General features: G+C 40.0%; 5 protein-coding genes and 1 long non-coding RNA gene across 7 annotated transcripts in view; 5 read left to right on the top strand and 1 right to left on the bottom strand.

The window, feature by feature from the left end:
• The first annotated feature begins 31,603 nt into the window (after window positions 1–31,603).
• Window positions 31,604–91,865, top strand: pard6g (par-6 family cell polarity regulator gamma). Its single transcript, NM_001017338.2, is given in 3 exon segments — window positions 31,604–31,775; window positions 52,492–52,714; window positions 89,284–91,865. Coding segments are annotated over 3 exon segments (1,155 nt in total). The 5' UTR covers window positions 31,604–31,703; the 3' UTR covers window positions 90,144–91,865.
• Window positions 91,866–102,273: 10,408 nt separating this feature from the next.
• bloc1s4 (biogenesis of lysosomal organelles complex-1, subunit 4, cappuccino) lies at window positions 102,274–109,319 on the top strand. The gene is given in 5 exon segments (NM_001044488.2): window positions 102,274–102,531; window positions 103,104–103,175; window positions 104,514–104,615; window positions 105,827–105,970; window positions 108,952–109,319. Coding segments are annotated over 5 exon segments (648 nt in total). The 5' UTR covers window positions 102,274–102,288; the 3' UTR covers window positions 109,039–109,319.
• A 1,987-nt stretch (window positions 109,320–111,306) lies between these two features.
• Window positions 111,307–115,189, bottom strand: acot13 (acyl-CoA thioesterase 13). Its single transcript, NM_001005098.2, has 3 exons — window positions 114,962–115,189; window positions 113,886–114,070; window positions 111,307–111,593 (listed from the first exon to the last, which is right to left on the bottom strand). The coding sequence occupies exons 1-3, from the start codon at window positions 115,043–115,045 to the stop codon at window positions 111,437–111,439; spliced, it is 426 nt and encodes a 141-aa protein (NP_001005098.1). The 5' UTR covers window positions 115,046–115,189; the 3' UTR covers window positions 111,307–111,436.
• A 348-nt stretch (window positions 115,190–115,537) lies between these two features.
• tdp2 (tyrosyl-DNA phosphodiesterase 2) lies at window positions 115,538–125,878 on the top strand. 2 transcript variants are annotated; one of them, XM_031903397.1, is made up of 7 exons: window positions 115,538–115,712; window positions 117,489–117,607; window positions 119,448–119,624; window positions 120,162–120,253; window positions 122,376–122,494; window positions 124,777–124,947; window positions 125,530–125,878. In XM_031903397.1, the coding sequence occupies exons 1-7, from the start codon at window positions 115,563–115,565 to the stop codon at window positions 125,809–125,811; spliced, it is 1,110 nt and encodes a 369-aa protein (XP_031759257.1). In that variant the 5' UTR covers window positions 115,538–115,562; the 3' UTR covers window positions 125,812–125,878.
• On the top strand, window positions 117,628–118,936 carry LOC108647854. The gene is made up of 2 exons (XR_001924732.2): window positions 117,628–117,876; window positions 118,556–118,936. It is a non-coding gene; the product is annotated as an uncharacterized LOC108647854 (long non-coding RNA).
• A 10,547-nt stretch (window positions 125,879–136,425) lies between the features above and the next one.
• Window positions 136,426–144,179, top strand: part of kiaa0319 (dyslexia-associated protein KIAA0319 homolog) — a 125,866-nt gene continuing 118,112 nt past the window's right edge. Inside the window, exons 1-8 of the mRNA XM_018094851.2 lie at window positions 136,426–136,598; window positions 136,846–136,927; window positions 138,153–138,886; window positions 139,693–139,867; window positions 141,140–141,238; window positions 141,776–141,873; window positions 142,648–142,735; window positions 143,706–143,795. Coding sequence (XP_017950340.2) covers window positions 136,885–136,927; window positions 138,153–138,886; window positions 139,693–139,867; window positions 141,140–141,238; window positions 141,776–141,873; window positions 142,648–142,735; window positions 143,706–143,795 — 1,327 coding nt within the window. The 5' untranslated portion in view covers window positions 136,426–136,598; window positions 136,846–136,884. The remainder of the gene's footprint in view (window positions 136,599–136,845; window positions 136,928–138,152; window positions 138,887–139,692; window positions 139,868–141,139; window positions 141,239–141,775; window positions 141,874–142,647; window positions 142,736–143,705; window positions 143,796–144,179) is intronic.

Raw genomic sequence — 144,179 nt, 5'->3', positions numbered from 1 at the left:
CCCTAATGCGCACAACTTACAAAAGATTTGTGTTTTTAGGGTGAAGACACATGGACCTACTTAGTAGCAGCTAGTTGTCACAGATACTAAATGCCAGAAAATACCATGCTATAGACCAGTGCTGTCCAACTTCTGTGGTACCGAGGGCCAGAATTTTTCCAACCTACGTGGTGGAGGGCCGATAATGGAAGCCAGTTTTGACTACTCCCCTTTTTGAAACCGCACCCACTTGAAACCACACCCATGTTATCACATGACCATACCCATATTAATGGTTGTAGTACAACCTGCCATACTCTGCCTGCCCTACCCTGCCTGTGTGTTATACTCTGCCTTCCCTACCCTGCCTGTGTGCCATACTTGGCTGGTTTGTGCCATACTTGGCCTGTGTGTGCCATACTCTGCCTGCCCTACCCTGCCTGTGTGTGCCATACTCTGCCTTCCCTACCCTGCCTGCGTGTGCCATACTTTCACTGTGTTTGCCATTCTTGGCTGGTTTGTGCCATATTTGGCCTGTGTGTGCCATACTCTGCCTTCCCTACCCTGCCTGTGTGTGCCATACTCTGCTTGCCCTATGATGCCTGTGTGTATGGCACACACAGGCAGCATACAGTGACACAATGCTGGCACTGCTCCTACAGTCTGCACAATAACTATATATTAAAAAACTTTTTAATTGCAGTACCACCTCAGTATATGTTCTTTTTGTAGTGTGCAGGGATTATTTGTGGGTTTCTACTGCTCCTGAGGTGTGAACAGGGGAACAATATGGGTGATTACAGCCTGAGCCTGAGGTGTGAACACTGCAGGGGGTGAACAATGCAGAGATTAAAAGGTGTGAAAAACACAGGGGATTACATATTTAAACAATGCAGCCTGATTACAGCCTGAATCTGAGGTGAGAACCATGCAGGGGGGCAGTTAATCACAGTACTGATAGCATTTAAAGCTTACACAAGAGTAAGCCATCAAAGCAGCCAGACAGGTGGGGGGCCACACAGAGGGGGGTCGCGGGCCGCATGCGGCCCGCGGGCCGCCAGTTGGACAGCACTGCTATAGACAATACTGAGAATTGACTCTGCTTAAACACACATAGAGACAATTATAATTAAACGATCAGCATTGTCTATTTCTATAGCCGTGACAAGTAGCTGCTCCTACTAGCTCCGTGTATCTTCACAATACTGAGAATTGCCTCTGCTAAAACACACATAGAGACAATTATAATTAAACGATCAGCATTGTCTATTTCTATAGCCGTGACAAGTAGCTGCTCCTACTAGCTCACGTGTATCTTTTGATGGCTGCATCTGGCTCGCTGCCAAATCTTTAATAAAAAAAAGGGGCGTGGCCTGGGCTTGGCAGATAGCAAATTGGCATTATTAAATATAGTATAATTTGCAGATTATTTTTACTGATATGCAATTCCTGCATAATTTGATCATTTACTGTATCACATATTAGTACTTGAGTAGTTTGGAATACAACTTGGTTTGAGGAATGAGGATTGAGATATAAAAATTGTGCTGTTGTAAGCACCAGATTTCTTATGCTGGCGCCCCAAGACCGCCCCCACCACCCCACCATAGCATTAATATTTTAGATGTTTTATGCACCCACTTTCTAGAAATGTAGTTTTATGGGGTAGACTTGTTGGTGCTATTGTTCATCTTGCAATCTAAAGTATGCAGTACAGGTATGGGATCCGGTAACCCAATTTCCAGCAAGCTAAGAACTATGGGAAGGCATCTCCCATGATTTCCTTTTTCTCTGTAATCATAAGACAGGACCTTTGTACTTGATGGTAACTAAACTGCATGAATCCATATTAGTGGCAAAATGATCCTGTTGGGTTTATTTAAAGGAGCGGTTCACTTTTCAATTGTTTATTTGTCACAGTTCAAATATCTTCCTTATTTTTCTGCCTCTTTCCAGCAGTCAAATGGGGGTCAGTGACCCCAGCAACCAAAAAACTATTGCTCTTTCAAGCTACAGTTTAATTGTTATTGTTACTTTTGATTACTTATCTTATCCCAATGACTCCCTGGATGCTAAGGAAATCTGGACCCTAGCAACCAGATAGCCGATGAAATTCCGAGCTGAGGAGTTGCTGAGCAAAAAGTAACAGATAATATTATTACTCTCTACATCCTACTAATAGTTAATTCAAAGCTGAACAACCCCTTTAATGTTTAAATTACCCGTGATGTAACAACCAAGAAAGCAGAGCACACAGCCATGTGGGTGCCAGGGGATATCCCCACAGACCTTCGCAGAGGGGGCCCGGAACTTCCTACACAGGGGGGCCTGGACCTCAGAAGTTATGTCCCTGTCTGTTACACAAACGTATCCACCCAGCAGTCTTTGGTTGGATATCCCTGGTCTAGAGTGGAAGTGAACAAAAAGAAGGCCGCATGTTTGGCAGTCTCACTCACCTGTGCATGATGGTGTGGGAACAGCAAAACCATGAAAAGCATGTACATTTCTCCTCTTCTCCCTGTACAATAATTCTACTCCACCTGCAGACAGTGAGAGGAACATGTAATATTACTTACTGAGTGTATTACAATAAAACTTAAACTGGGCTTATATAGCCTGTTCTTTGGTTCAGCCTCCCGTTTTAGAGTTCCAAACAAATGACAATTTGGTAGATTCCTGATCCCTACAGAAAACATTTTCTTGCCATTTCACCTTCAGGGAAAATAGAGTATTTAATAGAGTAGTTACACATGTTTTCTGCTCTAACACAAAATATCTGTTACCTTCTACCTTCCAGTGGGACACACTCCATCGGTGTGGGGGAGTAAGAGCATGCACACAAATCATACTTTCAAAAGCGTGCTTTTTTTGTGTGTTAAGAGACATCATTCAAAATACCCTGCTCAGCCCCAAAACTTAATACCACCATATTCTGTAGCGCTATACAATAGAAGGGTGTATATATCAAACATATATATACAAATAATAAGCAATACAGAGGAAAGCTACAGGTAGTCATGAGCAAATCTGTCCCATTTTGCTTTGATGAAAAATTTGCAAAACGTGACTACCTCATGAATTTTGCGGCAGTTTTGTGAAAAAATTCACCAATGCCGAAATGTGGAATTTTTCTGTGAATCCATGCCTGCCGAAAGAATTTCCACATCACTAGCAAAAGGTTCTTTAGCTTTAATTGCTTAGAGCAAAGTCATATAAAATGGCTGCGCATTATATTCCACATTGGGCACAATACAAGACGAGAATTAGAAAAGTCCTCTTACCTACATGGATACAATCACATACAAACAGATTCACAAGCAATATTAGCAGTGCCACATCATACAACACTCACACACAGCATCATGTGAAAAGGCTCTGAAGCAGCCCTGATTTATGGAGGGTTCAGTAACATGTATGGCATATTGTATTACCGACATCAGTCTGGATGCACTGCCATTTCCTGTTTCCCAAGATGCAATAGCTTTTACTTAGAGAATAGCTTATGGGCCAACAGCCAAGCGGCCTGGTCACTGCTAGAGTAATGACTGATTTCTGCTCCTGCCCCACCCATCTGCCCCTGTACTAGAAGAAACTTGTCCCCCCCATACATACCTTGTATAACATAACTATTCAACTAAGGGCAATTGTTGGGGCTCAGTGTAACCCCCATCTCTACCTACTATTTAGGCTATGGAACAGACACCCTACAAACTAAGGACCCCCTTGTTTACAATGGACAGCAGCAGCAAAGACTGAAACCATGGCTGAATGAGCGGATCATTCCAACAGATATGGCAGCACAGTAACTGCATAAAAAGCCACACATACAAAGAATTGCTCTTTGTGCAGAATAAGGTATGTATGTACTGAGGGCAAGTTAATGGTATATACACTTAAACATTAACAGGATACACTGTGTATCCAGCGAGTGTCGGCGTGCATGCAGGAGGGTGGGTGCGTGTCTCAGCGTGTGGGCGGGAGGGTGGTTTGCATGTGTTGGCGTGCGTGCGGGAGGGTGGGCTGCGTGTGTCGGCGTGCGGGCAGGAGGGTGGGCTGTGTGTGTCGGTGTGCGGGTGGGTGCGTGTGTCGGTGTGCGAGCAGGAGGGTGGATGCGTGGTACAGCCCTATCCCCCCAACAAAATAATATGGTCCGACCCCCCTCCAACAAAATGGTATGGTCCGATCCCCCCCCAACAAAATGCTACGGTCCAACCCCCCACCAACAAAATGGTATGGTCCGACACATCCCCCTCTGACAAAATGGTACGGTCCGACCCTCCTTCCAACAAAATGGTACGGTCCGACCCTCCTTCCAACAAAATGGTACGGCCTGACCCCCCCCTCCAACAAAATGGTAGTCTGCCCCCCCTCCAAAAAACAGTACAGCCTGACCCTCCCTCTGACAAAATGGTACGGTCCACCCCCCCTCCAAAAAATGCTATGGTCCGACCCTCCCCACCAAAAAATTGTTTGGTCCAACCCCCCCTCTTTAGTTACAGGGGCTGCCGTAAAACTGTATCATTATGTAGGGTTGAAAAACCCAACCTACTGTTCTTCGACTTCAGCTTATTCTTCCACTTCTTCCTATTCTTAGCGCCCCCCATTTTCTAAACGCTACTCCTCCTACAGTTTTAGGGGTACAACACCAACACTCTCCACACTTCTTCACCCTATAGCGGAGCAGGTTGCTTGTGCTTTTCTAAGCGATCCCGCCCCCCATCTTTTTGTGGTGCCGCTCCGAACACCCCAATTGTTCCATTGACTTTGACAGGGAACAGTTTTAAACTGCTGCCACACTTACAGCTTTGAAGCTACACCCCCCAAACCTGAATAACATAGTCATGGGGTCAGCTTGAATGAAAATATGATGATTGTTGGATGCCCAAAAGTGGGCGGAGCTGTGAACAGCCAATCAGATTTTACCCATTGACTTGGCGGAAATTCAACCTGCTGCCATTCTCACAGTAATAACACCAGGGTCCCCAAACTTTGCAGAGTTAGGCACCAGGTAACTGTAGTTTAAGGTTAGAAAAAGTGGGTGGAGCCAGCAACAGCCAATCAGATTTTACCTATTGACTTTCAATGGGGAAATTCAACCTGCTGACATTCTCATACTATTAATCTCAGGGTCCCCAAACTTTTCACAGTTGGTCAATAGGGGACTGCAGTTTTAATTTTGAAAAGTGTGCAGAGTCACCAACAGCCAATCATATTTCACCTATAGAATTTTTTTGGTTTGATGCCCAGGTGAGTCTGGAGGGGAAAGTAAAGTGAATGGTAAGGTCCAACTGCATCATTATCACCCCCCGTCCCCCTAAAATGGTACGGTCCAACCCCCCCCAACAAAATGGTATGGTCCAATCCCCCCTCCAACAAAAATTTAATTCAGTGACTTCATGTTTTTCAACCCAACATGAAGTTTGTTCTCAGACTTCCCTTTCTAGTTGTTATTATTAACAGTTATTTATAAAGCGCCAACATATTCCGCAGCGCAGTACAATAAGTGGGTTACATACATTGGACATACAGAGTAACATATTAAGCAATCAATAACCGATACAAGAGGTAAAGTGAGCCCTGCCCAAAAGAGCTTACAATCTACAAGTTGTTTTAGACTTAATTCTACTAAATACTGTATATCATGACCTGGATAAATGAGAATCTTCATAGACAAGTACAAAGTTCTGTTTTATTAATACAGAGAAAAAGGAAATCAATTTTAAGTGTTTGAATTATTTGATTAAAATTGAGATGAGAGAAGGCACTACCGTAATTCAGAGCTTTCTCGATAACTGATTTCCGGATAATGGGTCCTATACCAGAGCACATAATAATACTACATTGCAGGACCTAAAACCCCCAAGGGGTGCACTAGCATAAACACCCCCAGGGCGCAAGGCAGAATAAATACACTGCCCAACTCATACATAATACCCCCAGAGCACATGGTAGAATAACTACAGTGTCTGAACCATACATATCTGGCCGGCCTTCAAATGCCTTGGGACATGAATTTATACTTCTAATTTCCTGGGCTCCATCTACCCCTGAACCCCTAATTCCCAGTACAGACACTCCCTGGCCAAGGTGGCTGTTATAGAATCATTTTAGAGGCCAATTACTTTTGGGAGATCTACGTGTTCAATGCAGGTTTACAGCCCCTATGGGTGCCTCCTCAACCCTGCTGCGCCCCCCCCCCCCCCCCCCGGGCGCTCATACTCTGCAATTTATTAAAGCAGTGGATATGAGGAAACTCCTCGGCCATGCATGTGCTCTGTACCACAGCCTTGGCCTGTCCTTCTGCATCACTTGTTCCACACACCTTCCATGCGTTCACTGGCAGGTAATACAAAATATAGCCGCTAGATGTGACTATAGCACTAGTAGCAGCCGGGCTCTGTATTGGAGTCTGTGCTGAGTTGTAACAGTGCATACCCTGTGTAGGCTCTCTATTTATGCAGAAACTATTACTTCCAGTGTGTAAATTCAGTGATCAACTTAGTTTTATGTAGCCCTTTAACTTTACTCACAAGGCGCTGACGGCACCTTACTGGCAGTCCAGTTAGTGTTCTCATATTTATATGGGCCCTGTGCTGGTCTCTGCTTTGTCAATGGATTCTGGATCTACTCTTGTCAGGATCAAGTGCTGTTCACAGTTGCTATTCCTGGAAGAGCGCTGTTATTTTCTGATTCTGTAATTTAGTCCCAACATTTTGAAAACGGAAAGAGGGGCAAATATAAAGTGCGGTGAATGTTTTGACCATGCCTATTTTTGCAACCACACCCCCCTAAATACCACTCCCATTTGACTAAATTTGGCAGGTTATTAAAAGTTTGAACACATTTCTGGGGGTTTGGGGGTCCTGTTTTAATACAGTTTATCTTAAAAAGCTGCAAGTCTCAGTTCCCCCAAGAGACCTGTTTAGCTTATTAGTTACAATTGTATCTTGGTGCAGGTGGGGCTTTTTACCTTTCTGGGCTCTCTGCCAAAAGCTACTTATTTAATTAAAAGTGAGAAACAATGTTTCTAAGTGCAGGTGACGCTCCCTAAGATTTCTGGGCTCTCTGCCAAAAGCTACTTTTGATTAAATTAGTATCTTTTTTAGCTTCAGTGCAGGAGATCAAAGGGAAATGAGGGACTTTTCAGTAAGTTTCAAATTCAATCCAAATAACCTGGAGAGTACACATGTTCTTCAGTTCAACAGTGTAGTTTATTGAGATAGTTTATTGTGCAGTGATATCTCAATAAACTACACTGTTGCACTGAAGAACATGTGTACTCTCCAGGTTATTTGGATTAAATTTGAAAGTTGTACAGCCGGCACAGGGCCTGTTACCTGTTGATGAGTACTTTCTTTGAATATTGGAACCTACGGTAGGACTCTGAATTTTCAATTGCGGACATTTCAGTAAGAATCTGGGACTGCGGCTTGAGCTGTCAAAAGTGGGACTGTCCCGCGAAAATCGGGACAGTTGGGAGGTATGTCTGTGTATATACCTTAGGGCAAGTACTTTTCTTACACAGTTTTCTTTAGTCCTCACAGGATAGTAATATTCAGAAGTACATTCTGTCACTCACTATGGGCTGGATGATTTACTGGATGATTTAATTTATGTGGCTGAGGACTAGTAATTCTCTCTGAAGCCAGACTCACCAAGGGCCACTGCTATCCAATGAGAATGTCTTTTACACATACGTAGGCTGTGTACTTTTTGGTAAAACTTTATTGGTAATCATTGAAAACTGTTATCGTTCTACCTCTTAGCCCAACTCATTAGTACCGGTTCTAAAAAGAACCTAGTTATAGCCAGAGGATCTGGCCTAAATTACAGCTATGGGTACCTAACTCAGTGGGGAATGACTTTAACAGGAGAATGGAATCAAGCAGTGACATATATATAGAAGTCAATTGGGCCCAGAAAAAAATTAGGGCCCACAAACTTAGGAAACATTAACTGTTTCCCAGCATTAACTAGGGTTTAGTTAGGACCTTACTGTGGCCCTTCACTTACACTTCTGGAACCTAGTCTTACTTTATGGAAGCTAGTTACACTCTGTGAAAGGCTTAAAGGAACAGTAACTCCAAAAAATGAAAGAGCTTTAAAGTAAAGTTATAAAAATATAATGCACTGTTGCCCTGCATTGGTAAAACTGGTGTGTTTGCTACAGTAACACTACCATAATTTATATGATAAGCTGCTGTGTAGCCACGGGGGCAGCCATTCAAGCTGGAAAAAAGGAGAAAAGGCACAGGTTACATAGCAGATAACAGATAAGCTCTGTAGAGTACAATAGTGTTTTATCTGTTATCTGCTATGTACCTGTGCCTTTTCTCCTTTGAATGGCTGCCTACATGGCTACATAGCAGCTTATTTATATAAATTATAGTAGACTTTCTGAAGTAAACACACAACTTTTACCAGTGCAGGGCAGCAGCACATTGTATTTTAGTTACTTTTATACACTTTCATGTTTTGGTGTTACTGTTCCTTTAATCCACACAATGGAAGCCAGTCTTAATGAAAGCTAGTTTTAGTCAGTGGAAGCTAGTTTGATTTAATGGAAGCTAGTATCACTCAGTGGAAACTAACTACACTCAGGGGAAGCTAGCCACGCTCTATGGTATAGTGCCGGAACTAGTGGTAGGCAGAAGAGGCACCTGCCTAGATTGAGGGGCACCAGGCAGGAGCTTCTCCTGCCTACCCCTAGTCTGCACTCCTTTGTCATTGCCCCGCCGCTTGTCATTACTAAGTGGGGGCAATGACCCATCACATCACACCTCCCCCCCCCCGGGAACTGAGCATGTGCGCCAAAGCACACGCAAGGGGGGACAGGTGCAGGGGCGAGGTGGAAGACCGGGTTGCCTGCATCCAGTCAGCTTGGCCTGCCCCTGTAACACAGGGCCGATGTGTGCTCCTCTGCCCAGACCCCCCTTCCCCAATCACAGCCGCAAAGTAAAGGAGAATGTAATGAAGATATGCAGCAAGCAGAGCAGAGGGTGGTCAAGCAGATGCCAGGAGGAGGGCCTTTGTGTATTCAAGGAGGGCTATTAAAGTCCAACCCAGGTAATAGGCAAGAAATTGTACCATGTTTTGAAGAAAATCGTCCAAAAATAAATCAATAGGATGAATAAAACTTCAAGAGGCAATAGGTCTAGCTGCTGGTTGCAGACATCCCTATAAATGTTTGGACATTTTGGACAGGGCATATTAGAAAATCTTGCAAAAGATACTGTTTCTCAATGATTGTTATCCAAAATTGTGTGCATATGTATTATTTAAGTTTTAACCTTTAAAACTTGGTCACTGGACAACTTAATCTACTTTTTCTCATTATTTAAGTGTCTCAGTACTTTGCATTGATATTTCTTATATTCTTCAAAATCAACGTAACGTTGGCTGTATGTTCCTACTTAAAGGAAAAAGAAAGGTAAAGTCACTTGGGGGTGCCAAAATGTTAGGCACCCCCAAGTGACTTTAACCGCTTACCTTGTACCCCGGGCTGGTGCCGCTGTCAGGAGAAAACAGCACCAGCCCGGGGTAGCTGCCGGCGCTTCCTCCTTCCGGCTTCACTGCGCGCGCATGCGCAGTAGAGTGAAAAGCCGAACTTAAACATTTAAGTCGGCTTTTTCGCTCTACTGTGCATGCCTGGCCACCGGCAGTTTAGGAAGCTGAAGGCGGAAGGAGGAAGTGCTGCGCTCCGGGTACCCCGGGCTGGTGCTATTTTCTCCGAACAGGGGCACCAGCCCGGGGTACAAGGTAAGCGGTTAAAGTCACTTGGGGGTGCCTAACATTTTGGCACCCCCAAGTGACTTTGCCTTTCCTTCTCCTTTAATACACATTTGGTTTTTCACTAAAAAGTCTATCTATTAATTATCTATCTGTTATTTATATATATACTGTATATAGATAGGAGCACTACACTTTACTATATAAGTCAGCTGTCCCAGGTGCTGTTAAAAAATAAATATAATCAAAAAAGGTACCAAACTCATTCGGGGACCTGTGCAAATAATGAGTGTGGTAACTTTTTTATTTAATATATATATGTGTGTATGAAACAAAATGATTTTTTTGGTGTGAATGAAATGTATAGCACACTCCAGATACCTTGCGCTTCGGTTAAACAATAATACTTAACTCTGGAGCGCCCTCCTCTGTCCAGACTTCCCAGATAAGGTCTTATGGGATAGAATAAAAAAAAAAAAAATAAATAGCATAATACAGTAATATAATATTGATAATCACCCCTCCAAACATGTTTGTATCTGAAACAAATCTTGTGAACACCACTACCAAATTTACTTCACATTTCTGTGAAAACACAGCCTTTCAGGGAGTTCTCTTCCCACATCCCCATGAATAAGTTGGCGTAGCTGGGGGTGACCCGTGTCCCCATGGCAGTGCCACACGTCTGCAGGTAAAATTCATTACTAAACCAGAAATAATTACGACCCAATATGAACTCTAATCCATCTGCAATAAATTCCTTTAGTGTTGGCTCTATATTTTCATCTACTATCCGTGCTCCTTGTAATCCTGTAAATATGGTGTTAAGGCCAAAACATTTAAATCGAGAGTGATGAAGGAAAACTTTGAAATAGAAACATTAATAAAATGCACAACAAATAATGTGATCTATATACTGGAAATCCCATGTGGCTTGCAGTATGTAGGCAAATCTAATCATACTATAAGGGAAAGATTGGGAAAACATGTGAACAACATTAAAAAAAGTTTGGAGTCACATAGTGTCTCCAAACATTTCAAGTTAGTTCACAATAGCAATCCTAGTGGATTAAAATGTTTTGGCATAGAAAAGGTTAATTTGGACTGGAGAGGAGGAGATATAGTAAGAACCACGTTACGCAGAGAGAGTTGGTAGATTTATAAATTGAAAACCCTAACCCCTTTTGGTCTTAATATAGACTACAATCTTAGAGCTTTTTTATAATTGAATTATTTATATTTTTCTTTTTCTTCTCTTATAAAACTATACGTTATCCAATCATAGTTTTTAGCATTACTTTCTAATACTAAATGGGACTCAGCTGGAGGGTGCGATTAAGAGACATTGGGGCTAATAAAGTTAGAAACACTTTGAGCGGTGGGACTCCTTAAATACACGGACCATAGGAAATTACATCATCGCTCAGAGGAAGCCAGTCGGCCAAACGCGTCAGCGGTGGAGAGAGACGCCAAAGGGGGAACGCGAACGGAGAGACTTGCAAGCCAGGACTAAAGCGAGTACTGCAGATTGCATAAGGAGACTGATAAGCCAGCAAGGATCCGACGCTGAAAAGGACTCCCAGTGGGCGCAATTTTTATGGCGTTTGTGAGTTTAACTTTTTATATGTTTTAGAATAAAGTTTTAGGATTTTACACATGTCCATTGTATATTTGTCCAGCAGCAGGAGAAAGTGGACAAAGAGAAGCTGGGAGTTATAGTTCTACCAAGAGGGAATTTGTTACAAGCTCCAAGACCATAGTGTTGGTCTGTAAGTATATGCACAATTGGTTAAGGATAAAATGAAGTCACTGAAGAGTGTGAAATATGGAAATTCACTTATTTAAATAGACACAAACTTTAAACACTGCAGTGGATTGTACTGTTGTACTGATTGTACTGTTTTCACAGAAAAGTAAAGTAAATTTGGTAGTGGTGTTCACAAGATTTGTTTCAGATAAAAACACATTTGGAGGGGTGATTATCAATATTTTATTACTGTATTACGCTATTTTGTTTTTTTTATTCTATCCCATAAGACCTCATCTGGGAAGTCTGGACAGAGGAGGGCGCTCCAGAGTTAAGTATTATTTTATATATATATATATATGCCTGGTTTTTAACCAGAAAATTAGTGTATCTGTTATATACAATATTCAAGGAAGGGGTTTTAAATTGTAAAGTAGGAACTGAAAGGAAATTGGAAGTTGTTAATGATTAAAAGGGCCCCTTCACCTCTAACTGCAGCTATATCACCACCATAAAAAACGAGTAGCAGATGCAATCTTTCTCACTGCATTAAGTCTGTACTGTGAAATATGGTATGTTGGATTGATTCCCTTATACAAGCGGCAAGAGAAACAAATAGAGCACCAATTACAGAAAGAATTGGAGCAGTTTCAAGATAAGCCTGTACTGGGATCTATACCCCACTAGAGGGAGGAAGACATACTTTTTCTTTGTCAAAAATACCAAGGCACAGAGCTCTGACTTTATTCTGATTCATTATGAAGATGGATCAACACAACAATCTACTTCTTTTTTACCAAAAGGAATTTTTGCATGGGAATGGAATGTAATAAATTATAATTAAAAGAATTAGGTATAATATTTCCATGTGCTTAATTAAGGGATAAACAGGAGAAGAAAGGTCTGAGTGGTAGAGTCTGGCTCTGTCCTGGGACCAGTTTTTGGTGACTAATCTTGTCTTAGTAACTTGTGGCTTTGGGCAAATTACAATAATCCCCAAAGCAGAAGCCAATGTCACAATTGCATGGGGAACTTTAAAATCATGTAGGTTGTTATGTTAGCTATCACTGTTGAGAGAGAGAGAGAATCTTGTGAAATAGGATTACTAAATATGGAAGCCACCCAGGAGATGTAATAACTTGATGAACAGAAAACTGGCTAAAGGAATGTGTACAGAAGGTGGTTTCCAATAGTACAATCTGTGCTTGAAGTAGGGGTTTTAGTGGGGTGCCACAGGGTTCTGTATTTGTATTACAGGAAACGTAACACCAAAAAAATGAAAGCTTTTTAAATTAATTCAAATATAATGTACTGTTGCCCTGCACTGGTAAAACTGGTGTGTTTGCTACAGAACCCTACTATAGTGTATATAAATACCCTGCTGTGTAGCCATGGGGACCGCCATTCAAGCATTAGTGTTTGGAGGCATCTATCCAGGATGTGGCATCCTTGCAGCAGGATCTTGACAGACTTGCATTCTGGGAGACTAAGTGGCAGATTTTATGTTGATAAATCTAGGGTTATGCTCATAGGAATGAAAGATATGCTAGCCACTTATACTATTAAAAGGATTATTTTATGTAGATGTGAGATGGAGTAGGACCTGGGGGTACTAGTGGATAATAAACTTAGCTGTAGCAAGCAATGCCAGTCAGCAGCTGCAAAGGCCAGCAAGGCAATGAGCTGTATTAGAAAGGGTAAAGGTTAATGGAAAGTGAGGGTAATTCTTTCACTTTAACAAATCTATGTTTAGGTCTCACCATTTGGCACAAAAAATATTCCCAATGATGCAAAACAAAAAGAAAAACATGGCAAAAAATGGCCATTGACATGACAACATTTTGGCGAAATTTTGCCATTTTGCAAATTTTTCAGTGGTTCTGCAAGTTTTTTGGCAAGGCAAAACTGGGCTGTTATACTCTTAACTAGGAAACAACCCTTATCCAGGTAAATACCAGGTACCAAGCATTGTATATTAGATTCTATACTGTAACGGTAAAGGAAGAAAGAATAAAATAATACGAAAAATAAAAAAAAGGGCTAAAACACTTTACCTACAATTCATTTTTTGAGGATGAAAACTAAGAATGCCTTAGACTTCTAGCTGCATGCATTGTTCAAAGACACTGACAGTTTATGTTTGTCTCATGCCTCCGGTATTTGTATCCATTTGTTTATTTCTCAATATAAACAGTTGTAAACACAAGATGTTTGCAAACCATAAGCCATGCAACACGGCAGAAATCTCATACAACAACAAGAGGCAATGCAAATAGCAACATCTCTAAATTTTATCATGAAACACAGAAAAAAATTGCTAGCGCTTGGTCGAAGCCGGGCTGTATTGTTGACCAGCTGCTAGAAACACCCTTGTGCCAGCGCTCGGTCTAACCACCCCCATTCTGGAGTTGACGAGCTGCTACAAACGATAAAAAGCTATTATTTGTACACAAAAAGAAAGAGAAAGATTGCCAGCACTCAGTTTGCCTTTAAAAATAATATTTACAAAAAATGAGGCATTAGTACCACACTTTGGCCAAAATATGTAAGCTCACGTGCCACGTCAAGGCCTCTCATTGTACGTGAGCTTTTAAATTTTAGCATGTTTTATTAAATCTTAACCCTAAATCTGCCCTTATATAGGCAAAAAAGAACATGCAACTATTTTTTCTCAAAGTAAAAGCTGGCTGCATACAGGTGATTAGATTACACTAATTAGCTGATCAGTCAGGCAGATCTCTTGGTAGAAGAGTAGATGTGCCATTTTATTCCATTGGTCATTTACTGAAATATCTGAGCCTAACGGCATTACAACATCAATTGTCAGGAATTATCTAAATCAGTGCTGTCCAACTGGCAGCCCATGGACCCCCCACCTGTGTGGCTGCTATGATTGCTCACCTTTGTGTAAGATTTAAATTGTATCAGTACTGAGATTAACTGCCCCTCTGCATTGTTCGCACCTCAGATTCAGGCTGTAATCCCCCTGTGTTGTTCATACCTCTAAATCCATGTATTAAGACCCTGTATTGTTCCCAACTCAGGATAGACTGTAAAGCTGGCCATACACGTGGCGATCCGACGATGTTTCGTACGACCATCGGTCGCACGAAACATCGTCAGATCCGCCACACACCATTCAGGGCTGAATCGGCAGGTAAGGAGGTAGAAACAATAGGATTTCTACCTCCTTCTGCCGATTCAGCTCTGAAGGGAGAATTTTGGTCAGGCGCCTTCTATGGCGCCCGATCAAAATTTTCTAACCTGGCCGATCGACGAGCCGACCGATTTCAGCAGCTTCCTGCGACATCGGTCGGCTCGCTGACATACCATACACGCACCGATTATCATACGAAACGAGGTTTCGTACGATAATATTGGTGCGTGTATGGCCACCTTTAGTGCCCACATTGGTCACACCTCAGAGACTGTTGGAGCAGTGTCAGCATTGTGTCATTATATGTACTGCCTGCCCTATGCTGCCTGTGTGTGCCATACTCTGCCTGCCCTTTGCTGCCGGTGTGTGCCATACTCTGCCTGCCCTATGCTGCCTGTGTGTGCCATACTCTGCCTGCCCTATGCTGCCTGTGTGTGCCATACTCTGCCTGCCCTGCGCTGCCTGTGGGTGCCATACTCTGCCTGCCCTATGCTGCCTGTGTGTGCCATACTCTGCCTGCCCTGCGCTGCCTGTGGGTGCCATACTCTGCCTGCCCTATGCTGCCGGTGTGTGCCATACTCTGCCTGCCCTATGCTGCCTGTGTGTGCCATACTCTGCCTGCCCTATGCTGCCTGTATGTGCCATATTCTGTCTGCCCTGTGCTGCGTGTGGGAGGTGAACCTGGCAGGGGTTTGTTCTGGGAGTTTGTTAACATTTGAAAATAGTCATTATGTGGTCCCTAAGGTGTGTAATTATATGCTGGGGGTCGCTGTGCTATCCACAGGGGAGCCATATGGATTTAAGGGTATGTCTTAATATGACATAATAAACTTCTTTCACATATGAATGAAGGGTGATATCCCTCCAGTGAGCACCAACCATTTGGGTTTTTGCTGCACTACCACCATCAATGTGGGTATGGTCTTAAAAGCTCTTGGGAAAACGTGGGTGTGGTTTGAAGTGGGTGCAGTTTTAAAAAGGGGAGTGGTCAAAACTGGCTTCCATTATTGGCCCCAGAAAAATTCCGGCCCACAGTACCATAGAAGTTGGACACTGGACAAACACTGGAGTTCAGGGATGTCCTGCCTGCATACTGCAAAAACAGTTATTTGCTGGGGTAATTTGCTCTCTGGTTCCTGACATCATCTTTACAGCAATTCAAAGGGGAAATGACCAGTTTCACTGTCTGTGAACTCTGTGGACTTTATTTACATAGGTGCTGTGTGGTTGCTATTAACCACAAATAAGGTTTCTGCTTTCATTTTCTAAGTTGTAATAGACTGTTAAAAATTAGTTACCACTGGTAAGTGGATTTGCATTTTAGCACCTGTGTTAAAATTCATGCCCCCGAACAATCTTTTTCTGCAAGCAATGCATACCAATCTGACCAATGGGAGAGCAGAACTCTGCTAATCTCTTCTCCTGAGTCAATCTGGGAGTTTTGACCACCAAAGCCATCAGACTGAAAAAAATTGTTAAATGACCCTTAAATCTCTGCTCTAGAATGGTCAAGTGAGGTCCGCCTTTTAATGCTTCATGTGCAAATATCTGACATGGACCTGATACCCTCACCCAAGTGTTTTTCACTGGATTAACTTCACTCAGAGTTTACACAGGCTATTGTGGCAATTTAATGCCACTGAGGGGAGATAACTAAGACGCAGTCATATTTTGTATTTTTTGCTTTCTCTGGCCCTGACTTTATTTTCCTTCTGAAACGATTAGTCACAAAGGAATGCAAAGAAGGGGTGCTTTGTGGGCATGTGTTTGAATAATCTTTATTTCATTACTTTGAGCCTTGCTTGTTGAACTTTTGAGCTGTTTTTGTGTCAAATACTTTCCTTTCTTCCAGTTTTGTTTATAATAAATATTCACAATGTGGAAACAAGCCTGTCTTTGTTCTTCTTAGGCCAGGCACAGTCAGAGGCTGGAATAAACTGTGGCTGCAGAACAAGGAAGATAAATTGCAATATCACTGAGAAATGAAACCTCTGACTGATTTATGAATTTAGATAACATTTGTTTTTACAACTTCTGAGAGAAATATTTTGGTAAACAAAGTCTCATCAAACAATTATTTTTTTACAATTTTATTTTTATTTGCATAATAACCTCAATTCAACCTTGGGTTTGATACTGCTTTGTGAAACTGGTGCTGGCGGCTATACAAAGAAGTAGACTCAAAAAATCTCAAAGGATCTTTGATACTACTCCTGATGGTTACATTGCTACTAGATAGTAACATTAATTAGAAAATAACAGAAATACTTCCTCATTCAGTGATCCAGCCCCCTGTGCAAACTGTATTACTTACTAATAGTGTTAATTCAGTATCCAGACATATCCGGTGATAAACACAAAAGGTTGTTAGACAATGGAAACATTTTTACGTTCTAATTAAACAAAAGTGTGTAAAATCTTAAAGGGGTGGTTTACCCTTAAGTTAACTTTTAGTTTGTTACAGAATGTCTTATTCCTAACAACTTTGCAATTAGTCATCATTATTTATATTTTATCATTTTTTGAATAATATGATTTCCTCTTCTATATCTTTTAAGCTTTCAAATGGGGGGGGGGGGGGGTCACTGACCCGGCAGACAAAAACTATTGCATTGGGAGGCTACAATTGTATTATTTTTGTTACTTTCTATTCCTTATCAACCCTTTGCTAAGGTAAAAAAATACCATAGCAACCAGAGAGCTGCTGAAATTCCAATCTAGAGGGCTGCTGAACAAAAAGCTAAATATCTGAAAAGCCATGAAAAATTAAAACCAGTTGTAAATTGTCTCAGAATATCAATGTCTATGCCATACTGAAAGTTAATGTAAAGGTGAACAAATTCACAAATTCACCAAAATTTTCATTTTGAAGCCTGTAAATTCTGTTAAAGGGTAACTTGCTTATAGGGGCATGGGCTGCATAAAGTGCAATTTTAACATCATTACAACCACTTGCCATCGTTTGCAAAATAGAAGATATAAGAATGAATTTTGCAATCATAGTGCAAAAACTCAGGGAGAAAACAAGGGAGACAGAAAGAAGAATAGGTTAACTGGAAGATACCAAAAACTCACTGCCAGGCCAAGTCACTAATACAGAAAAGCAAATATCTAACCTGGCAGATGATTTCAAAAACCTGCTCAGACGCAACCACAATATTCGTATCCTGGGACTACCTGAAACAGCCAAAATAAATGTGGTGGGATAAAAACATGGAAAAATGTCTGGTGGATCATTTTGGCCTAACAGCCTTCTAACCAGCAATTACAGTGAAACATTCTCATAGCGTTCCTGGCAGGCTGTCACCACCAGGAGTTGACACTGGGCCTATATTATAGAGGGATTATAGAGGCAAGAAAAGGCTGGTGAATTTACATTTAAAAATAATAGGATCTCTATGTACCCTGTCTTTTCAAAAGAAGTGAGGAAACATAAAGCAAGGTAGACTAAGACCATACATCAATAGGACTATTACAGCAATGAAAGATCCCATATGCTATGTTTCCAGCAAGATCAAGGCTTGCTGACAAAGGGAAAACTAATTTCTGTGGTTCACCAGAAATGTTGATAATGTGCTGGAGAGATGACTTAAGCGTTATCAGGAATTGAAGAACCAAGGTCAAACCTCTGACCTTAGGCTGATCACTCTATCTGGTAAAAGACACATGGAGTCCCATTAATCAAAATTCAAATTTGTGTAATGTTAGAGGTTTTTTCTACCACAACTAAACTCACCTTCCAAAAGAGCACAAATGTCTACTCATTTATTAAAAAACCATGTAAAATAACATGGACATGGAAATGTGTAAAAAAAAAAAAGAAAATAGCACAAATAGCACCCTCCAAAAATACAAAAAACTTGGATACGTTGAATTTAAAGGGTAGTAAAAATATTGCCTTGGACAGCTCCCAGCACAGGTAAACAGGTAACCAATATGGTTCGGAATAAAAACTTAAGCACGGGTAAACAGGTAGAGCTAATATGGTTCTAAATAAATACTTAAGCACAGGTAAACAGGTAGAGCTAATATGGTTAGGAATGAATACTTAAGCACAGGTAAACAGGTAGAGCTAATATGGTTAGGAATGAATACTTAAGCACGGGTAAACAGGTAGAGCTAATATGATTAGGAATGAATACTTAAGCACGGGTAAACAGGTAGAGCTAATATGGTTAGGAATGAATACTTAAGCACAGGTAAACAGGTAGAGCTAATATGGTTAGGAATTAATACTTAAGCACGGGTAAACAGGTAGAGCTAATATGGTTAGAAATTAATACTTAAGCACGGGTAAACAGGTAGAGCTAATATGGTTCAGAATGAATACTTAAGCACAGGTAAACAGGTAGAGCTAATATGGTTAGGAATTAATACTTAAGCACAGGTAAACAGGTAGAGCTAATATGGTTAGAAATGAACACTTAAGCACGGGTAAACAGGTAGAGCTAATATGGTCCAGAATGAATACTTAAGCACAGGTAAACAGGTAGAGCTAATATGGTTAGGAATTAATACTTAAGCACAGGTAAACAGGTAGAGCTAATATGGTTAGAAATTAATACTTAAGCACGGGTAAACAGGTAGAGCTAATATGGTTAGAAATTAATACTTAAGCACGGGTAAACAGGTAGAGCTAATATGGTTAGGAATGAATACTTAAGCACAGGTAAACAGGTAGAGCTAATATGGTTAGGAATTAATACTTAAACATGGGTAAACAGGTAGAGCTAATATGGTTAGAAATTAATACTTAAGCACGGGTAAACAGGTAGAGCTAATATGGTTCAGAATGAATACTTAAGCACAGGTAAACAGGTAGAGCTAATATGGTTAGGAATTAATACTTAAGCACAGGTAAACAGGTAGAGCTAATATGGTTAGAAATGAATACTTAAGCACAGGTAAACAGGTAGAGCTAATATGGTTCAGAATGAATACTTAAGCACAGGTAAACAGGTAGAGCTAATATGTTTAGGAATTAATACTTAAGCATGGGTAAACAGGTAGAGCTAATATGGTTCAGAATGAATACTTAAGCACAGGTAAACAGGTAGAGCTAATATGGTTCAGAATGAATACTTAAGCACAGGTAAACAGGTAGAGCTCATATGGTTAGAAATGAATACTTAAAGTGATACTGACACGAAAAAACTACTTTTCAAAATATGAATATACATAAAAAGCTACCTATAGGTTGTGTTGATGGTTTTTCGCTGACAGGTTTGGTTTTGTAAGTAATTGTTACTTGAAGTTCCTAAACCTGACTGTTTTGCCAACCTGACTGTCCCTTCCCAACTTATCAGTTATAGCTTCTAATGCTAACAGACAAATATGGCCACCCCCTCATAGAGGAACACAGGGGATCAGACAGGTAATGTGAACACATCAGGCAGATATTTTTATGGCAAAATTATAAAGTTCTTGCAAAGACAATGTTATGATAGATGTAAAAAAAAGATTTACTTTCTGGTGTCAGTATCTCTTTAAGCACGGGTAAACAGGTAGAGCTAATATGGTTAGGAATGACTACTTAAGCACAGGTAAACAGGTAGAGCTCAAATGGTTGGGAATAAATACTTAATCACAGGTAAACAGGTAGAGCTCATATGGTTGGGAATAAATACTTGGGCACAGGTAAACTGGTAGAGCAGAATAAATACTTAAGCACGTGCAAACAATGGCATAGAACAACCTTCTGTAAATTCCACATCCTCTTTCAATTTTAAACAAACATATTTTATTAAGAGAGCAAGACCACACAAAGTTCTGTTAGGGCTGGATTGTGTCGAGTGGCAATTCAATGAGAAATTTTATAGTTCATTGTTATTGTTATGCAAGCAGTTACCTAAACCAGTTACTATGTTGCAGTGCTGACCTCATGGAACCAGAAACCTTTTGAGAAGACTAATCATAGAATTATAAAATTCCCTGGACTATACACACTAAGCTGCAAGATAAAGTAGAAGGATAAAGGTTTTGCCAACCATTAATTCTTTAGTTCACTAAGGAGGGTTCCTGGGAGGGAGAGAGGTTTCCATATTCTTCCTTAAAGGAACAGTAACACCAAAAAATGAAAGTGTATAAAAGTAACTAAAATATAATGTGCTGCTGCCCTGCACTGGTAAAAGTTGTATGTTTACTTCAGAAAGTCTACTATAATTTATATCAATAAGCTGCTCTGTAGCCATGGGGGCAGCCATTCAAAGGAGAAAAGGCACAGGCACATAGCAGATAACAGATAAAACACTATTGTATTCTACAGAACTTATCTGTTATCTGCTATGTAACCTGTGCCTTTTCTCCTTTTTTCCAGCTTGAATGGCTGCCCCCATGGCTACACAGCAGCCTATTATATAAATTATATAGTAGTGTTACTGTAGCAAACACACCAATTTTACCAGTGCAGGGCAACAGTGCATTATATTTTTATTACTTTAAAGCTCTTTTATTTTTTGGTGTTACTGTTCCTTTAAGTGTTTCCAGGTACTGCAATAACTGGCTGGAGGTTGTCAAGATTCCCATTAGTCTATAAAAAGGGAAGGCAACTGTCATGGATCGGCGACGCTCCCTACCTGCTCCTGTGCGGCGGCGTCCTTCCTCCCGGCGCGGCGAATCCAAGATGGCCGCGCCCAGGGCTCCACGTGGGCGCAAGGACGCCGGCGCGATGACGTCACGCGCTATGGCGCCAAATTCAAACTTAAAAGGATGCCAGAGACCCAGGTTCAATGCCCGAGTATAGCTCAATTTACTTATTGTGTTCCTGGGTCTCTATTTGTCTCATCTGCCTTCCTGTTGCTGTTTATTTGCCTGTTCCTGACCTTGAACCTTGCTGCCTGCCTTAAGTGACCTTTGCCTGGACCTGACCTTGCTTTTGGATTACCCTGCATCTGTACTTCGCTCGGACTCGCTGGAAGCGGCCTTCCTCCTTGATCCTGACTTCACCCTCCCCGTGGGTGCCGAAGGCCCCCGCTGACATTATACTCGGGCCATGGATCCCGAGGAAGCGGTACCGGACGTCGGAAGAGCCCTTCGCGGGCTGGCGTCCCGTATGGAGGCATATGAATCCCAGCAAGTCAGAATTGGGCAAGTACTTGATTCCATTTTGTCCCGTTTGCCCGCTACTCCCGCTGTCGCGGAAATTCCTCCTGCTGTGGTGGTTCCTCTGCCAGCAATGTCGCCAGCTCGTGAGCCACGAATACCTCCTCCTCCGCGCTACAGTGGCAATCCGCAGGCCTGCAGGGGATTCGTGACTCAATGCCAGATTCAGTTTGAGTTTCAACCTTCCCAATTCTCCTGTGAGCGAGCAAAGGTGGGCTACGTTATGTCTCGTCTGGAGGGCAAACCACTGGAATGGGCAACTTCTCTCTGGGAGAGCCAGTCACCCCTGACATTTGATGTGAAGGAATTTCTACAGATGTTCAGAACCATCTTTGATGCCCCTGGTCGGGTCACTACTGCCTCTTCACGCCTGCTGCAAATCCGACAGGGCAGTCTCGGTGCCAGTGAGTATGCCATAGACTTTAGAACCCTCATGGCGGAAACTTCCTGGAATGAGGAGGCATATAAGGCAGTCTTCTACCAAGGCCTATCGTCCCGTCTGAAGGATGACCTGGTATCCAGAGATCTACCTGACTCCCTTGAAGATTTGATTGCTCTCGCTATTAAGGTGGACACTCGCCTTAAAGAACATCAGGCTGATAAAGAGCGGAGTAAAAAGTCTCATCCACTCCTGGCTCCGCGCTTCCAGAACCCTATGATACCCCCGTCTTCTCCGCAGTTTACCACTTCCCCTTCGGAGGAACCCATGCAACTTGGGAAGGCTCGACTATCCGCACAAGAGAAGCTTCGGAGACGCCTTTCCGGCCTATGTCTGTACTGCGGCGGACAATCCCACTTAGCGGTTTCCTGCCCTGTCAAGCTGGGGAATACTCCTGCTTCAAGTAAGACTGTTGTTTCTTTTGCTGGTAGTATTGTTCCTAAGTCAGTGGAACAATCTCACCAATTTCATGTTCCTGTGCAGATCCGGTTGTCCTCCCAGGCAATTCCAGTCTCAGCCTTCCTTGATTCCGGAGCTGCAGGAAACTTTATGGACTTGGCATTCGCAAAAAAGGTTGGCATTTCCCTCTTTCCAGTGGCTCCTCCTATTCGGGTCTTCGCCATCGATGACAGACCTCTCTCCACGGACACCATCACTTTAACCACCGGTGAACTATCTGTCCAGATTGGAGCACTACATCTGGAAAAGATGTCATTCCTGATCATCCCATGTCCTTCGTCTCCTGTTGTGCTGGGGTTGCCATGGCTACGACTCCATAACCCCTCCATTGACTGGTCATCGGGTCAAATCTCCCGTTGGAGTCAGTGCTGCCAAAGACATTGTTTAATTCCTCAGCCACTCCAGCGGGTTACAGTCTCCTCTACGAGTTTTTCAGCTCTGCCCTCCGTCTACAGGGACTTCTCTGATGTTTTTTGTAAAAAGTCAGCAGAGTTTCTTCCCCCGCATCGGCGGTATGACTGCCCTATTGATCTCCTTCCTGGAACCATGCCACCCCGTGGGCGGACCTATCCTTTATCCCCTGCAGAGACAGCTGCCATGAAGGAGTATATCTCTGAGAATCTCCAGTGTGGATTTATCCGTCCTTTTACCTCCCCAGCAGGAGCTGGCTTCTTTTTTGTCGAAAAGAAGGACGGTGGACTCCGCCCCTGTATTGACTACCGGGGTCTCAATAAAATAACTGTTAAGAACAGATATCCATTACCCCTTATTTCTGAACTTTTTGACCAACTTAAAGGGGCCAAGATTTTCTCTAAGTTGGATCTCCGCGGGGCCTATAATCTCATCAGGATCCGAGAGGGCGATGAGTGGAAGACGGCTTTCAATACCCGTGATGGGCATTACGAGTACCTTGTGATGCCCTTCGGCCACTGCAACGCTCCAGCCGTCTTCCAAGAGTTCGTTAACGATATTTTTCGGGACCTCCTGGGGAAGTCTGTTGTCGTGTACCTGGATGACATCCTCATCTTCTCTCAAGATTTGGAGACCCATCGCTCCCAAGTCAAAGAAGCCCTTTCTCGCCTTAGAGAAAATTTCCTTTTCGCCAAGTTGGAGAAATGCACTTTCGAAGTACCAAAGATCTCCTTCCTGGGCTACATTATCTCGTCTAGGGGCTTCGAAATGGATCCTGCCAAAGTATCTGCTATCCAGAAGTGGCCACTTCCCCAGAGTACTAAAGCAATCCAGAGGTTTATAGGATTTGCGAACTATTATCGCCAATTCATTAAAGGCTTTTCTTCCCGCATTGCTCCTATCCTTTCCCTCATCCGCAAAGGAGGGAGACCCAATTGTTGGCCTCCTGTGGCCCTTGAAGCCTTCCAGTCCCTGAAGGATGCCTTCATTTCGGCCTCTGTTCTTCGACACCCTGAGCCTCATTTACCCTTCTTTATTGAAGTCGACGCCTCTGATGTAGGAGCAGGTGCTATCCTTTCCCAGAGACATTCTGCTGATGGTAAGCTCCATCCATGTGCATACTTCTCCAAGAAGTTTTCCTCCGCCGAGCAGAATTACGACATTGGGAATCGTGAACTCCTGGCTGTCAAACTCGCCCTCGAGGAATGGCGACACCTCTTAGAGGGAGCATCTCATCCGGTCACGATCTATACTGATCATAAGAACCTAGAATTTCTTCAGTCTCTCAAGAGACAGAATCCCCGTCAGGCGAGGTGGTCGCTGTTCTTCTCCCGTTTCAATTTTGTCCTGACGTATCGTCCTGGGACCAAGAATCGGAAGGCAGACGCTCTGTCTCGAAGTTTCTCCCCCGAAGATCGTCTACCTATAGAGCAAGAGCCTATCATTCCTCCTTTCAGGATCATTGCCTCTGTATTGCCCCAATTTGCTGAACAAATTTTGCTAAGCCAGTCTGCCGCTCCCATAGGAATGGCATTTGTACCTCCCGAGTTACGCCTTCCTATTCTCCAGCAGACTCATAGCTCCAAACAAGCTGGCCACCCGGGTTCTGAAAAAACTCTTGAGCTTCTTCGACGCCTAGTTTGGTGGCCGACCATCCGCAAGGATGTCTGAGACTTTGTCGCAGCTTGTACAGTATGTGCCACCACTAAGCCAGCCACTCTCGACCCTGCGGTCTTCTGCATCCATTGCCAATACCCTCTCGCCCATGGACGCATTTGGGTATGGACTTTATTGTGGAGCTGCCGCCCTCCTGTGGTAACACTGTCATTTGGGTAGTGATAGACCGCTTCAGCAAGATGGCACACTTCATACCCTTGAGGAAACTCCCCTCGGCTGTAGAACTGGCTCATCTCTTCATACAGCATATCTTTCGTTTACATGGTTTCCCTGTGGAAATTGTCTCCGATAGAGGGTCCCAGTTTGTTTCCAGATTTTGGCGCTCCTTGTGCAAGTCTCTGGGAGTATCTCTTCAGTTCTCCTCGGCCTATCATCCTCAGACCAATGGAGCAGCAGAGCGTGTAAACCAAGCTCTTGAACAGTTTCTGCGAAACCATGTTTCCCTTTGCCAAGACGACTGGTCGGATTTACTCCCGTGGGCAGAGTTCGCTCACAACAATGCCAGTCACTCCTCCACTGGAAGATCTCCTTTCTTGTCGGTGTATGGTCAACATCCTTTGGCCTTCCCTCAAGATTTGCTTCTCTCCGAAGTTCCCGCTGCAGATGACCTGGCGGCTCACATGTCTGTTATCTGGGCTGCCACCAAGTCTAATTTGGAAAAAGTTCCTTGGTACACAAGACCTTCGCTGATCGTCGGAGAAAGCCTTCCCCTCCATACAAGGTTGGTGAAAAAGTCTGGCTTTCTTCCAGGAACATCCGCTTGAAGGTACCATCTCCGAAACTGGGTCCCAAGTTCCTAGGTCCCTTCTCCATCTCTGAGGTGATCAATCCCGTAGCAGTCCGGCTACAACTTCCCCCAGAGATGCGGATTCCTAACGTGTTCCACGTCTCCCTGTTGAAACCAGTGGTGCTCAATCACTTCTCCTCTGCTCAGTCCCCTCCTTCTGCCGTCCTCGTGGATGGTCAGCAAGAGTACGAAGTTGAGAAGATTCTAGATTCTAGGCTCTCCAGGGGATCACTCCAATACCTCGTCCAATGGAAGGGATTCGGCCCTGAGGAATGCTCCTGGGAGAAAGACTCTGATGTACATGCTCCTCGTCTTGTGAAGGCATTCCATGATCAATTTCCTCAGAAGCCTCGGCCTAGTGGTCCAGTGGCCCCCGTGGGGGGGGGGTACTGTCATTGATCGGCGACGCTCCCTACCTGCTCCTGTGCGGCGGCGTCCTTCCTCCCGGCGCGGCGAATCCAAGATGGCCGCGCCCAGGGCTCCACGTGGGCGCAAGGACGCCGGCGCGATGACGTCACGCGCTATGGCGCCAAATTCAAACTTAAAAGGACGCCAGAGACCCAGGTTCAATGCCCGAGTATAGCTCAATTTACTTATTGTGTTCCTGGGTCTCTATTTGTCTCATCTGCCTTCCTGTTGCTGTTTATTTGCCTGTTCCTGACCTTGAACCTTGCTGCCTGCCTTAAGTGACCTTTGCCTGGACCTGACCTTGCTTTTGGATTACCCTGCATCTGTACTTCGCTCGGACTCGCTGGAAGCGGCCTTCCTCCTTGATCCTGACTTCACCCTCCCCGTGGGTGCCGAAGGCCCCCGCTGACAGCAACATGTGCTCTGTCTCTTTTGGTTCCCACTTGCTGAAGGAAGTGGTGCTGAAGGGCCAGGGTGAACGTAGATCCAGTAGGCTGAAGTAGATACAGGACAGATTTGTAATAGGTCACTCTAGGAGTGAGACGCAGGATTAGGATAGTTAGTAGAGCATCCAGAGGCTCCAATAAGGAGGCCAGTAAGGGTTAGTACCCTGCAGTGACAAGACAGCCAGTATAGGAACTCAAGTGGCATACAGCATACAGATCAAACATACAGATTCTTGGAGCATGGGACCATTGTGAGCTTTGCCTACCAATGGGAATTGTTACATCAAGGCAGTGGGTGTTGTGAACTCTACAGCAGTGATCATGAGAATAATAGCTGATGTGAAAAATTGAAGTATTTACGGATTCGATCTTGTAGAATCAAAGTCAGCACCACTAAGAGAGATGGTGAACTGTTCTATCAATAAAAGGATATCATTTGTTTTTAAAACTACTGGCGCACAGTTTGAGAGATCAAGTTGTGCGTGGAATCAGTGTGGTTAACCCTTCCTGCAACAGTACAGTGAGGTCCCACCTGAGAAGAAAAAGTTTATGTAACATGAGCTCTACTGGGATTTGCCAGAATTTGCACCCAATCTAACCAGGATATTGGTATACCAAATGGTGAAACTGTAATCACAGAAGCCCCGTAATCCAAGAGTAGTTAAGAATGCACCTATTCCTGTAGTAAAACGGCTGGTTCTAACTGGATACCTGAGTGGAACACCTGTCCAAATCAACAAGACACTAATTTATTTGATCCAAGATACCAGGGATGGGAAAATGGTCTTATTATTCTTGCCTTTAATGAACACATGATCACTTGATAACTGATAATAAATTATAATTATTGTGATATTTATTACAAATTCTACAACCCGACTTGTTTCAGTATTCTACACAGCATCCTTCTACGAATATTTCTCTGGCTTATGGACTGCTCTAAGAATGACCTCATAGTACAGTCTTGTGTGTGATAATCTGATACCACTGCAGGAACACTAAACTGTTCTGTGCAAGCCCTGCACAATATACAGCTGCTGTTTCCATGTATTGATGTTTCCCCTACCATCAAATCCAGGCAGAATATAATTTCTATTATGTGCAAATCATAAAAAAGAGAAATGCACAGTGAAAAATAAGATACATGACTACATGCTATAGTTAATGGGGGCATTATTCAAAATCCACCAATACAAGAGGGCCCTGCCCAGAAGAGTTGAAAATCTAGAAGGAGAAGAGATAAAGCCACAAGGTTTATGTATGGACAATATCAGGTGAGAGATGTGGAATTGTCAGGAACTCCCTGGTTTTGAACCTGGGACCTGTTAAGTGCTAGTTGCTCATTTTATTCTCAATCCAGCTGTAGGAAATAGCCAGAACAGGAGGGGTGCCAGGATCAGGAGCCAGAACAGGGGGGATGCCAGGATCCCAATGATTAACATAATGATCCAGCACAGAGTCTAGTAGGGAATAGGCTTAAATAGACCCTTAATTGGGCTATTGCCAACAACTGGATTGGGGTGTGGACAATGGTAACACTGACATGGGAAAGGAGTTATGATCTGTGGCTCAAGCAGGAGAAAGAGCAACTAGCATTTAACAGGTCCTAGGTTCAAGACCAGGTATTTCCTTACAGGAATTGAGCATTTCATTTAGCAGCATAAAGTGCACACTGAAGCTATGCTAAGCTAGATTAGGATAAAATGTGTTTTAAGAGATCTTTTTGATGGAAAAGAAATTAGGAGAAATTCAGACAGAACATGGGAGAGAATTCCAGAGAAAGGTAACCTTACAGCTATTTCAAATACATGAATGCAAGTATGCGAGGAGGTAATGAGAGGTGTTGAGAAGCAGAATCACTATAAAGGAAGTATCAGTACTACTACATCACCTGTGTGACGTTTGACATGCCCCCAAACAAACACCTTCTTGGCCCAGATCTGGCCAACTCAAGGGCCTTGGATCAACCCCCTCATCCCTAATCTAGTTGCATACCTGTCCTGTCCTTGCAACCAAGCAGAGTAATATAGAAGTAAAAATAGAAGAAAAATACATCTTCGAAAAGAGGTTTTTTTCTTTGCTGGAATCAGGCGATCAATTTTCTGAGTTAAATAGCAAGCTGGATCAGGACCAAATGATAAGTTGCTAAGAACAGGCCCATGAATATGTAACACTGGAAAATTTATAGGACTAATAACATTAAAAAAGTGAAAATATTTTATTTAAACTTTAAGTTTGTATCTGATTTTTCAACACCTACAAATAAACTATTTATTGGCAAGAAATGTCCTATTTTATATAAGAAAAATTTTCAGTCTGTAGTTCTGTAGGGAGCCATGAATGGCATTTGATCTTTCTTGATCTTCCTGTGTGAGAAATTAACTAGTTTTGCTGATATGTAATATGTGCCTTTTTGCTCGACTCAGCTTGAATGGCTATCCCATGGCTAGGCAACAGCTTATTTATATAAACTATAGTAGTGTTTCTGAAACAAAGGCAACCTCTAGCAGTACAGTATAGCAGTATATTATATCTAAATGCACAGAAAACACTTAAAGGAGACATATCATATAAAAATTAAGAATGTACCAGTGAATTATACTCTTTTAGATATAGAATGATCATGCTTAAAAAAGTTGTGTTTCGGACTGATTTATTGAGAAATTCCCCCAAAACTCCACTAGTCCTGCCCATCTGTTCCACTTCCTGCTGGCTGAATTCTCTGGATGTGCAGGGGAGCCGGTGGCACTCAGTACACTGCACTGCATGATAAGAACCAATCAGCAGCTAGGCTACCTGATGGGGAACGTAAGCCTATCTTTGCTTGTGCTGCAGGGCTGTGATTGGCTGCCCCCTACTGTGCTTCTGGCAGGGACCTTTAGGGCACGCCCACCCTTTATTTGAAACAAGGACAGAGAAGTGATAAGATCTATAGGGAGCTCCAATAAAGGGGCCATTTTTACAGATAGTATTCATTTTTAGCCCAAAGTGAAACCAGCACCGTATATTATTCATAACTGCCTACAAAATTAGGGGTTTGTTCCATGTATCCAATATGTCTCCTATAATTGGTGCTACTGTAATGTACCATTTTACAAACTGAGCCACTAAAGAAAATCCCAAGAACTCCGGAGAAGTCTTTTCCCCAGGAATTAAGATAATATGTTAACTTTGTGTGACTTACAGGTGCTGTGGGCTCAGAGGGAATAAAACAGGAGGTTCCAACTTTTTTCCATAAAGGGGACTGAGCCCTTGAAGGTACAGTCTGTGTTTCAGTGCTATTAAAGGGACAGTACACATTTATTTTAAAGGAACAGTAACACCAAAAACTGAAAGTGTTTTAAAGGAGAAGGAACGGCTAATAAAGAGTTAATCTCAAGCTGCAGGCATACCTTCAGTTGTCTCAATAGTGCCCTTAAATCTCCCCATATTTTTCCTGTTCAGATCAGAAGCCTCATAGGAAAAAAAAACGCTGAGCTCTGTAAAGCAAGTTCCCATAATGCCTTGCTCCTGCACGAAGACTAGTGTACATGCTCGGTTAGTAAGTCTATGAGTCAGCTTCCTGCTGATTGGCTCAGATCCCACATTCCTAAGGGGGGGAGTGAGTTCTTAGCATTCTTGAGAGAGGGGGAGAGGAGAGGGGAGGAGAGCTGTGTGTCTCTGTCAGAGGAAAACAAACAGACAAGGAATCCTGTATCTTTTGAAAGAGGACTCAGTGCAGTGTTTCTGCGAGTGCTTATGGCTGTATTTACATACACCTCTCTGATAAAGCTTAGTTTTTACCTTTCCTTTTCCTTTAACATAATTACAATAATATATACAAATAACTTAAAAACCATTACAAACTTGTGATAAATGTATATTGCAAAGTTGCTTAAAATTATGTTTTCTTTTATTAGGCAAAACATTACTTGTTGGACTGACTCTGCACCGTAGACATAGCTATAAAACAAACAGACCCTATCCAGGCCAGCGGGACGCGCTGGCTGCAGCCGAGCGTTCCGGCTCCGTCTAGTCCTCTGGCTCCTGCTTCTTAATCTGCTCCTCGTACGGCGGCGACAGGCCCTTTTATAAGGTTGCGCCCGTGCGTACGTGTGACGTCACAGGTACGCACGGGGCGCACTTATAAAAGGTCCTGTCGCCACCGTAGAAGGAGCCGCATAAGGAGCAGGAGCCACAAGAAGCAGCAGCAGCGTCTATGGGGGACACTGTGTATGGGGGGCATTTACTATTGGAGGTACTCTCTATGGGGCAATTGGGGGATACTGTGTATGGGGGGGCTACTGTGTATGGGGCAATTGGGGGCACTTTTTATGGGGGCATTGTGTATGGAGGGTACTTTCTATGGGGGCATTTAAAAATGAATACGCGCGCCAAGTCTTTTTGTCCCTCTTTTCATTTTTCAAATGTTGGGAGGTATGTAGATGGAAGAATAGAGTATAGTGTGTAGAGAAAACAGACTTGGATGGTAGAGTTTGAAGGAGTAGAGGAGGAATTAAAGTTTAGAGAGTGGGCCCATTGTCCAGGGTTTTCTGGGGGAGCCCTGGCATCTCAGTCCTACACTGCTTCTATCTGCACAGATTCACCGACAGATTGACAGGACACACTGAGAAGCCAATGACTTTTATTGGCAGCTACTCACACTAACGAGTTAACTGTAAATACTATTATCTACTCATCGTTTTGTCCAATAGGGCTACCAATGCATTCGGCCATCCTGCCCAGTGACCTATTGCTATTGGGCCAAACAGGACACAATGTGCCCAATATGACCAGCTTTAATTGACCTCTGTAAATCCAGGCTCAGAGCTCAGGTACCCAGGGCAGTTAGCACACTACTCAAGCTAACATACTATATAGCCAAGCACTGAATAGCAAATAACGTGCATTTGTTTAACAACAAAACGTGAAGAAAACTCGTACTGTAATCCCGTTAAGTGACTTTGGGAGCAGCTGATTGGAGAACACAACCGGATAACTTGGCAGGCATTGTTCCTACGTTAAATAAAAGGAGCCGGTGCTCAAGACCCTTATGTGCCACCCGAGGAAGCCCAGGTGTACGGTACCGGCCGCCCAACACGTGGGAAAGGGTCGGAGCCTGCATGTGTATGTGAGTGTGTATGTGAGTGTGTCTGTACGTGTGTGAGTGTGTGTGTGACGGGGGCTGGGCGCTGCATTGTGACGTCACGGCGGGCTGCGCTCCGGGCCGATCATTCCAAACAGGAGCGGCAGCTGCGGTGCTGCGTGCGCATAGGGAGCCCGGAGAGAGAAGGGAAGCTGCTGCCTGCTCTCCGACACCTCGGCATCCAGCCTGGTGGCATCTCGGCTGGGTGGCTATTGGGGAGGGGGGGTGAGCCTTGAAGATGAACCGCAGCTTCAGTAAGTCCCAGACGTTGCGGTATGTGGCTAGCAGCTCGGTGGAGGTAAAGAGCAAGGTGAGTTTTCTTCTAGGCAGCTCCTCTACATCTCATCTCCTCCTCTCTAACCATATATGTATGTGAATTCCCTACGCTCGCTTGAGCACCACATCTTCTTTGTAATGAATGGATTAAGGATGTGCAACATGTAAACTGGAACTACAACACCCAGCAGCCTTAGATATCCGTGAGATGCTGCTGCTTGTGCAGATCCGGGGGATGGAGGGGACAGGCAGGCTGCACTATGGGGGCATGCTAGATCTCATGTGTTGCTGTGGGTAACGTACAAGCCAGCCATCTCTTTTGTTTCTTCAGTCGGGGAATGTGAAGAATTCGTGGAGAAGCTTTGTGACCCATGCAGTGCTGGAGCCCATATACTCATTCACTCCCACCAATTCCCACTCTTTTTGTTTGGATGCACAAAGTTGTTTTTAATACAATGTGTCCAGCAGCCATGTGTCTCAGTGTCTCTATTTATGTAGGGCGTTCTGTGTTTAGCAGTAATTGTATATTGATAAACATATTGTACTGCAGTTTGAAACTTTTCCCATTCTAATGCCTGCTGTTGACTCTGAAGGAGGGAAGTGCAACCCATGGTTTTATAAACTCTGCCATGATTATTGGGCATATATATATATATATATATAATCTTAAGTGCTTTACAGAGATTATGCATTATTCACATTAGTGGAGCTTACAATCTAAGACATGGCTGGAATACAATCTAAGACTCCAGTGCTACAAGTCAGCAATGCTACCCAAAGTACCACCATCCAGCCCAACTCAGCGGTTGCAGAGGGAGCTGCAGGTCAGATTCACATCCCTGTCCATTTTCTCCTTGATATGGATTGGCTGCTCTTGATAAGTAATTATGTGACCCATTAGACATGTTTTTGATATATGAACAGTGATGTTATTATAATTAGTCCATCATTGTAATTCGTACTAAGTATCCTTAGGATCAAATGCAAGTTTTCATTATTATCTTAATACACAAAAAGGTCCTTCAGCCATAAAACAGTTTTTGCATGATGAAAAAAATGCAATTTCAAGTCATTTTAAAGTATTGACCTCTGTTTACAAAGAACCTACATACTTTGCAGTGCTGTACAATAAATGGGTGTATACACTGAACATACAGATTGACATACAAACCAACAAATAAATGATACAAGAGGTGAAGAAATATATTTGTTAATGTAAGTGCTATTAAAAAGCAGTATCCGACTGTCTGTTTTTGGGTGGAGGTCTTCTTTAATGTTTAATTACACAACGTGGTGTAAAATAAATGGCCTGTCTATAGAATTGTATTGGCTCCTTACACTTGAAATAACGCGATTGCAGAAATAATCCATTGCAGAAGTGAACCTGTCAGGGTTTTTTTTTTTTTTTTTTTTTTTAAAGATTTAGGCCTAAAGTTACTCTTTTTTTTATTTTACACTGCTTTAGACCCATAAACCCATTCAAGTAAATGGAGATAAGTCAAGTAAGTGGTGTAAACATCAGCACCGCTGGTGTTAAAGTGACAATGTTGCTTCCATTCCAACCCTGTTTTTTTCTACAGGATAATAAATAGGGGTTTGTTGTCACATGCATAGAAATATTTACCAGTGTTTGTAGAACAGAGCAGATTGAAAGATATATAACCTAATAATTTGTCCTGTTCTTCATTTAGCTGCAGGGATAAAATCCTCCCCTGGATTGGCACTGGCAATTAAAATAGACTATATTTTCAGCATTATTGCTGCTGCATGTTTTATAAATGATTGTATCTTTTACAAGCATCTAACATAGCATTTCATTAAAACCCAATGCCATTTCCATTCAAAGAGCATCTTGGAATATCTGTAAAGACTTTCCATCTAGGTTATAGGTTCCCAGGCTCTACAAAGGGCCATTTACAGTGTGAATTATCTTTAACAACCACATTATCGTCATCGTCACTGTCCATCTAAATTGAAGCAACTCAGATCCCTTGTTTTCCATCTATGATGCCATCCTCTGAAGGATTTGAATATTGTGCCTACTGTGGCCCCCCTCTGAGCATCTTATTCCAAGTGCAGTTTTCACTAAACCAAAATGAACATTTTCTATTCTGCTTTGTTTGTTAGTGGACAAAAAAAAGTCAGAAAGAAAAAAAATCATTTGTATTTCTTTGCAATGAAAATGCCTTGCTTAACTGTGTGCATATGTTGTGGTCAAGAGGGTTGCCCTGCAGGCTGGTAGCTGGAAATAATTTTATAGCCTACTGGTAACATTTTATTTTAATCTTTCCCTTGCAAAGAGGCCTAAAATATCCAGTGTTCTTTCTGTTCCCAGTCCACACAACAGTTGAAGGTTTCACTCTCTTTACTAAAAAATAAACTTGCAAAATAGCATTTCTGTGTGAGTACTATTGGGTGATGCAGGTAAGATTTGGGAGGGCTGTAACAAAATACCTAATAAACACCTTGTTTCTGGCTTTCTCTGTTTTTTCTGTCCAAGTTTTACAGGATTTTAGTAGGAGCCTTCCACACCTCTTTGTGAGTCAGCACACCCTCCTGCCTGTAGTCATCTGCAAAGCTTTCATCTGCTGTCCTGTTATAACTTGCATGTGTTGCTCAGAGCAGTGTCCTGGGCTCCTGCTATCTTTATTAGTAAGGCAGAGCAATGTTTCTCATCATTACTAACTCTCTTGCGTGCGTGGTGGGGCACATATGACACAGTTCATGAAAACACACACAGACAACACTATTTCTAGATCTTATTAGACACCAAATCATCTTACATTTCTAGATAGCAACATGGTGTGCTGATAACAATCTACCAACTTGATTTTTGTTCTTAAGTCTAATTTTAGCTTGTCAGGAAACCTTTTATTGCTGGAGATAGGTATCTTATTCCTTCTGTTACAGTTTGATGATCTGAAGGATGAATTTGAATTGAATACATTTATTATTATATTCTGCCATATGAATTTGTTTGCCCCAGGCAAGAAAATGAGTGATTACCAGAATTTATCTTTTCTTTGGCCAGGTTAATTATACCTTTGCTTAAACAGGACCTTACTAGTGCCAGTCGGGGTAGACCAAACCAGGGCTTTGCAGTATATCAGATTAAAAGGCTAAATTCCGTGCTACATGAAAGTTATTCAGGTATTTGTGAAATTCAAATATGTAATATACAGGGACAAGTGTTGAGGTTCGGTTATATAATTAACAGGGTAACCTTTTCAGTTGGGATCCAGGATAAGATTGGAGTTCACATTTGTTGTACATAATTTTGGATTTTAATCAATGTTGTATCTCTGCTTTAACAGTAATAATCTGCAAGTGTTATATGAGGTGATGCACAATCAACAGCATAGCAGCCCATTCTCGGCCCTAATCCAGTGATCAAGGAGATTTTTTTTCCAATGGGAAACTGTACTCTATAATCATCTTGCAGAAATATGTTTAGTAGTTGGGAGGGGTATATGCTGCAAGAAGAGTCAAAGCCCTTTTAAAAAGTCACTACATTTTACATTTTCTTTAAGCTCAAAGGAAAGATACATTGTTGGCTTTGGAAAGGAGAATACACTGTACAGTTTATCTTCTGTTTATCTACCATTAAATAGTGTAATGTCATATTTTTTTCAAGAAGTAGTTATATTGTTATTTTTCACAATCACAATTCTGACAAGCACTTACTTTAAAGCAGGAGGTAACCTTACTTCCCCAGCCCTAGTTTCAATACAGTTGGGTAGTCCATACAGGGATGACTGCCACTTCTTATCAGGTATAACATAATGATGGTTGTTTTAGACGTGTCATCTTGTGTTTGGAAGGAATATCTGTGTGCAAGTTCTGCACATTCTGGAAAAAAAAGGATTTTTATTATGCATTATTGTGTTCCTCTGCAGTGGGGAACAATACAATAATGGCAGATTATGTAATAGAGAAGGCAAATGAGTATTGATTTGCAAGGTGTAAGTGCCACAATGTATAGCCATGAAATTAGAAGTGTTTCACAATGCTGTATGAGCAGCCATGCATGTGAACGTGAGTAAGTAATTATAATTCACAAGCAGGAAAGTCTGGTTTGTTTTTCTGACCTGAGGCAAGTCATCTCTTGCACCAATAAATTGCAATATATGTATTATGTTGGGCAGAGACTGCTTGGTAATATAGTGACTATGTGCAGATTAAACAATACATCCTCTTGGTTACCTTTGGTTTAGAAGGCTTCACCACATTCGGAATGACTGTACGTGCAGTAGAAACGGTGCATAAGTATTAATGGTGATACATTTAATTTAGCATTTTTTTAGAGCTTGCAAAAAAATGCTAAAAAAAAAAAAATCTTCCTATGAGTACTATTCTTTGTAAAGAATTATTTTAACAAACTGCGCCAGTGAAGTAATGCTCAGATAGCAACCCTATAATGGTCATAAACTGATATTTTTAGGAAGAAATCTAAAGCTTAGTATAGTAGACAAGATGGGATGTTTTCTTATAGCTGGTTACATGTCATATATGAATTTAGATTTTTCCACCTATTACATTTGCTTTGTTTGTGAACTCTTTATGATGCTTATGATAAGTGGGACACAAAAAAAGTATGGGTTTTGCTTATCTAAAGCAATCTCCATAATTTAACTGCTTGTATTTTATGTAAGAGTGCACAAATTATAGAAATATTATAAATAGAGTAGGCATGTGTAGCCTCAGATGGCTAATTATTAGTCCTTAAAACCCTGGCTGGTCAGTCTCGCAGGGCTCATGGAGTGTAAAGCTGGCCATACACGCACCGATAATATCATACGAAACCCCGGTGCGTGTATGGCGAGTCGACTGATATCACAGGAGGCTGCTGATATCGGTCGACTCGCCGATCGGCCAGGTTAAAAAATTTTGATCGGGCGTCATAGAAGGCGTCTGATCAAAATCTGCCTTCAGGGCTGAATCGGCAGAAGGAGGTAGAAATCCTATTGTTTCTACCTCCTTATTTGCCGTTTCAGCCCTAAACGGTTAGTGGCCGATTGTACGATCTTTCGTGTGACCGATGGTCGCACGAAAGATCGGAAATCGCCACGTGTGTGGCCACCTTTAATAGACATTGAGAGAGATCTGGGAACTTGACACATAGAAGTCTATGTGTCTAACCACACACACCTGCCTGGTCTGAGGTCTGTAACACTGCTGATACTGTGTTATGTGTGATTTCTTATTGCTGCTGGAAGCTGTTTTTGTTGTTCTTGTGAAAAAAACTTCCTTTTTTTATATTGCCGGCTGAATTATAACCATTTTTCTTTGAGGTTATATACTCCCTTGCTCTACATGAGCTCATTGAAAAGGGCTTATGCTGAACATACACTTTTTTTAAGTTGCTTAAAATTCTCCATTTGCCCTGTTTAGCTGTAATTAAACCAATTGTAAGAACAATGTTCAGCACAAGCTTTTTTTTACTGAACTGATATTGTACAAGTGGTATACAGCCTCTTTAAGTTTTGTTGCTAGTGTCATCCCTACAGTATTGCCCCCTTCTTCTTGTGCGGCAGTCAGTGCTGTGTGTTGGAATGCCTCATTGTGGTCCCTTGTGAATTGCTAATTGGGATCCTTGCAGTGATCTTAGACGACAATCCACTCAAAATAGACAATTCCTGCATGTGATTTAACAAAGTTTGCTGCTGTCAACCATGTGATGGACTCAATTATTTCTGCATTTATGCCATGCTCAAATAAAACCAGATAAAACTCCTTATCTCTGCCACTAGAGTACAACAAAATACATTTTAAACATTTTTTGTTGTACAGACTGCAAAATTGATAAGAAATGTGTTTTATAGATATATTGCTGCTTTCCATGAAGAGTCAGATTGTTTCCTGGCATCTTAGTGATAAAGTCATGTAGGCTTCAGAAGTGGGTTAACAAAACAATCCAGACAAGGGTTCTTAGGGGTTTAAAGAAAGCAGGGATAGCAATGAAAGGGGTTAAATAAACAACATGCTGTGTGTGCAATAAAAAAAGCTTTTAACTCTATCTGTGCCTTTCCATCTCCCATCTGAAACAGCCTGAAATAGGTGATTCATGAGATTTTGTTTAATCCAACAATAGATTTTAGATTTTGAAACTATTAAGGCCCCTGCCACATAGGACAGATTCTCAGCCTGCGGATAAACGCAGACAGAGAATTTGCCCCTACGCTGCAAAAAGCTTTTTTTGTATCACTGCATCGGTCCGGGTGCAGGCACATAAAGAGGATTTTAGTCCGTAACTGCTATCTTTTATTTGGAATAGGCTAAAATTGTTGATTCATGAGGTTTTATTTAATCCAATAATTTTAAATTCCAAAAGATTTTTGATTTTTAAACTCTAAGGGCCGTGACACACGGGGAAATTACTCGCCCCGCGACAAAGCTTTATTGTCATGGCGACTAATCTCCCCACAATGCCATCCCACCGGCTAGAATGTAAATCGCTGGTGGGATGGCATACGCGGCGCCGTGATTTGCCAATGTTGCCTTGAGAGGAAACTTCTGCAAATCACGGCGCCGCGTATGCCATCCCACCAGCGATTTACATTCTAGCCGGTGGGATGGTATTGTGGGGAGATTAGTCGACTAATCTCCCTGTGTGTCACGGCCCTAAGGCTGCTGCCACATAGGGTGGATTCTTGGCCTGATTTGCATTTATCCACAGGCTTATAATCTGCCTAGTGAGACAGGGGCCTAATTATCAAGGGCCTGTGTTTGCCTCTTGTATCAGTAAGTACAGTAGAACCCCCATTTAATGTTTTTCAGGGGACCAGAAAAAATCAGGGAAATAAGGGAAAACTTAAAATCAAGGAATGTAAAATTGAGGTTTCACTGTAATTGTAATGTATAGACCATAGCAATCCTACAGAATGTGTGTCATATGTTATGGCTTAATAATTTTTCCTAATTTTGCACTGGATATTGTGTAATTTAAGAGAGTTATCCACACAAAACTTGTTTTTTGCCCATTGAATGATAATGTAATTCTAACCAACTTTTCAATATCTGTGAATCAAAAAAATTATTTGTAAAAACAATTAGAATTGAAAAGAGTCTTTTTCCCTTTGTAATATCTGCACTGCTGGTTTCCGAAACAATGTAACAGAACAGAAACCAGCAGACTTGGAGGAGAAAGGACTTCTACTACATTGTTTGAAGAGCTGGATAAAAGAAAGGGATGCATAAATACTGCTTTTTAATTATAAAAAAATTACAAATCAATAAAAAATATTTTAAAAAAAATGTATGTATTGTAACGTTGCTTAGAATTACATTTTCTTACATTGTGAAAAATCATTGTTTGGGTTGGCTTCCCCTTTTAATAGAGATCAGGCAGATTTTTACCCATAAGGCTTAAAAGTCTTAACTAAGGATGGTTAGTGAATTTGGTTGTGTTAAAAAAAAGAAAATGTAGAAACTGATTAATTAAAGTTGCTTGTTTACAGCACAAGTGGAAAAGGACTGGTACATAGAAGAAGCCTTTAATCCACCTTTCACAGTGGTCCTAGTGGTTATGGTTGGTACATTAATCAGGATATATACTTTACTTAGTACAGCTTAATATGCATATTATAAACTGGTGTGTTGGTTGAAAAGGTTGCACAAAAGCACTGCTGTAGATCTGGCTGCCATATTACATTATACAGGCAGTCACTGCCCTGATGGCAGTTTGATTGGGGAAGTAAGATAGTGACTTAGAAAGGTCATTCTGGCCTGACTGCTTGACATGAAACAGAACTTATATATTGGCATTACCTTTAACCAGTCCCACATCAGAACGTGCATTGTTTAGTTTACAGTCATGCCTTGATAAGCTTGGTGGCTCCCATAAATCTGGCATTCTCTACCACCATATTGTAGGTTAGAGCAAGCCTGTGGTATGAATCCAGACCTCCAAAGAATTTATTAAAAACCCCTAGCTCGCTCAAGAGCATGGCCCATGAACATGTGGAATATCCACTAATAGCCTACTCGACAGCACTGTTAAGTTAAATGTGAAAATGTCCTTCAGTGTAAAAATGTTTTGCACAAGACATTGATCTTAAAACAGAAGAGAAGCTTACAAAACTGTTGCGTTTAATCCTGTTTTATCAAATACAGTAAATCTCTTGTGGTTTTTGTAAACATGTTTTGCACATGTTTGCTCATTACAGATAATTTAGAGGATTTAATTTTGACAGCTACATAAAATCATTAAAATATTTAACTAGCTTCATGTCATTACTGTTGGAGTCTAGTTTTGTTTTATTTTTTTAATTTATATCTCTTCATTATTGGAGATCATTTCACGTGAATAATAGCAAGGCTTGCGCTTTATGCATAGGTTAAACAACTGTTCCTTGGGCTTTGGTACCATAAACCTAGGTGGTGATTATAAGAAGCTGTGTAGGCTATGGCAATTATACAATAACACACTGTTTCTTTACTCTCTGCTATTTACAATGTAGGAGGAGAAGAGCATTGCTGTGGAAATAGCTGCTGCACTGTCTGAGCATTTGTTTTGCTTCTGTTTAATATAGTAATATTAATTATACTTTATAAAGAATTGTACTGTTCCTGCCCTGGTTTTATACAATGTGCTGGTATCCTTGATGGTAGCAAATTATATAACAGATTGTTTTGCTATTTTTGGACCAAGCATTTTTAACTCACGCTGATATTTTATTTGCCTGATGGGCAGCATGTATTCTTCCCAATTTAGCCATCATTACAGGCTTGGAAGAGAGGTTGCATATTAATTTTATATATTGATTATATTTACATTTATAACTTTAATTTACAGTACTACAGAATGCTGTAATTTCTGCAGTGGCTTCTGTAAAAGTTGATAGCATGAACAACCAATTGAGAATAATGATTTTATGTTGTAAAAGTCTCTAGTGTAAGCAAGAGAAGATATAAGAATACAGATGGGTCAATTTCATGCAAGGAAGACCCCATGCTTTAGGGACCACCACCTCAAAATTGCTATGCTGACACTGAAATAATAATTTCATTTAATTAAATTCACCTTAAAATTATTTTGTATTTAAATAAATATGGCAGAAATATTGGACTACATAAACCCAGATATTATTTTAAATAGACAACCAGAAAATGCTGCTGATTGGTTGCTGTAGATCAGGGATCACTAACCTTTTTTTTACCCATGAGACACATTTAAATGTAAAAAGAGTTGGAGAGGAACACAAGCATGAAAACAGTTCCTGGGGTGCCAGATAAGGGCAGTCATTGCCTATTTGGAAGTCCCTATGGGCACTGGCAGCCTAAAGAAGGCTCTGTTTGGCAGTACATCTGGTTCTTATTCAACCAAAACTTGCCTCCAAGCCAGGAATCTAAAATTAAGCACTGCCAAGGGAGCAACATCCAACGGGTTGGTGAGCAACAAGTTAGTCAACCACTGGTTGGGGATCACTGCAATAGATGATACCAACTAAGCTTTCATGTAGGTGTGTACAGAATTAATTACATTTTGGTCCCTGTTTATCCACTAAGATCATTGTATTTTAAACAGAATAAATGTTCTGCAGATGTATGCCCTATAGCCTTTTTAGAACATCAATAGCTGCCCTCATGACTACCCAGCAACTTATTAATATCAAATGTATTACAGCTTATGAAGCAAAGCAAAGTTAATTAAAAAAAAATACCAAAACGCACACAAAAATTACTATTCAAAATGTCACTTTTGCAAAGACAATAATTGATTTCAGGAGAGCACAACCATGCCTGTTTTTATAACCTTATAACCACCTGAAAAATGACAGGCATCAACAGCACAGCCTTCATAAGTTTTTATTTAGTTTATATTATAAAGCAGTGCTGTCCAACTTCTGTGGTGCCGAGGGCCGGAATTTCTCTAGCATATATAGTGGAGGGCCGCTACCGGAAGCCAGTTTTGACTACTTCTCTTTTTAAACTGCACCCACCCAAGACCATGCCCACATTAATGGTGGTAGCGCAGCAAAAACCCAAATGGTTGGTGCCCACTGCAGGGATATCAACCATCATTCATATGTGAGAATTATATTAAGACACACCCTTAAATCCATATGCCTCCTCCTCCCCTGTGGATAGAACAGCAACCCCCCAGCACATAATTACACACCTTAGGGACCATTTAATGGCTATTTCCAACTACTTACAAACTCCCAGAACAAACATCTGCCAGGTTCACCTCCTACAGGCAGCAGAGAGAGCATGGCACACAGGCAGCATAGGACAGGCAGAGTATGGCACACACAGGCAGCATAGGGCAGGCAGAGTATGGCACACACAGGAGTACTGCCTTATGCTGCCTGTGTGTGCCATACTCTGTCTGCCCTATGCAGACTGTGTGTGTCATATGCTGCCTGTATATGTCATACTCGGCCTGCCCTATGATGACTGTGTGTGCCATACTCTGCCCTATGCTGCCTGTGTATGCCATACACAGTACATACAGTGACACAATGCTGGCACTGTTCCTACAGTCTGTCTGTAGGTGTGAAGAAGTGAACAATGTGGGTGATTACAGCCTGAGCCTGAGGTGTGAACAATGCAGGGATTAAAAAGTGTGAACAGTACAGGGAATACATGTTTAAACAATACTGGGGAATTACAGCCTGAATCTGAGGTGTGAAAAATGCAGAGGTCCCTTTAATATCAAAACTGATACCATACCATCCCATGCATTCTGTATAAGAGATCCTATACCTGTAGTAAAAAAAAAATGTATTGTATTGAAGTTATCAGAACTACAGAATTAGAAACAGTTATGCATGTTATCAGGAACCATTTAACCAGGACCTCTTAGCTTTGGTATTCAGTATTTGCTGTTGGAGGGACTCGGGGAGGGGGTTCTTCTTTTTTTTTTTTTAAAAAAAAAAACAAAACAAAAAAACAAAACAAACCAGGCTGCAGGCTCTATTAGCTCACTCCTCTGTTGGGGGAAACAATACTGGGATGATATGCACCCTTTAACATTAATGCCTGTATACTGTATGAATATAATATAAACACACACAAAAGAGCGGATTGATCAATGCATGGTTTTCCAAGAAATTTCATCCAGGAAGGGAGGTGCCAGCCTATGACAAATATGACTAGATGTACATAGTTTGGACCACTTTACCTTGAAGTGCTATGGTGGCTTGGCAAGTTTATGAAACCCCTGTTTTTAAAAATGCATGCACTTTCACAGATTACTAATAAAACAAGGACCTGGGAATATGCATTGATCAAAAAGCCTCTTTTGTATGGTTGTTGTAATATTGGCCTGGTCAGTTGTACTTCCATTGTACTTTTACTTATATTTTGTTTAGCCTCCCTTAACCCATTTTGTATATATACAGAATATAAACAATTACAGATTAGATTACATTTATTTTTTATATTAATATGAAATTGGGTAAAATATATCACAATTTGGTACTAATTAACGTGACTGTATAACAGAAGAAGAAGATGAAAGAAGTGCAAGAATAGAAAAAAAGAGTAAGGGTGAGGTCAAATGAAGAGTCTATCCGCTTCTCTTAGCCATGCGCTTTTCTGCCAGGCTGAGAGAAGTGGATCTGCTTCTGTACGCAGAGCAGAGGTCGGCCTGGAAAACATTCGCTTTTAGGGCTCTGGCACATGGGGATATTAGTCGCCCGCGACAAATCTCCCTTGTCACGGGCGACTAATCTCCCCGAGTTGCCATGACCCGCCTCTTTTTCGGCGATTTCGGGAAATCGCGCCGCCGCGTATGCCATCCCGCCGGCGACTTACATGTTCGCAGGTGGGATGGCGGGTCATGGCAACTCGGGGAGATTAGTCGCCTGCGAACAGGGAGTTTTGTCGTGGGCGACTAATCTCCCCGTGTGCCAGAGCCCTTACACGAATCGGATATATACGCTTTGTCTGACCTTGCCCCAGGCCCAGATTTGTGGTGAGGCCACAAAGGCCCAGGCCTGAGGGGCAAATTTTAGGGGCAGCATTCAGCTCGGCTGCAATTAAAATTTCTCATATACGGAGCACTGGGGACAAGATGCATAGTGTGTTCTGTCCTCAGTGTTCTGTATGTCAGTGAAAAAGGATGCACGTGTGTGCAATCCTAAGAGGGGGTTGGCGGCAGGGGGTGAATATTGGGGGCAGCCTCTGGGTGCATTTAACAGAAATCTGGCGCTACCTTGCCCTAAGTAAGAAAAGAATAGAGATGCAAAAAACTGCCCCCATTAAAAATGCAAGTTCAATCTAAACATTTGCTTTACTGAGATTGGTCATTGCTGTTAATTATTTGAATGTATCAGTTTTTAGACATACAACTTGTAGGGTGAGATATGCGGACACAAAAGATGTCTTCCAAAATTTCCCATGAAAGTTCTGCAGTATGGCAGCTTCTACATACAAAATATGCTTACAAATGAGTTCCTTGTGCAGTACACCCCCCCCAAACATCTGCTCTCTGAGAAATATTTCTGTCGGGCCATATTTCATTATGTTTCCCCCCTTCATTTCTCTAACAGCTGCTCAGCAGCAGAGATAAATACCAGGGTTTGAATGGTAGCATTGATTTGTGTTACACCTGAGCCAACAGTATATCATCTAGTTGTCCTGGATATTAGGTTGTACTTTTCTGGCTAAAATCTGTAGATAGATAATGGTCAACCAGCATGACCAACCTAAACTTAATCCTTTGTTCCCATGATATGATTAAAACTTGAATTTCTTTTGGTTAGTTTGCACTTGACATTTCATTCAGTGACATTCAGTAAATCCCAAACTTAAAATAGCAAGACTTAAGCTGGCCATACACGCACCGATACTATCGTACGATATTCGGTGCGTGTATGGCATGTCGACGAGTCGACCGATATCGCTGGAAGCTGCTGATATCGGACGACTCGCCGATCGGGCAGGTTAGAAAATTTTGATCGGGCGCCTGACCAAAATCTGCCATCAGGGCTGAATCGGCAGAAGGAGGTAGAAATCCTATTGTTTCTAGCTCCTTATCTGCTGTTATCGATGGTCGCACGAAACATTGTTAGATTGCCACGTGTATGGTAAGCTTAAGATGATAAGTACTGTGGTCAGGGCAATCATATCACCGTTGCAAGGTAGACATCCCTTTTGAAACATATACAGTAAAACCTCAATTTATAAACCCTGATTTTAAGTTTTTACAACATTTTTGTGGTCCCACCGATATATTAATTCATAATATATTTCCCTAATTTGACATTTTCCCAGATTGTACAGCATTTTTTTTCTGGTCCCCTGAAATGTGGGTTCTTTTGTAGGTGTAGATACATTTCTAAAAATGTAAAAGCTGTATACCAGTGAACATGGCACACTAAGCTTGTGTCCATCTCCGTTACGTAACCTACAGGTCAGAACCCTTGCTATTTAGGGTGGGTGTCTATGAGACCCTATAATACAGTGCCATTTATTGTCATAATAGAACATAGTAATTAAAGCAAGCTGCGTAATATAAATTTGCTTTATATGCTATAACTAGGTTCGGAAGTAGAGAGACCTTTGGCTGTCTCACATTGTAGGAAAGCTCATGGCAGCAGGACGTACTGTTACTGTCCAGAGCTTGCCAGTATGCCTGGTGTTGAGCAGTGGACACTGACACATAAGTATTTCCAGAGCAAACTGTGAGCGCTGCTCAGAGACTCCCCTGTAGTGTTTCCCAGTGCGTCACACAGCTTATGGTTTTGGGGGAGCCAGCAGGATACTTTTAAAGTCTCTCTTATGAAATGTCTGATGCCCCAGTTGATTCTCTGCTTCAGCATCTTTCTAAAAATAAGCACCTTTAGTCAATACATGTTCAAAATGTCTGCAAATATTTGGAAGAAACCTTTGTTGTGAATGGGCTTTATGTTCTATAGTTGGAGAAATGGTGCGTTAGATATCGCCATTGATTATAACGTGCATACTGGTTTCCTGCAAGCCGTTCCTGCTTTATTGTCCTATACAAAAGAGAATACCTACTCATAGATGTCATCTAAACATAAACTACCTATAAATATCGCTTGGATATGCAAACAGACATTTTACATCCTGGTCCTATTTGTTCCCATAAGAACTGGAACATCACATGCTTCATTTTATAAACATCCCTGCAAATAATATGTATGATGGCTTGTTTCAACTAGTTCTGTTAACTCTTTGGCGCCAGTGGTATCTTTAGTGTGATTCTTAGCCCTGTAAATGTATATATTAAACTAACTTGGCAGAAACCTTGGAAAAAATCAGAACTGTAGTTTACTCTCAAATCCCTTGTTGTCAATTTAATGTTATTAAGCAGTAAACCTTATTTGTATTGGCATAGTTTAGTTTAGCAGGTCAGCACACGTATTCATGGCATAGTATTATTAGCACTTTCGCTAAAAATGGCTACACACATTGTACAACCAACCAGCGGTGTAACTTCCCGGGCCCTCCCGCAGAAAAATCCTCTTATGGGGCCTGGCATGACCAGTCACACCTTCTGGCCCGACCGCTATATTTAAAGGTAGTTGAAGAGATGTGGAGGGAGGGACTATAGTACAGCGGAACCTGCAGTCTGGGCCCCCCTGATGCCCTGTCCTCCAGGTGTATACGTAGTTACACCACTGCAACCAACTGTTTTTTAAATATTTCCAATTTACAGCTTAATTTAGGTCACAACTAAAGTGAAAGTAAAAGTGTTTTCAAAACAAATATATAATATACTGTTAACATTTGTGTTTTCTTCCTAAGATAAGGCTTGTAGTGGCCATATTTATCCAGGGTAATATTGTCATCTGTTTATGTTGGAACTTGTCATAAAGAGTTATGGCTCCATTTATATTAATTACAGAAGAGTGTATGTGGTTATAGATGAGGCGCAATTTCTGTGTTTCTTTTTCTTTTCATTGCCAAACATGTATTTAAGACCCCTAATCGCCTTTCCCCTGAAACAACCTTCTAGATAAAGTGGTAATTACATTTTTTTAATGTGTTCATGTGGCTGAAATAGGAAAGGTTAATAAAAAAAAATTAGTAACTTGTTGTAGTGGCCTACGATATATTTCAAATAAAGGAAAAAATATGACTGAGTTAAAATGTTGAAGCCAACTGGGAAGAAGCAGTTAACATGCAGTCAAACATGATCACAATCCCAGTGGCAGTAGGCACATTTCATTAAAGAAAAGTAGAGAACAATTGTGACCAATGCACCATGGGATGATGATGTGCTTATGATGTAACATCATTTTGGGATTATGTTTCCTTTGTGTTTTAGCATTGTCATGGTTCTTTTTTTTTTTTTTTTGCCATTATAACATTTTCACTTGGGTCATTCCAGAAATTCATTGTTCTCTCTGTAAAAAGCAAAAGGAAAGAAAATGACTCATTTTACAGTTGCTGGTTTAAATGTAATTTGTAGAAGCAGTTGAAATGATACACAATATTTGCTTAGCCCTATTTAGTTCTAACACTGTAGCAGAAGTCATTTTCATTTAGCCGGATTCTGCTACATTGTTTCAGGAATCAAAACAGCAGAGCAGAGAATATAAAAAGCCAGGCAGATAATACAGGTATAAGATCCATTATCTAGAAAGGTCTGAATTACAGGAAGGCCATCTACCATAGACTTCATTATAAGCAAATAATATCTTTTTTTTCTGTAATAATTAAACAGTAACTTGTACTTGATCCTAACTAAGCTATAATTGATCCCTATTAAAGGCAAAACAATCCTACTGAATTTAATTAATGTTTACCTGATTTTAGCTCAACATCCCCTTTAATCACTCACTCCTATATTTATATACAGGGATCAGAATTGGTCTTACTGTTTTTCCATGTGAAACATCAATAAGTTGAGCATTATGTGTTGCAAAATATCTCCAGAATCGCATCCTTGCCTCAGTATTTTCCTCTAGCTGTGGAAGCGACAACCTTGTGCATGACTGGATATTAAATGCTTAATTGCACCCACATCTGTTTTCAGTTAGTACGCTATATTCCCTTTAGATATAATGGACAGGGCAGGAACTAGGGGTACGGAGAAGAGGCACATACCTATTCTGCCTGCTTACCCCTAGTTCTGGTCTTTTTTTTTAATCACGGACCCACACCAACATTGCACCCAATACAAGACTTGCTGAGGAAACGACTGGGGTGGAGAGGGGTCTTCGAACAATCAGGATGGCGACTTGCCATGGGTGACCTTAAACTTAAGCTTGGCACTGATAAGGGATAATGTAATAAAAGGGTGCAATATCTGCCCTTGTCTAGTAACCCATTGCAACCCCTGTAATGATTGCTTTCAAAGAGGTGATTTGTGAATATTTCTTACTGGTTGCTATATGTTGCTAGACCTTTGAAGATTTTACACTTTTTATTACTTCCTAAAGGCCACATAAGCATCTACTCTTGCTAATAGTAATAGTATCTGTTTTGCTCCACTTGAGATTTGAAGATACTTCATAAAATTGAATTCTAAAGTGTATCATGACTTTATTTATGGATAAGTTAGGTGTTTAACCCTTTCTTTAGTCTGAATCACAAGTTTTAGGGCAAACCACAATCTGGCACTGAATAGTGTGTAACCAAGATTAAGTGAATTTACAGTTCGACCTGTTGGTATCACATTGTCAGTGTTATTGGTCCTGTGATATACATTGCCTACAGGGTTAAACAACAGGGTTTGCTTTATGCGGTTATTTGAACAGTGTTATACTATTCATCCTTTTATTAAGAAGTTGTGTATTACTCACTTGTGATCTCTTTTGTTAGGGAAAATCCTCCAGCCCAGCTCTAGGCTACTTACACAGACAACCTGAGTTACAAACTAGCTTACCATTTACTGCTTTTCTTTCTTTCATCTAGTAAGTTATATTAAGGAAAGCAAATATTGGACCTAAATACGCAAAGGTTGGGTAGTGGAAAAATAAGAACAAATGCTGATGCTGCAGGATAAAATGTCTGAATGAAATTAATCTTTCTTCCGGTGGGTGGGTTGTTTATTATGAGCAAGAATGTGCTCACATGCTCAGCCTGTGATGTACTATAAAAGTGTTGTAGAGGGATGCTATGCATATCTGTATTTACCACACCCTCATCTTGTGCCTTCTGGCACCCTACCCCATGCACACAGTGTGCACTATTTCATTTCAGTGAAATGCATTCTGCATGTTTTCCCTCCACCCTTCTTCTGTATTGTTTGTTAATTGTTGTTTTTTCTGGCAAGCATTTCATATAATGTTTCTTATGAATGCTGCATTGCAGGCAGAGCTGTATTTTGCGAGTTCAGGTAGGGCAACTACCAATGCCTTGGCACAGTGATCCCCAACATGTTGCTCACCAACACCTTGGATGTTGCTCTCAGTTCCCCCAAACCAGGTAGTTTATTTTTGAATTCCTGACTTGGTGGCAAGTTTTGGTTGAATTAAAACATGATTTACAACCAAATAAAGCCTCTTGTAAGCTGATAGTGTGCATAGAGGCTACCCAATAGCCAATTTCAGTCCTTATTTGGCACCTCCGTGAACTTGTATGAAGCTTGTGTTGCTCTCCAAGTCTTTTTACATTTGACTGTGGCTCATGAGTAAGCAAGGTTTGGGGCCCCTGCCTTAGGAGAACAGTGGTTAGGGAGATTAGAATGATAAGTTAGTATAGTAGGCTAAGGAAGGTGGTAGTAGGCCAGGATGGTGGCAGTTACACTTTAGAAGTGTTGGCCAACCTGATGCATTTCCATGTTGACCTACCAGCAGTCTTAGTTCATGTTGAGTTGCCAATGTGTGCCTTGGCAACTCCAAAATGACAATAAATGTATACATTTAAATAAAGTGTCCATTAAAAGTCTGTTTTTCTTTGCTTTCTTCATCTTCAGTCAGATGTAGTTGCAGCTTCCTTCGTTGATGATTCTAGTGTGCATGGGCTCACAGACTTAAATTCATACTTGCCATACTTACTGAAATCCACAGGCCAGTGCATACTACCTTGATGCAGACCTGTCAGCTCACACTGATTCTTCAGGACCCACCCTGAATTAACCCACAGTTGCCCTCATTTCTAACCCCTCATTTCAAAAGTATTGAAAATCTAAAAGTGCTCTAAAACAGAGCAGGGAACATCATCAGGGGTCATGGTCAGGTGTATGACCAGGTGTAGCTAAGGCAGCCCTGATGTAAAAAATTTTGTGAAATGGTGTCTTTAGTGGCGTTGGCTTTTTTGTTAATTATAATGTAAACTGATAGCAGTGTGAAGCCACACTTTGTTATGAAGCAGGCATATATGAACCAGTATAGGTACTGTCTAGGCCACTTCACCCAGAGTTGGCTGCTTAAAGGGACAGTAACACAAAAAAATGAAAGTGTATAAAAGTAATTACCATATAATGTAATGCTGCCCTGTACTGGTACAACTGGTGTGTTTTCCTTAAAAAGACTACTATAGTTTATATAAATAAAGCTTCTGTGTAGCCACGGGGGCAGCCATTTACAGGAGAAAAGGCACAGGTTACTTAGCAGATAACAGTTAAAACCCCATTATATTCTACAAAGCTTATCTGTTATCTGCTATGTGCCTGTGCCTTTTCTCCTTTTTCCCAGCTTCAATAGCTGCCCCCGTGTTGACATAGCAGCTCATTTATATAAACTATAGTAGCGTTTCTGTTGAAAACTTACCAGTTTTACCAGCGCAGGGCAACTGTACATTATATTTTAATTGCTTTAAAACACTTTAATTTTTTGGTGTTACTGTTCCTTTAATGGTCTCTGTATATGGCTAAAATAATAGCCTCTCTGATTGATTTCTCATCAGAGTTCATATATTAATCAAAAAGGCTGTAGAAATATCTTTCAAGGACCAATCTGGATTGTGGATGCACTCCTTTCTCGACACTTCTGTATCTGGTCCCTTATGTGATTCCATCATTGCATTTGTCCACTTCATGGTGAGGTCATGCAAAGATCTAAATAAGACTAAAACAAAATGAAGGATATTTGATGGTTATACAGCTTCATTCTGTAGCAAAATGGCAAGGCAAGCTTTCCTCTCAATTTATTTGTTGGTGTAATAAATTAGTGTAATTGTAAAATGCAATATAATTGAATGTTTCTCAGTAATCTGTGTTTGTAGTAGGTGTTTTCTTGTGAATTGCTTTTACAACCTAGTAGTAAGGAGTTGTAAATAACACAGGCTAGTAAAATGGTGCTACCCCTCCCTTTTCCAGTAAAAAAAAAAACAAAACAAAAAACAGAATTGCAGATTGTAGGGAATCCTAACAGCACCATCCTGTTTTTGGAGGAGGTTCCTCGATTTTAAGTCTTTATTACTATCTAATTAAATGTCAGTTTGCAAGTTATTGCTGGAAAATTGCAAAGGCATCTTTGAAAAATGAGTATGCCAGGGTTTGATGAAACATTCTGTACATGTGGTGCTGTGAAAAGAAACATAACAAAGCCTGCAAGTTACTGCATCAGGGAGAACTGAAGAATGACTTGCATGTTCTATGAATGCATTATTTTATTGTTATTATTCTTTATTACTTTATTGTTCTTTTTTCCACTGGCACACTCAATGACCCTTTTACCTTAACATTCAGTAGTGGGGAACTCTTGGAATGAATTTCTATACATTGCAGTGGAAATTGCCATGACCCACGTGGTGCAGAAATACTGGCTACTGAATTTGATTGCCATTGTAGTGAATGGGATATGTTTATCTTCTGTGGAACAAGATGCATGATCGATTGTCAGCAACAGAAGCTGTGGCCTCTGGCTTCATCCTCTCCAATTTTGCCTGTAACTTATAGAATCTGGGTAGCTCATTCAGGATTGGTACCTTTGGACCTGTGGTCCAAACAAGGGGATCTAAGAGGAAGTAATGAGGAAGTGCAGCAGCAGTGCTCTTTTCCACATATGCGGATGCCCCAAACACACACTAAGAGAGGTCATAGGCAGATGAAATTTAGTCTGGACAGACAGTATCAGATGTTTGGGCTCTATGTTAGGAATCAGACAAATTGCCCAACCAAATCAGGGCATGTATGGCTGATGCAGGCAGCAATTAGGGTACGAGAATTGTCTTTATTATCTGTTCAAGGTAGGGTGGTTGTTGTAGTAAGGGTACAAACATCCACTTGCTAGGCACCCTGACTGCAGGCCATGGCAGATTTGCTCTTGTCCTAAAAATGCATTTTTTTAGGCCGATCTCTGCTCCGTTTAGTTTCACTCAGGCCATTTCTGCCAGCTACACAAATCTGTAGACAAGAAAATGCAGATGAAGAGAACTGGGTCCTACTTGACATGTGACTTTGCCTTTACTGTTATTTAGCTTAGTGCAAAATAGAATGCAGATATACTGGCATCTCAATTCATTGTGGTGGTTCGAAGCTGAGCAGAGGTCATATACTGATTTTACCCACCTTGTTCTTCGTGAAACAGAAAGTACTGCTTTTATTCTAGCTCCCTTTTTAGGAAGCTTTGATGCTGTATGGAAAGGGCATTTAAAGAGAAAAAAAATCTTTGCTAAGTTTAAGGTCAGTGGAAATCTGTCATGTCCTAAAAAAGTCACTGGCTGGTGATAACCAGTGTGTGTTGTCTATAGCCCAAGTTTGAAGTGTTTCTCTTCCAGATCAAGACTAGTCTTCACTGCCATAACATTACAAAAAGCATCCAGGCTGCTGTTCAAAATTGTACTTTTTAATAAGTCCATGTTTAATTCTAACATTTACAAAAGAAATGTGTCTAGTTATTTATTCTGTTCTGAAACTTTTTTTTGTTGTTGTTGTTCTTTTGCAGTATGGGGCCGAGTTTAGAAGGTTCTCTCTTAACCGCTACAAACCAGGAACATTTGATGAGTTCTACAACCTTATTCTTCACATTCATCACATCTCCAGCATGGACGTCATGCTTGGGTATGCGGATGTTCATGGAGACCTTCTCCCTATTAACAACAATGAAAATTTCTTCAAAGCTGTTTCTAGTGCAAACCCACTCCTCCGAGTATTTATTCAAAAGCAAGGTAATGTACGGATTCCATATAATTTTAGTATAGTGGATAAAAAATATATATTTAACTTTGAATATTATTAGGATACTACCGACATGGTAGATTCTCAGCCTGCAAACAAACACAGGCGGAGAATCTGCCCCTACGCTCTGAAATGCTTCTCGATGTGCCTGCACCTATTGTGTTGGCCCGGGGCAGGCACACAGAGTGGATTTTAGCGGTAAGCAACATTCTGCTGGAAACTTTGAGGGTATTGTTGTAGTGGCCTTTTAGGTCAGCTGTTCTGCTGAATGAATATTCTACTTGTGAGACCTGACTCATAGCTGGGCTGGTTCATTGCTCAGGTACCTTGAGGTGTCGCGGAGACACCCATGTATAATAATCATGCATAAAGTAACCGCGCACCAGATAATTTACTGATTTTATATTCTCCAATCACAATTAAGTCCTTGCTTCTACCAGTACTTTTTTAAATATTGTCAATTACATTCGAGATTTTCTGCAGATAGAAGCAATATGTTCATATAGCAGATGTTATTTAAGTGTCTGTAAAACGGGAAATTATCAATAAGGTGATAATTATAAATATAAGTAAGTCTATAAGTCTATATTTTGAGCAGTGCCCAAGATCAGACCAAGCTGAGTCCTAAGATGGATAAAACTGGGCAGATAATAGTCAGTTGGTCAAACTGGCAAATGTGCGAATAATCCAAAATTGGATCAGAATCTGTATGCAAATATATTTCAAAGTGGACATATTGGTAAAATCCAATCAGCCAATGAGCTCATCAGCATAAGTATACATTTAGAGATCAAAAGGATTATTTGAGGCAAGATGTACCTATCTTTAGTCATTATGTCCAGTACTTATACTGTGCTCACTCAAAAATTGTACTCTGTGTCATATGGTATGTAATCCACATCCAGTTGTATAATATTTTTAGGTTATTGTTTTTTTTGCTTTTAATGATTAATACCAGTACCAGCTTTATACTGCATGAAAAACGTTTCCCATAAATTTTGCCATTGTCTTTTTTATCTTTAACCCCTTTTGTTGTTTCCTTAAAAAGTCCCCATTTTATAAAGGGATCTATAACTTTTTGGCTTCCAAAAAAGGCTGTAAATTGCAGTAAATGTTGTTGAGAGAGACATTTCTGTTGAGAGCTGATTCTTGGTTGTAAATATAAAGTTTTATAGGTGCTTAATAGTTAAGGCTAAAAAATGGCACACACCCATTCAGCCTTTTGTTTCATATAACAGTTGGAAAACCTTTTGTGTGCAGTTTTATATGCAATAAAAAAGATGTTGCAGTCAGGGTAGATTAATACATTATTGATTGACTTGCCAGTTTACTGTTTGACCGCAAACACCTGATTGGTTGTTGTGGGTTACAGGTTCTGGAAGGAACTGTACCTGTTATCAAACTGACCATAGTTTTGCATCAGTGCATTTTATATTGTGCTGTTTATACTCGAGGCTGATGCAACAGTGTGCAGTGAATATAATAATGTCTTCATAAAAAAGCAGGTTTTTGGTTTTTTTTTATTTGAAAAAAGTACCACCCTCAAGCTAATATTAAAAGTGTTCAACACACAAAGTTTGCAATTTAATAAACAGCAGAATAAACATTATTGCCATTGCAGAATACAAGTATTTATTATTTTGTATTCTGTTATGCCATTTATTATACTGCGCCTTAAGAAAATATGAAGCTTGTGAACTTCAGTTGCGCAGTGTGCCTGAAGTAGAGAACAATGCCAGTCTTTCGTCTATTTCTCCCAAATCTCCTTTCTCCAACTTTTATGGCTAATGGGGTAAGGGGCACTTTCAGACAATTGAAAAGTACCTTAAATTGTTTAGTGCTCTTCAACCTAAAGGTGCTCACCAGACACAGCGTATTCTTGAGAAGCCAAAAAACACTTGCACAAATATGCCCCAAAGCTTGAAAAAACTTCTACTTTTGCCTGCACTGGGAAGCATTCAATATGCTCAGGTGCAGGCACATGTAGCTGTGCCCGAACGTATTCAGTGCTTCCCGGTGCAGGGACAGGTTTTTTCTAAGCGTAGGGGTCATGGAACTAATGGCAAACGTAAAACGTTTGCTGGGAATATGCTCCTGGGCTGCAGAAATCTTCTACTTGTGCCTGTACCCGGAAGCATTGAATGCACTCTAGTGCAGACACAAGCACCATATTTCTGCCTGAAAATGTTTGCATATGCAGTTTAAGGCAGAAATACACTCCATGTGCCTGCACCATAGTGTATTCAGTGTTTCCGGGTGCTGGCGCAGGTAGGAGATATTTACAGTAGCGGGGCGTATTCTTGCTGAGAATATGCAACGTGTGGCATTAGCCTTAGCGCAGATAAAATACCGCTTACACATCTGATGCATCTCATATCTCCATTCACCCTTTGATGCCTGTCAGTTAGTGTGTGCAATCTTTTTATGCAAAAATACAATGATAAAAAGTACATTATCTGTAAAGTGGATTTTTTCTTATATAATACGCAAATAAATCTAAACTAGCCTATCATCGGTAGCTTGCCAAGAGTAAGCAAATGCTTAGCAAATTCTTGTAAACTTGCCAACTCTTTTCTCATCCTCCTGTGCAGAGTAAAGTAGGTTTAGCTGTCCGTATGTTATCACCTTTTATTTACTGCTATATATTCTGTGCCAGAAGAGAAATGACGGGTGGAAGCTAATAGTGATTGTCCCCCTGTGAGACCCTGGCAGCGAGTGGGAGCTATGATGTGTCTGTGACTGGGCATTGTACCATAGTTCCCATATTCATTTGCTTTTTCTGGCTGCACATAATCAACAGACAAAGGTCAACAAGCAGCTTTACCATTATTTCCCCTCTTGCAATGGCTTTTTCTTTTGCTTTCTTATTTCAGATCAATTGACAGTAGTGTAAGCAATATTTATTTACCCTTGCTCATTTTGTGTGTTGCTGAAACACCGCTTTCAAGAAAGAAGATGCAAGCTGCCACATGTATTGGTGCTGTTGCCTTCTTGTGTGCCATCTTAATCTTGGTATCTGTTATAAGTGGCCTCTTGCAAATGGCCACAAGCATAGTCTTTGGGTCATCAGCATTATTTGTTGCATTCCCTAAAGCTGGTGAATAAGAAAATTATATATATGTATATATGTTCAATGTTGACAAGTGCAAAGTTATGCACTTTGGTAGAAATAATATAAACACGAACTATCTACTGAATGGTAGTGTGTTGGGGGCATCCTTAATGGAGAAGGATCTAGGGGTTTTTGTAGATCGCAAGTTGTCTAATTCCAGGCAGTGTCATTCTGTGGCTACTAAAGCAAATAAAGTGCTGTCTTGTATAAAAAAAAGGGCATTGACTCAAGGGATGAGAACATATTTTTGCCTCTTTATAGGTCCCTGGTAAGGCCTTACCTTGAGTATGCAGTGCAGTTTTGGGCTCCAGTCCTTAAGAAGGATATTAATGAGCTGGAGAGAGTGCAGAGACATGCAACTAAACTGGTAAAGGGGATGGAAGATTTAAGCTATGAGGTTAGACTGTATCAGCGCACCAGAGGTCACCCCTATAGATTAGAGGAATGGAGCTTCCATTTTAAGCAGCGTAGGTGGTTTTTCACGGTGAGGGCAGTGAGGCTGTGGAATGCCCTTCCTAGTGATGTGGTAATGGCAGATTCTGTTAATGCCTTTAAGAGGGGCCTGGATGAGTTTTTGAACAATCAGAATATCCAAGGCTATTGTGATACTAATATCTACAGTTAGTATTACTGGTTGTATATATAGTTTATGTATGTGAGTGTATAGATTGGTTAGTATAGGTTGTGTGCTGGGTTTACTCGGATGGGTTGAACTTGATGGACAATGGTCTTTTTTTCAACCCTATGTAACTATGTAACTATATATTATATATATATATTATATATATTTTGGGTACCCTATGGGGTAGTTTTATCAAAATGTTAGATTAGAGCTCACCGCAGAACATTCACCCACTTTCTATGCATTGCCATAGGATTTTTAAAGCTTTTTTTATTATTGGGTGAAAGTTAGAGTTCTGCATTTGATAAACATGCTTCTAAAAATCCTATAGGAATGAATAGAAAGTGAGTGAATTTTTGTGGTAAACTGTAATCTCACTTTTTGATAAATTTGCCCCTATATGTCTGTGTATGTATGTATGTATGCATGTATTTATGTATGTATGTATGTATGTATATTTTTATTTATAAAGGGCTACTTATGTACGCAGCGCTGTACAGTAGAATACATTAATACAAACAGGGGGTTAATAAGATAATAGATAAATACAAAGTTTAACAATAAATACAAATAAATACAAGATACAGTTACAGTTGCAATAAGTTAAGAGTCAAAGACACAAGAGGATTGAGGTCCCTGCCCCGTAGAGCTTACAATCTATATATGTGCCATATTAACAGAATATTACTATCTGCCTCAATTTGCTGCATACATTTTAGTAAGTGATCTATGTACCTAACCCTACTTTTATCGCCATATGAAGGGTCTGCTTAATTGCCGATTCTGTGATTTATGGTACACTGGCATAAATGAGCATGGAAATTGATATTTAAACCATTGGCCCTTTTTTATACTAACTTTGAAGATTGTACATTATTTTATCTCTGACCTCCTGTCTGTTATCCAAGCTCCTTAAAGGGGATCTATACCCAGAAAATGAGTTCATGTAAACCTTGAATGGTCCTTGCACTTTTGAAGTTTAAATTAATTTTCTATTTTTAGTGTTTCCCGAGACTTTAGTGGTTTTGGAGTGCTGTATTTCCTAAGCTATCACCTACTCAAGGTACAAAAAAAGTGTAATGAAGTACTTGATTTGCTTTGACTGCCAGTGTAATTTATAGAATCTTCATGCAGTGTAGTTGGATCATAATGTACAGACATTGTCAGGTGTAAAAATCCCATAATACTGGCTAAATTAAAATTAATTTTCAAGCACCTCCATAGTGATGAAAGGGGGTGTCATTAATTCTTTGGATCACCCTAAAAATACTGCTGTGTTGTAACTCCTTAAACTTTCATAAATTTATGCAACCACCATAGGAACACAGAGGAATTGATGCAAACAGCTGGCTCGTCCAGTAATGCCTGATTTGTACTCTAGACAATAATCATACACTTTTGTGGTGCTTATGGATGTTGGCATGTACTGTTATGGAATACAATTGGTGGTTCTTCCAAATGTTTTGCCTTAATAGAGTGCTGCTTTATGATTATACTAGTTTATTGCATCCGTTGGCGTTTTCTAGACACCCCCTCCAATGATGTGCTGCAGCTATATTGGATCTAATGACGTGCAGAGTTACTGGATGTACATTTTCCGTGTTTATAGCTTTTTATAGATTGTTTTATTTTATTATAATGTGCTACATCTAATGTAATGCCTAGAGAAATACTTGGCATCTCAGACTGGCTTTTAACTGGCTGCAATATTTCATAGTATATTTAGGGTGAATGTAATTGATATTATACCATTTTGATCCCAATTTATTGGTTTCCTGCTTTAATTGCCTAACAAAGGGTGATGAAGCTTTCTGGCTGTTGGATAGCGGTATTCTTTTTTCCAGGGCTTGTGTGCAAGTGAACATCTGTAATAACAAAGACAGGCTTGTTTCACCTCTCTTCTGCCGCAGCCTAACAAAAACCAAATTGTTGGAGGGAACTAGAGTTCTGCATACTCCAGCACTTACACTAACATTTGGAATGTATTTATGTTCATGCTCCCTTTCTTATTATTATTACTAAAAGAAATAGTATAAAAACAGAATTTCATATAAGCTCCTGTTTCCCCCCTGTAAAATTCTTTTGCAATTAACTGGTCTGTAACAATTTTGGAATTTCACATTAGTGTCACTTTGTTTTTCTTTTCTTTCCCTCTCATTATTCTGCTGTTGCTGCCAATACATCAGCCCTTTTAAGGTCCTGACCCAAAGGTCAATACCCTATACTTAATAATCTTATAATCTCTTGTAAGTTCCCCTGCTGACAGCAGGTCACTGGTGTGCATGTTTTCACTAATTAATGGAATGGCTGGTTCCAGTTTCAGGTCTGGGTTGTCAGGTTTTTGGGAAATGTGCATAAACGATATTTCAGATTCCTTCATTAAATTTAAAGCAAACTTAAAATATTTTATTTGAAGAAGGGATAAAAACAAACCTTGCTGCCTTACCTTCTTGATCAGAAACCATTATGCATATGCCCTATTCCTCGTGAGATATTATTTTTCTTTTATATAACGGCAACAAATTCTGCAGCGCTGTACAGGGTTGCTACTCAACCTTGGGGACTGGGGAAGGATAAGAACTTGTACCACAGAAGAAAGACTGTAGTCTGTATAGGCCCAATATCTTGGGTTTATGCATGGCACGGGTAATAATAATAAATGATAGAGGGTTGGCTAATGCCACATGGGGCTGCCCCTCCACTGGCATCCACTTCTGTGTCTGCACCTAGATGCACTGTGTCGGCCTGGGTGTAGGCACACGGAACAGATTTTTATGCAGAAACACATTAGTATGCATATGCGTGCCAAAAAATTAGCTAGTGTCTGCTTGTAGATTGTAAGCTCTTTTGGGCAGGGCCCTCTTCACCTCTTGTATCGGTTATTGATTGCTTTATATGTTACTCTGTATGTCCAATGTATAAAACCCACTTATTGTACAGTGCTGCAGAATATGTTGCGCTTTATAAATAAATGTTAATAATAATAATAATGTTGGTACAGTAAAGAGCGTAATTAGACATATATATTCAGTTGTAGCCATTAGTACGATTCACTGGTCATTCTGGCTGTTCTGGAGAGAAGAAAATGCTAAGTGTTTTTAAACAGAGTGGTTTTTCAAAAAGGACACTTTTACTGCACAAGATGCTTGCTACTGCAAATATTTTATAAGGAATAATCATTTTCCCTCCAAAAATAACTTTTTTTTTTTTCCATTTTAATTTGTACTACCGCAGAGGAAGCTTGCTGGTATTTGGAGTTGTATACTCTTCCGACCACTGCTCCTTAAACTATTAAAATTCAGTTCTTGGCTTTTCTGACTGTTGTGTGTTGGAAACTTATTATGTAACAGGCAGGAATAACATTAAAAAAGTTACATGTTTTGGGCACAAAATGTGTAAAGCCAAGCAAGATGGTTAAAGAGGAGGATGGGGGAGACTTTGCCCTGGTGCTAAACTAAAAATTGTCTAGGGTGTCTTTAATTTAACTTTGCTATATATTCTAACCAATCCATTCCTCTGCCTTAATGAAACTTGTCTTGGCTTGAATGTTTACATTATTTTAAAATGTAATGTTAAGGTGTGTGCCTTGAAAGCGTGTTGGTTCAAAGCCACTAAGGGAATCAAGGCAAGCTCATTCTATATATACAAGAGACTGTTTTGCTTTCACATTGCTATCACATTTAGGATTTTAGGACCAGTGCTCTTCCTCTGGGATATATATAAGTGTGTGTGTGTGTGGGGGTGGGGGGGGGGGGCAGGGGTGCATGCACAAAGACTTTGCTGCACATCTATCAGTCAGGGCACTGCTAGATATAAACCTGATGCAGCATGGAAAGAGTTAATTGTGCCTTATGTTTTGAAGAGTTTTAGGCTGCTCTACTGCACTATTGGCTGGCACTGTTTGTTTGACTGTGGTTAGGATGAACCACATCAGTTCAGTGAGCAGCCAGGGGATTTGGCCTCTCAAAAGTTACTGTGGTAAGAATTTTTTTTTTTTTTTTTATAACTTTTAAACTTCTTCTAATACATGCTGTTCAAGGAGAGTGTTATTTTTGGAAGTGCATATTTGGTAGGGCAGCTTTTTTTTTTTTTTTTTTTTTAAGGGGATATGCTTTTCATGGGGGCATGAACCTTCCTTGTTAGGCACCCCACAGTCATTGTAGCCACTTACCTGATACCCCAGACCGGTGCCCCACTCCATCAGCCAGATGCAAGTGATTACTGAAATTTACTGGGGCTAATGTCATAAATAATACAACATTTGCTGCTGGAATGGTATCTAGGGTTGCTACCTGGCCTGTATTTTACTGGCCTAGACAGTAAAATACCAGCCAAGACTTGAGTTGGTATTGCAGATTTACTGGCAGTGTACTTGTCTGGCAGTGTACCTTGCTTGTGCAATGTCTATGGGTGACAACCATAAAGGTGGTGGCACAGAGGACATTTTGTTGGCCATGATAAACCTTTACTACCGTGGGTGACAAAAACTTCCTTGTTTCCTTCCCACCAGCTAACGTTGAAATCGCTGGTGGTGAAAAACATGTGTGCGCAAAGTTGCCCAAGAATTCCTTGTAAAAAAAACTTTGGCCTACTTTAGAAAGCACCACGTTTGCCCAATGGTGATTTCAATGTTAGCCAGTGGTAAAACATTTGCAGGTTAGTAGTCCCCTACAGTAGAGGAGATTTACTACTAATCACTTAATGTGGCATAAGCCTAATATTATCCCATTGCAGCTAATAAGGAGGTAACATTTAATGGTGATCTGTTTGAAATAAATATTTTGTTGGTTATCAAACTTTGTGCCTTTTATTACTTGTCTTAAAGGAGACATATTGAATAAATGGAAAAAACCCTAATTTTGTGAGCAAGTATAAATAATATATGGTGCTGGTTTCAGCTGGTATAAAATTGAATACAGTCTGTAAAAATGGCCCCTTTATTGGAGCTCCCTATAGATCCTATCATGTCCATGTTTCAAATAAAGGGTGGGCGTGTACTAACTGTCCCTGCCAGAAGCACAGTAGGAGGGGAGAGCCAATCACAGTCCTGCAGCCTTACAAACAAGACAGTCTTTTGTTCCCTATCAGGTCAACCTAGTTGCTGATTGGTTCCTATCCTGCAGTGCCTGTGGTGAGAGCTGCCAGCTCCCCTGCGTATCAACAGATGGATGGACTAGTGGGGTTTTGGTGGTTTTTAGCACAATCCTTCTATATTTAGAGGAGTATAATTTACTGGTACATTCCTATTTTTTGTATGATATGTCTCCTTTAAGGGGGATCTGTTCCCCAAAAAATAAATTGATGTAGACTGGGAAGTTTTGTAATTTACAGACTAAGATATTTGCTAAGATATTCAGTAGAACGAAACCACTCTTCACCACCACCAATATTTCTCGTCCAAATTGCTATTGTAATCACGTATTACAATATTTACAGAGTCTGTAATAATTAGCACTAATGAGGAGAGTTTCTTTGGTAATAAAAGACCTTTATTCCATCATGGTCAAATCCTGGAAGGTACAAGCAAAATGCTAAATATTTCCAGACGTTTGGCTAAACTGAGAGTAGTTGTGCTCCTGCCATGAGGCAAGATGAGAACCTTACCTCAGGCAGCAGCAAGCGGCAGATACCAGGAGCAGCAAAGAGCCATCTTTAGTAACTTTTAAGAGCCATACAATTTCTTTTTTTTTTTTTTTAAAGCTAAAAGCCTGCCTAGTAATATAAAGTGGTCTAAAACTACAGTAGCTGCGCAAAATATGACAAAGCAGTGGGACAAAACAGAGCATAACTGTATATTTAAAATGTAATAAATTGCAGTTAAAAAAATCTCAAATCCCCTTGCTGCTCGCTATAAAGTATTCATTTTGAAATGGCTGAACTTTCTCATTCTGCTGCAATGCTAGTATATTTTTAGATAATTGAAGTGCTGCACAGACAGACCATATTCCTGTCAGGATCCAGCCACAGCTCCCACAGTATGTCTTATGTACAATCTTCCACATTCTTCCAAACTTGAACAGCCCATATCACATTCCTCTTGAGTGGTTTGTTTTTTTATTACTCCTTGTCTTGGATGAAAATAAATCTAAGTAAGCTGCAATACATACTAGTGTTGTATGAATCTAGTTCCTTCCAGTATTTTAAGTTCTGATGGTGTGCAACCCTCTCTCTGCCTTTGCCTGTTTTTCTCATTGGACTTCTTCATTCTTGTTACTTAATGGAAGTTACATTTTATGTTTCTTGTGTACTGTTGAAAATGATGAAATAATAAGAAATATGGTATAACAATCAAATTTATGTGAAGCACTCAATCTGTGTAAAGCTGGTTGCACAAATCATGATCCAATAAGGATATTCTAACCAAATCCAGCCATTTAAATACCAGCACTTCAGCTGGCCCAAGATCAGATACTGTTGTAGAGGGGGAGAATCATACTACAGACCATATTTACAGTTCCATGCAGTCTTTGGGCCAGACAGAAATCCCTAGTAAATCGACTAGTAAACCCGTTATCCAGAAAGCTCAGAATTATGGAAAGCCTGTCTCCCATAGACTCCATTTTAATCAAGTAATTCAGATTTTTAAAATTGCTTTCCTTTTTCTCTGTAAAAGTAAAACAGTACCTTGTATTTGATCCCAACTAAGATATAATCCTTATTGAATGCAAAACAATCCTATTGGATTTAATTAATGTTTTATTGGTTATTCAGTAGACTTAAGGTATGGAGATCCAAGTTACGGAAAGACCCCTTATCCGGAATACCCTTGGTCCCAAGCATTCTGGATAACGGATCCTATACATGTATATAAATGAATGAGCCCTGACCAGATATCGATCAGAAAGGCGGCAGTTTTGGTTACATACAGTGTTTGACTGCCAAGATAGGGCTTTTGACAGAATTTGTGTGCTGATGTTTGAGGCCTTAAAGGGGACCTGTCACCCAGACATAAAAAGCTGTATAATAAAAGTCCTTTAAAAATTAAACATGAAACCCAAATTATTTTTTTAATTAAATCACCCATACCTGTTATAAATGTATTTAAAAATCTGAGCTGTCAATCATATATTGCCTGTCCCGCCTCTGTGCCTGAAGTATAAAGGCACGTCAGGCAATATATGATTGTCAGCTAAGATTTTTAATTACAATTACTTTAACTTTCCATTCGGCACATCTTAGATAGCAAATGCATAAGATTTTGGGGTGATACAAAGCTTGCCTTAATAAGTGCTCAGAAAATGGTGTCTGCCTGCTGGCTGTGATTGTGAATTCCCGGACTGAAAGGAAACAAATGAAATTGTTTATATATAGTGTAAGTATGGTTTATTTTGCTCGACTACCATGATAGAAAAGGATTTTAAATTATTTTTTAGAAGACAGGTTCCCTTTAAAGTAAAACTATACTCTCAGGGTTCATACCAACAGAAAGTTTATATCATATTAAGTGCCCTAATAAATAATCTTACCAAACTGGAATATATATATATATATATATAATTCACATTTTTAAAAAAAATTCCATTTACTCTGTAATAATAAAATAGTACCTTCTACTTGATCACAGCCAAGATATAATTAATCCGTATTGGAGCCAAAGCAATCCTATTGGGTTTAAATATTTATTTTTTAGTAGATCCAAATTACAGAAAGATCCCTTATCCAGAAAACCCCAGGTCCCGAGCATTCTGGATAATGGGTGCAATCCCTGTATAAGTAAATATTGCCCTTGTACATCTTTTACCTTGATCCACCATTTAGTGATGGGCTGTGTGCTCCCTCAGAGGTCACTTGACCAGAAATAATGCAGCTCTAACTGTAACAGGAAGTGTAAAAAAGACAGAACTAAGACATTAATTGGCTGATGTGGCCTTGCATGTTTGTGCTTTAGCTTGTTTGTGTGCGCCATGAATTTTATGATCCCTGGAGGCGGCTCTTCGTACTGAAAATTACATTTTCTATTTAGGATTATACAATGGCACATACTTCAAAAAAAAGTGTGTTTTTATGAGGGTTTTACATATGAGCTATTTTATATATTTGTATTTATTTTTATAGAGAACTACATTGTTTGGTGTATAATTACCTTTAAATTCTTTTTTGGATTGATGCAAACACACTTTGTAAATGTTGTTCATCAATTCATTATGTTTTATAAATGTGGCTTTTGAGTTCTATTCAGTAGACTTTCCTGCATTAATAATTACATGTAAACAGTTACACGTGGTCTTTGAAAAGTGAATATAGTTGTTGTGCAAACAAGGTTATTGCATATGGCAAGGTGATGAGTTTACTTGGCTGTTCCAAACTTGTAGGAAAGTAAAGTGATTATAAATACTAATTGGTATATTGCCCTTTTAATTATTCTGGCATGCATAGAAAAATGTATTTTGCAATAGCTAGAATCTTTGTGTGTAAATAAAGGTCTGAAATCTGAATAAATTCTTTCTACCTTTGTTCATGGTGAGCTACTAAGCACGTATCTTTTTTTAGTTTTTTTGTCATTTTCATCTGTTTACATTTAGGCAGCCCTGTTAGTCTTCTAGGGTTGTAATCTGACATAAATGATATATAATCTAGTTAAATATGCTTCTGAAAATCAACAAAATGCTACTGACCCTTACTGCTGCCAATATTTTTAATATTTTAAAATAATTTCCAGGAGCACCTTATTGTAGTTTTTTGGGTTATGGCTGTATTTACATAGACCTTTCTGATAAAGCTTTCTTAGTTTTTACCTTTCTTTCTCCTTTAAACTTCTTCAGCTCTGATCACCAAGGCTGTACTTCAAATACAAGAACAGAGTAGATTTTTTACCCATATAAATCAGGTTTCATATTGACATCAAACATTGTATTCCCTTAAAAACAGTCTGTTTCCTGCCTAGTTAGCTCTGTAAGATCAAGTCCTGCTGCGGGAGAACTATTTTTACAGTTAAAATGACAAAAGTATCTTTTAGATTATACTAATAAATAACAGTCCTAAAATAGTGAATCTGTCACACCAGACTTTCCTAGTCACATATTAAAAGTGTAATACCCTTATGTAATTAATAAAAAGCGCTAACTTTGTTTTGGTTTTATAACACAAAGCAACCAACATCATCTTGTTCTCATCTTCCCAGACTTTTAGCGCCATTGCAGAAGCCAGGGGAGGTTGCCTCTGTTGCTTCCCTCTGCGCCCAGTTGCCATTATATTCAGCATGAGAGTTATGTATGTGTCTGATTATCTTTGTATCTATAACAGGGGTCCCCAACCTTTCTTACTTGTGAGCCACAGTTAAATGTAAAAAGACTTGGAGAGCAACACCAGCACCATAAAAGTTCACGGAGGTGCCAAATATTCAACCAAAACTTGCCACCAAGCCAGGAATTCAAAAATAACTACCTGGTTTGGGGGCACTGAGAGCAAGATCCAAGGGGTTGGTGCCCCAGAGCCACTGGTTGGGGATCCCTGATCTATAAAGATCTGTAAAAGGCACAAGCCTGTTACTGCTTACATGTGCTATTAGCAGAGCTTTTCACATGCAGTGATGCCAGCATATTGAGGATGGTTTTGTAGAGAGCTATTGCATTTTTGCTGTCCAAAGGACAAAGAAAAGTGAACCATAAATATTTTTACTAACTTGGTCTAAAGGGAATCTGGAGGAAGGAACAGTCCTTGTCCGTTCTGGTCCAGCCTATGTCCTTGCTCATGCACTCGCTGGCAGGTTACATTCATCCCCATAATAAATCTCTAGATGTTACATTGATGTTACACCATTGAAAAAAGAAAAGTTTGCATGTTAATGTGGATGTGTCATTGGTTCCAGAAGTGCCGTGTTTAAAGTGTATTTAGCGAGGCCTTTGGCACATCCTGACTCATCCCTTATCTCTAGTTTCTTCCTGCCAGTCCTGTTCTCCTTCTCACACTTCCCAGGCTTCACTCCCACCTGATTGTGCTCTGGGATGGAAATCCTTCATGGAATGAAGATGCTGCAATGTAATTTTAACAGCAACAAAAAAAAAAATCAGCAATAAGAACAATTTTAAAATACACTAAAATAAACCAAGAACATCTGTGCTATATCTGAAAAGACTGGCCTGCAGGTGTCTTCCATTATGTATATCCCCTACCCCCTCTACCTGCCTAAGGAATGCAGGAGGCTTACAGGACAGCTTGGATTTTTACATTCATACCTCTTCCAAGACCAAGAACTCAGATCAGCTGCAATTCAGGCACCTGTAGTCTGTAGCTGGCATCACGGCATTAGAACTGTGAGATGTGGCCAACAAGGACTGGAGGAATGCAAATGAAACCTTAGGGCTGCAGTGGTGCAAATTCTTGAACTTTTTTTTTTTTTTATACTACTGCTATTTGTGTTTAGTTTTGAAAACATTTAATAAATCCATCCAACCACTGGTTGGCCTGTGGGACTATAAAAGGCCCTGAGAGAAACTGCATTTTAGGGTTGACAGGATAATTGGCAGCATATATACATAATGTGTTTATTGAACCTCTTTAGTCCATAATTACTGATGGTGGGGCACACTTTGCTCACTGCCCCACTATTAATGGCTTTGGTTGCAGGCCCTTGTGCTCCAGAATTACCCAGTCATCACCCCTCCCCTTCCTTAACTTACATGTCATTCAGACACACTGGTTAGAAAGTGCCAGCTGTTAGGCCTGCTTGTGCTGCTCTCTGTGCCTTTCACCAAAATTTTTATCCATACTTTAAGTTATAAGTACTTTGGAGTAAGCACTAAGGAGCCTGATTTTGCACCCCTAGCACTTGCATCCATGGTTGTCTTAAATGGCACCTTTAATTTTTTAAGTAATTAAAATTGCCTATCATGCATAGTTTAAATATTCCAAAAAATTTGTATTTTATGTGTTTTCCAGCCAGCCATATTTTAATGCTTTGTTTATTTGCTGTATTATAAGCACTTTCCCTGTTATGGCAGCAATCCACAATCATTATAGATAACTGATACTTCCGTGTTGCAAAGCCCCCACAGATAAGTATTCTTTCAGAGCTCCTTTATTGCCTTTGTCCCGCGCCCTTGCTTAATTGGTGTACCGCCTCCATGTGCCACTTGAACCGACATGCGTTTCGCTATACCGTGTCATCTGGGTCCTCTTTGTCTTATGTAGAAATATGGTATGGGGATAGAAACTGAATTCTGGACAACAGATTCCAAACCTGTAATCAAATGTAATCAAAGTACTAAGGCAATTTGTGTTTTACATGTCCATTTATTTATGTACCTGCAGAGTTATTGCATTGGCTCTTTAAAATGCAACTATTTTAATTTTTTTGGGGGGGGTGGGGAGGGTTGCTTCCTTTGTTACAATTTATTTATGTCTCGTCAGGTAATCACATAACTTTAATCAACATCCTCCTGAACAAAGAGTTGTCTGTACATGTCCGCAGGGCTTTCCTCTGACATTTTCCAGCCTCTTTGTTTTAGAAAACAGAGAGAAATCAGGTCATGTTTACCTGATCATCTGAAAAATCACAGAAGCTTCCAGAAAAAGCCAATTCTGATTGCGGTGAATTCACAGCAGCCCAATGTCTTAGCATGTACTTTTCTTATCTGAAACTTTTAAAGGGGAACTCCACCCAAACACAAATTAAGCTTTTTACCAAAGTTAACATACATTTTAAGCAACTTTGCAGTATATATCAGTTAAAAATATGGAGCCTTTTTTATGATTTTTAATGTAATGATATTGTTTGGGTCAGTTACCTAAGCCTGTCCCCTGTTCTCCTGCTTATCTGGCTGACTACTTTGAGACTCAATGAAATGTAACGATAGTGAACTGTCCTCAGCCTGCATCCTCCAAATCCCACAATTCCCTGCACACTTGATGTCAATAACAAATGAACATCTCAGCGTGCATTATGGGTCATGTAGTTCATGCATGCAGTTTGTAAGCTGTGGAGAAGTGTTACAATTTGTAACATTAATGTGCTAATCCTTTTTACCCTGCCAGTATTTCAAATGATGCAGAAAGATAAGAACTGTTTTGCAGCTGGATTTCAACATAAAGAAAATGGTATTTATTCATACTCTTTGAAGGAACAGATTACAGTGATAGGTATATTAGGGGTTTCTGTGTTGTACAGGGCTCTTTAAGAAGTTTTGTTTTGGAAGCAGGACTTCCCCTTTAAGTATGACACAGGTGGCAAGGTCATCCGCTGTGTCCCTCTCTGTCATGTCCTCTCTCCAGTGAGAAGGTAGCTACTCTTGCCAAAAGAAAATGACATTTAGATGCTTGCAGTTGGCTGGGGGAATTGCCATGCAGTCATTACTTAATAGGTGTTCTGTTGGCTTTTGCATAGCATGCAAAGAAATTCTCTTCAAACATTTTGGTGGAACAGTGTTGATTTTAGTGAAACAGTGCTAGCCATAGATTCTGTAGATCAGGACATTGTCTTAGATTAATTTGTGATATTCTGGTTGGGAAGGTTAAAAGATGTCTCCATGTGGTACAGAGAGAATAAAAAAAAAGTGTATTAATTTCCTACCATTAACCTATACAATTAATTTCTTTTGCAGACCCCCAAGTAGCAGCTATTTCATTTCTTCTGTGATAAACAGTTCATCTTACAAACTTTATTTTAAAAGGTGGAAGTCTAGTGGAGATGCGCCAGTGGATTTTTGGCACGTTGGTTTCTAATCAGCAGTTCCACGTGTTGGTTAGCTACATGTGGCCTTATTATAGATGTGCTGTCTGCTAGTTACACTTTGCAGAAGTCGCCCTGCCAATCTTGAGGTTGTGTCATCTATTTAACAAGATTCAGGGTCCCTTATTTCTCAAAGGCATATAATTAGAGGGCATTTCTTTTCTGAGGGCTGAGTTATAGAGGGTAACAGTGATGTTTAACATCAGAGAACTGATTTTATGGCACTTTATGGGTAATATAATGAAAGTTGCATATGATCAGTTTTTCTTTAAAAAATGTGAAAAGACTACTTTAGAGAAATCATAACCAAGACCACATTGTTTTGATTTGTAAAATACGGGCAGCTAAATATATTCTAGTGATTCTGAACATTCTGCATTTAAATGGGGCTGCCATATGATTGATTTGGCAGAGATGAGTTTTTATTTTGTCTACAGTCTAAAAGTGGCATCCTTTCTTAATGGTCACTTGGGGTGCTGCTCCCACTTAGATTATAAATACTTCAGCCGAGGCACATTATATTTCCTTTGTGTACCACTATTTACCTATTATATCTTTTCTATAAGCATGGTTTTAAAAATGAGCCGTTCTAAAATAAAGGTTAACTGTTTAGCCTTCCATAAGATGTGCAGCCTTTTTTTATATTTAACATAATAATAATCTGTACAAGAAAGGTAGGTTTCTATGGTGTATTTCATTGTGGGGTGTTATAAATCTATCAAGGCTACAACTGTGGAACTTATATCCCCATCCCTACCTTTCTAGTTTAGTAGAGAGGTAGCCCTCATTGCTCTTCTAAATGAAGCATGGAAATTTTGACTGGAGGTAGAGCAGTGGGCTAGGACTGCGGCAAGTAACAACAGCGCTAGTGACTGATTGTATACCATGTGAGCACACTTTATTTAGCTACACACTTGCAACCCACATAGCCAAACTGTTTCAGGTACATTTAAGGATATGTCATTCTTGCTTTTTTGCCTCATTTGATGTTTCATTTTATGCAGTCCTCCTACACAAGACCATAGGGATAGTTACTTGTATGCAAGACAAATAATCTTATAAAAGAACAATACAGTGAATGTTCATGCAGCAGTAGTCAAGCAAGCACAGCTTGCAGTGTATCCCATAGTAGAAAGTGGGATCTTTGGAGATTCCTGGCCTTTCCACAGTCAAAATATTTTATTCACTGCAACCCTCCTGGCCTATCTTGAGTGCCATCCTAAAAAGCCTCATGTTGCTGCAAGTAGCCCAGGACCTTAATTTTAGGTGGTGGTGGACAAGCTCTTTTTTGGACATCTCTAGGATATACAAGAACTAACAAGTAAATGTTAATAAAGCTTGTTTGGCTTATGGCTTGCTCAGGTTATGGCTTTGGCACAGTTTTTTTTCACTGGAGGTGTCACCCCCTCTTTACATATGAGGAAAATCTGACACTGAAATTATTTACATCATTTTTTCCCCCAGTTAGCAGCAAATTTTTATCCCTATATTTGTTTCATGACTGACACAGTACATCACTAGAATAGCTTAGTCTGTTCTGTCTGTGTCATATTTACCCAAACTGTGGGGCTGGACCCTCTTTATGACCACAGCAGTGGATGTATGAAAAGCAGCATAAAGTTAAGTAAGAATGAAACAGAAAGCTGTCCTACATCACCCTTTATATATTTATATATATATTTTATTGTTATGTAACATGTAATCCCAGTGTGTTCCATTTTGATTTTGGACAGTCATTAGCAGAAACAGACCTTTTCATGTCAGTAAAAACAGTTCTTGCAAATTGATTACAATTAATTGCAATGATAAAAAAGTGTGTTATGTTCCAAAGTCACATAATTAGTTAAATGGATGGCTAAAAGAACATTTTCCTTGCCACTGAATGTCCCTTGGGGTACAGTTAAATCAATCATAAATAAAAGGAAAGAGTATAGCACAGCTGTAAATCTGCCAAGAACAAGCCAGCCACCAAAAGTGACTGATCATTCAAGGAGACTAGTGAAGGAGGCCAGCAATAATCTGAAGCAGTTACAAGACTAACTGGTAGACATAAGAGTAATTCTGCATAAAATCGCTGTTGCCCAGAGTCTTCACCAGTCTCAGCTTTGTGGGAGAGTGGCAAGAAGAAAGCCACTTTTAACTAAAACTCAAATGGTATCTCTTCTACATTTTGCCCATGCATTAATCCAAAGATACTCAAGGAAAGGCTAAACACAACAATGTTAAAGAAGTAGGCTAGAAATGTTGTACATTATGTGTTGTGCTTCTGTACCAGCCCAAGCTAGCCACAGCCCTTTAGCAGGGAAGATCTGTGCCTCCAAAGATGCCCAGTAGCTCCCCATCTTCTTTTCTGCTCATTCACTGCACATGCTCAGTGCTGCTGTCAGTTACTGAGCTTAGGGACCGACTCACAATATACATTATTTATAGAAAATAAATGTTACAATATAAAGCTGATTAGTAATTAATACAGATAATTACTACATGGCAGGTCAGAAACCATTGCAATTAGTATTAGAATTTAATCAGCCCTGTAGCATCAGCTTATATGACAGGCCAACCTTATTTTCTGCTTGAATTTGCAATGACTCCTAATCTTAGCTTCTCAACAGCTGCTCAGAGCACACTGAGACACTTTCCAAGATGGTGACCCCACTGTGAGATGTTTGATGGCCTGGAACATTGCTGCTATTGAGATGCTGAAACTTTAGGCTGGTGCAATAAATACATATATAAAAAATGGAATTTATATTATTATTCATTTTAGGGTTTAGTTTTCCTTTAATGTTGCTTAATGTCCAGAGTTAGTTTATTTAGTGGTTTTTTTATTGTAATTTATTTAACTCACTTTGCATAGATCTGTTTTCATTTTGACATGAAAGACTCTATTTCTAAATCTGCTGTGTTTTAGTGTTTTATGACAATAAAAATTCCAGGGGGTGATGATTATTTTATAGCCCATGTAGTTATTCTTGGATCTATAGCAGTGTGACTGATATAAATGTATCATTTAGCTGGCTTTGATATTTGCTAAGGGGAACCTTGACCTAAATGATGTGACCACAAAGTGAGGGCATGAACTTTAAAATTATGAAAACCACCGGGTACGGATGCTACATTGTATTTCTATCTCTAATTATATTTTATTATTTGATGTGGCATATCTTTTATGTTATTTGGGATTTAAGCATTATTTATAATATATCAAAAACTCAGTGGCAAAAACAGTGTGTGGAATGCAGACATATTCCTGCATGATATGGGCAAAGCTATCCCCATCTTCCCTTATGTACAAAGTGTTCTACATCTGCATTAAAACATTACTGTTTTGAACTCTTATTATTATTAATTGTTAGATATGGGACCTGTTATCCAGAATGCCTGGAGTTTTCCATATATGGGATATTGATATTGATCTACATGCTTTAAATCTACAAAAAATGTAAACACCAATTAAACATAATAGAATTGCCTCCAACAAGAGTGAATTATATTATAGTTATATCTTAGTATAAGGTGTATAGTATAGTGTTTTATTATAACAGAAAAAGGAAATAATTTTTAAATTTGCGTTATTTGCTTATAATGCAGTCTATGGGAAATGGATAACGGGTTTCTGGATAATGGATCCTATACATGTACATAATCTAAATTCCCACTGCACTATACTATAATCATAAAACACTTTCAGTGACTCAGTGAGTTGGGCACTGAATGTGTTAATCTAAACTACATGATCTGGAAACGGTTAATTCAGAATTTATGCCACTAGGGTGGGTACTGTTGACATTCTTGGCAGCCTTCATTTTCTTGCTGCTTGCCTTCATTACACAGCTTAATCACCAAAGAGTTGAGTATTTGATACATTTACAATTATGTTAAATATGAATAAAAGTTATTTTTTATTAGAATTGGAGAACCATTGCAGTGTTACTTTTTTCAAGTTTGATTGAAGATCTTGATTTATCCTCTTAATGACCAACATCATACTGGAACCCACAGTTTTCAGAGTAGTACACGCCCTAACCCCAATAATGGTGGGTTTCAAATCTGTGTATGAAGTGCAGAAATCTAATAATGGGAGAATCTGTTTAATATGAAATAGGTGGAATAAACCAGTAAAAGATTGAATAAGTACTGCTTGTGTGTTACACCCAGTACCCCTTTATACTTTATTTGCATATTTTCAGTGCCCTGTTACTGTCAATTGACTAAATTTCCCAGCTTCCCCCAAAACAGTTACATTTCAGTAATGAAAAAACACACATAGAGGCTCTGTACCTAGCCCCATCCCATATTTTTTTAAACCTGTGCATTGTAATGTAAAAGTTCTGTATGGAGTGGCTGAAGGGAAGGGCTGACCTATTCTGTGAGGTGTGTGTGTGGGCTGTATAAGCATCTATTTATTTTTTCTTGGGGTGGATCTTCCTGTACAGACATGTAACATAACCCTCCCAGCCTTATACCCATAGAAACAACAAATTAATGCTTCTGACTAAGGCACAGAAAAAAATGATTTGTTGCCAGAATTGCTACATATGCAGTCATGATTTTCTTAATGTTCCAGAGCTCTGCTTCAACTGCCTTGCTTGGTTCCCCAAGGTACAAAATCGTTTCACACTGATATTTCAATTTAAATATACAGTATATGGACTGGGCATTAACTCACCATGCTCTCCAAATGTTCTCTGCATATTTATTACCTGCACGTTAAAGGAAGATGTCATATTTGCTTGCTACTACTGAGCCGAATCTGAAAATATTTCACAGCGGCAGCATAATCCATAGGGATTCCAATCTGTCTTTGCTATGGCAAGTAATATATCATCTCTCACTCGTGTTCTGTGCTTAAATACCAAGGGGCCTATTCATAAAGGCGTAAGAAAAAAATGATCATAATTTATATTTCACAATGTAACTCTGCTAGGTCATGCAAAAAGTCAAATTATCTGTCATTAAAAAATGTGTGTAATTGTAAATTTGTATAACATTAGCATTAACAAGCTGAAAAAGAGCCCTGTGCTTGCGATACCCCTATTGTGCAAATTAGGGAATCATTCATATGCCCATATGTCCCTAAAGTTGGCAGATTTAAGATGCCCATTTTACCACCAGATTGAGTTGGCAGTTTATCTGCTTGCCGTGGCAAAATTCAGGCAGGTATCTATTTGAGGGTTACATATCCCATTGGGCGTTCTCCCAATATGCATTGGCCTCCATTATGATCCAGTCATGGCCCCAAAGGCCTATTAATTGGATTAGCCCAATGTGGCCTAGCACATAGATGGCCATATCAGGGAATACTTGCACATTAATTAGACATGCAAGTTGGGGGACTGGTAGGGGGTTGCCAGCATGCCTCGCCCACACAGTACTAGGCAATGTTGTATTCATGGGGTAGCACAGGTCACTACACTGTGTTTTGGAGTGCAAAGACCAACAATGGCAGTTTTTCATAGTTGGAGATTGTGCATGTTTTTTGCATTTTGCACCCTGAACTGGACTTAGTAAATGATCAACCACTGTCTGGTTGCTAAGGTAAACAAGACTCTAGCAACCAGGTAGCTGCTAAAACTCCAAAATAGAGATCTGCTGAATAAAAGGCTTATTTAAAAAATGGTTATCAGTTGCACATTGTCTCAAGCGAACGGTCTTTGGGTCTCACCGCCGACATGGGCCCTGCTTGCGCACGAAAGCAGGGTTCGTATCAGCGGAGAGACCCGAAGTGTGTTGCTAAGAAGATGTCGGCCAGGTATGCTGCTGCGCTACTCTGCTGTTTTAGCTAGGGGTTAGCGATAGGGACAGTTGTTAAGCTTAAAAACTATGTGATAAGGGAGAGGTGAGGGGGTTCAAGGCAGTGATAGTTAAAGGAGACATATTTAAAAAACGGGTTAGGAAAATGGGAAAAACGCAAATTTTGTAGGCAATTATGAATAATATACGGTGCTGGTTTCCCTTTGGGCTAAAAATTAATCCTCTCTGTAACAATGGCCCCTTTATTGGAGCTCCCTATAGATCCTATCACTTCTCTGTCCCAGTGTGAAATGAAGAGCGGGCGTGTTCTAACGGTCCCTGCCAGACGCACAGTAGGAGGAGGAGAGCCAATCACAGCCCTGCACTCACACAAGCACAGACAGGCTTCAGTTCCCTATCAGGTCAGCCTAGCTGCTGATTGGTTCCTATCCTACAGTGCAGTGTATGGAGGGCTGCCGGCTCCCCTGCACATCCAGAGAATTCAGCCAGCAGGAAGTGGAACAGATGGGCGGGGCTAGTGGGATTTTTGTGGAATTTCTCAATAAATCAGTCTGAAACACAACTTTTTAAAGCACATTCCTTCTATATCTAGAGGAGTATAATTCACTGGTACATTCATAATTTTTATAGGACATGTCTCCTTTAAGGGGCCTTTTAGTGCCCGGGGAGGAACAATTTTAAATAATACATTTGCCTCTCATTTTCATGAAATGAAAGCAAAAGAGAACAAACTATTGTGGCCCTTTTAGCTATGTATTGCAGGTTGCAGGGGGTTAATATTTTATTGTATACACTGTGTGTGCCAGGAGATAAGCTACCCAACAGCCAGGCAAGAATTTGCAAGTCTGCAGACTTGCTGCTTAGAACCAGATATTTATTTTATTCTGATCAGAGAAGCTTTAATTGTTCTGCTGCTGATGTTCTTTCTCAGACTATAAAAGCCCAGAGTGAAAGGCACGTTTCTTCCCACACAAGTGAGCCATATGCTTATCCATCGCTCCAGGCAAGTGTACTGGGGGCTGCGGCGCATTCCAGATGTGTGTGTACAAAGCCATCTGGATGGCTGCCCATCTCCCTTGCTCGGTCAGGTGCTTGCACGGTGCAGTGGAGTGTGGGAAACCTACTGATCTGACACACAGAATTGCACAATTTCCTCTACAGTTTCTTTTTCCTCTGAAAATGATTTCCATACCTGTTTAAAGGACCAGTAACACCAAAAATGAAAATTATGTATTTGACCTGACAAACAAAATATTGTATGCTTGTAGTCATCGACTTGTATGGAATTATTACCGCTGATAACAGCTAGTTTTTGGTACAAGTTAAGCAAATGAGGTAAGTTAGTGGGGAAAATTTACACATGCCATAGGCTACCTGTCACACAGCCAAGTTTTTGAAGATGACTAGAATAAGACTTGACAGGTGAACAAGTCTTCAGTGACCTTCACCGCAGCTTCTATAACCTCCGGAAAACTGTTACAAAAAATTTAGAGCAGCATCTGAAACATAAACCTAATGGTTTAATTCCTGGCACAGATTTACTGTTTGTCAGCAATTTATTGAGTTTGACAGACATCTCCTGTTATTCTACATTTTTGGCCAAAACTTTTATGGCAACCCCACTTATGGTCTCTGGGAGGAATGCCACTGTGCACTTATTCTTGGTTATTATTACTGATTGCATCACTTTGCTCCTGAAGACTGGCAGCAAACACAGGTAGCTGGCACACTGAACAGAAGACCATGAAGCTGGCCAGTTACACAAGGCCGGACTAGTAAACTGTAGATTCTGGCAAATGCCAAGGGGGCTACTGTAAGATGCCATAGACTGTAACTATTTAGTGGGCTGGTGGAAGCTGTTTGGGCCTCTGTGTACTGGAAATGCTGGGGCTTATTTGGATTCCCAGTCCAGACCTGCAGTAGGTACTAAACTTATTGGTTGGGTATAACCTGAATACCTTGTTGCCAAAATTTCTTAACAAGGGCAGATCATTGTGTTTTGCCAGAGCAAGCTGTAGAGTGCATACATTAATTATTAAGTAGAGCTGCTTTCAGTTTTCATTGTGTCTGTATGTGGTGGAAAAGATCAAACAATGTGCGTGGGCCAAAGCCTCTGTATATCTGCTCCATTACTCACATGAAAGCTGCCAGTAAATTACAGTGCAATTTTAGTACAAGTACCATGAGATTTAAAAGGAATATATTCTGCTTAAACAAGTACAGTGTATACGTTTATGCACCTTTCAGAATAGTTCAATGAATAGTGCAGTGAAATTTCAAAATTAAAAATAAAAAAAGCTCTATTAACTGATGTGTTTTGAAAAAAACATGCTTTCCCATGACAGTATTCCTTTAAAGTGATTTCTGTATTTACCATACAGGTATCTGTGAGCCGCACCCCTAAAGCTGCTGCCCTAAGCATGGGCTTATTGGTACTTATTTGGTTGATAAGGCACTATTGAAGGCACCCCCCTCCCCCCCCCCCCCCCAGTAAATCTGAATTGAATTCTACTTAAATACAGATCTCCCCAGAAATATTGGGGTGGTGTCATCATATTGTCTCTGGTACCTTTTCACTACATTCGCAGTTGTGCAGTCAGGTTGGTGACAACTCTGAGCAAAGCACATGTAGTTTTTAGGATCCCTGGTGTTGATCTTCCACCAAGACCAAGTTCACCAAAAGGCAGGACCAGATCCGCTTCAAGTTTGCAAGACATTATAATAATAAAGGATTCTTTGAGGCCTATGAACAATATGCTAACTCCTGAACAATCAGCTAACTCCTGAACAAAGTAGTGGGCAAATGGTGGATCATGGTGGCCCTTGGTGAATCAGCGCTTGCACCCCTGCCCTTAGTAAATAAGCCCTCCTAGTCTTTTCAGGGAGGTTTCATGCTGCAGACTGTTGCCCCATCTGCTCACTCTGCCTGCAGAAAACATGCTCAGGCTGTATGGGCTGATCAGGACCACGGGCTGCTCTTTCCCTTGGGAACATGTATTGTCTGTGTTCATGTTTCCTCTGCTGCTGGCTGCATGTTTCTGTTAAAGCATAAGGAAAAAGAAGTATAAGAAAATAGCAACAAGTCAGCAGCAGGAGAGGAAGTGGCTCATAAGGTCGAGAAAGCTGCATGGAAAGGTGCCAGCATCAGTGCATATAAACAGCCACTCAGATTGCAGCAGCCAGGGAACTATATGAGAACTGTGATTGGGTAACTCTGTGTGAATGAATAATTAGACAGTGGTGCCGGAAGTTTTTCTTACCTGAATACACAAACCAAACTAGCAAAGACTGAAAAATTATTGGAAAATGGACTTACAAGAGACAGGCATGGAGTAAAAATGTTATTTATGAGCCTGCTACTTGCAATCCTTGATTCCATCTGTGTCTGTGCTGCATTTTCAGCAAGCAATGTAAGGCAGATGACTGATTTTAGTAGTGGTAATTTAGTGTAACATCTCCACCCTCTAAGAAACACTTTGTCATCAGTGAGATAATGATCCAGTCTTTAAAGACCTCCACAGTAGTAAAAATTCTGTAATTTGGCAGAGCCACCACAGACTATTTGATCACATTTTGCTACAGATACACATTTATCAACAGCCATGTGGTAAGAGACACAGTAGGAAGGAGGTCCCTGCCCCGTAGAGCTTACAATCTGAGTGGTTGGGTAACATACAGGCACAAACTGGAAGGTAAGAGTGCCTCAGGTATGGGCATTTGCCCATAAGCGCAGGACTGGGCAAAATAATGTCTTAGTGCTCCAGAAGGTAACAGCTGAGTTTTTTCTTAAAGAGAGTTAGTGAGTGTTCCCTATGGAGGGATTCAGGGATAGAGTTCCAGAGGTAAGGAGCAGCGAGATAGAAAGGTTTAAGACGAGAGAGCGCAGTGGGTGTGGATGGTGAGACGGAGGCTCTGAGAGGAGCGGAGGAGACGACCAGGAACGTGCAGGGAGACCAGTGAAGAAATGTAGTGAGGAGCAGAGGAGTGAAGGGCTTTGAATGTCAGCAGAAGGATTTTGTAAGCTATCCTTTGCTTGACAGGCAGCCATGCTAGTGAGCTTAATTGAGGCTGAGCAGGATCCCTCTTAGGAGAGAGCAGGAGGATCCTGGCAGCAGAGTTTAAGATTGATTGCAGGGGAGAGAGGTGGGAGTCTGGGAGGCCGGTTAGTAAGAGATTGCAGTAATCTAAGCGGGAAAGGATAAGGGCATAGATTAGTGTTTTAGCTGTTGCTTGTGAAAGAAAGGGGCATATCTTGGCAATATTGTGGAGGAAAAAGCGGCAGGTTTTGGCCATCAGAAAGGTTGTAAGCTCTATTAGCTTGTATCATTTGTAGTTTGTATGTTCAATGTATACACCCATCTATTGTACAGTACTACAAAATATGTTGGTGCTTTATAAATAAATGTTAATAACAATAGGAATTTCTCCTAATATTTGTGTTAGACGTCAGCAGGTGTAACACAAGCAAACTAATGGTACTAAAATAGGAGCAATAATCTGGCATTTAGACTAGCTCAATGTAAGGTTTTATTGCATGCTAAACATTCTAAGGGTCATGAAGTGATCTAGGCAACATTTAGTCCTTCCAGTAACTCTCACCAACCAGTTATTGGGTTTTATTATTATTTTTTTTTTAATTAGTTGTTCACTTGATCAGTAAACACAAACCAGAGGTTGATATCACATGCTGGACTGGGAAACTACCAGTTGTACTAAATAAAATTTGCCTCCTCGCTTGTGAACCTATGCTTTTCCCACATATAACTTGTGGCATGAAGATGCCTTTGTCGGCCATTGGCCTTGTGTGAACCTCTTTCTCTTTACTGAACTCTACATTGTGTATGTATTTGAATTGTAATCCTTGCTTTACTAGATGACATGTATATGGGTCAGTCCTTTTCTAAAATCTTTTTCTAGTTATACAATCTGATAGCCAGACCAGCAGAGGCACCTGCAATTATTTAGCTGGAGGGGCTTGGCCATAGAAATGTAAACAGGACAGATTCATGAAAAAACTGTACTTTCCAGCCTTGTGTTCTACATGTTAGCTGCAGAAATGAAGTGTTTACTTCCAAAGTGTTAGGGTATATTTGAGATGAAAACATGAGGTGCTTCAGCTACTAAATGGGATGTAAACCCAATTAATTGTTTTATGTAAGCTTATCCATAGTGCTTCTCTGAGCACTTTAGCATTTGAATTAATTTTAAATTAAAGTGGTTTTGAGAAACAGGTATGGGACCCATTATGCAGAATGCTTGGGACCTGTGGGTTTCTGGATAAGGGGTCTTTCCGTAAATTCGGATCTCCTACCTAAAGTCTGCTAAAAAAAAAATATTTAAACAGTAATTAAACCCAAAAGGATTGTTTTGCCTCGAATAAGGATTAATTATATCTTAGTTGGGATCAAGTACAGGGTACTGTTTTATTATTAAGGAGAAAAAGGAAATAATTTTTAAAAATGTGAATTATTTGATAAAAATGGAGTCTATGGGTTTCCGGATAAGGGGTCCAATACCTGTATTAGTTGTTTTAGACTGCTAATATTAGGCTTCTAATTTAGCACCCTAGGGTCACATGGCTATACAGGTGGCATATAATTGGTACATAATAAGTTAGGGGCTGATTTATCTAAGTCTGAATTTCAGACTTTAAAAACTACGAGTGGGAAAAAATCATATTAGGTGCGAAAATCTTGGATCGCATCGCGGTCATACAAAAAAATCTTGATACGATCCGAAAGTTCTGAAATTTTCGTATCTGAACAATTGTAAACAGCACAAAATTTTTTTTGACTTTGATCCTTCAGTGCATGATTTTGGAAGCCTCCCTTAGGGCTCAATGGCACTCCAACCTGGCCAAAGGAAAGTCACAATACCGAAGCTTGAATGAATTCCAAACTTTTGCACTTGTTGCGACAAATGCAATTTTGTCGCAGAAATTGTCGCAAAGTACGAAAGTGTCAACGAAAATATTGTACAATATACACACAGTTCTAAAACTTAGGGGCTGATTTACTAAGACACGAATTCGAATCCGAATTGGAAAAATTACGATTGGAAAACTAACATTTTGCGTCTTTTTCGTATTTTTTGCGATTTTTCCGGCGCCTTTACGACTTTTCGGAAATTGTCGCAACTTTTTCGTTACCGATACGATTTTCGCGAAAAAACGCGAGTTTTTCGTAGCCATTATGATTCGCTCGTATCTTGTCGCGACTTTTTCGTATTGAGCGCTCGTAAGCGGCGGCCGAAACTTTCAGACTTAGCATGATTTTGGAAGCCTCCCATAGGACTCAATGGCACCCTGCAGCTCCAACCTGGCCCAAGAAAAGTCACCATACTAAAGCTTGAATGAATCCGAACGCTACGAAAAAATTGCAACATTTTGCGCAACTTTCGGAATGGCTACGAAAAAGGTGTGACTTGTCGCGCAAGTTTTAACCCTACGAAAAAATTGCCAGATTTTGCGCAACATTCGGATGGCAACGAAAAAGTCGCGATAAATTTACAGCGCTGCGGAATATGTTGGCGCTTTATAAATAAATGTTAATGTAATGTAATTTTCCGAAAAAATCGCCAAATACCGATCATTATGAAAAAAACGCAATCTGACACATTCGGCCGGTTCGTGAGTAAGTAAATGGGCCCCTTAGTGTCTTAGTGTCGCTTAGGCCCTATCAACATTATAATCATACCAGCTAACTGGTCAGTGTCATGTCACAAGCTCATTGTCTGATTTCCTTGCTCTACCCATACTATTTATACAGCAATGACTCTGTTCAGAAGTATGGAGTCCTCTATTTTCAGTAACTACAGGAAAGTGCTCTGTGTAGTCTAGACCTTGCCCAGTTGTTTTGAGCCTAGAGACACGACGTGTATTTACAGCTTATTAGCTGGACTGCCAAGCTGCCTGGAGTCATTTTCTCCTTGGCGGAAATAATACTGACTTTGAAGTTTTTCTTCCCTTCTTAGAGCTGTCAGTTTGTATTTTTTGGTTCCCAGAGGAGAAGAGATGGCACACAGCAGAGAGGCTGAATCCAGCCACGTGCCCCCCCTCTCAGTAGCTAGTAGGGCATTGGAATGCCATGTGTTTATATGACGTATCTAGCTTAGCATTGGTATTTTTTAATCTGACAAGCATCCTTGCAATGGAACAGCTGTGTAACCAGAGCCAGTTCTTCTCCCAGCTATGTTTTGAAAATCTAAAACGTATTGTTTTTTTTTTTTTGTTTTTTTGCCACAATATAGTAAATACGCACTGATTTTTGCAGCACACTATTCTTATGTCCTTGGTCCTTGATTTGGCAATCTCCATTGTGAAACTATCCTTGCTGAAGGCAAGTTGAAAGAGGCAGTTTTGTAGTATCAGCCCTGAGGAACTAGCTATCATGCAATCCTGCATGTATATCTGGCTTCTAGACATGACCTTAACCCAGGGGTGCCTTTGTCACCCTATGCTCTACTCTTGCCACATGGCCTCCGTCATGAGATCTACCACCGTTGAATGGCGCAATAAGCAGGAAAAGTATCAATCAATGTTTAACAAATACACAGCAATATATAAATGCAGTGTCAAATTCACATTAAATGCCCACATAACATTATTCAAGTGCCAACTTCAAGTTTAATGTGAAAGGATTGTAGCAGTTTTTACTTCCCTTCTTCATGGCCCACTTTGTCATCTGCACACAGAAACATACATAAAGTAGGACCAAATATATACAGCGGCCCGGTGGGGACAATCTTCTATACTGGGATGAAACTACAAAGACGGATGGCTTGAGGAGCCGCACTCAAAAGCTCCAGTGTGCTGAGGGGAAAAATGAAGTGGCGGGATGTGATCCCACTGCATTCCACCTTGAGGTCTACCAGAAACTTTAAAGTGATCTACTGGTAGACTGCGATCTACCTTTTGGGCACCCCTGCCTTAACCTATTTCTCACATTAATCAATTCACTTTAAGCTGATCTACTCCAGCCACAGTGCTTGGTCTCAGCATTTTTTTCTAGTTCCTTTGTAATATGTTTTTTCTTTTTGGGATGTATTTTGAGAGCTTAACTAGTCTGTTCTTGCTATTGCTCTAAGGTGTTTATCTGAGTGACCATCAGAAAAGCAAACGTTGTTTCTGTGCATTTGGCTTAGGACAAAAATGATTTGGGAGCACGCATGAGATGCCAAAAGCCTTTTCAATTTCCTGTCATTAGTAGGAATCGTGCTTTTATTTCCGTTGCCTGTGTTGCTGTTTCATTTGGGGACTATGCCAGGAAATACTTCAGAATCTAAAATGTATTGTCTTTCAGCTTGTATGTTATGGGAGGCCATGATGAGACAGTGGAGAATGTGATTGTAAAACAAGTGCTGATTTAATTTCCTGTGTAACTGTTGTGTAAAACATTACTCCAAGCTTTATGGCCTGGTCCATTTTCCATAGGCTCCAGTAGTTTTATAGTCTGTTTTGTGTTGGCTGATAACTGTTGTTACTTATTGTTGTTTAGAAGATCTTATCATACTAGTCTCCAAGAGGTCATCTGTGTGTGACATCCCAGCCCGGGTGCTCCCATGAGATAATGTGAGAATATTGCCCTGTGGGTTGCGCCCCATAGGGTTCATTCACTAAAGGTCGATAAGTTTTATTGCACATTTTTTTTGCGTTAAAATTGACGCGAAAAAAACGCGTGATTCGCTTAAGTATTATCGCATGCATTAAGTCTCATATTGCAACCGCGATATGCGCAACCGCATGCATTAATTTTACCGCATTGCGTTAATTAGCGCGCAGAAATAATACTAACGCATGATTCACAAACACTTAGACGTGCTAAATATCGCATTTGTCTGTGCGAAAATTAACACCTACTTGAAGTAGGCGGTAATTATAGAAAAGTACAGTTAATGAGCTTTTGGCAACACAATATGGACTTTGCAGTGTGATTTATTCAAGTATGTGTTGGCCCCAGAGTGATGTAGCCATAATGCTGTGTATGGCTAATATGGCGTGCGTTTTTTCGCACACGGCGACTATTTGTGCACAATGCGTTCATTAGTGTGCGTTCCGTCAAATACTGCACGAAAATAGTCTTCGCAACTGAAATAACGCAAACAAACAGCATCACGTCTAAATTAACGCAAGTATGCTTTTAGTGAATCGTGCATTAAGACGCGCTAAAAACTTTAACACATGCTATAAATAGCGCACGTTTTAACGCACTTTAGTGAATCAACCCTCATGGGTTACCTAGGGCAGCGAAAACCCACTCCTGGTAACTTTGAAATTGGGATTTTGGCTCTACTAACGATGCAAACCCCTTTAACCAGCGCAGAAGTTCTGAATGGTAAGTGGGGGTGGCATCAGAGTGTCTGCCTCGGGGTGGCCAGGGGTGCATAATTTCCCCTGCATCACAATTCATAGCTGCAGACCTAATGATCCATGCAGTGCTACATTTGCAGGTAGAGATTTTGAAAACAATCCATTTTTTTAAAACCAAATTGTAAATATTATTTAAATAGTCAAAACTATACAGTTTTGACTATTTAAATAATATTTACAATTTGGTTTTAAAAAAAAAACTGTGATAACTTCCTATTTAACCATATAATTTGTTCAGAGCTGAGGCTGTGGGATTTATGTTGGGATTGAAAGGAGTTTAGGCCCACATCAGTTTTCCAACTATTTATGTTCAACTGCTCTCAATGGACTCTCCTTTTAATCTGTGTAACACTAAATGCATTAGTGTTGTATCTTGTTAATTTGTAGGAAGAAAGCATCTTCTATAAATGCTATTCTTGAGATTACACAGAGTTTGCATTGGGTGGACCTACGAATCACTGTTTATTTTCAGCCTTGCATCTGCCAGAATATAATGCATGAGTAAAGCTGGCCATACACGCACCGATAATATCGTACGAAACCTCGTTTCCTACGATATTTGGTGGGCGTATGGCAAGTCAGCGAGTCGACCGGTATCGCAGGAGGCTGCTGATATCTGTCGACTCGCAGATTGACCAGGTCAAAAGATTTTTATCGGGCGCCATAGAAGGCGCCTGAGCAAAATCTGCCGTCAGGGCTGAATCGTCAGAAAGAGGTAGAAATCCTATTGTTTCTACCTCCTTATCTGCCGTTTCAGCCCTGAAGGTTAGTGGCGGGTCTGACGATCTTTCGTGCGACTGATGGTCGCACGAAAGTTCGCAGATCGCCACGTGTGTGGCCACCTTAACCTTAATATTGATGTGTTTTTCTATAGTTTTCTTGTACATCTCTCGTGTGACAGCTATAACATTAAAACTGATAGCACCATATTCCCCCCCTAAGCCTTTTTATCAACATTCTTTATTTTTGTAACCGTGAAATGTGTTGGTGCTTTACTGTCACCACATCTAAAACCTATTTATGATTTAGTTATCTGCTGCGGTGTGGGTGAAGTTTAAGACCACATCCATTCTTTAATATTTAGAGTTCTATATACAGATTTTAAAAGCTAATAAAACCTGGTTTGATTTTCAAGTTCCTGTACATAGCAGGGACTGTTTAATATCAGGTTTACTGGGTCACAGCTGAGCTGTGCTGACTTTTGTTGTGACTTTTTAGGGTGACACATTCTGCAAATTAACTGATCACAGCAAGCTGGGTGTCCTTGTGACTGTGCTGCAGATACCAATGGACTTATACATAGATTTTTTTCATGAGTAAGGCTAGTGTCTTTGGCAGCCAACTCACCATTACTATTTATATTCACAATAGGGACACTCACCTACACACAGCCTCATTCCTGCTGGGACTGGAAGTCTTATTATTGTTTGATAGCCGCAGGCTTTGGATTTTGTTTATGCCTTTGCATTCTTTGTGGTATAGCAATGCTTTTACCTCTAATTTATAAAAATACAAACAGGGCATGTGATAATTATCAGACCTATTTATATTAATTCAGTCTGTTATTGGTACCCTTAAGGCTTTTTGATAATAGAGCAAACTGTTTCCACATCATCCTTTGATACCTTTGCTAGGTTTCATTTATATTACACAAACAGTGCCACAAGGATTTATAAGCGGTGGTACAATAAAAGGAAAAAAAGAAATAATTTGTGATAAATAAACCTTAGTAGCACATGCCCCCCTGTCCCTCATGGTGTTATGTTATGAAATAATATCATGCATCCCAGTTGAAGAAATAATCAGTTTTAAGGAGCTTTTGGTACTACAGGTATTGTTATCCAGAATGCTTGGAACCTGGGGTTTACAAGGGGTCGTTCTTTTGATCTCCATACTTTGTCTTTTAAAAAAGGAATTTAAACCTTAATTTAACATAATAGAATTGTTGTGCCTCCAATCTTAGTTGGGATCAAGTACAAGGTACTGTTTTATTATTAAAGAAAAAAAACTTTTAAAAAATGTAAATCTATAGGAGATGTTTTTTCTACAATTTGGAGGTTTCTGGATAACCGATTCCATATCTGTTTTTAATAATTAAGTTGAAAAATACACAATTATTTTACCTCAGACCTTGTGTTATCCCTTAAAGTCAATGGAACAGATGTAGGCATCAAAAAAGTTTAGGAGTGAATAGTGAAAAACAGCTTTATGTATATTAAAGCAGTAGAATTCTTAATGGATCAGATAAGTAAGTGTAGGACTGGCGAGACTGGGGATGACTTTGAAGTAGTTGGCCAGTTTGAATATATTTCAATATTTGGACACAAAATCCCTGTTTTCTTTAAAGGGGGGGGGGGGCATTTCTTAGTAGCTTAATGCACAGAATGTCTTCTCTTGTTTCTGTCTATATTCTTGCTACTTAAACCATTTTTACATCCAAATATTACATTTAGATGATTTTGTACTGCAAAGGACAATTAAACACGATGGGGCTTCTGCACAGGTCACCCATCAACCTTATCGGCCAAACACCAATGTGGACCTAATGCAAGCTGTCCAGTGGAGGGGGGGGTAAAAATGGTGACATGTGAATTGTGCCACAGCAAATTTTGTAGGCCATGCTCACTTTGGGAGACCACCCCACATTTTACAGATATAGCCTAAGTCAATATATAAATAAACACAGTGGCAATTCCATGAATAATAGCCCCAGAACTCATAGCAGGATGGCACAGTGGCAATTCTATGTATAATACCCCAGAACTCATAGCAGGATCGCACAGTGGCAATTTCATGTATAATATCCCAGAACTCATAGCAGGATGGCACAGTGGCAATTCCATGTATAATACCCCAGAACTAATAGCAGGGTAACACAGTGGCAATTCCATGTAGAATACCCCCAGAACTCATAGCAGGGTGGCACAGTGGCAATTCCATGTATAATACCCCAGAACTCATAGCAGGATGGCACAGTGGCAATTCCCTGTATAATACCCCAGAACTCATAGCAGGATGGCACAGTGGCAATTCCCTGTATAATAGCCCAGAACTCATAGCAGGTGGCACAGTGGCAATTCCCTGTATAATACCCCAGAACTCATAGCAGGGTGACAGTAGCAATTCCATGTATAATACCCCAGAACTCATAGCAGGGTGACAGTGGCAATTCCCTGTATAATACCCCAGAACTCATAGCAGGGTGACAGTGGCAATTCCACGTATAATACCCCAGAACTCATAGCAGGGTGACAGTGGCAATTCCCTGTATAATACCCCAGAATTCATAGCAGGGTGACAGTGGCAATTCCATGTATAATACCCCAGAACTCATAGCAGGGTGACAGTGGCAATTCCATGTATAATACCCCCAGAACTCATAGCAGGGTGACACAGAGGCAATTCCATGTATAATACCCCAGAACTCATAGCAGGGTGACACAGAGGCAATTCCATGTATAATACCCCAGAACTCATAGCGGGTGGCACAGTGGCAATTCCATGTATAATACCCCAGAACTCATAGCAGGATGGCGCAGAGGCAATTCCATGTATAATACCCCAGAACTCATAGCGGGTGGCACAGTGGCAATTCCATGTATAATACCCCAGAACTCATAGCAGGGTGACACAATGGTAATTCCATGTAAAATACCCCCAGATTACCATTGTGATGCACATTTGACTCAGTTACTAAGTAAAATATTATTAGTGACAGAAACTTACTGGGGAAGGAGCAGGTCAGTAAGAAGCTGAAGTGAAGCCAGTGTACTAGCACTGCAGATTGGACTGTGTGACTGTGGGGGGAAATCCTGACAGGCCCTGACTTGGTTATCACTTTGATGCCTGCAACACATCACAAATCAGCCTCTTATGACAGCACACTGAGGAGAACTGCCCACCTCTGTTCTCAGCTAGCGTTCATTGTTCTGTCAGCTAAGTTTCTTCCCTCTGTAGTTAAACCATGTTCTGTGCAGGAGGGGGCGAAGGGGGGGATCAGTTTACTGGAGACACAGGAGCCAGAAGTGATGAGTAAATAAAACTCCTTAAGCACAGAGTTGCTTCAGTGTACAAACTGGCCAATTGGGGAGGCACTTCAGATTTTACAGCAAATTGAAAGTGCTGCTGCTTGGGGCTCCCTAATTGGCCAATTTGTGCACTGAAGTTCTCCATGACAAAGGACCTGCTTAGGTGGCTGTCTAATAGCCTGACAACCCCGGGATTCATAGGGCCTTTTTCGCCAGATGGTGGCTGCCTATGGGGACAAATTTGCACAAAACGGGGTCAATCCCCAAAGCTCGAGGACGGATGGTAACCTTACTTCATACATTCATGACGAGCCCTTGGTAATATTTTTATATTTAATAACAGGGTTACATTATATCGTTTGTATTAAATGTCTATGCTGACTTTGGGTATCTGGTGTACACTTTCACAAAGATCTTGTAATTCTATGATGATATCTGTATATTGATACTTTGATGTAGGTTTAATGTCATGCAAGAAGTTAAATAACTGCCATGAATGCATTGTTTTTGTACAGCATTTGGTTTTTAATGCTCTTAGTAATGAATATTGTAAATGAACATTGTGAAAATATGATCATATTAGATTCAGTAACAATTATCTATATAGAAATAAACCATCAAGGAAAGAACTGCCTAAAACTAACTTTTGCGTTAGGTATATTGCAGGTTACATGTGATAAATAATTTTCATCCAGTTACTTGTGAGTGATTACTGTGCTTAACACTGACACTGTTCATATCACTGAGATAGGAATGTGTCAAAGTTACTAAACGAAATACTGTGGCTGTACTTGTGCACACATGATTCATAAATGGAATTTCAGTGCCTTGTTGAACCCTTCTATTTACTTGTTTTCTCTTTTTTTTTTTTTTTTTTATTAACTGTTTCTTAAAGCAAAGCCAGAAAAGTAAGAATGGCAGAAAAATGCTGTGATAACTGATTATGTGGGTAATGCATTTTACAGCAATTAACCTTTCCCCCCTTTTTTTTCTCTCTCTCTTTTTGCAGAAGAAGTAGACTACAGCACCTTTGGATCAGCTACGTTAAACCGAAAGAAAAGAAATGCTCTGGTGGCACTTCGCAATGACAGTCTCAGGCATAGGAAACCTCACATAAACATCAGCATGCCCCATGACTTTAGACCGGTCTCCTCTATCATTGATGTGGACATACTTCCTGAGACACACAGACGAGTTAGGCTGTACCGGCACGGTTGTGAAAAGCCCCTTGGTTTCTATATTCGAGATGGTACTAGTGTCAGGGTGACACCTCATGGCCTGGAGAAAGTGCCAGGCATCTTCATTTCTAGAATGGTTCCTGGGGGGTTGGCAGAAAGCACTGGTTTGCTAGCTGTAAATGACGAGGTTCTAGAAGTAAATGGCATTGAAGTAGCAGGAAAGACTCTTGACCAAGTTACAGATATGATGATAGCAAACAGCCACAACCTTATTATCACAGTTAAACCTGCAAACCAAAGGAACAATATTATCCGGAGCAGTCGAATGTCTGGAAGCTCTGGCCAATCCACAGACAGCACTGCAAGTCATCACAGTTTACCTCCTGCTCACCTTTTCCAGAACTTTCATCCAGATGAGATGGAGAGTGACGATGATGCCGATATTGTTATTGAGGGCATCGAACCCCGCAACATTCCCAAATCTCACAGCCTTCCTTCAGGAAGCTTGTCGCGAATTAATGGCAGCAGCCTGAGCCACAGGTTAGAAAGAGACTTGGGCCTCAATCATTCTGGAAGGGAGAGCAATGGAAGTATTCACAAAATCTTAAGTAGCTTAAAAGCTGATCCTAGGAACAGCTTAGTAATTCCCAAAGGAGGCATTGAGGAGGATGGTACAGTTATTACACTTTAATTTGTGGATGTAAAACTCCCAGCCATTATGCTGTTGTGAAGTGAAACTCACAGCAAACCAACAGTTGGATAAGGGTGCTTGGAGTTGTTGATAGCAAAGAGATGTGGAATTTGACACCCCTACTTTAGGTACTGCCAAGCAATGCCTGGTATTGCATTATAACATAGTCTTGAATTGGAACATGAAATATTGCTACATGGTCACATGCTGAATCTTAATAAACTGAACACATTGGTGTTAAACTGTCAAATTAATGGTACAGGCTTAGAACAAAGCTATGTATGCTCTTGTATGCTCATGTATTACTTTCAGGCTGTGGGTTTGTCCCTCAAGTCTTATGCCGAACATGCCAAATTGATTTTAGGCAAGCTATTATAAATGTGGATATTGCTTAATATAATGATCCATCTACCCCTGGTAGATTTTCCTTTTGATCATTCAAAAGAAAGAAAGAAGAGGGCACAGAAAAAAACAATGACGGAAGCACAGCAGTAGTTCATTTTTCTACAACTACCCTTTCAAAGTATATAGCTGGCCCCGTAAGATTTCTCTATTTTTGTGACAGTGGAGGCAGATTGTCAGAATTTCTTTGTTCAACAGCACCACTTGCTGGTCAACTGTGGTGAAATACCTTAGGTTTTTCTGGTGATGGACAAAGTTCATAGTGGCACGTCTAGGATTTTTTTTCTTTGTTTTCTTCCTGTGAATTTAACGGCCTAAATGTTACATGTTAAATGGTATATCCTTGTAAAATATATTTGTCTGAATACTTGCAATGCTACCTATTTGTGACTGTTACTGTGGGATTGTGGGAATTGGTAACAGCACAGAACAATTTGAACTGATAGCAGCCTGTGTGGCCACAGTTCTACCTTACACAGAGGGCTGGCAGTCAGCCTGCAATGTTCTGTACTCAACTGTATTGGTTGCTGGGGGGGGGGGGGTTCTGATTTCTGTCAGTATTATCCCCTATGTTATTTCACTGTAAGAAACATCTAGATTATACCATTTTAGATGAACTCTTTTGTCTGTAAGTGAAGAATGTACACAATTTTAACCCACTAGTTGCATGCAGAAATTGTGAATGACAAATTCCATAGCAAATAACTGATAGTGTGATAGAATCATGAAGGTTATAGGTACCTGGATAAGATCCTCCACATGTGTACAAAGCATTTTTAACCCACCAAGGTGCACTGAACTGTTTGCATTATGGACCCATGGGGATAATCTGATAAACAAGGATTTAGAACTTGGCCACTAAAAGGACGCAGAATATACCACTACTTCTTGGTTGGAACAAATCTAAAAAATGTTTTCTGTTTTCACTATTGTCTGTGCCATTGTTCCTCTTGCATAATACAGGAATGCCTCTCTTGCAGCCTTTCAGTTTAGTTGAACTACAGCTCTCATACGTGGAAAAATACAAGCTGCCTGTGAATGCTAAGAGGTGCAGTGCAACTAACAAGTGGGCAGCTACAGATGTGGCATTCCTGATTTTGTGTTTATTAAATATTTTTTATGGATTTAAGTTTTTTTTTTTTGCATTTTACTTTTTTTACGTTCTGGGAGAAGGAACTACAGTAGTTCAGATGTTACTTAAACACATTCCACTTTATTTTTCTAATTTAAAACCTGAATGACAGTGCTTTCCATCTATTTGATTTTATACATTTGTACTTTTAAAAGAAACAGGCTTAATAAAGTAAAAACTAGCAAGTTTATGTGTTTTGAAGTTTGTACGCTAGTCATTTCTGAACTATACGCCACCGGGCCCCAGAGAGGGGTCTGAAGCTGAAATGAAACTGGGTAAAAAAGTCTCTGCAAAATAAAAGTGTTTTCAATATAGTTAGTTAGACAAAAATGTAATCTATAAGCTGAAGTCAAAAGATGTCTAACATAACAGCCAGAACACTACTACTTCCTTTACAGCTCTCTATCCATTTTACCAAGTTTCATTTTTACACTGAACTGTTCCTTTAAGGCAAACTACAAATTAAACACAAGCTGGGATGTTATGCCACTGTAAGATTCCATAATGTAACAAATAGGAGGAATAGGAACTGTTGGCATTCCAAATGGAGGTTACCAGTCACAGATCTTGGAAACATACATGGTTTAATATCTTATATATGATGGGATTTAAATTAACTTTCATTATGACTTATTTATTGATATTTAGAGACAATTTGCAATTGGGTGTTTTTTAATGGCTATTCAGTTATTAACCTTTTTGTTCAGCAGCTCTCCAGATTGAAATTTCAGCAGCTATCTGGTTGTTAGGGTGTTGTTCACCTTCATCCATGCTGAACCGTTTCCCCTAGTTTATTTTTCAGGATCCACGCTGTTTTGCAGAAAAATAAAGATACTCTCATCTCACTCCAAATGTGCTGTTTAAGGAACCACTTCCCTAACTCTGTGCTGATCAGAGCACCCTGAATACAGTACAGGCAATATCAGCATGAGCTGGGATCTTAGCAGCTATCATGGCTGTGCTTCAAACCTCAGTTGGTTAGTAACCCATAGCAACCAATCAGTGATTAGTTTTTTCGAACCAGCTGCATGTAGAGCAATGAAATCAAACATCTGATTGAATACTATGGGTTACTTATGGTGAACACATGTCCTGACAAAGGGTAGGCTGCACCCACCGATACGATGATGCAAAGGTAGTCACAATACAACAGGGTAAGCTCTGCGACTGCATATAATTGTGTGTTGTACAGCTCATTGAGGTTTCTACACTGCAGACTAAATGTACCAGTTGTGGAAGGAGCCCTGCACCACCAGTGCAGTAAGTGGTTAATTGTGCGGGTCAGTGGTAAAAATTTCCATGCTGAAATCTGTCCTTTATGCAAGCTGACTCTTCACGATCACGTGTCTGTCAATCCACAAGAAGACAGGGCAAACAGGAGCAGATCGTCCTTTATCCACTTGTGTAGGAAACGATGTGTGCGCCACTGCTCCTGTGAAGCTACACCCCTAGTACATAACAATACCTTGCTGGTCCTTCCTGCATCTGAGTGGCCTAGCTACAAATATCGCTAGGTCCTATTAAGGGTATAAGTCTTCTATATATTTTTAAATCCTACATAACCATACATTTATCAACACTAGTGTGTTTATTTAATAATTTTTGAGTTTATGAATTTGAATTTGTTTTTTTTAAATCGAATAAACTCACATCGACTGCTTGCTTATTAATAAGGAAAACTTGTTCCAAAAAAAAAAATAGAATGCCTTGGATATTTTGTGTTTTTAAACTACAGAAACTCACAAGCTTTAAGATGGCGAGGTTTTTGGTTTTTTTGCACTTAATAAATACCAGACATTCAAGTTTTTGAACCATAACTCGAATTTTTTGAGTTTAATGCTTAAAAACTTGAACTGGAAAAAAAAAAAAATCAACCCCTTTGACATCATATATTACCTGTGTGTATTTCATTGTCCTGCATAGTTTTCTGTCATCAATACACCCCACTAGATTTATATAATTGACCCATTACTACCAAAAGCAGGGTGCTAACTTCAGAGCAGGTCCCACTAACTGTACAGTTGGATGGTGACATCAAATCCAAGAGGGGACACAAGACTTGCCAATGACTGGTTGCAGGTGAGCTGTAAGTTGTTACATTTTTAAGGCACTCAGTTGTGAAGCGATAGTGCCAATGAGCCCACATATCCTGCTGTAATGACCAGTGTGCAAACTGTGCCCATTGACACAAGGACATATAGTGGTAATGATGCTGTTCCCACAATAAGTTGTGGCAAAAGCCACTGCAGATGGCACCAAGCAAATTTCTCACTAACTGACACTATATAAATTGGTCTGCCAAAACTGATTCTATTATACTCATTTAAATATATAAGGAATGTGCTTAAAAAATTAGTGGTTCAGCCTGATTTATTGAATATTTCTACAAAAACCCTAATAATCCTGCCCATCTGTTCAACTTCCTGCTGCCTCCTTTCTCAGACTGTGTAGGGCAGCCAGCCCTGCTTTGTAGAATAGAAACCAATCAGTAGCTAGGTGGGCCTGATAGGGAACTGAAGCCCATCTTTGCTTGTGTGACTGGGGGGCTGTGATTGGTGATGCTCTGCCTCCTGTGCTTCTGGCAGGGACTGTTAGGACACTCCCACCCCTCATTTGAAACAAGGCCAGGGACAGCATCAGATCTATGGGGAGCTCCAATAAAAGGAATATTTTTAAAGATAATGTTCATTTTTAGCCCAGAGTGAACCAGTACCATATACTACTGTACATTATTGCATGCAAGATTAGGGGGATCTTTATTTATACTATCTGTGTCAGCATTTTATTACATTTGAATGAAATTCAACAATGTATGCAAGCAACCATTTGCATTGGTTTTTATCAATACCATATTAATATACAGAAAAATGTTTTGATAGCATGCCCTGTGTTAATGGTTCCCCCACCTTATAGGAGAAGGAAAGGCAAAAACTAAGTAAGTTTTATCAGAAAGGTCTTTGTAAATACAGCCATAAGCACTTACAGTAATTTCAAAAGAAACACTGGATTTCTTGTAAAATATATATGACTTAAAGGAGAAGGAAAGTCAAAATCTATTAAGCACACTATTAAACAGTACTACTATTGCTATGTAAAAACACTATATTCCTGGCTTGCCTAATGAAAGATTTACAGAGATACACCTGCTACATTCTACATACTTGTTTCAGTGAACGGCGCCGCCACCTTTAATAAGGCATGCCCACTCCCTTTCCATCACTGTCTCCACTGCGCATGCGCCCCCAACATCCTCCCTGCGTCTCACCCGCGTCCTTCTGTGTCTTCCCCACAGCAGCTATGTCCTTATGTGTATCCATCACCCCCCCCTCGCTGCGTCCTCGTGTCAGCACCACCACCTGCTCTGGTACGCTCCTTTTGTCATCACCCCCACCCCCTGCGTCCTTGTGTCTGCAGCACCACCCTCTCCGGTCCCACCTTTTGTAATCGCCCCCCCCGCGTTCTTGTGTCTGCAGCACCACCCTCTCCGGTCCGCACATTTTGTTATCACCCCCTGCACCCCCGCCCACCCCCCCGCAAGCTTCGCTCGCTTGCGTCCTCTTTTATGCACAAGCCCCCTTGCCGCCTTATGTGAGCATCGCACGCTCCCCGCTTGCCTCTCCCCCCACCTGCTGGCTGTCTCTTCTTGTTCTGCCGCTGCATACACTACATATGCTACATAAGGCGATCCTCATGGCAACCGGACGGTGGGTGGGGGGGAGAGCTCCTGCTGGTGCGCATGCGCCGCCTACAGTCCCAAGTTGCCAAGTCTGGAAAGGAGCGAGGCATTATGGGAATATTTTCTACCCAGCTCAGCGTTTTTTCTAACTGTTTGGCTTCAGATCTTCTGACTGGGAGAAATATGGGGAGAACAACTGAAGGTATGCCTGCAGCTTGAGATTAACTCTTTATTAGCCTTTCCTTCATTTAAGCAACAGTTCATTGTAACAATAAAACTGGCTAAATAGATTTAGGTTGTGCAAAATGAAATATGTTTCTAATAAAGTTGGCCAAAAATGTATCTAAAGGCTGAAGTGGGTGGATGTCTAACATAATAGCTACTTTAGGGGGGGCACATGGGACATAACTGTTCAGTTAGTTTGCTTTTGAACCTGACCTGCGTGCTAAGGATCAGAAGCAGTTATACCCCATATGTCCCCCCCCTCCAAGTCACTGATTGGTTACTGACTGCTAACAGCTGAAAGGAGGAATCTGGGTTCTGGCCATTATGTTAGACATCTGCTCACTCCAGCCTTTATAGATTATATTTTTGGCTTACTAACTATATTAAAAACATTCTTTTAGTAGTGTTATTTTTCAGTGAACTATTCCTTTAATTTGCTACTCTGCAGCTCTTTTATTTCACCATAAGAATTCTAGGGAAACTTGCAAGCTTGTCATGTTTTCTAAGATAAACAGGAAACTAATAACATTTGGAGACTGAATTCATTAGGGTAAAGCAGAAAAGTGCTCTAGTATACTTACCAACTCAGTCAAAACTCTAGGCATTGTGTCCTTTCATCACCTACAGTAATGATAGATCCAGAAAACTGGGAATCACTGCAGTACTAAAGGATAAAGAATGGCATTCATTAGTTTAAGAGGCATCCTCAATTGTGCTCTTATAGGATTTGCAGTCACTCTGCACTAAATGCAAAGGCCTAATGTATGACTTGGCTGTACTGGCTTTTTCTTGCAGTAATAACTGCTAATATTGATTTCTGGTGAGTCCATTTAAAACCTTTTCATCTGATTTAGTATGAAGTATCTTTTAGTTTTTCCCAGCACCACTGGATCCATAATATAGAAAGAGTACAACAAAAAGTTATGATTGTTGATCAATGTGTTCTTATAGTATGGTTGTACAGCAAGAATTCCTATTTTTCGGTTATGTGGCTACTGTTTATATGTAGCTTGTGTTCATAACAGTGCCATTACAGCGTTTTGATATAACTCAGCCACAAAACTATGGGCTTATTTACAACTTGCATATAATAGCAGGGCATGAGTATATATGATCACTCAGGCATTGTACTTTAGTCATACTCTATACAGAGATGCCTCGTTACATACTTGGCTGGAGTGCATGATTATCACCCTAATGACATAGGGTATGTTGGCATGTCTCATTAAGGCAGATGTAAAGTACCATGCTCCTTTGTACCTACCATCTAATTCACATTAAAACATTCAAATTCACATGGGGGGGCGCAGCTGCAGACCTGGATCAACTGGCACAGGAGTCCCCAACCTTTTTTATTGGGTAGCCACATTCAACTGTGAGAAGATTTGGAGAGCAACACAGGCATAAAAAATGTTCCTGGAGGTGCCCAATAAAGGCTGTGATTGGTTATTTGGTAGCCTTTCTGTGCTGTGGAATGGCAGCCTGCAGGAGGCTCTGTTTAGCAGTACTCATGGGTTTTATGCAACCAAAACTTTCCTTCAAGCCAGGAATTAAAAAACAAGCATTGAGGCCACTGGGAGTAACATCCAAGGAGTTGGTGAGCAACATTGGTTGGGGATCACTGTAGTGGTACATTTAATGGATTTGAGATTTCAGAGCTGAGGGGGGGGGGTTGCTAAAAAGAGCTACGTAGAAACTATGGCCATAGCTTAGTAATGCATTCAAAAGAGTATACTTGCATTAGTAAATAAGGCCTGCTTTGTCTCCAGTAGCAGTTGATTCTAGATATTAGATAAAAATAATGCTCTAAACTCTTGCCTTTCGCCCCATCACAATCAAATGTCAGGAAAATTTTAGGCTACATACTAGTATTAGGTGCACTTGTAAAATGTGTTCAAGGCACACCAAACCCAAATCATGTTCTTATAAGGGGGTCTGGGCACATTGCAGAAAATATATTTCACCTGCATTAAATACATTGAATGAAGTAGCATTATTTCTCTAGTGCCTAACCTTCATGCCCATTAAAACTGTATGTGCTACATGTGTTTAAAGCACAAATTACAAGTGCACTGCTAATGCTTTGTGTATTTAGCCATAGCAGTATACAATGCAATGCACAAATCCTGTACGCTTCTGGAAGGAAAAAAATAAAATTTCTCTACCTATTAAAAAAAGTACTTCTAAAGTTCCTTCTTAATATAATTAATATTTAACATTTTACGCTATTTGTAAATGTAATTGCTATTGTTAATACTGTCAGTCCCTTTCCGAACTGCTAGTTCTGAGCAGAAGCCAGCTGATGGACTCCAAAGTATACTAAATTCCCCAGGCACTCTGAAGACTACAACATACATAAACCAGTCACAGATTCCCAAAGATTTTTATAAGACTCTATTGAATGAAAGTGTTAGAAAAAACACAGGCACAGCCAACCTCTCTGAACCTCTCTGGTGCTGAGTTCTGTGGTGGATTGGCACCCACCTACAATATTCATAAATGAACACAAAACTGGCACACAGAATTGCTCTTCCATGGGTTGATACCCTGTATTTATTGTGGAAAAGCAATTCTATGTGCTAGTTCAGAAATACACAACCACTAGAAAATAAGAATATTATGGAAGTATAGGCTGAGTTTCAGTTCCATATCAGCATGCTGAGAACATTTAGGGGCTTACATATCATGCTGTAAAAAATTATTTATGCTGGAAAAATGATGCAAAAAAGCAGTACAAAATATGTTATTTTATGCAATTATTTATTCTGGCTTAACCCATTCAAGTCAATGGGAAAAAAAAATCTCTCAAAAACAGATGGATAGCCACTGTTTTTACTATCCATAGCTTCCACTGTTTTTTACACAAAAATCAATAGATTGATAAGTACAGTTTTTGTTTTACATGACAATGCCTGACAATCAGACATGCAGGTTCACCATCAGGGAGGGAGAGGGAGTACTGTTGTGCTGGGCCTGGTAAAATCTTCATTCAAATGGGTACCCGGCCTTGTTATGCAAATTTAGTAAGTTACATCTAAAGTTACTTCAGAAAGTATGTGATTTCCTGAAAAAAAACCTATAAACTAACTAATGTAACTTGCCTAGAAACGTACGTAACTTAAATATCAAGCAAAAGACAATGCAGAGAAGCTTGACAGGGCAGGCAGGGGGCAAATTCTACTGCTCGCCCACTGAAGCTTACTCAGTTTACATAGCCTCCGTATCAAACAATGACAGAGCAGAGAAGGGGCAGGAAGGAGTGTGGGGTTTAAAATTAGGGCAAATTCCACTGACCCCCAATGAACTGACTGTTAATTAGCCAATTAATTAATGGAACTATTTATATGAACCACTTATAGAGTAAGATCAGATGTTGAAGACTGGGCAAACCTTTTTGCAAACTTTAGCCAGACTGAGATGTTTTTCTTTGTGAGAAAAGACTTTCATCTTATCCTTCCCGACAAGGCAGACAAATGAAGAATACAACTGATTGTTGCCACATATAGGGAACAATCGGTACTTGCCAAGAACTCCTGCAGCTCCATAAAGGAGAAGGAAAGGCTAATAAAGAGTTAATCTCAAGCTGCAGGCATACCTTCAGTTCTCTCAATAGTGCCTGTAAGTTTCCCCATATTTCTCCCATTCAGATGATCAGAAGCCAAACAGGAAGAAAAATGCTGAGCTGTGTAAAGAAAGTTCCCATAATGCCTCACTTCTGCACCAAAAGCAAGATCGGTGTACATGCTCAGTTAGACTATGAGTCGGCTTCCTGCTGATTGGCTCAGATCCACATTCCTAAGGGGGGGTGAGTTCTTAGCATTCTTGAGGGAGAGGGAGCAGCAGAGAGCTGCCTGTCTCTGGCACAGAAAAACAAACACAACTAATCTTTTGACAGAGAAGTCAGTGCAACGTTTCTGTGAGTGCTTATGGCTGTATTTACATAGAACTTTCTGATAAATCTTACTTAGTTTTTACCTTTCTTTCTCCTTTAATGTTACTGTAGGCCTCTTGGTGGCCTCCCTGACCAGTTTTCTGCTTGTCTTCTCATCAATCTGGATCTTAGTACAGTCACCATTGAGCTATACTGTCTACACTTGTGGATGACTATCTTCATCGTCCTGGTTGATACTTTTAATGATGAGATCCCTTTCATGTTTTATTGTTAGCCAATATAGGTATAATTTCTACAATACTTTTGTATTTGTTTTATAAGTTCTTTATGGACCATGGCTTTTGCAGACCGAGAGGAATAATCCTGCAGGAACAGCCAACCTTTATTGGAGCTTAATCGTAGCCACATAATGGGCAGGTAGGTGGTTAGGGTTCAAACTTAGGGCAAAATCCACTAACCCCCACAGAACGGACTGTTAATAAATTAATGGAATTCTTTATATGAACTGCTTATTTTAAAGTAACATCAGCTGTTTATATTGCCCTCACAAGGGGCTTGGCCAAATGTTTGGTATTGGGTGCTTGTGTTCATGGAGGACCCCATATAAATAACTTATATTGGTCCCCAAAGTTTCTGATGGCAGCCCTGCAGAGAGGATTATGTGATGTATATTTAAAGACATATTTTTACAGTTTGATAAATAAGCTCCATAGTGTCAATTTGTATGGTGTAGTTAAACACAGGCATTTGACTTTAAAGCTCTAGGCAACCAAATGTTTTCTCTTTTATCTTTTTGATTTTCTTCACATTTGCATGTGCAAATTAGAGTTCCATTTGGTTCAGAATTCAAGCCAATCTTTTGAGGAGGATTTGATACTCAGCCGCAGCCAACAATCATGAATTCCATGATCCCTATTTTAAACATTATTTTCTGTACTGCTTTATTAAAATTTCCTCAAACCTTATTGGTAACAGCCAGATATTCCACAGTTTCCTCTGTCAAGCTGTTACACTGTAGGATGGCACACAATCACCTTGCGGACAGGAAGCCAACATTGTATCTAAAACAAAACTGCTGTACCTCTATTCTTGTGTGACAGCAGAGCTGAGAGCTGCCTACCCACCATTGTACTTCTGGGGCATCTCTATAAGGGTCTTCTCCAAACAGCAATAAAGCATCCACCCTAATCACACACATACACCCCACACTGAGTGTATGGCGTATATTTTCAGCAAGTGCCGGAATAAATGAGATACGTTTGGGTGCAGGCACATGTAGCCGATATCCGCATAAAAGCGCAAGAGAATGTGAAGTCTGACGTTTTTATGAGTATTTCGGCTACATGTGTCTGCACCCGAGCGTATCTCATTCATTCGGGTGCAGGCACAGGTAAAAGCGCATGGCGATATTTTTGGCAAGCGTTTTTTCGCTTGACGAAAATATACGCCATACGCTGTGTGTGGCATCAGCCTTAAAGGAACAGTAACACCAAAAAATGAAAGTGTATAAAAGTAATAACAATATAATGTACTGTTGCCCTGCATTGCTACAACTGGTGTGTTTGCCTCAGAAACACTACTTTAGTTTATATGAGTTAGTTGCTGTATAGCCATGGGGGCAGCCATTCAAAGGAGAAAAGGCACTGGTTACTTAGCAGATAACAGATAAACCCCCATTATATGGGGCTTATCTACTAGTTATCTGCTATGTAACCTGTGCCTTTTCTCCTTTTTTCCAGCTTAAATGGCTGCCCCCATGGCTACACAGCAGCTTATTTATATAGTAGCTTTTCTGTAGCAAAAACACCAGTTTTTTTGCAGAGCAACAGCACATTATATATTAATTACTTTAAAACACTTTAATTTTTTGATGTTACTGTTCCTTTAAGAGGGCCAGACTCACAGTTCTATGAAGTCAGAGCTGTCAACACCCCCAATAATCCTGGGAGTTGCCCAATTTAGCTGTCCCTCCCCCAGCCTCCCAATCTTCATTATATCTTCCACTGGGAAAAGATGTAGGATCTCAAATATGGATTAGTGATCATAAGATATAACAGCTTTTTATGGTGGCCATTCACAAGCAGAGTTGGGCTGCAGATTTGGCCCATTCAGACCAAGTCAGCAGCTTTATTTGCCATGCATGGGTCACTCTGAGCAATATCTGGACAAAAATCAGCTTTAAGCTGCCCATATGTCGAAAAGAGCAAATATTGGGTTGATCCGATCCTTTCTCCCTCAGACCAAACGATCAGATCACAGCAACGCAAGTCGTCATGATGATGACCACATCAATGACCCCTCAGTCCTAGCCCCAATGGGATTTTTACACTTGCCCGGATTTCTGCAATATATAATACATGAGCACATACTGCCCAACTATGTCTGAAAGGGCAGAATGGGCAGCTTGAGTCTGGCAGCCTTTATTTATATCGTTTCGGTGCAGGTAGGCAAATAATTCAGGAAACATCTGGTTAGATAAGGATACACTGGCCACCAGGCTTTATTTCTTTATTGTGGGTTACAATCTAGCAACATGCCACTGAAAACAAAATTTAATCTGACTAAAACGCAATCTCCTTTAGCAACGTGTGCTAAGGGCTCATGTTTAAATGTATATACATATATTATATAACATTCTTACTAACGATAATTAGGAGCATCTTTTTAATAAATAAATAAAGCAAACTCATTGGCGCCGGAGGTCTAGGGGGGAGGAAATTGCGCTCACAATAGCTCTAGAATTGACCCTCCACGGCTCCAGTCTATAGAAAGCCATCCCTCGGTAGTCACAAGTGCTTAGGGGCGGAACCCGTTCACCATGGAGGAGGTGGCGGCGGTAGGCGGCTCGGGGCATTGGGAAGCGATAGAGGAAGAAGACTTGGCGGGTGTTCCCTCCCAGAGTCCCATTGACAGTGGCTGTGTGTCCCAAAGTCTCAGTGCCTACAGCGGAACATTTGCCAGTCTCCTGACCGAAGAGCCGCAGGATTTGGAGCAACTCATAAAAAGCACATCCACCAACTTTTCTAGCTATCTCCTCCCAGATCACAGCGGAAATGCAGAGGTAGGGCGGGGCTTGCATTTGGGTAATTGGCCGTGAGGGTAAGCTATGTCATCATTTAGCTGATGAATTCAAACATTATCCATTGGCAATGAATTACGCAGAGGCTGTTGGATTTTGTTTTTCCAGCGGTTTACCACCATGTTATTAAAGTTTAAAGCAATATAAGCTTGCTCTAGCTCTCTAGGGCTAGCAGATCACTTAATCCAAGAGTATCTTCTAGTGAGAAAGTTTCCCTCTCTAAGTATACCCAACTTGCTATTTATTGTTCATTCAGTCATTGCTAGAGGTGTTATTTACATGTTCTCTACAACCTCAAATCTTTCTGTGGTATAGGTTTGACAGCAGGGAAAGGCTTCCAACTCCTTTAAAAACCATCACAAGAGGCAACTAAGCTTTAGGTTTCCAGCCTCCTCTGTAGCCCTCATCCACCCAATTGGTTGCTGAGGTTCCCAGCTCAATATTCTCAGTATTTCCAGGCTGAATGTTCTCAAGAAAACATCGAGACTTTAAAACAATGAATCCTTAATTGTATTAGTCCTGCTGCCCTCACTACAAATCTTACTTTCTTTTAGATTCAAGATTTGGACAAAAGTTTGGAAGATCTGCTGATCAGAGTTGATGAGTTTGTAGGGATGCTGGATATGGTAGGTATTTAAAAAACATACTCTTTGTAATAAGAGACATCCTGAACTAATATTTTCAGGTAAACTCTTAAAGCTTGGAGCTACAGGGGCTAGAAGGAAAGCCACAATCACTTGGAGGTGCCAAAAGTTAGGCACCCCTAAGTCATTGTAATCACTTACCTGATACCTCAGGTCGGTGCTTCTGTTAGCAAAGAACTGTCCCAGCTTGAGGTTCTTTATAGTGAGCACCGATAAAATAGATCAGCTTCTCACTCTACTGTGCATGCACATCGGCACAAAGAAAGAATATGCAGGAAAAGGATCGCTCTATGGTGCTTGCTGGAAGAAACCCAGGTTGGATGCAGTTTTCTGGTGATAGAAGCACCAGCCCAGGTATCAGGTAAGTGAGTACAATCACTTGAGGTTGCCTAACTTTTGGCACCCCTATTATTGTTGACTTTCCTTCTGCTTTAACAACCAACAACCACCAAGTGTGGTGCATTGTAACAACCAACCACAATAAAATGAACAAATTATTTGATGAACTTTTGTGTTTTAGTGTGATGTGAGGAGCTGAGGGCATTGCATTTTTTTTTCTTTTACATGTAAACTGCTTTTTAGCATAAGTAGGAAGCTCCAAGAAGCCAACTCTTTGTCATTAAAGCCAGTGCAGAGCAAGCCGCACATCATTTGGAAGCAACCCTTGATGAGTAGTGGGCAAATGAAAATCCACTGTTACATATTCTTTGAGTCTCAAAGTTCTCAGCCAGATCAGCAGGAGAACAGGGGGCCAGGCTTGGGTAACTGTTTCAAACTATATTATTACATTATACAAAAATAAAAAGTAGATTTTTAACTGATGTATATTGCAAAGTTGTTTGAAAATATGTTTACTTTTCAAAAAGCTTAAGTTATGTTTTTGGTGGAGTTCCCCCTGGAAATCACATTCATGGTTCCAGGAAAGTGGACTTAGTTAGTATCAACATTAATCAAGTCTACTGGAAATAACTATTCTACAATGATAACATTGCCCATAACCTACTATGGTATTCAGTACTTCTGATCAGTCACTCTGTAGATGAAAGATTTCGCATCCCTGGAAGACTTGGGCAGTATCAAAAATGCATTTTGATTGCATCTGCACATAAAAAATGTAGTCTTTTAACTGCAGAAATAAATAAAAAAAAAATCTGCCCTGTTCCGTTATTCATTTTACATTGTTGTTTAACCTGTATGCCAGACCTCTGCTTCCTTAAGGTTCCTTGATATATACCTGGCCCAGTGGTGCTAATAATGTCAAATTAAATAGAATTTTAGCATCTTCTGAATAATTTTAAATACATTTTCTTTCTTATTCAGATTCGGAACGACACATCCCAAGTAGTCAATGAAAGAATACCTCAAATTCATACAAAAGCTGCAGAAATGAGACATTTGTATAAAAAAATTGACTTGCTTGAGGTAAGTGTGTATCTGTATAACAATGTGGATTATAGTCTATCGCATCGTATTCATGAGTTTTTACTCGTACCATGTTTAATATAACAATGAAATTTCCCTTCATCCTGTAGCTCATGGTTTACTATGTAGTCTCAAAGCCTATTGGTTATAGTGTTTGGAGTAGAGATCACGGAGGAACCAAAGCTGAAACTGAGGCAGCACAGGTGCTTGCAAACTAAAATAAGCTTTATTGAAGCACAGGGAGATAATACAATGAATACACAATGAAGCACAGAAGGTGTTAAGCAGTCTCAGAGTTCAAGCAAAAGTCCAGAGCAAGATACACATGGGTTCAATTAGTTCAGAGTACAAAGTCCAGGCAAGCTATAGGAAATTACTGCACTTGTGAGCCCACTGCAGGTCAGGGGGAAGCAGGAAAGTAGATCTTAATCTAGGCAGCATGACTAGCAGGTGAACTCACTGGGACAACTAAAGGCATGGGGGAATAAACAGCCAGGAAACAGACGAATGGACCATGGTAGGAGTTAGATATGTATTTAAAGGCTTTAGCAACTAGCTGCATTGGTGATAAAGATGTTTTGTTTTAAATCACTCAGAATAAAAAAAATCTCAATAGAATTTTAACCTTTAGTAAATATATCCCCATGTGTTGGTCCCTCTATTTGGGTTGACCAGTGACCCATTTGCTGTATATATCATTACCCAGCTATGAACTCAGTTTCCCACAGGTAGATCAGTACAATCACTACTATCTTGCTTGTAAAATCCTTCGCTGAAAGAAAGGGTTAAATGAGGAGGGGTAATAATTTGTTAGGCACTTGCCAGTGATTTCTGATTGCAAAACTAGACCATGAGCTAGTGCTCCTCTTTACTAAAAGTGCACCAACACAGGATACTGTTCTATTGGGTGTTGTGCTGCCATCTTGCCTCATATGCCAGTGACTCCTTGTGGCTGCCATTGGCTGTGCGCATTTGGATTAAAGCAAATTCAGAAACTTAAACAGTAAAAAGTACAATTTTTACTGCACTACATGGGTATGGCCCAGGGCTGTTGCAGTGGTGCTGGGACAGGAGGCAAAATTGTGATGCAGCACAACAAAGTGCCCCTCCCAGTGATTACTCCTTTCCTTGTCCTTTGCCCGTGCTATGAAGACAATGCTGCTTAGAAATACTCAGTATTTTCTCTGTCTTTTTAAATTGCTTGTAACTAGGCTTTTGTAAAGATGGTGGGAGGCAATGTTACTTTAATGGAAGAGCACATTGCACAAGCAGAAACCAGTGTGGGGTCATTTTCTAATCCTTTCAAGAAAATGTTCCAGAATATCAGTTCAGCTTCATTCTTTTCACCTCCAAATGTAAGTACCTGTATATATTATACACAAGTGAATTTTATTTTCATTATGTGATGACAGCCCGTTTAAGGTATTATGGCAAATCGAAAAACCAGATCATTCGGGTCCTCCACAAATCTTTTTTTTGTACAGTAAAAGAAAACATAATTCTAAGCAACTTTCTTATAAACATTAAATATTTGCCACGGTGTTGACCTTATTTCAAAATGTAATTGTTATTAAAAGCAGTATCTGTGTACATTCACAGCATTTCTGATTGTTTAAAGCAGTGCTGTCCAACTGGCGGCCCGCGGGCCGCATGCGGCCCGCGACCCCCCTCTGTGTGGCCCCCCACCTGTCTGGCTGCTTTGATGGTTTACACTTGTGTAAACTTTAAATGGTTTCAGTACTGAGATTAACTGCCCCCCTGCATGGTTATCACCTCAGATTCAGGCTGTAATCCCTCTGTATTGTTTAAATATGTAATCCCCTGTGTTGTTCACACCTTTTAATCTCTGCATTGTTCACCCCCTGCATTGTTCACACCTCAGGCTCAGGCTGTAATCACCCACATTGTTTGTCTGTTCACACCTCAGACATTGTATGTAGTGCCTGGACTATGCTGTCTGTGTGTAGGCAGCACAGGGTAGGCAAAGTATGGCATATAGGCAGCATAGGGCAGGGAGGGTATGGCACAAACAGGCAGCATAGGGCAGGGAGAGTATGGCACACACAGGCACGGTAGGGAAAAGTATGGCACACACAGGCAGCATAGGGCAGGCAGAGTATGGCAGACACAGGCAGCATATGGCAGACACAGGCATCATAGGGCAGGCAGAGTATGGCACACACAAGTAGGTGCCTGTGAGAGGTGAACCTGGCAGGGGTTTGTTCTGGGAGTTTGTTAGCAGTTGGAAATAGCCATTAAATGGTCCCTAAGGTGTGTAATTATATGCTGGGGGTTGCTGTGCTATCCACAGGGGAGGAGGAGGCATATGGATTTTAGGGTATGTCTTAATATGACATAATATAATTCTTTCACATATGAATGATGGTTGATATCCCTGCATTGAAAACCAAGCATTTGGGTTTTTGCTGCACTACCACCATTGTGATAAAATGGGTTTGGTTTGAAGTGGGTGTGGTTTAAAAGGGGGAGTGGTCAAAACTGTCTTCCATTAGCGGCCCTCCACCATGTACGCGCGAGAAATTCCGGCCCTTGGCACCGCAGAAGTTGGACAGCACTGGTTTAAAGGGTTTGTTTACCTTAAAATTAACTTGTAGAATGATATTGAGCTCGATATTCTAGACAATTTGTAATTGGTCTTTACTTTCTGTTTCTAGTTTTGAAATTATTTAGTGAAGATCAATTGACAGGTTGCTAAGAAGCAGACATTCTATAACGTATTAAAAGTTGAAGGTTAACTACCCCTTAAAGAGTCAGAACCAGAGAAGAGAAAGCAATAAACACATACTTCTTTAATAGGAATTACACTTTCAAATAACTTAAAAACCTTTAAAAATGTATATAGGAAATTTGTGCAGAGTTTGTTTCATACTTCAAAAAGTGGGTGAAGGACCATAATAAACCGCCTGATCAATGTGTTAGACAAGTTGTACATTTAATAAAAAAAAAACATAGTTCTAAGCAGCTTTGCAATATACACTCATAACATATCTGTAATGGTTTTTGAGTTATGTGTATATATAACTGCCATTAAAATCAGTGTTCGTCTGTCCTTTTCTATTCCCTACCCTGGTGGCTCTGACTCTTGAAACTATGTAACATGATCCAGCAGACTAACTGACTTTTTTGCAACATTGTTTAAAAAGTAACAATCGGGAGTTCATCAAATGCTGCTTTCAATAACAATAACATTTACAAATAACTTTTCAAGCACTGAAAATTTGTAATTAATTCTTATTAGAAAGTTAGACATGAGTAAAGCCCTGAGCACAGCTAGAATCTCAGTGCTCAAGTCAAATAGTACAGGTATGGAATCTGTTATTGGGAAACCTGTTATCTAGAAAGCTCCAAATTACAGGAAGGCAATAGACTCCCATAGACAATTTTAATCAAATAATTTTTTTCTCTAGTAATAAAACAGTACCATGTACTTGATCCTAACTAATATATAATTAATCCTTATTGGAAGCAAAACAATCCTATTGGGTTTATTTAATGTTTAAATTATTTTTTGGTTGACTTAAGGTAGGAGATCCAATTTCTAAAAGACCCCTTATACAGAAAACCCCAGGTCCCGTGCATTATAGATAATAGATCCCATATCTGTACTTAAGTTAAACTGATCTAAACTTAGATACCATGGCAAGGAAGCAATTTTAAACTTATTGGGAACTTATTGGCATTTTTTTTTTTTGCACCTTTGAGCAAAAAAAAAAAAGTGGACAACCTCTTTAAAAGGGAACTTAAGCTTTTTGAAAAGTAAACATAATTTTAAGCAACTTTGCAATGTATATGAATTAAAAATATGCAGCCTTTTCATGATTTTTAATCTAATGATATGATTGTTTGGGACAGTTACCCAAGCATGGCCCCCCTACTTTGAGACGCAAATAAAATGTAACAGTAGTAAACTGCTTTCAGCCTGCATCCTCCAAATCCCACAATTCCCCACACCCCTGATGTCTATAAGGAAAGGAACATCACATTGCAATGCATATATGCTATATAGGTTTGCATGCTGTCTGCAACAGCTGTGCAAATGTTGTTAACATCAATGTTTTAGCCACTCCTCCCTGCCAGGATTTCAAATGATGCTGAAAGAGAAAAACTGCAGCTGGATTTTAGCATATAAAAATTGTATTTATTCATACTTTTTGAAGGAACAGATTACAGTGATACTTATCACTGTAATCTGTTCCTTCAAAAGGGGGGTTTCCTGTGTTGAGTGAGGCTCTTTAACTAGTAGCTATTGAGGGCTCAATTAGTGTTTGAAATCAGTGTGTCATCACTGACATTATTTTCTTTTTATCTTTCAAAGAAACAAACACCTGCAAGATCACAGCATTCAAGATATGAGCCACCAAGTGTATTTAAGACTGATGATTTCTTTCCCAGCAGCAGCTGATAGTTGCTCCATCACAGATGTATGGGTGTGGTATGAAGCACAAGCTGCTGGAGCATTGCTGCACATGGACACTGTAGGACCTGCTTGGATAAGACAGAACTAGCCAGTCTTCCAGCTTCATGTCATGAAGCATTTTGTTGTTATTGTAATTCAAAAAGCAAGTTTTTGAAACTTTTATTATTTTGTATATTCACTGTAAAATAGATATTTTCATGCTGCATTGCAAAGTCTATGCAAAATGTATTTTTCTTTTTAACAACAAATAAAATGCCTTCTACAAATATTTCTCTTTATTTACCAAGGTCATTGTTTCAGGATTTACTTAAAGTAAACAATTAGATGTCAATCATCATAGTATATATATGATTGTCCAATCTCTAAGCACTTATCTCTAATTATGTAGCATTGGTCTTTAAAAGAATAAGGTTGTATGAGGTTGCTGGCTTAGAATATTGTTCTGGCCAAACTGAGATAGATATCATTGCCCGGTGTGCGGTGAGGTATATTCAGGGCCGCCATCAAGGGGGCACAGGAGGTCATCCTGGGCCCGGGAGTTACTAACTTTAAAAGGGACCCAGTTGTGCTAGAGTTTTTAGAGCTGGTCCCCTTTAATCAACTCCAGGCCCTGTGACTGTCAGTGGTGGTGTCCTCTGTTATGTCCCGCAGCTCCCCGCTACATCTACGCTTTTATAAGGTTGCGCCTCGTGTGTACTGTCGTCACATGTACGTACAGGGTGCAACTTTATAAAAGCACCGATGTAGCGGGGAGGAGAGACGGCTGAAGCCGGAGGAAGCAGGAGGACACTGGGGGCGGGAACTGGAGGGTGCTTGGGGGGCCCTGGAGGAAGCAGGAGGATGCTTGGGGGGCCCTGGAGGAAGCGGCAGGATGCTTGGTGGGAGCTGGAGGATGCTTGGCGCCCTGCCCTGGCACCAATGCAAAATGTAACCCCTGGCCACCAATGTTTTAGGGGGGCTTTGACTACGAATGTCTGTGTCCTTTGTATTGATGGGAGAGGCCATTGGGGGCATGGTAGGAGGGGAGGCCCAGAAAATTTTGTCGTGAGGGGCCCCGTGATTTCTGATGGCGGCTCTGGGTATATTAACTTTCATAGAACTGCTTCAGCTTTGGCTTTTTAGCAGTTTTGTGACTTGGATATCCACATTTTTAAATGGGTTTTCTTAAATATTGGCTACCAGTTATAATAAAATCACAGGATTATTAAAGGACAATGAAAGGCAAAGTCACTTGGGGGTGCCAAAATGTTAGGCACCCCCAAGTGACTTAAATCGCCTACCTTTTACACTGGGCTGGTGCCCCTGTTCGGAGAGAACAGCACCAGCCCAGGGTACCTGCAGCGCTTCCTCTTTCCTGCTTTGCTCACACGCGCAGTACAGTGAAAAAGCCGAACTTTAACAGAGAAGTCAGCTTTTCACTTTACTGCGAATGCAGTGGGGTCCCGGCAAAACAAAGCAGGAAAAAAATTCACACATACTGCATACTGGGTATTAAAGATGAACTAATTCCAACTAATGCCAAGAGCAACCTATTGAGTTCACTGCTATACTATGCAAGAAATGTACTAATGTCATGGATGAACCATATGATCGAATTAGGAAAAGCATGAATACGGCTTTGTACCCCCCCTTTTACCTTCTGTACCCCATTCTGTTTTAAAAATAATCAACACTGTTAGTGTCCTCAGTGTCACCTGCCAGCATAGGAACTTAAGCAGGATGGGTTACAGCAAATAAGCAACAGTTAGCTAACAGGGGTCTTTTATGTTTTCCTGTGGCACAAGTTCTAGAGCACTAAGGCACACAAGAGCAAGTGGTGCAAGTGCTTATCTAACAAACACTTGCGCTATGAGAAACTTTGTGCTATGCTCCTCCCGGTGTGGGGAGCAGAGCATGGCATAATGAGGCACAAGTGAGACCCATTGCAGCCCCACCTCATGCCTGTCCCTAATTTATGCATGTGAATGATGCACAAGTTAGGGGATGGGAGGGGGGGATGCTTTTCTTTCACTTTACACACTGCATTCTGCAACTGCACTGCAGATATTCTTTATGGTCTGGGCTTGGGTGTTTGGATGCAATGATGCATGCACATTAACACAACTGGAATCCATCCATGGTGCCCTCTGCTTGCCTGCTTATCTCAGTTTCCTTTCCGTAAGAACAAAATGAATGTATAGATAGTGTAAAACTGCTACTTAAAAACAGCTTTGAAAGTTACTGCTTATTACAGAAAATAAAACCACACAACCATTTTTGGGGGTTAAATTGATATATTTTCCTTCTACTGCAGCAGAATAATAGCTTAGTAACACAATGTTCTTGCTTGAGACATTCACCAATACTACTGCAGATAAATTGGTTCTGAAATATGCTGTCTACATCAGTTGCCAAGGTGCTTTGTGTGTCGCCCTTGTGCAATTAGTTTTCCTGAAACTTTATTAGTCACATCTACAGTTGCAAATGCTAGTGTTCTTCCTTGCTTCAAAACTTGAGCTGTGATTAGTACAGAGTCCCCAATTTTTGCAGCATTCATGTACCTTTAAATATAAAAAAAAAAATTAAAACAGAGACAGCAACAATGTGAACACCACAAGTTACTTAAAGGACATGTCAACCCCAAATATATTTTTTTTCCTGATAAAAGAAAACATAATTCTAAGCAACTTTCCAATATCAATTTATTAAAAATGATTAGTGCTTTAAAAGTTATGTGTAAATGTAATTGCTATAGAAAGCAGTATTTGCTGAACTCTTGGTTGTTACTCCTACAAGTCAGGTCTGTAAAATCTGCTGGTTTGTTCTAACCTTGGACCACAGTTATATAGTAAATATATATAACTGTGGAAAGTTTGAGGACCCTGGTTTTAATAGTGTCTGAATGGCAGCAATTTTAATTTCCTTACTGAAAGTCAACGAGTGACATCTGATTGGCGGATGGTGGCTCCACCCCCATTTTCTAACCTGGAACTGCAGTTACCCAGTGACTAACCCTGCAAAGTTTAAGGACCCTAGGATTAATAGTTAAAGAACGGCAGCAGTTTAAATTTAGACCAATAAAAGTCAATAGGTAAATTGGAATTGGTGGTTGGTGGGTGTGCCCACTTTTTCTAACCCAGTGACAAACACTGGCATAAATAGTGTGAGAATGACAGCATTTTAAATTTAGCCAATAAATTCAATGGATGAAATCTGATTGGCTGTTAGTTGCCCAACTCACTTATCCTATTTTTGAACTGTAGTTCAAAAATAGGATAAGTGAGCAACTTTGCAAAGTTTGAGGCATAAAAATTGTGAGACTGACAGCATTTTACACTTCGCCATTGAAAGTAAATAGGTGAAATCTAACGGCTGTTGGTGGCTCCACCCACTTTTCAAAACTAAAACTGCAGTGCCTTACTGACCAACTGTGAAACGTTTGGGGACCCTGGTGTTAATACTGTGAGAATGGCAGCAGGTTGAATTTCCCCATTGAAAGTCAATACGTAAAATCTGATTGGCTGCTGGTGGCCCCACCCACTTTTTCTAACCTTGAACCGCAGTTACCTCGTTGCAAAGTTTGGAGACCATGGTGTTATTACTGTGAGAATGGCAGCAGGTTGAATTCCCGCCAAGTCAATAGGGAAAATCTGATTGGCAGTTCACAGCTCCGCCCACTTTTGAGCATCCAACAATCATCATATTTTCATTCAGGCTGACCCCATGACTATGTTATTCAAGTTTGGGGAGTGTAGTCTCAAAGCTGTAAGATTGGCAGCAGTTTCAATTTCCCCATAAAAGTCAATGGGTGAAATTTGATTGGCTGGTGTAACATATGCTTTCCATTAGCATCATCTCTGGCAATATTAAAGCATGTGCTTTTATTTATCGTGTACACACAATAAGAAAAAAAAATTACATTTGGTCTCTTGGCTTGTAATATCTGTCATTTACTCTGCTGAGTGTTTTACACCTTTTATTGTATTGTTTTTTTTTATTATGATACAAAATAAAAACTTAGTGTTAATACCCAAGTGCTTGTACTTAACATATTTTACTGAATTATTAAACACATTAAGATCCCTAGAGTATACAAGAGGCTGTGAATCTATTACATATTTGTAAGTTTAGTATTTTGGTTACCAGTGATATCAACATTAAACGAATAAACCTCTAAACCAATTTTTGCTGGTGATTATTATCACTGTAATGTACTATAGTACTATTATCACTGTATTTGGTTTTTTATTGCAGCATCTAAGGGTACTCCCTGGTTGGTGGCCAGACACTTAAACTTAATGTGGGACCAAGAAGGTTAGGCCTAGGAGCCCAAAGAAAACAATGCCAATAAAAAGTGATCATTTCTGGTGTGATGTTACCCTAGAAATGGACACTGCTTTATTAAAGGAACAGTAACACCAAAAAATGAAAGTGTATAAAAGTAACTAAAATATAATGTGCTGCTGCCCTGCACTGGTAAAAGTTGTGTGTTTACTTCAGAAAGTCTACTATAATTTATATAAATAAGCTGCTATGTAGCCATGGAGGCAGCCATTCAAAGGAGAAAAGGCACAGGCACATAGTAGATAACAGATAAAACACTATTGTATTCTACAGAACTTATCTGTTATCTGCTATGTAACCTGTGCCTTTTCTCCTTTTTTCCAGCTTGAATGGCTGCCCCCGTGGCTACACAGCAGCTTATTATATAAATTATAGTAGTGTTACTGTAGCAAACACACCAGTTTTACCAGTGCAGGGCAACAGTGCATTATATTTTTATTACTTTAAAGCTCTTTCATTTTTTGGTGTTACTGTTCCTTTAAGTACTATTTAATAATTCAAAAACTCACGTAATATTCATATCAACGCTAACTCCAGGAGCACCTCTTTCTGTGTGCAGAAGGGCAACTGTGGAAACCGTATCAACTAGAGTAGCAGTCAGTCCTCCGTGTAAAGTGCCACCTCTGTTTGTATGCTCTTCTTCAACTTGGAGTTCGCAGACAACTTTCCCTGGAGCAGCAGACACCAGGTTCAGCTAAGGAGCAAATTGAAAACACTTATTTGAGGGGAGGATTATTCAAACACTGATGCAGACTTCAGAGTACAGTAACAGCAGATTTTAAAAGAGACAAATACATTAAGTTGTAACTTTTCAAGTATCATATTTATATTAATACTTATTAAGAGAAAGAACCAATATATAATTCCAAGTAGAGGATGGCAGATTTGTGCTTTGGTTATATATTTGGACACAGAAAAGTTTTCAAGGAATAGGTAAATTTGTATGTTAAATCGTCAACAGGTATAGGCTCTAATCTCCAAAATGTATGGGATCTTTGGCACTGGAAAACGTAATGTCAAACTACTTTTACCTGCCCTGTCACTGCTTCCTAATTAGTTGTAATGGCCAACTGAAGACCTGGTGGTGACAGATGTCACTGCAGTTCTGAAATGCAAAGAAATAATACACCACTGTGGGAAATGATGACAAAATCACTGGATGTATGGATAATTGTTACATGAATGCACGCTGTGAAACACATTGGTTTGTAACCAACCATGCTGTATGTTTTCTTGTTCATATCATTATGGCTGCATTTGTGTCTACCAGGGCTTGTTGATCTTGCTGCTTGTTCCCAGCACAGCATACAGAAACCAAGAAATGTAAAATGTATGTGTCCCCAGTCAGGTCCTTAAAAAATTCCAATTGGGTGTCCCAAGACAGCTGGAATCCCATAATTCTTTTTTTTATAATTCCCAGTATTTACATTTTTTGGCAAAACTGCATCAAGTAGGTTCCTTCACATCACCAGCTGGAGGCAATGTAACACAACAGCTGGAGGGACAGGTTTGGACTTAAGACTACACAAAGTTAATCCTTAGAAGCAACTAGTACTTATTAAACTGGTATTCTGTATGCTTATACCTTACTCAAAACTCGATCGAATCCGGGGCCATCACCTAAAGCTTTGAAAATCGCCCGTACGGTGCTCGTTGACAGTGAACTCATCGCTGGGAGACGTATTTACCCGGACCACAAGAGAACAAATCCTTGTCTCCCTGGGACGTTGTACAGCAATTGTCACTTTAGGTGACCTCTACTTATAACAAACACCTCGCTTAGTGTTGCATGCAGTTCGTGTCCCAGCCTTCCAATCACACAAAACTGTTCTGAGGCATAGGCAGCCATCTTTAAACGGGGCACTAAATAATTTGACAGCAATGTCATAGCTGAGAAACCTCATTACTTCCTGTGGCCGAACCCAAAAGAAAACATTTTATATACGCGCCTCAATTTAAATAGCATTGCAGTTCATTTCTTGCAGTTTTGGTTTCGGGTTCACTACCGTTGTGCGTTTCAGGATATGAAAGCGTGCGTCTCAAAAGTGTCGCGTTGCCTACCAATCAAAATGGTATAAAGCGAAGACGGGGATTGGTAGTTTTATATCGCGGTCTTTTGAAACTTTTGAAGGTAGTGCAGAGGAGAGGCGTTCGGGTAAGTAGGCGTGGTGAAGTTTTTGCTCAATATGTCTGCCGAGCTTGCAGAGACCAGTAAAGAAATGGAAAAGGAAGATGCTGGAGCTGTACAGTGTGGGACTGGGGAGGGCGAGGCAGTGGTGCTCAATGAGAGGAGCGAACAGTGTTCTGCGTTTGCTTCCATCGCTGGCTGTGATGAGGCAGTTGCGCAATGTTTCCTAGCTGAGAATGACTGGGATATGGAAGTACGTTGGCAGTAGCGCTGCTCCTGTGCTGCTGGAGGTTGCAGTAAAATGTGTATTTGTTAGTATGATGTCACGTAGGTGTGGGGGTGGGTCTTAATAAGTAATAAAGCCTTTGGTTTCATAAAGCGTTCTCTGTGTGCCCAGCAATTTGTATGCGGTAGCCTCAAACTATAGCATACAGAACTGTCTCAAACAGAGAACCTTGTCTTCTGGGAATCGCATTGAGGCTCATGTGACGGTCCAATTCTGTATGTCATTTCCCATAACTAGAGAAAACTTCAGGCTAGCCGCCAGCTTGTTTTTTGCGATAATAAAATAGCAAAAGAGAGGACTAACCTGCAAAAAAATGTAATTTTAAGAAAGGAGGGTATTCTATAGGGCTATAACGCCTTAACGCTATTTTAATTATGCTTTCTGTACTACTATTATTCCCCAGCACATCTATACATCATTCACATCAGTTTTAATTAGTATTGGGAGCTGTGTTGACCTCATTGACCACAGTATTACATGAATAACGTACCGTTCATTCCAGAACCTGCATTAACAAACAACTGACTGAGCAACTCTTAAAAACGAACACCGACCTTTGTTTTCTTAATAAAAATGGAATTCTAAGCAACTTTTGAATGTATGTTAAACATTTTTAGTGTTTTTAAAGTTATTTGTAAGTCTAATGCCCCACGCAGAGATTAGTTACCTGTGATAAACCTCTGCTACCGTGGGCAACTAATCGTGTATGTAGGAACAAACTTCGGGGCAAAAAGGAGCAATGCGTGTGCTTTTCCACCGGTGGTCACTTTGTTACCGGTGGAAAAGGCACTTCAGAGAGGTTAGTCACTTGCATTAACAGAAATTTATCGTGGGCAACTAATCTCTGCGTTGAGCTTTAGCATTAACATAATTGCTATTGAAAGAAGTATTTGTCAATTTCTATTCTCTGCAGTGTTTGTTCTGACTTTGAGAGGATGTAACCGAAACTGAGGTGATTAACACCTCTAGCAGCATGCCGCTGGTATTCTTTTTGCATATGTTTATAACCCTTGTGGCATGCATGCGTCCCATAGCATAGCACCTAATACCATAAACAAAGTGTTAATCCAAAGGTTTTTAAATTCTCCACTTCTGTGTTTTAGCTGATTAACAGCAGTGAAAATGCAATCAAGGCACTGTGGGAATTGGAGTTTTAGCTAGAGGAAATCTGATTTCTGCTACATTGTTTAATAGATAAACTAGTGGTCCAAAAGTACTGTCTTCAGTATAGTTAAGTTTAAAATGAACTTTAAACACAAATACATTTTAAATGTATATTAAAAAGTCACTTTCTTTCATTATGTAAAAACAAAAATTGTTGGTGTTCTCCTTTAATGTTTTGTATTTGGTCGTAAACTGGAGACTATTTCAAAAGCATATTATGATAAGAGTTAAAAGATAAGATGAGAATAAAATGGTATTCTTCCATTGTCACGTGAATTTTAAAATGGGAGAGTTTGTCCCTCTGAAGCACTGAATTTACTGCACAAGTCAACCTTTGGTTTGATGCACAAGTCAACCTTTGGTTTGATGCACAAGTCAACCTTTGGTTTGATGCACAAGTCAACCTTTGGTTTGATGCACAAGTCAACCTTTGGCATGATGCTGGAAATTTTACACTTGCCTACAAATTAAGTTACATTTACATATAACTTCACAAAAATATTCTAAAGTAACCAGTAGTTTTTTTGTTTTCAGAGGGCGATTAATTCTTTCTTTGAGCCTGGGGTGGAGTCAGCCTTGCAAAACAAAGCTGCAGCTGATATAGCAGATCCTTTAAAGCAAGAGACTATGTCTGGAACTGCTTCCGATTCATGGTAAGTGTAACATTTGCAGTCAACCTTCCATTATATATTACTGGGTTTTACATTCTCATGCAATAAGTCCCACTAAATAAAAATTCACTCTGCTTTTTCATGACTTTACAATTCTCATGTATTTCAGTGCTTATTCACAGGCTGACAGTACTCCTGTGTGACCCTACCCTTAGGGAGGAAAGGGCACTAAAAGACCAACGTGTTTGACAGATTTCCCAGCTGGCTGTACTGGTTCAAACTGGTGTAGCCCCCTGGCTAGCATAACACAGGTATTTTAGGACTCTTGCACATAGCATATTTACAAAATTCTAATGCAAAGTAAAAATACCTGTGCCAGATATGATCATTTTTGTGTGTGTAAATCAACCATTGATATTTCTTAATTACCCATGGCTAGTTCTTATCTCTTACAAACCTTTGCACTAATATACAATCCACAAACAATCACAACATACCTGTGCATAATAAAGCAATGTGCAGTAACAACTAACTATATGTAGCAATGTATAACTGAACACTGTATGTTGTCAGTATTGGCACCAAACAATACATGGACCTGAAGTAATGGCATTAAACAGTGGTATTGCAGGAATTTTCTAATGAGGTGCCACAAAATTCTCACGTAATTTCAGTAACCATCCTTAAATATGCTATGTTTATAGGTCATGTGCCAACAATCCAGGCTTATTATTTTGTTTTAATAGATTTTAATTTGTCCTGGTGTATTGGCTCCTTCATGGGCTTCTGCTGTTTTTTGGTCTGTGTCAGCATGTAAAATGTGTTTTTTGTTTACAAGTGTATTAGTGTTTCCTATATTAATTCGTATTAGGTGTTTTTAAGCCAAGTTTAACTTTGCAATTAAACTATGTAAAAACGCCATGTGTGGGCTTACGTGGACAATGCATCCCATGGTGAGCTTACAATTTGCTTTGTTTTTTCTTTTTGCAGGACTGAGCTAGAAACTGTTTTTCAGTCCTCTGCACTGGAGGAGCATGGTCACGAGCTAGAGCTCAGTTTCAACCTGTTTCCTGTGTCCTCCAGTATGTACTTTGTGCTCTCAGCCTCCCCCTGTGTGTGAGTGCTTGCAAGCAACAGGAAACCACCTACAGGAGTTTCCTTGCTGTCTTGGAAGAGAGGACCAGTGCAGGAGTTCCTCTCTTTGGTGGCCTTTCCACAGATCGGAACTTGACTGGTTGGAGGCTTAAAGCACAAGTAAAGAATTAACTGGGGGTTGCCAATATGTTAGACACTCTCCCCAGTGAATCCTGTCGTTTTTGTCCCTGGACTGGTGCTCTTTTTAGAAGCAAACATCGTCACAGGGAAAAAAAATCACACTTTATCCCACCTTTCCTATGTGTCTCTAGCACTTAAGGTGACACTTCCAGTCAAGTGAAATCCAGTTATTCTGCTACTGCACATGCATGAGTCTTACGAAAGACAACTGTAAAAGGTGCAAAACATGGCAGCATGGTGCTGCTGTACTGTTTATCTTCGGCCGCTGCGTTTTTTTTCTAAAAGAAGCACTAGTCCAGGGATAACAAAGCGATTGGATACACTGAGGGGTACCTAACCTATTTACACCCTCTTGTGAATCTGCTTTCCTATTCCTATAATTGTTCTCTTCTTTAGAGTCCTGTGTGGGTCTTTTTACCAAACCTGCACCCAAACCCAACCCACACCTGCAATCTGTACTTAGTCTTTGTAAACCAGATATTTCATGGGTACCGGGACAACTCTTCTATATTCAATCAAATTTTGTGTTGAATTATGCAGTTGCTACAGTTTGAAACCTGGATTTGATTCTTTATTAATGTTTGTCTTCATTTATTGTTCAAACTAGTATTGACCTCACTGGCGATGACTTAGTGGTTACCAAATCAGAAGCAACTACCAGCAATTCCTCCACTGTGAAGCAAGAAGATGAGAGCCATTTTTCCTTTCTGACTTGGAATATAGATGGCCTTGATGAATCAAATGTCGCAGAAAGGGCTCGTGGTGTGTGTTCCTATTTGGCCCTGTAAGTTCCACTACCATTTGCTACTACTAGGTGAGAGGGTTATCCGTGGGACATGGTCTTACAGTGAAGTCACACGTAGCTACTAGTAGCAGCTACTTGTCATGACTACAAAAATAGACAATGCTGATCAATTACTGATAATTGTTTCTACGTGTGTTTTAGCAGACGCAATTCCCAGTACTGTCTATGGCAAGGAATTTTCTGGTGTTTATTAACCATGACAAATAGCTGCTACCAAGTATATCAGTGTATCTTTGCCCTTAGGCTGATGTCCCACTCAGAGGTAAGTCCTCGCAAAAGATCTCTGCTACCATGGGTGACTAATCTCTTCTAAATGTCTTTCCACCAGTAGCAACGGATAAACGCCAGAAAATACCCTGCCATAGACAATACTAATAATTGTCTTTGCTGAAACACGGTTATCAGAATTGTATATCTTTGTAGCTGCGAATAGTAGCTCTGTGTGTCTTTGGCCTTATGGTACCATGTTGTCTTAATGACTCCCCTAAAAAAACCTATCTGCTTGTATCAACTTAGGTACAGTCCAGATGTAGTATTCTTACAGGAGGTTATTCCACCATACTATGAGTACCTGAAGAAGAGAGCTGTCAGCTACACAATTATTACAGGTATATTGCCATTTCTGTGCATCTCACAGCATATTAAAGGATACATAAATAGTTTAGTTTAGAGAAAAAATTCACTTGCAGGAGACTAGTGGCGAAATTTCATAAATAGGTCTGTCTAAAAGGGCAAAATCACGTGTATGGTCTGCTTCTCTCCACCTTTGTTTTATAGGTAGGTGGAGAAGTGGCGTTACTCCTGTTTGAGCTCCTCTGACAGGGAGTCAGCCTGGTTCCTGCTACATACAGGGCCGGATTTCTCTTCTGGGCGCCCAGAGGCCGCCCCTATTGGTGCCCCCCCCCCGTGCGCAAATGCTCGCCCCCCCGGTGCGCATGCGCGAACGCAGCCGCGAGTGCGCATGCACTGTTTAAACTCCCATACGGAGCAGTGGGGAGAGGTCCCGAGGTGCCGCCCCTAAGCTTCTGCTGCCCTAGGCCCGGGCCTTTGTGGCCTCTCCACAAATCCGGGCCTGGCTACATAGGTGGATATTGGCCCAAAAATGCATGCTTTTATGTTTTTCTGCTGATCTCCAATCCATATAGTTGCTTTTAGGCCAACACTGTGTCTGTCAGTGGACCTATGTATATAGTAACAGATCCGCTTCTTTCAACCTGCCTACAAAATGTAGCCGGTGAGAAGATGACTGTACGCCATGTGTGACTCTGCCCTAAGCTATCTTGTTTGTATTTTGTTGTTTGCAGCACCTTGCCTTGATTGCTTTTTCTCTATCTCAGTGTTGTCCAACTTCTGTGGTACCAAGAGCTGGAATTTTTCTAGCATACCTGGTGCAGGGCTGATAATGAAACCCAGTTTTCACCACTCCCCTTTTAAGCCACGCCTACTTTAAACCACATCCATGTTATCACAAGAGCTTTGAAGACTATATCTTCATTAATGGTGATGGAGGGATATCATCATTTGCTCATGTGAAAAAAGTTTATTATGTCATATTAAGGATATAGTCTTAAATCGATATGGCTTCTCCTCCCCTGTGGCTAGCATAGCGACCCCCAGCACATAATTAAACACCTTTAAGACTCACATATGCTGACAAACTCTCCAAATGCAAAAAAGTGCACACATTTAGCAGATTTTTTTAGTGAAAAATTGTTGCCTTGCAGTCCAGTTGGACCTAGAAGGTAAGCTCTACTGGGGCAAGGGTTGATGTGAATGATGATGAGCAATCTCTGTAAATCGCTGTGTAAATGTCCATACACAAGAAATCCCAGCGCTTTCAGCTAAAAGAGTAATCTGATTGATTGCATCCTTTATATCCCGGAAAAGAGAGGAAGGCTGCTTTTACCCTATACCCTGTGACTTTGCAGTTTGAACCGCTGTGTAAATGTGTTAGCACTATATACTAACTGAGGTTAATTATAAAAAATATTAATAAAATCATCTTTTTATGGAAGGTGGGGGCAGCAGCAGGCTGGAATGTCACTATAAAACTTTGGTAGAAGTTACAATAAGTCAGGAAAAGAGCAGCTAAGGCACAGGTTCAATGAACACTGAGAGTTGCAGACACAGGGAGCAGAGGTATTCTCATTTACTGACAGTATTGCTGTCAGTCTTTGATCTGAGGGCAGCCTTAAATTTAAAAATAAATTTAAAAACAAACTCCCACATAGGGAATGATAACCGTTTACTATTAGGCCTGCTGAGTTGCTGCCTGCCTGCAAGTTGGGATTTTGCACCATTCTAGCAATGCAAAGACTGAGTGCCAGGGGACCAGCTCCCCTAAACAGTGGAAGAGACTGGATTAGTGAGCAAAACTTTCCTTTTTTTTTTTTTTTTCCTATTGATTTAACCCTACAAAAACACCCAGAGTAAGGATCCTTCTTCACAGTTAGGCTATATATAAAAAAAAAACATCTATTTTTGATGCACTCATGAATAAATCAGTAAGTTTAAAACTAGTATGGCGCCCTAATCAGCAGTAAACATGGAAGTGATAGGCTGAAAAATCATCCACTAGGATATTTGCAATGTATAAGCAACTGCCATATTTTGTGTATTGCTTGTTTAGAGCACTTTAAATTCAGGATTTTTTTTTTTATCTGTTCTGTGTAATCTGTTCTTCAAATGTTAAATGCCTGGTTTTTAGACCTTTGTCACTTTTTAACATAGGTAATGAGGATGAATACTTCACTGCTATGATGCTGAAAAAGAGCAGGGTAAAGTTAATAAGCCAAGAAATTGTACCATACCCATCCACGGTGATGATGAGAAATTTGCTTGTAGCAAATGTAAGTATATAAGGAATCTTTTGGTAAAATGAAAGTAAAGGTTTTCTTGTGCCACTGCATTTTCTTCTGCTTTTTGGCTCTTTTCCTTTTTACAAAGTGGCGCAGGTAGATATATGATTTGCCTAGGACAAAGTTGTCCAACTCTGGTAACTTGCTATGTACTCTGCACACTTTTAGAGGTTTCAGAGAGATTCCACATAAGTTACCTTACTGGTGTCATCTATAAGGAAGGTATGGCATGTAAAGCATTTGTATTACAGACCAAAACTTTATTGTAGGGTTGCAAGTAAACTGTATTGGTGCTATGGGTTATAGTTAAATGTAGGGAAGGAAACATGAATAAATGGAGTGGCTATGAAAAGAAAGGGAACAGAAATGAATGAAGGTGGATGGATGCATGAGAGAAAAAAATGAGGTCAGAAGTGGGTGCCATAAAGCATGGTGAAGAAAAGCGGGATGGGTAGATACCCAAAACAGGCCTTGGCTTTTCAAGTACACAGATGTCCATGCATCTTTCCCCATCCCCGGGAAGGGGGAAAAGCTATAAATGAAGAAGCGGGGAGAAATTGGGTCTGGGTAGTAAAAGAAACAAGGGGCAGGTGAGATAGGAGATCAGTGAAAGAAAAAGGTAAAATGGAGAGATTATATGGGTGAGGGAATGTGAGAAGTAGTATATGATTTAAGCCTTTAAGTGCCACAGAACATAGGTACTTTTATCCACAGAACATAAATTCTAAGTGCCACAGATTGTACATTCTACATTCTGTTGCACTTCTGGGTCTGGGACCCCTAGGCCTGCACTTTCTTTACCCTCCCGTGCCGCCCTCAGACTGGATCCTCCACTGCAGACATCTTCCTTTTTACCCCTGAACCTTCCTTCTCCAAATGGATCTTGCAGCCTGCTACCCCAGCTTAGTCTAACACACACAAACACACATTCATTACACTAATACACACTTGCACACATACATTTTTGGGGATCAGGGGGCTTTTACAAATTCACATCACTCACACATGTACACAACAAACAATTTGCTAAGTGTACACACACACACACACACACATACACATATAAACACAATTTTGCAGCTTTTTTTTGTTTTTAATCACATTGTGGCTTTTTTTACCTGAAAAAATTGCCATTTCCATTGTGAATATCATATTTGCTAACCACACTGTGCAATACCTGTTTTATGTTATTTCAGTGATTATGACATTTGGTGGGTTTTTAGTGATTTTATTGCATTTTCAGCTATTTTATTTATTGTATTTTCAGTTCTGTGCAGGTGTTGCCGGTTTGTTTCTGTCCATAATACCTATTTGTGAATCTGACTGCTGATTACACTAGGCAAAAAAAACACTGATTTTAGTGGTTTTATTGGGTTTTAGTAATTTTATTGCATTTCACATTGTTCTTTGTTAACTTGTCTGTGCCCATGGAAATTTTGTCTGCTGCGTATCCATTTGGGTTCCTCTGTTAAATCTATGCATATTATATCAAACTGTTCAGTAGACCCCTAGAGTTCACATGAAGAATGTTTTTAATTGTTCAGTAACTTGGACTGTTGGCTTATATATTTAGGATGTTTGTTCTTGGTTCCTAATTCTATGTCGAATATAAGGTGCTTGAAAGTGAAAGCTTTGAGGTGATTTTTTTTTTTTTTTTTTTTTTTAGAATTTTCATAAATTTGTTATGAAAGTTCAGAAAAGCATTGCTGTTTTATACTTAGGAGTAGAAAGGCATGTTTTTGGATTTGGCAGAATGTGTACTTTTAAAAAATATATGGTTTCCTTGGGGAAAACTTAAGGTTTTTGGCTTTGCGATTATGCTGTACATTCGGTAATTTACTGCTGGGAGTTTTTGTTCTATAGAAGTCAGAAATCTCCATAAAATTATACATATACATGGAGGCTGATGCTTTTTTTGTAGGGATGCACTGAATCCACTATTTTGGCATTCGGCCTAACCACAAAACATTCATGAAAGATTTAGCCGAATACCGAACCAAATCTGAATTTGAATAAGCAAAGTAGGAAAAGGAAGGGTTAAAGAGAACCGTGTTTATACGACAAAAAGTCACATGAGAGAGAGTCTGACAGGAGCATGGATTTGGCCAAATCCAAATCCTGCTGAAAAAGGCAGAATCTTGGCCAAATTCCAAACTGAATACTGGATTCAGTGTATCCCTCCTTTTTTATATTTACGAAATGAATATTTCTCCAAGTCAGTTTAGCATATAGATTTTTTTGTAGCTATCACATTTTACTTTTTCCCCCACAAGGTGAATATCTCTGGCAACAGTATATGCTTAATGACTTCTCATCTAGAGAGCACAAAAGATCATTCAAAGGAGCGATTAAAGCAGCTGGACATTGTGCTAAAAAAGATGATGGATGCTCCCCCTTTAGCAACTGTAATATTTGGAGGGGATACAAACCTGCGAGATCAGGAGGTAATCAGTGGTGGTTTGTTTATTAGCATTTACATAATGAATACAGTACACCCTATTGTAAAATATAGGAATATTTAGAAATCACAGAGAAGTTCCATGACCATATAATAGCACAAGGCTGAGTTCCAGTTTCAGTGAGTCATGTAACAGAAATTACATCAAAGTACAGATTAGAACTGATGATATCACTAAGCACCCTTTATAAGGATATCATTTACAGGATATTCATGTTTTGTGGGTATTATAAAGGCATATGAACCTATTATAATTTGAACTTTATTCTAAACATTTATTTTCACAATTAAAGGAGAAGGAAAGGTAGAATTACTTAATGGGAATTTAAAAAAATGTGGCAGTGTAGCCTTCTAGGAATGACAATAATGATACTTTCATTTAAACCTCACTTCTCTGAGCCCAAGTAAATGCAGTTGATAATGAATGCCTTGTGGCTTCAGAAGGTACAGGAGTCCTGAAGTCAACATTAATGGCCCAAATATCTTGACTTTGTCAGGATTTGTAAATAAAAAAAAAAATATTTATTTTAATTTCTAAATCTGATATTCTTATTTTTTTCCTCTTAAGGTTGCTAAAATTGGAGGCATGCCAAATAATATATTGGATGTTTGGGACTTCTTGGGTAAGCCTGAGCACTGTCGCTATACCTGGGACACAAAAGTGAACAAGAACCTGCGTGCTCCCTACATTTGCAGGTTGCGCTTTGACCGCATATTTTTTAGAGCTTCGCAGGAGGGAAGTCAAGTGATCCCCCAGTCTCTTTATCTTGCTGGCACTGAAAAGCTGGACTGTGGCAGATTTCCAAGTGATCACTGGGGTTTGCTGTGTGACTTTGCTATTATATTATGATTGTAAGATAATGCGCAAGTTAATCTTTAATATATTTTGTTTTAATAAAACATATCTGTATATTTTACCTTTTTACTTTTATTGCTCTTTTGTTAGACCCTAGTTGTAATGTCTGACGCAACAAAACAATTACATATTCTTGGATACAGTGTATGAATATTGGTGTAAATTAAAGTAAGAAAGCAATCCTAGTACAATCATTATATTGCTTCTTTAGCATAGGCCAGTGCTGTCCAACTGGCGGCCCGCGACCCCCCTCTGTGTGGCCCCCCACCTGTCTGGCTGCTTTGATGGTTTACTCTTGTATAAGCTTTAAATGGTATCAGTACTGAGATTAACTGGCCCCCTGCATGGTTCTCACCTCAGATTCAGGCTGTAATCCCCCTGTATTGTTTAAAAATGTAATCCCCTGTGTTGTTCACACCTTTTAATCTATGCATTGTTTATCCCCTGCAGTGTTCACACCTCAGGCTCAGGCTGTAATCACCCATATTGTTCAACTGTTCACACCTCATGCCTGTGTGTAGGCAGCATAGGGTAGGGAGAGTACGGCACATAGGCAGCATGGGGCAGGGAGGGTATGGCACAAACAGGCAGTATAGGACAAGGAGGGTATTGAACACACAGGCAGGGTAGGGCAGAGTATGGCACACACAGGCAGCATATGGCAGGTAGAGTATGGCACACAGGCAGGGTAGGGCAGAGTATGGCACACACAGGTAGCGTAGGGCAGGCAGAGTGCTACCCTATGCTGCCTGTGGGAGGTGAACCTGGCAGAGGTTTGTTCTGGGAGTTTGTTAGCAGTTGGAAATAGCCAGTAAATGGTCCCTAAGGTGTGTAATTATGTACTGGGGGTTGCTGTGCTATCCACAGGGGAAGAATCATATGGATTTTAGGGTGTGTCTTAATATGACATAATATAATTCTTTCACATATGAATGATGGTTGATATCCCTGCAGTGAGGACCAAGCATTTGGGTTTTTGCTGCACTACCACCATTGTGATAAAATGGGTGTGGTTTGAAGTGGGTGTGGTTTAAAAGGGGGGAGTGGCTTTCATTAGCGGCCCTCCACCATGTATGCGCAAGAAATTCCGGCCCTCGGCACCGCAGAAGTTGGACAGCACTGGCATAGGCAAATAATTTTATTAGAAAAGTATCTTTATGTATGTATGATGTATGTTTATGTATGTTTATATATATATATATATAATAAAATAATCATCTGTGGCCAGCACACCCTTCAATGTTTTATCAAAAAAATTTTTATTGTAGATATATTGTTAAAACCAACTTTCGGTCCTTATTAGGACCTTTCTCAAGGATAAAAAAAAAGGTCTTTTAAATGCCATCCCACCAGCAAGAATGTAAATCGCCGGTGGGATGGCATACGCATTGCTTTGGTTTCCCAAAGTCGCCTGAAGTTTCCTTGCGAGGTAACTTCGGGAAACTGAACTTATGCCCGACGTATGCCATCCCACCAGCGATTTACATTCTTGCCAGTGGGATTGCTTTACGGGGAGATTAATCACCCACGGTAACGAAGATTTATCGCGGGTGACTAATCTCCCCGTGTGCCACTGCCCTAAAGGGGATCTGTAATCACAATTCCTTCTCGTGTTAGTCTAGCAAAGTACATTTTATTGACACTATATAAATTTGTTGAAATATGGTTTCCTTTAGTCTTAGAATTAACAAGCAAGCAGTCAGGCACCTTTATTTAGGCAAACTTTGCATCATCCCAGTCTTGTGTTTGTGTGTGCCAGACAGGCTGCACAAAAATACAGTGAGTGGAGAGAGAGAATTTGAGGAGGATAGTGACATCTTGAAAGTGCAGAAGTAAAAGTAATTATTATGCAATAGAAGTGGGGAAGGCAAAATATGATTGGCAGCTGAGATTTTTACATACAGGTATGGATATTTTAATGAAAAAAAAAATGGGGTTAATTTAAAAAGAACATTAATTATGCAGCTTTTTATGTCCGGGTAACAGGCCCCATTCAAATTCAGGACATATGAAATATGCATGCTTAAAGGCTGATTTCATTGCAACCCTACAGGATTAAAATATCAGAAGAGTCCTGTATTACATGCATGGCCAACTTTATGGCACAATCTTTTTAACCAATCGCAGTGACTTGGTTACTTGGTTTATCTTTATGGTAAGTAATTTTAAAAGAGCAAGCTAATTTCAGTTGGATTGCATGGGAAGTTACATCTTATCCATTTGCTTCTGTTGAAGTCTAATTTGATTTGTGAGAATGGAATTGCACTAGTGGCCTTTACTTTCCCACACACCCTTTCCCCAAATGATTGTAATGTTATTTTCAATAAAACTGTACTGTTCACCAGTGGCTGATTGTTTTGTATTTCTTTATTTGTAATGTATTTATGTAAATAAATAGAAGCAATGTCTTTACTGCCAGGCCCCTCTGCTGCCAATTTTGTTGCATCAGTTACATTCAGCTACATTCCTTAACAAATTCTGCTGTGGGTAAAACTGTATTAAATTCCATTTCCTCTAACTTGACTACACTGTTAACATTGCTCACTGTAAATTAATGTAAAAGTTATGTTTAAAGGAGAAAGAAAGGTAAAAACTAAGCTTTATCAGAAAGGTCTATGTACATACAGCCATAAGCACTCACGGAAACGCTGCATCGAGTTCCCTGTCAAAAGATTTGTTGTGTCTGTAATTCATGTGCCAGAGACATGCAGCTCTCTCCCCTCTCCTGTTTCCCCCTCCCTCCAAGAATGCTAAGAATTCACTCCATCACCTTTAGAAATGTAGATCTGAGCCAATCAGCAGGAAGCTGACTCTGAGCATGACTAACTGAGCATGTACACTTGATCTGGGTCTCGGTGCAGGAGTGAGGCATTATGGGAACTTTCTTTACACAGCTCAGCGTTTTTTCTTCCTGTTTGGCTTCTAATCATCTGAACGGGAGAAACATGGGGAGACTTAACCCTTTGCCTGCCAATCACGTACGGCGTACGTGATGGCAAGCAAAGGCGCTGAGTGCCAATCACGTACGCCGTACGTTTTTTTACTCACCGCGGATCCCTCTTCAGCTGCGGCTTTCTCCGCAGCCAAAAGCCGACTGAGCGCCGCAGAACCCCCTAGGCAACGAGCAGAGGGAAGCAGGAACATGCGCCGATCGATAGGATGACCCCGCGACCCCATGAACGTCATCAACATGTGCCTGATGCTGGGGTATTTAAACTCAGCCCCCAGCGCCGCCCCCTCCTTCTCTGCTGGTCCTGGATGTCGCTGGTGCCCTCCTGCTGTGTGCTGCGGTCCTCCTTTCATCCTTGGCTGTGAGATATACTGTGCTGCCCTCAGATAATCCATTTGATTTTACATTACACACTCACTACACACTTATTACACATACTTTACTTTACATTTACAGTTTGTACTTTACATTACATTTGCAGATCTACACTAACTACACATACACTTACACACATACATCTATCTAACATAAAATATTATTTTGCTTTACGTTTGTTTTTGTGTCATTGTCATTGTTTTTGTCTAAAAAAAAACTGTTTATTTGGTGTTGTGCCCTCTCACTGTTATCAGATTTATTTTATTTTCTGTATTTTCTGCATCTTATTGTGATTTTATTGATTATTCTTTTCTGCGTTGCCCTTTTGTTATATACTTTTGCTTGCTACCATCATTTCGCAGTGTGAATCTTTTCTGATTATTAGTGATTTTATTGTTGATTGAGTTTTGCTTTGCTCTAATTACTGTTGTAACTTGTTTTTGGCTTTACTTTGCATTTTCAGTTTTATATTACTATTCATTGCTGGTTATTTTGATTTTCAGTGAATTTATTGAATCTTGAGGTTTGCATTGTTATAACTGGTTCTAACTTGTTTTTGCTTGTGTTTTGAATTTTTAGTTTTATATTCCTATTCATTACTGGTTCTCTTGATTGTTTAGTAATTTTATTGCATTTTGACCACTAGTTACTACTAATTGCATTTTATTTGATATTGTAAGTTCTTTGGCTAGTCTCATAGGGTTTTTGTTCCAGAAAGTTCCAGAGAGTTCAAGGGGTTGAGCTTCTAGGTCTGATCAGTTGGGTTTTTTTTTTGGGAGGGGGGGGTTCTGCCTATTTTATTGGATTTATTGTATTTCTGTGAATTATATTGTTCATTTTCAGTTTTGTATTGCTGTTTATCACTGATTCTTTTCTGATTACTAGTGATTTTATTGTTGTTTGAGTTTTGCTTTGCTCTGATTACTTCTGATTAGTTTTTGCCACTAGTTACTAGTTCTTTGGCTAGTCTGATCTGGTTTTTTGCTCCAGAAAGTTCCAGGGAGTTGAGAGGGAGTTCAAGGGGGTTGAGCTTATAGCAGTTTTTTTTTTCTTGGTCTGATTTGTTTATATTATCAGTTGGGTTTTTTTTCTCCAGTCTCTGCCTTGCCTGTTGCAGTAGTTTTACAAGCAATCTTTTTTTCTGGCTTGATTGTCTTTAGTTTTAGATTAGCCTGTACATATTTTGTTTGCAACATGGCAAAAAGGTTTTATTCTGCTGAAGAAGCTGCTGCACATTGCATGGCCTCTAGCTCAGAGGAGTTTAGTGGCTCCGATTCTGAGTATGTGCCCCCTGCATCAGAGAGTGACTCTTCTACTGAGGAGTCATGGTGTAGCAGCAGCACTGTTAGTGCTCTAGAGGAGCCTATGGAGGTAGATGAGGATGTGGATGATTTGGAAGATCAGGAAGCGGGCGATAGGGCTGATGCTGCAGCTGGTGGAGAGCCTGCGTGGGGGCCTCCTTGTAATTTTCCCCCTGAGATCCCCCCCCTTTTACTACAGTCCCTGGCGTCAAGGTGGACACCAGTAATTTTGAGCCCATAAATTTTTTCCAATTATTTATGACTGAGGCCATCCTACAGGATATGGTCCTCTATACCAATGTATACGCCGAGCAGTATCTTACACAAAATCCCCTACCTAGGTATGCTCGAGCTCATTCATGGCATCCCACAGATATTGCCGAAATGAAGAGGTTTGTGGGACTTACTTTAGCTATGGGTCTCATAAAAGCCAATTCTTTGGAGTCCTACTGGGATACCACTACTGTGTTGTCTATCCCTGTCTTTTCTGCCACTATGTCTAGAAACCGGTATCAGCTACTGCTCCGGTTTCTGCATTTCAATAATAATGCTACAGTTGTACCCCCTGATCAGCCCGGCCATGACAGGCTGCATAAATTGAGGCCCCTAATAGACAGCCTGTCTGAGCGCTTCGCAGCAGTATACACTCCCTGCCAAAATATTTGTATTGATGAGTCCCTTCTCCTCTTCAAAGGGCGCCTACAATTCCGTCAATACATCCCAAGCAAGCGTGCCCGCTATGGGATTAAATTTTATAAACTTTGCGAAAGCAGCTCGGGGTACACTAGCTATTTCCTGATTTATGAAGGCAAGGACTCCAAATTAGATCCCCCTGGTTGTCCCCCTGACTTAACTGTCAGTGGAAAGATTGTATGGGAGCTCATTTCTCCACTTCTGGGCCAAGGTTCCCCCCCCTGTCCTCATACTATGGCCCTCTCCGCTGCGTCCTTCTGCTCTCTGCTGTGTCCTTCTGCTCTCTGCTGCGTCCTTCTGCCCTCCGCTGCGTCCTTCCGCTCTCCGCTGCGTCCTTCCGCTCTCCGCTGCGTCCTTCCGCTCTCCGCTGCGTCCTTCCGCTCTCCGCTGCGTCCTTCCGCTCTCCGCTGCGTCCTTCCGCTCTCCGCTGCGTCCTTCCGCTCTCCGCTGCGTCCTTCCGCTCTCCGTTGCGTCCTTCCGCTCTCCGCTGCGTCCTCGCATCAGATCATAGTGGGGAACGGGTAAATTATCTTGGGGGGCCGCATCAAGCCCAAGGGCTGTAGTTTGAGGATGCCTGGCTTATATGAACAGCAAGCGTGATCAGACTTGACGTTGCTAATATGAGCTTTATTGTTAGCATCTCAAATGCTCACAATTCAGTGAAGTACAGATGAAACAAAAGGGCCGAAAGATGCTCAACTAAATAGATAAACGTAAGTAGAATATATTTGGGGCTAAACTGGGCAGGGTGTTTTAGTCATTATTGCAGTTTCAGGGAGAAATGTAACTTTGGATCTTTTTTTATCCTTTATTTTAGGCCAAACTGCAAAGTTTTTCGGAGAACTGTGTCCACAATTCTTTATGTAGGAAAGCAAGGATGGTTTTCCTGAACAGCTGCAGGTGAGCACTATCAAGGAACATATAGTTTGTGGGGGTATTTTCCAGGTAAGGGGGTTGCTAAGACTCAAAATCTAACAGATGTGCACTTATAGCATAGCTACCAAATTTAGCTATTGCCCCAGTTTTAGGGTGTTTGGTGGGTGTGCCTTTTGATACTCCCATATATGTGGGGTATCGTTTGATTCAGGAGAAGCTGCAGATTGATAGTGAGCAGGTTTTTTGTAGTTGTCATGGCAATTTTGGGGAGAAATTTAACTTTGGATCTTTTTTTTTCTTTATTTCAGGCCAAACTGCAAACTTCTACGAAGAGCTGCGTCCACAGTTTTCCATGTAGGGGAACAAGGATGGCACCGCTGAATAGCTGTAGGTGTGCACTTTCAAGAAATGTATGGTTTGTGGGGGTTATTTCACAGGTAGGGGGTGTTTTGACTAAAAAACTGCAAGGAGTGCACTTAGAGAGTAGCCCCAAACTTTTCAGCTGAAATTGCTCAAATGTATTGCCCCTGTTTTGGGGTGTTTGGTGGCCCCGTCTTTAGGTGCACACTTGCATGTGGGGTATCGTTTTGTTCGGGAGAAGTTGCAGATTGATAGTGAGCAGGTTTTTTGTAGTTGTCATGGCAATTTTGGGGAGAAATTTAACTTTGGATCTTTTTTTTTCTTCATTTCAGGCCAAACTGCAAACTTCTATGAAGAGCTGCGTCCACAGTTTTCCATGTAGGGGAACAAGGATGGCACCGCTGAATAGCTGCAGGTGTGCACTTTCAAGAAATATATGGTTTGTGGGGGTTATTTTACAGGTAGGGGGTGTTTTGACTAAAAAACTGCAAGGAGTGCACTTAGAGAGTAGCCCCAAACTTTTCAGCTGAAATTGCTCAAATGTATTGCCCCTGTTTTGGGGTGTTTGGTGGCCCCGTCTTTAGGTGCACACTTGCATGTGGGGTATCGTTTTACTTGTGAGAACTTGTTCTTTCATATTTTACTTCATTTGAAAATTTTTATTGGATATTTTTTTCTCAAATTCACTTTTGTCTCTGTGACTTTGATGACATTTAATAAAAAAAAAAAAATCCCAAAAAGTATTGTTGAATTTCTTAGCGATCTGTATACGCCAACTGCATTTAGAGCAAAAAACTACCCCAGACCCAAAAACCTAGCGGTGTGTAGTTTCTAAAAATACCTAACATATGGAGGTTTTTCACTTCTATCATTAGATATACCATGTTAACAAAGAGATGCGCTTATCGGTTTTGTTAAAATGTAAAATTATAGAAAATGTTGTTTTATTATTGGGGTGTCTTCTGGGAAAGAAAAGTGGGATACCAATACATATTTGGTATTGGTGGATTCAGCAGAGTCGGGGCTTTTATAAATAATAAAATTTTTGTCAGTAAATGTAATTTTTCTTGAAAAAAAAAACACAAAATAAAAACATATTTTTATTTTTTTTTATTTTTTTTTTACATATTTCACTCAAAATTTTTGTTACATCTCCTGAAAAAGTACATTTTTTTTTTTACAGTGTTCAAGCCCAATTCGCTCCGAAAAAAACGATATATAATTTGCCTTATTTCATGTAGACTTTCTTGTCAAAAAACCTAAGCAAATGTAATGAGTGCAAAATGTCTCAAAATTGCTTGGCAGTAGATGTTCGCTTTTAGGACAAATTGGCTGGCAGTGAAAGGGTTAAGGGCACTATTGAGACAACTGAAGGTATGCCTGCAGCTTGAGATTAACTCTTTATTAGCCTTTCCTTCTCCTTTAATGTTCTGCAAAGTAATAAAAGCAAGTGGCATTGAATTTTAATGGGCACACCTACATTTACAGTAACATTTCTAGTAATCACTGGAGCAGCTTCCTTATCTAAAGTGCATTATTCAAACAAGCAAAAAGTCCAGGTTATATGCTTACTTTGCTGGCTAAAGGTCCCCATACACGGGCCGATTCTAGCTGCCGATATCGGTCCCTTAGACCGATTCGGCAGCTAATCGGCACGTGTATGGGCACTACCGACGATCTCGATCAGGTAGGTTTAAAAATCTAGTTGGATGGTCCCCAAACAGATGGTCTCTTAATATTACTTCCTCCCAGCTCTTTGGTCCAAATTCATCTATGAAGTTAAGGCATTAATGCAAAACCTCATTTTTCAGAGCATTTTGTAAATACAAAGTAGCCCATGATACTTCCCATATTAAACAGGGCTACTACTGCTACTAATACAACAATCTCTGAGAAAATATCCGGGAAGGCTGAGTTAGGTAGGTTTTATAAAGGTTGAACTTCATAGATATCTTTTGTATCCTATGTTACAAAGTTCAGAATGAAAGGCTTAATAGATCTATTGATTCCTCATGTTGGCCAATTGCAATTAAAGCTCAACTGAAAGGACACTTGCCAACATGATTCCTCATGTTGACCAATTGCAATTAAAGGTCAACTGAAAGGACACTTGCCATTAGGTACTTAAAGAATACGTAAACCTTTTTTTTTTTTTTTCTATCTGTAAAATTACTCTAAACAGCCCCCAGAATTACCTACCTTTGTCCCAGCATTCTGTCTGACCTGGTTCCTCAGTTAGACGTTGATCCTTTTCTTTGCTTCCTTGTGCAGAGTGAAGCCACGCCCCCACTTCCTGTTCAGTTCTCTCTTCAATTTGACAACATGTTGTCGGAGTGGAGAGTCTTCTGCACATGCCTGGAGGCAGCAGCAGCCAGTCTGTGCATTAGCAGGGTTTTTTTTTTTTATGAGAGACCTGAAAAGGAAGTGGGGGTAGGGCTTCATTCTGCACAAGGAAGCAAAGGAAAGGATTAACGTCTAACTGAGGAACCAGGTCAGACAGAATGCTGGGACAAAGGTAGGTAATTCTGGTGGCTGTTTAGAGTAATTTTCCTTGCTATAAATACATATAGGACATCAAACTCAAGTTACCTTTCCTATGAAAGGAGTCCGATAATCTTCCAGATTTGAACTCATTACCCATCAAATTAATTTTCTTTGAGTTTTAGCTTTCCTAGCAATAGAAGCTCACTCACTGTAATACACAAATTTGACCCTTGGTTGTGAATGACAGCTTAGAGCTATCACATTTTTAAAGGTGTTGCAAAAACTTATTTTTATATGGTGCTGATCATTCCTTCCTGTGTTTAGTTAGATGCCTCTCAATTTATTTACACAGTATTTCTTTCTTAAGAGGAGATATTACCCATTATTAATAACTTCCAGATAATCTCATACTCTCATAAGATTGCAAAAACAAGCATGATGAGTTGATTTCTGTTGACTATAAAATCTTAAATATTGATACCTTCTAGAGCTGTGCCTCGTTACGCTAAAATAGCATAAATCGATGTTAGTAAATATGTTATGAAAATGTATATAACATGTAGGGGCCACCAAAAAATGAAAAATTGTACATACAAAATCCGCTCCTGGTAACTACAAGAGCTGAAATTTCAATTTTTAAATTTTGCAAGAAATGGAGTTTGCAGGGTGAGGGGGGCATCCCCAGGGCTGCCTCTGGGTGGCACTAGGGGCCAGGCCCAGACTGGTAATTTGTGAGTTTGGGCAAATGCCCCAGGGGCTGTCCTCTTCATAGTGCTTTGAATGAGTGGTAAAAACCCCGAAAACCAAACTGACACTAGATATTTTTTGAAAGTACATATTCTGATGAATTTAAGATAGGTAAGAGAGATATGCCACCCTACTCCAAACGGCAAACCTTTGCTAAAATTGGTTGTCTATGAGATTTCTGAAACCTACTTCATACGCATAAACCTACCTACATATAAAACATAATACATTGTAGAAATCCAAAAAAAAAGGAAAAAAGCTTCAGCAGGTTTACTGCAAAACATTTATTGTGGGTAGTGGTTAGCACTGTAAACCTGCTGAAGTTTTTTTCCTATTTTTTGGATTTTTACAATTGTATTTGGTTGCAGCACAGAGCAACAACTAGGAGCTAAAGTTTTTTTTTTTAAAGTATTTTATACAAAGTTCACCAATCATTTTTTATTTTTATAAAACATAATACATTTAAGTGCCAGGGATTTCAATCAATATGGAATATATGTCAATTGTAGTTAGCATCTAAATAAATATAGATCATTGGGGATTGCCATTGAGGATTGAGGCATTGAGGATAAAAGTACTAACAGCCCCAACACATACACAGGGAGGGGTGGGTATATAGTAACAACAGCAATACACAAGGCATAGAGCAAGGGTTCTGACGCCTCAAATATGCCGCGAAAGACTATGGTTGACTGACACCCCAAACGCAGCTATTCTGTTGTTCTGTAGCCTGGCCGCTCCCAATATCTCCCCCACACGAATATACTATACACCGCCCGAGTGTGAATCTGTGTATATGTACGCTCAGCTCTAGCAATCTCCTCACAGCACACGGTGTGACGCTTCACCCTGTGACCCCGCCCATTCTCCTCAGCAGCATCTTCCCTGCTACACCCTCAGCTCCGGCCCATCATTGGACAAGAGAGCGGCACGGCAGGTGGGAAGGAGCCAAGGCCTGTAGCTGTCAGGAGTCGCCACTTCTCTGTCTTCATCCGGTAATAGGCTATGGTTTTCAATGAATGGCATCCACATTTGTGTTTAATGCATGCAGCGCAACTGCCTCTATATATTGCTCTGCTCTCACATCCGCAGCGCATTTGTTTGAGTTTGTCTTTTACTCAGCAAGTATAAAGATGCTGTTACACAACAATTTTAGTTTAATACATGTATGCTGTTGATATATATGTAGCTATTCAGTATAAAAGCCACTGATATGTACATTATCACCAATTCTTTTTATAGGTGTTGAGAATGTACAACTGAGTAAGAATTCATCATATCATGAGGCTGTACACTTACCTCAGCTTTCTGTGCATTGTTACTGGTGAGTACTCTTTCTTTATGTCTAGAGTGATCCATTAAGTAATCAGTTGCTTATATTATCATGGCTATACTACACTGATGAAAGCAACTGCTCGCTGGTTGCCAAGGACACTGATGGAAAGTTTCGTCTGTGTGAGAGCTTGTTTGTCTTTAGAGACATGTTACAAGGCAAGTATTTAGTGCTATTTTTCTTTGTGACCATCCCATCGTCGAAATCATTTGTCACCTGCTCCCTTATAGTATATTTTCATTGCTTGACATAGATTTTGCCTCACCCCTACTGTATGTGGAATCTCAAGAAGGAAAGATTGTGTAATGATATTTATTAATGATACCCCTTGACTGGACTATCACAGTGATATGTAGCCTCACATGTAGGACCTTGGTTGTAGATAAGAGAAATTGATGATTTCATACTATTTGTTGTGTACATGTGGGATCTATTATCCATAATGCTTAGGACCCTGAGACTGCAGTTATCAGGCGATGATTGACTGAAAGGGCGTCCATATGCAATATTTTCCTGAAAAAGCACAACTATTGTCTGACTAAGCACAAGCAATTTCAGTGTTATTTTATTGGTAGGGGATAATGGAGGTAGGCTTTATTGTCACCTTTATGGGCCACTTAAAAACACAGTTTTTTTCAGGTACATAAAGTGCCTGAAATAAAAAAAAACAATATGATCATTTTGTGATCAATATGAATTTATATTGTATTACAAGGCCTTGTTATTATGGAAAAAAGCATATCAATCAAAAATTAAGAATTGTTAAAATAGTAAATGTTTTTGCCATTTCCAGATAACAGGTTTCCAAATAATAGATTCCATGCAAACTCCAGTTAGACGTACTGGGATCACATCATAGGGCAAAGAAAAAGCTTTCTCCCTGCCAAGTTGCACCTTTCTGATTTTAAATGGACTATCGTTTATGGATTGAATAGCCATTCAATCTTTTTTTTTTTTTTTTTTTTGCTCTCTGCTTTGTACATATAATTGGAGTTTGCATTATTGTTGTTTCCGTGGCCAGACCAATATTTTTGATCACTTGGTGTTAGATGGTAAGCTGTTGCTTTTTCTCCCCATGTTGTTTTGGTCTGAATGCCTACCGATTGTGACTGTCCATATCTCTGCTTCATTTTTTACTTGACAAAGTTTAGTAAGTTTGGATCACATCATATATCTTTTACATTTAAACACTGTTATGCTTGATTTCTTTTTTCAGGATCACTCAGTGAACAGTGCCAGGATGGAGCTACTTTTGCTAATGCTGCAATATCACCCAATTTACAAAGAACACATATTATGAGAGTGCCCAATGCCCGGACCATGTCTGACTGTACAACAGCTTGCTGTAACCAGTCAGGCTGTGACCTCTCCTGGATGTTGGGTAGGCGATGTTATATTGTGAACTGCCAACATAAAGAGAATTGTGAGCCCCAGAAAGTAGAGCACATGAAACATGTGAAATCATACCTTACATTTGTCCTGAGACCTTCTGCAAGATTTATTCCATTGCCGCTGTATGGCAGTTTGATGTCTCACAGAGGATATCCATTGGAAGAGAATGATGAGTCTGATGAGGACATAGCACATTTTAAAGAGCTGTCATTCCTCAATAAGAATCCTAGTTTTCTAGAACTTGCAGACTACAATGAGGAATACAGTGATCCCAAACTTGATTTTCTTCCTTTAAGTGATAAAGTAGACCAGAAAGAAAACCATGATTTAGACTATTTGGGGTGGATTTTGCCAGAGACTGAACATGATTCAAACTCTACAGCAGTAGAAATTGGCAGACGCAATGAGAAGCCAGAAGAAGGACTGATGGAAGAGCCCACCGTGACTGCAGACCAAGTGACTGAGCCATCATTACTAATTCACATCCCTCCTACAGTTATACAAGCAGGAGGAAGTATGTCAGACTCAACAGGAACTAATGATGATGCTGCAAGTGAGGTGATGAATAACTTTTTATATTTTCAATGTTGGATTTGTTAGTATGTTCTTTAAATTTGTTTTGTCCAATCTCCTTATAGAAGTTCATACAGTAGGACAGTTTTCTAAAGACGTACAGTTTCATTGCCCAGTTGATGTTCAGTCGTACATTTACCTTCTAGGGAAAGGTGTAGATAATAGTAAATAAGCCCTAATGTACTATCACTTTTGATTCTTTCTGTATTTAAACTACAATGAGCACCATGGGAGTTTATCCAAGTATGGTGGATCTTATTCACTCTTTTACTTCAGCCTTTAGCAAACAATACTACTCCATTTTTGTCTCAGAACAATTTTTCAAGATGGAAATTTGTTCTAAGCTAAAAATGGAGTGGTATTATCGTACTACAGACTGCAAGTGCAATTTTGGATGCAATCAGCATTGACCCAGTTGCAATATGTGGCAAATCTATTGGCAGTAAAATGCCAAAATGACTTGCCTTCTTTTTTAAGGAACTAAAACATAGTTCACCAGAGGGAAGCTCCCTTGCTCTTTATTCTTCTGCACATGCTTTTTAGAAAACCTCTCTTTTCTCCTTTTCATAATATGCCCCTATAAATTAAGTTAACTGCATCTTAACTGCATCTTTAAATCACAGAATGTGGGTTTGCTTCCAAACCTTATTGGTCTGTAACAGGATAATTTCCAAAAGAGCAGTTAGGTGTATAGTGGTGTAGAGCAGTTATACATGCATGCAGTCAATTATACTGTGATGTCAATGTAAAATTTTGCCGAAACTAAAAATGTAATTAATTCCTTTTTTTAGCCAACAACAATTTTACCCATTATAATACAAACCTTACCTTTTGTTACTGAAAGGACAACTATTCAAGAGATAATAATAGAGCCCCAAACATTATCAACAAATCTGTCTTCTGCTGCAATATCTGAGACTTCAGTTGAACACACTGTTATTCCCCCCACCACTGCAAAGAAGCCATGTAAGTATCTCTAAGTATAAAATATATATATATATATTGGCAACTTCTCTGCCCCCTTTTAATAGTGAACCTCACCATTACTTTCTCAATATTTGTATTTTTTGTACTATATATGTTCAGTTGTATTTCTTTTCCTTCATTACCATAAATCTGTTATCAATGTGCTATTAAAAAAATTATATAAAAAAAAAAGAAAACATAACTTCTTTGTAATCATCTTTGAAGAAGGAACTGAAATGTTCTCAAAGTTTGCTGTGATTGTCATCTTTACTAGCCAATAAAGGTATCACCTTTACACGACTTTTGTTATGCTTTATATGAAATGTTCTACTCTATAACTCATCCCAACACAGTGCTCAAATGGCGATGATGCAGTGACAACAAGGGGCACACCAAGTCACTTTTTTTTATTGGCAAACACTTAACTTTGGTAATAGAGATCTGTAATGAAGAGATTTATTATCGGAGTTCAGTGCACCTTAAATTACACTCCTGTGCCAGAGTTTATCAATTGGGATTATCTCTAAAAAATGAACCATTCATTTATATCAGTTATTCCCCAGCTACATCTTAGTTTAAGTAGGATTCTTTGTGGAGCAAGTAGAGGTCAGCCCAAAACTGCCTGCTTTTGTTTTCTTGGGCTGACCTCTACTGTGTGTATCTGCATTCAGGAGGAAGCTGTACTTTTTATTGCAGATAAAAGGAGCTGAGGAAGGGAGCTGATCCACTTCACTAGCTTGCATAAAAAACACAGGCTCATGGCCTTAGGGTGAAGAGAATATATAAAAGTTTTTCTTAGAGGGAAAAAGGTTTTACTGAAAGGTCAGTAGAAATATAAGGAGCCAAATACTTTATACTGACCAATAATGCATTTAGAATTCATTGATCACTTTGTATGGTTTTACATCTTGACTAATAAATTGTACTTTCATGTCTGAGGGTTACTTCGTTTGATAGATTTTTTTTTCTTGATAAAGCAGAGCAAGCATTCACAGATTTATTATTATGATAATTTTATTGCTGAAGGGAACCTTTCATTAATGTGTGAATGAGGTAACCTTGACAACCATGGCTGCTTCCATGAAGAAACACAAATGTTCAAATAAACACTGCTCCTTGTGCAGAATAATGTATTCCGAAGTGTTTTAATGAATACTTACATAAATATCAATGCAGTCAATGCAAATCCTATCTAAATGTAGGTTATTCATAGTTTCATAGTTCATGTCAGATATGTGTAAGTAACAAATGTAACAAATGTTTTATTGACAGTTCAACATCTGACAGTTTCCACTGAAACAGAAATACTAGTAGTCCTGCCCAAAAATGAAGTAGAATTGAATGCCGTTGTGGCACCTGAAGCACCAACAGGTAAAGCACTTCCTATAAAGACTTCTCACTAGGCTGTACCGAAGGCTGATATTTTTCATTAGCACATTTCAAGTGTAATTGGTACATAATGAGGAATTTACAACTAATTTCTGCCAATCTACATTTCATGGTGGGGCTCTCTCTGGTATACTTTCTTTGATTGGTGCTTAGCTGCGACTGGCAAATGCATTCTCTCAAATTCATGGCCTGTGCAAGAGCGTACTTTCCACTGGTGTGATAGCCTACAAAGCAAAACCACTCTGGGGATAATTTACATAAATGGGTATTATGTGACACCAATTCATTTATCCATATCCACCAGTTATCCACTTTTAGTACTCTTATTAGGACTAATTGCTGTAGTTACCTATCTAAGTACCTGGCTACTTCTGCCTCTGTGCAGTCTAGCATAGAAAGATATTTCACTGAGGCTATATCACTATAAATAAAACGTTATGTATTTTTCAAGATTTCTTATGTGTGTGTATACATGTATATATATAATCTCAAAATAGGCCATTATATCTTTCATTAAAGATATGCCTTACTCTTTTGAATGGAGTTTGATCCATCAACCTGTGGATTATCAGGGCCAGCTGAATGCAAAACATGCCAGAACACCCAAACTATCCCAGGTGAGTGTTCTCCAACTACTTACACACCATCTTGTCAGTTTTCTTTTGTCCTGTGGGTGTAGACTGCATGTAATAGAATGTATGGTCTGTGACACTAATGTAATAACAATAAAAAGAATAAAGATGTGCCATACAGATGGAGCTTGATTCTCAATGTATATGGCATATGTAGTCCACTTTTTAATGCATGTGTGTCAGTTACTTCAATAAATCCTTCTGTATCTGTAGATCTGCCTTGACACCAGCATTGTATTAGCTACTAACCAGTTAATGCAACTTACTTTTTTTTCTCTTAGTAATTAGCAGGGTACAGGTCAGGAAATGATATCTAAATAATTTTGCCATTATACAGTTACATAACCAAATTTGGCACAATTTAGTAACCCATATAAACTTATCATACGTCATCTTTTATATTTCTAAAGCTGGCCATACATTGAAAGATCCACTCATTTGGTAAGATCACCAAATGAGCAGATCCTTCCCTGATGGGAATACAGGCCATTGGAGCAAGGACTGCATCAACAAGACAATGCGGTCATCACTCCAACCGAGACTTTTAAGTCTGTCCACTTGATATCTGGTCAATTTTTGGCCAGATATTGGTTGGGTAGGCCCATCGGAGTGTCCAGTACATGGACGGATAAGCTGCCAACTCAGACAGGTAAGGAGCTGAATCCGCAGCTAAAATCTGCATGTGTATGGCCAATCTAGCTATTTCAACTAACTACTTCAACTAATGTGTTAACCTGTCAGTTGATTTGTATTTTTCAGCTTTCTCCAGGGATGTACATATTGAAAGTTTCTGTGTCAAATTTGAACAGTTTTGGAGAAGGATATATAAATGTGACTGTCAAACCAGGTAAAAGTGTTTTGCTTTTGTGAGAATAATTGCTTTAATCTCTTCCACTGAAGGATGTTGATTTAAAAAAAAAAAAAAAAATAGGAATGTAGTCTTTTGGCATGTGATTAGTATATTGTGTTAGTAGACAATTTGTCACATTGAAGTGCTAAATGCTAGCAGTTTAGCCTTTTGAAATCACACCCACACCAACCCAAGAAGTTACTTAGAGCCTGCACACATGTATTTATCAAGCAAGCAGCAAGAAATGTGTTATAAGCTCTTTTATGTTTCTGCTTCAGTTGGCAATATGAAAATAAAGGCAAAACTTAGAGATTTTCTAAAAATGTATTGATACATAAAGAGTTTTGGATATTATTTAAGAAGAAAATGGATTAAATCAAATCAAATCAAATTAGTGTTCCTTGAAAGTTGTAATTCATTAGGCTGATGCCACACAAGGCATAGGGCTGAAATTTTCGGCAAGCGGAAAAACGCTTGGCGAAAATTCAGACCTACACCTGCTACTTGTGCTTGCACCCGAGAATGCAAAGTCTCGCGTTTTCATGCGTATATCGGCTACATGTGCCTGCACCCAAGCGTATTCCATTCGTTCGGGTGCAGGCACAAGTAGCAGGCGTAGGGCTGAATTTTCGCTAAGCGGTTTTCTGCTTGCCGAAAATTTCAGCCCTACGCCTCGTGTGGCATCAGCCTTACCTATCAATGTCAAATTAATGAGAAAAACATTTAATTTGAGAACTGATCACTGCCTATTTATGTTTTTTTTTTTTACATCCCATGTGTTTCAAATCAATCTGTCAGATGGATTTATTCATAAAAACTCTAGAAAAGTAAACTTCGCTAAATGTGCCTCAAGTATAATAGTCTGAAATGTTCTCCATAAGAGGTTGCTTAGGTGACGGAAGCATTTGCTGTGACTTTTATTTAGCCGACAAGCATTACTATAAATATCATAACTTTTCTGTTGCAGCCAGAGTCAATCAGCCCCCAGTAGCAATTGTGTCTCCAAAAGCACTAGAAATGTCTTTCCCTACAACATCTGCCATCATCGATGGAAGACGTACGTACAAATGAATATTCTACTTACACTGAAAAATGGTGTGAATACTTAAAATATGCAATTTTCTTTCAGGGAGAAATTTTATTGTGGTAGAAATGTGCAGTATTTTTAGCTACTGAGCTATTATTAAATTGTTACTGTTCTGTTATCCGTAGCATAACCTTATTCATTTAGTGCTAGCTGGTTAGGTCAGGCTTATGACCATCATTTCCGCATCTCTGCACTCACCTACTAAGTCTAAAGGTTGCACTTTGAAGGCAATATAATTAAACTTGCAAGGATTGGTATCCTATACCAAGTAATCAGCAGGTAGTATTTAAAGGTCACCTGCCCTAGCCTAGAGCATACCCCAAATCATTTACTTTTATTGTGCCATATTGTTGA

The sequence above is a fragment of the Xenopus tropicalis genome, chromosome 6 (assembly GCF_000004195.4).
Source record: "Xenopus tropicalis strain Nigerian chromosome 6, UCB_Xtro_10.0, whole genome shotgun sequence".
In the NCBI taxonomy this organism is placed as follows: domain Eukaryota; kingdom Metazoa; phylum Chordata; class Amphibia; order Anura; family Pipidae; genus Xenopus; species Xenopus tropicalis.
Note: the sequence above shows the minus strand (reverse complement) of the source record. Positions and strands in the feature narration are given on the sequence as shown.

What these genes read in the sequence shown, in the direction of transcription:
- acot13 (NM_001005098.2), bottom strand. Translation starts at nt 115,045, where the DNA reads ATGAGTTCACTGTCAACGAGCACCGTACGGGCGATTTTCAAAGCTTTA. An exon ending in TCGATCGAGTTTTGAGTAAG is followed by an intron (nt 114,071 to 114,961) that starts GTATAAGCATAC and finishes TTTGCTCCTTAG; the next exon opens with CTGAACCTGGTGTCTGCTGC. An exon ending in AGCGTTGATATGAATATTAC is followed by an intron (nt 111,594 to 113,885) that starts GTGAGTTTTTGA and finishes TTATATTTAAAG; the next exon opens with GTACATGAATGCTGCAAAAA.
- tdp2 (XM_031903397.1), top strand. Translation starts at nt 115,563, where the DNA reads ATGTCTGCCGAGCTTGCAGAGACCAGTAAAGAAATGGAAAAGGAAGAT. An exon ending in CCATCGCTGGCTGTGATGAG is followed by an intron (nt 115,713 to 117,488) that starts GCAGTTGCGCAA and finishes TTTTGTTTTCAG; the next exon opens with AGGGCGATTAATTCTTTCTT. An exon ending in GGAACTGCTTCCGATTCATG is followed by an intron (nt 117,608 to 119,447) that starts GTAAGTGTAACA and finishes TGTTCAAACTAG; the next exon opens with TATTGACCTCACTGGCGATG.